Below are 144,179 nucleotides of genomic sequence, written 5' to 3' on the forward strand. Positions count from 1 at the left end.
CCTCAGATAAGCGGAAGAGGATGGATGGATGGAGAGAAAGCCTATGTATTAAATAGGAAATTTTACAGGAAAATCATTAGTTTGCACCCAGCATTTGTATCTGAGGTTTCGGGTGCTGCAATGCCCTCTACAGGTCACAATATATTTATTTAAATTAAAGCTGTTATAAGAAACATTAATGTAGTAGATTCTGGGAGGGGTTTTGTGAAGCGGTGGAGGGAGTCCCCAGGAAGATTCCACTTCCGGCTCCAGTTCGCCTAGGGGTGGCACTGATCTCACCTGTGACCTAACTTGACAGCAAGTGTCACTGGTTGATCTAAGATATTGACAACCTTCCACAATGTTAGGGAAGTTTAGATTTCACACCTGAAGAACTATTTATCACTTTGGGAGACAATACAATAACTCCACGTCACTACAATTACTGTAATATAACATAGGATTGACAGATTTTGACAAATGGATGGACTTAAACGAGGAGAGAATTCTGAAATGTTTTGAAGTGTAAGACCATTCAGCTGAGAAGTAACATGATCTATGAAGACCACACAATTGACAACTGTTCAAATTGTGGACAGTTGTACTTGTCGTTTATTCCTATGTGTTAAAGCATTTGCAATTGGTAAAAAATAAAAACTTTAATTAGTGTCATGCTGTTGTGCACAACACGTTGTGGAGAAACTCACATTTTTTGACAGCTTAAAGTGTCAATAGAAAATTGGTCCAAAGCAAATGAGAAAAAGCTGAAAAAGAACAGCCGTCCTAGCAGTGAAGACTGAGGCACGCCACTTTTAAAGCCACTTAATTCAGACATGTTGCCTCTCACCATAACCACCTTGTTCCCTGCTCCCTTATTTGCTTTAGGTCTTATCAGCTACACCTCGAGTTCCGATTCACAACGGCGACAGGAAAACCAGATGTTGATAGCAATTAAGAAATATGCGAAACACCCTTTATACGTTCAGTAAACGCCTCAGCGAACACTCCTTCAGACGCGCAGAAACAAACTGGCAATGCGGAAACCGACTTCCGGGCCGAGCACACACTGCTCTCTGATTGGCTACGGCGTTAGCGTTTGCAGGGTACGTGGCGCGCACATTGCGCGATGATGTCACGTCGCCGGTCGTTTACTAGCGCTTCACTGAAGACGAGATTTGTGTTCTGTCCGGGAAAGCGTTGCTGCCGGCTTTTGGAGCAGGATCTGCATCCGGTTAGGAGTCCAGTTCAGGTATGTACTGTTCTGAGCATTTAACTTTATGGTTTGAAAAACTCACAAGCATTTCTAAAGAAGACGAATTGTTCCCATCGGCGGATGGACAGCATCTTTGGTTTTCAGTGAAGGTTTTGGAAAACCGGAATATTGAGTTGGGGGTACTTCATAGAAATTACTGGACAGCGCGGTGTTTTTCTTCTTATTGGTGTCTTATGATTTGATTAAAGTCCCGCAAAAGAAACAAAAGTTTCCTGATGCCACCGTTATACACGGTGCCGCCTTCGTGTTGTTTGGGGGGGGGGGGGTCCTGTCGAGTGTAGAAAAAGGGTATTTGAGCGAAACAGCCAGTGACCCCGCTTCTCTTTTCTATTGTCCTGCACACACCTCTATGTACTTCAGGTATTCTAGCGTTTTCTACATTTACGTCGATCCGACATCATAAGCAAAGTTCGTATTAGTTATGATTCGTCAGCGTTCATTCGTTTAGCGAGTTTGTATATAATCAGAATATATTTTTAGTGTAAGTGTAAAAATGTATCCCGATCAAATGTATAATAGAAAATGCAGCAAATCAAAATAGAAATGAAATAAACCATGTTGTGACATTATCTCTTATGGTTTTAGTGCTACCCAGAGATTTGTAAAAGAAGAAAGTTAATATTCATTTTAGTCTTTATAGTGCCTTTTAAAGTGAGCGCTGCCAACTACGACATCAGACTGCAAGTGACTTAACGGAATTTTACCACATCTTGTTAAATAGTCTCCTTTTGTCAATTAGCATTCACTTATTCTACTGTCATTTTAATTTATTGTACGTAAAATACTGTGCTTTTTACACATTTTTTTAAATGTTGCTGCCTTTTTCCACTCATCAAGCAGTACATAACACCCCAGAAAGACAAAACAGGGAAAAAATGACGCAATTCTGTAAATTTATTAAAAATAAAAAGCTCACATATCACATTGACCTTTTTACCCAGTGCTTAGTTGAAACCCACTTGGCAATGATTCCAGCTCGGAGAGTCTTCTTGGGTCTGATGTGACAAGCAAGCTTTGCACACCTGGATTTGGGGCTTTTCTGTCGGTCTTCATCTTCAGATCCTCACAAGCTTGTTCGGGATGGATGGAGGTCATCGGTGGGCAGATAGTTTCAGATCTCTCCAGAGAGATTCAATTGGGTTGAAGTCCAGGCTCTGCTGGGCTACTCCTGTGTTGTCTTTGTCCTGTTGGAAGGTGAACAAAGGGGACAGGTTCTCTGTATTTTGATCTGTTCAGTTTTCCATCAACCCCACAGTAGGATGATGATGATGCAGTTGTTCACTTTTAGAATGTATCATGCAGGTGTTGAGCAGTGTCTGCTTTCCTCAACACATAACACTTGAGGACTGAGGCCAAAACAGTTCAATCCTGATTTCATCAGACCAGAGAATCTTGTTTCGCATAGTCAGAGAATCCTTTTAGGTGCCTTATTGCAAACTTCAAACCGGCATTTATGAGTCACCTGGACACTCTGCTGTAACACCCAGATTAGTGGAGTATTGTAGTGATGGATGTCTTTCTGGAAGGTTCTCCCATCTCCACATAGGATCTTGGGAGCATCGCCAAAGTTACCATCAGGTTTTTGGTCACCTCTCTTACAAAGTCTTTTTGCCCCTAATTGCTCAGTTTGGCCAGATGACCAGCTCTAGGAAGAGTCGTGGTTGTTGCAAACTTCTTCCATATAAAAATTATGGATGCCACCGATCTCTTCAGAATCTTCAATGCTGCAGAAAATTTTTTGTATCCTACCTCCAGGTCTGTGCCTCTAAACAATCCTGTCTCTTAGCTCTGCTGTCAATTCCTTCAACCTCATGGCTTGGGTTTTGCTCTGATATGGTGTCAATGGTGGAACTCGTATAGACAGGTGTGTACCTTTCCTAATCAGTCCACTCGGTTGAACTGACCACAGGTGGACGGACTCCATACAAGGTAGAATTCTCATGGGATGCACCGTAGCCAGATTTCAAGTGTCACAGCAAAGGGTCTGAATAATTGTGTTAATAGGATATTTTCTGGTTTTTTTTCCTTTTAATAAATTTGCAAAAATGTCTAAAGTCCTGTTTTAGCTTTGTCATTCTGGGTTGTTGAGTGTTCTTTGATGAGAGAAAAAATACATTTGAATGATTTTAGTATAAGGCTACAATAGAGCAAAATGTTGGGGGGAAAAAAGTGAAGGGGTCTGAATATTTTCTGAAGGTACAGTAACGAAGGGTAAATTTTGGTCATTTTGTTCATATTTACTGGATCTCTTTATTGAGATTTTGAAGTTTATGCTTTAAAATCCTTTATCTATTCCACTAATCTGGTTCCGGAAGGCAGCATTTGGCAAAAACTGAGAGCCAAACCAAATCTTAATTCTTTAAATTAAAGAAAAATTTGCTTTAACCTTGATTTCTCTTACTTGACTTCATCTCATTTAGTTTTAATGCTACTTATCTGTTTCATTGTTAATTTATTATAAAGGATATTTTGGGAGTCAATATAATATGTAGTCTTTCTAATCCTATTTTCACAGCAGGATTTTAGCATACTACTGATTATGAGGCCGAGAATATTTTATGTATTACTTTTAATCTTCTATTGAGAATACAAAAATTGACTTCTGGTTCTATGCATTTAATAATCTGATTATTTGAAGAAATTGCTGAGGTTTAATGATGATCAGGATTCAGAAGTTAGTCTGCAGAGAGAGCTAATGAAAAGCATGGATACGTTTAAATATCTGTGATCAGTGGTAGTTGGAGAATTTGATGCAGAGATAAAGTTCAGTGTGGGTGGAACAATTGGGAGAAGGTATCGGGAGTATTATGTGAATGAAGAATTAAGGTGAAGGCTAATGGTGAGGCTGTTTAAGACAGTCGTAAGACCAGCAATGATGTGTGGAGGTGAAACATGGGCAGGAAAGGGAACCCAGCTGAAGAAGTTTGGTGTGGCAGAAATGAGAATGTGGAGTTACAAAAATGGACAGAAACAGAAATGAGAACATCAGAGGTACAAAAAAATGGGAGAGAAATCTAAGAAGGGTCAGGAAAGTGAGGTGTAGTGGTATGCAGCACTGTTGGAAGCAATTATTGGGTTACTGGCATTGCAGTCAATAAAAATCTCTGACTCCAGCTAAATGTAAGTTGTAATATAATAAAATTTACAGTTTCACTTCTGCTAATTTAAACATTTTTTTCTTTCTAAACTTTTGAAAGTGCAGTAATCCCTCCTCCATCGCGGGGATTGCGTTCCAGAGCCACCCGCGAAATAAGAAAATCCGCGAAGTAGAAACCATATGTTTATATGGTTATTTTTATATTGTCATGCTTGGGTCACAGATTTGCGCAGAAACACAGGAGGTTGTAGAGAGACAGGAACGTTATTCAAACACTGCAAACAAACATTTATCTCTTTTTCACAAGTTTAAACTGTGCTCCATGACAAGACAGAGATGACAGTTCCGTCTCACAATTAAAAGAATGCAAACATATCTTCCTCTTCAAAGGAGTGCGCATCAGGAGCAGATCATGTCACAGAGATAGAGAAAAGCAAACAAATCAATAGGGCTGTTTGGCTTTTAAGTATGCGAAGCACTGCGGCACAAAGCTGTTGAAGGCGGCAGCTCACACCCCCTCCGTCAGGAGCAGAGAGAGAGAGAGAGACAGAGTTTGTTTTTCAATCAAAAATCAATACGTGCCCTTCGAGCTTTTAAGTATGCGAAGCACCGTGCAGCATGTCGTTTCAGGAAGCAGCTGCACAAAAGATAGCAACGTGAAGATAATCTTTCAGCATTTTTAGACGAGCGTCCGCATCGTCTAGGTGTGCGAACAGCCCCCCTGCTCAATCCCCCTACGCCAGGATCAGAGAAAGTCAGCGCAAGAGAGAGAGAAAAGTAAGCTAGGTAGCTTCTCAGCCATCTGCCAATAGCGTCCCTTGTATGAAATCAACTGGGCAAACCAACTGAGGAAGCATGTACCAGAAATTAAAAGACCCATTGTCCGCAGAAATCCACGAACCAGCAAAAAATCCGCGATATATATTTAAATATGCTTACATATAAAAACTGCGATGGAGTGAAGCCGCGAAAGGCGAAGCGCGATATAGCGAGGGATTACTGTATAGCCACTTTATTTCAATTTTGTAAGGATAATTTAATAAACAATATTTAAAAAGCCACAGTGACACTGCTACCACCTTTTAAATCCAAACTTTAACATGTTAGGGTTCTAAAACATACAATGATGATTTATGATGGCAGGGATGACGCCTTGTGTCTTGCATGTTGTGTACGTTCAATCAATGTAAATGAATTGGGCAAATTTAAAAAGAGGGGAGTTGGAGTCGGGGGGGGTAGAATAAATGGAGGTGTGGGTGTCACGGTTAGAATAAATTGAGGGATGGGAGTCGGGGGGTAGAATAAATGGAGGTGTGGGAGTCAGGATTAGAATAAATTGATGGGGGGGTTGAATTAATTGAGGGGTCAGAGTTAAGGTAGAATAAATTGAGGCAGGGTAGAGTAATTTGAGGGGTCAGAGTTGATACTTTTGTATACTGACTCCACGGCCCTGCTGGTATGGACATGAATTGAAGAGCAACAATGAATATGTGGGCAAAAGACTGATGGAAATGATAGTCCAGGTAAAGAGAAAGTGAGGAAGGCCAAAGCTAAGGTGGGTGGATAAAGTAAAAAGTTTTGAAGGAAGAGGGGTAAGGATGTGCAGGTCCAAGCTGCATGGAAAAAGCAGGCCAAATACATCAACCCTACATGGATGTAGGAAAATATGAAGGGAGAGCTGATATTTTCGGGAGATTGCAATGACCATAGAAAACCAGATCCTTTAGACAAGTCTTTTTTTTTTCATTTGAAGTGAATAAATCTGGGCAATGCCAACCTGTAGCATCAGGAATTTTTGACTGAATTTTTTTTTTCTTTATACAGAATGGTTATAAAGCTAAAATTATTTTGTTTCTTAACAGATTTAAGACAAAGTGGGGGGAGAGTGAAAGTACTCTTGATGCTCTTGACTTAATGAGACCTCACACCCTCAATTAGGATTTCATGTACTCGTTGAGATCTTGTTGTTCCTGTTTCTCTGCATGCTTGTTGGGTGCTTCAGATCAAAACGACTATTAGAACTGAGCTTTGCCTGTTGCTCAGGGGGTGCTTCACGCAGAAGCAACAGACTTTTAGAGACTTTAAACGGTTAAGTGGTGAGCAGACATTTCAATAGCAATTCTGACTCGCTGCTTCATAAACTAAAATTGGGGAGACTGGAAGTAAGCAAATTTGGAGGTTGAAAGTTATGTCAAAGCCCCTTTGCCTTTTTGGTGTATCTGAAAAGTCCCTAATTAATACCTCATACCTAATTTGGTTTCTGTTTTCCGGCAAAGATGGAGCATTTTGTTGCAAATTGCTAGTTTCCGCTCACGACTTGAGTGTGTGCTCTGCAGAGATGCTGTACATAACAGCGACAAACAAGCAAGTTTTACGTGTCATTTCGTGAAACATTTTCTATGGTTTTTAGATTAAATCAGTTAAGCAGAAGTGTTCCTGTAGCTGTTCTTTTAATAAGCTCCCTTTTTACAAATTATGCACTTGTTACAGTATTTCCTGAAAGAAAAGGTGTGGTGTGGTAGACCTTGCTAAATTAAATAAAAAAAAATCGATAAGAAGGAAAAATGTCAAAGGCCTTGCTGATAGAGTGCTGTTTACACTTCATGGAATTGGGAAAAGCATACGTGCAAGAGGCAACCTTACTTGTAGTTCTGTGAAATTCAAGGGCTTACAGTGAGGACCTTATTGAATTGTGCTGCTGGATCTCTTTAAATGTACAACTCTTGGTAGTAAGCGGTTATTCTGCCTTATTAAAACTCTTTCTCCTTTTTTTCAGTAAGTATCTGGAAGTTCCTTTAAATAGTTAGGGTGGAGCTCCTAATGAAGCCGTTGAACCAGTAAGGCGTGACTCTGCACACATGTCATACGTGTCTGTGTGCTGTAAGGTGTTCTGTCTTGAATGCCTTATACAGCAAGATGATCAGTCTGTATGTAACACAAGTTGCACTCCGTATCTGCAGGGAATTGGTTCCAGGATCCCCCAACTCAAGTCCCTATATAAAATGGCATAGTATTTGCATATAACCTGCATACATGCTCCTGTGTACTTAAAATAGGTAGAATAAACTCTATATGTCCCCAGGGGGATATATATATATATATATATATATATATATATATATATATATACGTATACGTATATTGTGATGGACGGCCGGCAGCTCAACCCGTCCGGGATACCCCTGGAATAGAAGGATGGGGGAAGGCAGCTACTTACCAATACCACTTCCATCCAAGACGCTAGATGGCAGCTTCCCTGGAGTGCAGTGGTACCCCGGATTCCCGCAGGGCACTATGGGACATGGAGGTTGGACACGCAGCCCTGCTGGATGCCATGGGTACCACCAGGAGGAGCTGTCAAAGGACCTAGAGACATATTATTTTATTTTATTAGTTTATTTATTACTGTATTACCTGCTTGCTGTGGCTAGGGTACTTTGGAGGCACTATAGAGGGGAAAAAGAATACTTCTTGGTGCTTTTACCCGGTGTCTGCGTATCTGTTTGTTGGGTTTACGGGGCAATAGCGACCCCTGGTGTTCACAGTCTTCTTATATAATACGCTACCATGGCTATCCGTTTGTCTGTCCAGGATTTAAAATCACCTGTAGCTTGCAAACCGTTTGTCCTATTGATCTGAAATTTGGTACACATATACTACATGATGTCTGCAATCTTCTTTCAGGGTTATGATTGACCTCCAAGGTTATTCCTATTTTTATTTTATTGTAGAATCAACTCTTGGCACAGCCAGCCATGCGGTGCATGCATACGGGCGCTGTTCTTATCCCTACCACCTTCGCCGTCGCTTCCCCTACCTTTTCATATCTTAAATCATTCTTGAGGCAGATTGAAGACTTAAGTGCCAGCTTAAGTGAAAAAATAAAGAAAAACGTACTAAGTAATTGCAACACAAACACTGACTTAATCAGTTTTAACACAGAAAGATGCCAATGAAAGAAGAGAAGAAGCGGGCTGCTAGGGTGGAGAAAAGAAGAGCTGCTCATGCAGCAGCAAGTGTATCAACCTCTGAGCAAATGAATGGTAAACGTACAGAGAAAGAGTCTGAAAACTAGGAATGTCTAAGAAAAGTCAAGTATAGTCACTGCACATTATCATGCAGTGCGCCATTACTTGTGTGTGTATATGTATATGTATGTATATAAATTATTCATGGAATGCGTAGTCTGAATCACAATCTGATTGTATGGGAGGTTACCTATCAGGTAACGCTTGTGGTTGGTCTGCAAGTCGGCAAACATCCACCACGGTGCCCTCTTCAGTTGCGAGAAGCAGATCATAGAATGTTGCATAGTTTACTGTCAAATAATGCAAAGAGTACGCGAAAACATGTTTCACAAGCGTTACCTGGTAGGTAACTACCCATACAATCAGATTCTGATTCAGACTACGAATGCCATGAATGTAATTACCCAGATCTACATGCTGTCAAATAAACGAACCACATGCTGTGGTGCAACGTAAAGAGGCTTCACCTCTGACGCTGATGTCCGAGGTTCGATCCCCGAGAGGGGGTGCAGTGAGTGTATATGCCTGATGAGCCCAGAATTAGGGCAAAACACGTCGCGTACTCTGCTTTATTTAACAATAAACCCTGCAACATTCCATGATCTGCTTCTCGCAACTGAAAGAGGGCACCGTGGCGGATGTTTGCCGACTTACAGACCAACCACAAGCGTTACCTGGTAGGTAACCACCCACACGATTCAGGTCGTCGAGACTCAGACTACGAATGCAATGAGAATATATATATATATATATATATATATACATAGTGCATCCGGAAAGTATTCACAGCGCATCACTTTTTCCACATTTTGTTATGTTACAGCCTTATTCCAAAATGGATTAAATTCATTTTTTTCCTCAGAATTCTGCACACAACACCCCATAATGACGTGAAAAAAGTTTACTTGAGGTTTTTGCAAATTTATTAAAAATAAAAAAACTCAGAAATTCCATGTACATCAGAAATTCCATGTACATAAGTATTCACAGCCTTTGCTCAATACTTTGTTGATGCACCTTTGGATGCAATTACAGCCTCAAGTCTTATTGAATATGATGCCACAAGCTTGGCACACCGATCCTTGGCCAGTTTCACCCATTCCTCTTTGCAGCACCTCTCAAGCTCCATCAGGTTGGATGGTAAGCATCGGTGCACAGCCATTTTAAGATCTCTCCAGAGATGTTCAATCGGATTCAAGTCTGGGCTCTGGCTGGGCCACTCAAGGACATTCACAGAGTTGTCCTGAAGCCACTCCTTTGATATCTTGGCTGTGTGCTTAGGGTCGTTGTGCTGCTGAAAGATGAACCGTCACCCCAGTCTGAGGTCAAGAGCGCTCTGGAGCAGGTTTTCATTCAGGATGTCTCTGTACATTGCTGCAGTCATCTTTCCCTTTATCCTGACTAGTCTCCCAGTCCCCACAGCCTGATGTTGCCACCGCCATGCTTCACTGTAGGGATGGTGCCAGGTTTCCTCCAAACGTGACGCCTGGCATTCACACCAAAGAATTCAATCTTTGTCTCATCAGACCAGAGAATTTTCTTTCTCATGGTCTGAGAGTCCTTCAGGTGCCTTTTGGCAAACTCCAGGTGGGCTGCCATGTACCTTTTACTAAGGAGTGGCTTCCGTCTGGCCACTCTACCATACGGGCCTGATTGGTGGATGGCTGCAGAGATGGTTGTCCTTCTGGAAGGTTCTCCTCTCTCCACAGAGGACCTCTGGAGCTCTGACAGAGTGACCATCGGGTTCTTGGTCACCTCCCTGACTAAGGCCCTTCTCTCCCAATCGCTCAGTTTAGATGGCCGGCCAGCTCTAGGAAGAGTCCTGGTGGTTTTGAACTTCTTCCACTTACGGATGAAGGAGGCCACTGTGCTCATTGGGACCTTCAAAGCAGCAGAAATTTTTCTGTAACCTTCCCCAGATTTGTGCCTCGAGACAATCCTGTCTCGGAGGTCTACAGACAGTTCCTTTTGACTTCATGCTTGGTTTGTGCTCTGACATGAACTGTCAACTGTGGGACCTTCTATAGACAGGTGTGTGCCTTTCCAAATCATGTCCAGTCAACTGAATTTACCACAGGTGGACTCCAATTAAGCTGCAGAAACATCTCAAGGATGATCAGGGAAACAGGATGCACCTGAGCTCAATTTTTTTAAAAGAATGGGAAAAAAAAAAACTCTTGTCAGTCCCAGTAAGGCGCTATACTGGTGTATTGCCTTTGATATAAAGGAGCCCCTGTCCCATTTCTTGACAGACTTCTGCTAAATGATTTGTTCACTAAAAGTCCTAAGTGTTGTTGTGTCACAGAGAAGATGTGTAGCATTGTTCATAATGGCACTCCGTTTTGTTTTAACTGTCTCATCTTCTTTGACCTCTGGGAGGTCCAGCGTATGTCCCATAACTGAGTCTGCCCTTTTAATTAGCTTGTTGATTCGATGGTCCTCTCTTGATGCTATGTCTCCAGACCAGCACACCACACTGGCCATCACAGAGTTGTAGGATGTGTGAAGAATGTCACTTCTCGCATTAAATGAATGCAATCTCAGAAGAAAACAAGAGTCTGCTCTACCCTTCGATAGTTTATCTGTGTTCTGAGACCAGTCCAATCTGTCATTAATGTGGACCAACTATGCGTCCATTCCCTAAATGGTGACCGGACATAGAGGCTCTTTGGGGCGGCAAAAGTCAATAATTTTTCATGGTTATGCTGATTTTAAGATAAGTTCTCCCCCTGACTGCTCTCCTCTGTCTCATCCCTCTTATCAATACCCCCATAAGTGCAGAATCATTTGAGAATTTCTCCCAGGTGACATGACCTGCTGTTATTTTTATAGTAAGAGGTATACAGAGTGAAGAGACAAGGAGACTGGACTCAGCCTTGTGGTGCTCCAGTGTTGCTCACGCAGTCCCCGAGTCTCACAAACTGCGGTCTGCCTGATAGAAAGCCCATCATCAGGACACCAGAGGCTCATCCACCGGCATATCTCTGAGTGTACCCCTTAACAGGGATGGCTGGATGATCCTGAAGGTGCTAGAGAAATTCAAAGAAATTCTCACAGTATGGCCAGCTTTGCCCAGACTTGTGGAGCAGATAGATAATCACATCCTCCACTCCAGTTATTGTCCGATAGGAAAACTGCAGTGGGTCTGCGTGGTCTACCACAAGAGGACTCGTATATTTCAGGAACAGCCTCTCAAAGGTCTTCATGATGCGAGATGGAGGTGCCACTGTTCCTAATCATTAGGTCATTAAACTGCATAGCATAACAGAGTCGGCATTAGTAGGAAGAAAGTGTGATAGATTAGAGGTCTCCGTGACCCCTTGAACCCTCAGACTCGACTCCAGACACCAGGTAAAAGTCCAATAATTATATTTATTTAGACAATACAGTGCACCAAGCACCCTCCTCTCCACAATACTCAATAATCTCAATAATAATAACAATAACAATAATCCTCCACACTCCCAGACACTTAGCCCACCTTCCTCCCAGCTCAGCTCAATGTCTGGGCGTACCCATGAGTCCTTTATACCTCTTGACCCGGAAGTGTTTCTCCCTTCTGTTCATGTGATCATGAACACTTCCGGGTCAGATAAAAACTCCTTTCTTCAACCCGGAAGCACGTCGTTTCCTCTTGTCACATGATCATGACGCACCTCCGGGTTATAGGGCAAGTAAGAGTCCGGCAGTCTCCCCACAGCGACTCCTGGTGGTCCCCAAGGTATCCAGCAGGGCTGTTCATATAAACTACAAAGTCCATGAGGCCCTGCTGGAATTCGGGGAACGTCCACGCTGTTGGGAGAGCTCCATCTAGCGGCCTGGGGGTGAGGGCTGGAATATTTAGCCGGCCACACCCCACAAAAGAGAAAAGTTCTTATTGAAGAAGTACAGGAAGAGAAAAATAAAATGTCTAAGAGAAAAAAGGGGTGGAATGTTAGGTGCAATTTGAATGTCACAATCAATAGAATATTAATTACACATCAGGAGAGTTACTCAGGTTAGAAAGCCTTGCTCTGGGCATTTATAGAACGTTGAACTTGTGGGCTGAACAAGAACGCCATGAAGGCTAAACCCTGAAAATTTTGTACGGCTTAAGGGCCAGTCTTCACGCAGGCTTCACTTTACTGCACGTAATCCTGCTGAGTCAATGGCAGCCGTGACATGACGTAGCCAGCAACTCCGTACAACCAGTCTGCGACTTGCCTCAACACAATCAAACTGTTTGTTTAGTCTTTAATTGTAGAGGAGGGCTGATGTGTGTGAGAGCTAACAATAAATGACCACACTCTCAGAAGGACAATGCGTGCAATGCAGCCTCAAGGAAACCGAAGAGAGGCTCATCTGTCTGATGTCTTGCGTTTTTTTTTTTTTTTTTTTTTTTTTTTTTTTAATTACTAGGGGGCTTCACCCCCTGATCACTTTGCTCGTCAACTCCCCCAGCCTGCGCTACGCACTAGCCACTTCGTGTCTCTGCCGTTCGCGTATGTGAATTTCACTTTTACCAAACAACAAATCTTTTAATTCTCATGGATAAACGAAACACTACTTTTCCCTGATAACAATCTACAATTCTCCAGCTTAAAGTTTAAATCCGAACAATATATTCGATCTCTTTTGGCTGTTCCGTTATTTCACCGAGTAATCATATCTGTTTGTTTGCGCTATGTAATCTTTACTATCATTTTTTTTGAGTCTTTCGAATTTTTGTACTTCCATTATCTCTAAAGCAGTGTTTTCCACCCTCGGTCCTGTGGACCCCCTGTGGCTACAGGTTTTTGTTCCAACCAGCTTCTGTTTTTGACTCCTGGGCTAATTAAGTGATGTGTTATTTCCCAAGTTCTGTGTTTTGCAAACAATATAGAAATTAGAAAACTAAGTTTGGTAAAATATATCGTAAAATTTCTTCTTGAAAAAATAAATCTTGACAAATATAAAGGTTTGGGGACCGTCCCCGTATATTGCCCTAAGACAATATATGAAAAACAGAGATCAAAAGTCTTTGAATGCAAAAGTACAATTGACCATTTACTGAGATGAAAATGGTGGTTTTATACAGTAAGGTTTATGGAAGCAGGAAATGGTTGGCGTGAAGTGACGTCAGACAGGAACCGGAAATGATGTCATTATGATGAGCCGGAAGTGGTGTCATTGGAGATGGCCGGAAGTGACGTTGCCTCTGCCATTTTGTATACCCGGAAGTGGAGGTAATTAAAGTCCTTCTGACTTTCTGTGGAGAGAAGAGATTCAGGTAAGTACCACGTGACCACTCCATATCTCGCAATAGTTCAGTCACCTTTAGGCTCTTTGACTGCCTCCTAATCACACGTGTGTGACAATATATATATATATATATATATATATATAAATTGTCGTAGGTGGCTTAATACATATAAAAATGGAAAACATATACAGTAATCCCTCGCTATATCGCGCTTCGCCTTTCGCGGCTTCACTCCACCGCGGATTTTATATGTAAGCATATTTAAATATATATCGCGGATTTTTCGCTGCTTCGCGGGTTTCTGCGGACAATGGGTCTTTTAATTTCTGGTACATGCTTCCTCAGTTGGTTTGCCCAGTTGATTTCATACAAGGGACGCTATTGGCAGATGGCTGAGAAGCTACCCAACTTACTTTCTCTCTCTCTCTCTCTCTCTCTCTCTTGCGCTGACGTAGGGGGGTGTGAGCAGGGGGGCTGTTCGCACACCTAGACGATACGGACGCTCGTCTAAAAATGCTGAAAGATCATCTTCACGTTGCTATCTTTTGTGCAGCTGCTTCCTGAAACGACATGCTGCACAGTGCTTCGCATACTTAAAAGCTCGAAGGGCACGTATTGATTTTTGTTTGTCTCTCTCTCTCCCTGCTCCTGATGGAGGGGGTGTGAGCTGCCGCCTTCAACAGCTTTGTGCCGCGGTGCTTCGCATATTTAACAGCCAAACAGCCCTATTGATTTGTTTGTTTTTTTCTCTATCTCTCTGACAGCCTGTGCTCCTGACACGCACTCCTTTGAAGAGGAAGATATGTTTGCATTCTTTTAATTGTGAGACGGAACTGTCATCTCTGTCTTGTCATGGAGCACAGTTTAAACTTTTGAAAAAGAGACAAATGTTTGTTTGCAGTGTTTGAATAATGTTCCTGTCTCTCTACAACCTCCTGTGTTTTTGCGCAAATCTGTGACCCAAGCATGACAATATAAAAATAACCATATAAACATATGGTTTCTACTTCGCGGATTTTCTTATTTCGCGGGTGGCTCTGGAACGCAACCCCCCGCGATGGAGGAGGAATTACTGTATATAATTGTCGGAGGACTGGAAGAGTGCTTACGCCCTCCTCAGACCATCTAGGGACGACCGCCTTGGTTCCGTTGGTGGACACTGGTACAGAGCTTTGAAACTCAACCCTGTAGGGGCCTGTGGTCACCGCCAGGGGACGCCCCAATGCCTTGGAAGCCCTGGACCTCAGCACTTCCGCCACACCTGGAAGTGCTGGGGGGAAGAGAAGCAGAGACACCCGGAGTGCTTCCGGGGATGCAGCCGGCACTTCCGCCACACTGGAATCACCTGGAGCACATCTGGGTGATTATGAAAGGGGCCGCCTCCCTTCATTTAAGGCTTGAGTCGGGAGTGGAGAAGGACGGAGCTCGGGAGGAGAGGAAAAGAGGTGGCCTGAAAAAGAGAAAGGCATTTGAGTTGGCCTGGACTTTGGGGACTTTTGTGGGTTTTGGGGTGCACTGTGTTGTATATAGCTGTAAATAAACGTGTTGTGGGTGAACCAGTGATGTCCGTCTGTCTGTGACCGGGCCGGCTTCCTCTATGTATGTATGTATGTATATATATATATATATATATATATATATATATATAATATATCAATCATATAATATAATATAAAAAAAATGTATGAAGCAGTTATATTTGAATAATGTATTTTTTTCTTTTTAACAATATTTTCATCTTGATTTTCATTCTACTTTTCTAGGTGTTGTAATTGTTTAATCCATTTACTAATTAGTGGGTCTGATGCTAAAGTACTTGCAGCCTTTGATTATTCCGTGTTGTTTGCCAGCGCGTCTGCTCTGCTCATTTTTAATTGTCTTTAATAGGAGGGAAAACTGCACAGAGAAAGGGCAAAATATAATGAAATCAACAAAAGACAGTTAAACATTTAAATCTATAGCAAAAGCAGAAATATTTCTAAGTGTCTTATAAATGTAAAAATCATGCTGCTGTGCTTTTCTGAATGTAGAATAAAAGTAAAATAACACCAGCTAATTAAATGAGATCAGTGCTATCAGGTGTTGTCACTGATTAGGAATCTGGTTGGAACAAAAACCTGCAGCCACAGGGGGACCACAGGATGGAGGTTGGGAAACACTGCTCTAACCTGTGTATCGCGCCAACGTTTTTGAATTCTTTACGACGTTCTACTTTGTCATCTACTCTTTGTCTTTTATTTTCGGCCCCAGGCATGGTTAAATCTCTTGGCACAAAGTCTTGTCTCACGGGGTGTGAAAGTGTCTCGTCTCGTCCCAGGCTAGAAAGTCTCGTCTTATCCCATTTTTTTTTTCTATAATAGAGAGATGAATGTACCACAGTAGAATGGAAAAAAGAGACCAAGAGATTGAAGGGCCTTAACATGACAAAATGTGTAATACGGAAGAAATTCACCAATCAGTTAAATATAAGGCTTTCAAAAAGTAATCAGATCCCTTTACTTATCATTTAATCCCCACCTTGGAGGGCAGTATTTGAGAAACTCTGGGGTATTGAATATTAGAAATTTTATTTATATGACTTGATTGTCTCTACCTTAATAGATATCAGAGAGAGGTTGGGAGCATGCGCTGTTTACTGTACATTGCTGCACCCACCACACTGCAAACCTCCCAGATTGTGATCCGAGTGCAGCTGTGCAACGGGTGACTATTAATGGCTGCCCTGTAATTATTTTATTCCTTCTTTCTCCTCTCATTAAGGTGCTGGTTCAGAAGCTGGTTGTTTTAAAATGAAGACATCAATAGCAGCCACTGAATAAAGTGTGTATTGCATTTTCGACCCGCTTTTTTTGCCTTCATCATGAGCAGAATGGAATTGTCACGGACACACAGCAACTCCTGTATTTTACAAAAGAGATGTTTGAATAAACTATTGTTAAGCCTGGTCTTTGGCTTGTGCCTAACTGTCTTAGTGAACTCTGATGAAGACTATTACAAATTACTAGGAGTTTCCAAAGATGCAAGCAACAGAGAAATAAGACAGGCCTTCAAAAAGCTTGCTCTCACGATGCATCCTGATAAAAATCCGGTAAGCCAAACAAATATGTCCTCAAAGTGTGTGTATGTACAGTGATCAGATGTGCCATGCTTGTGGATGAAAGTGCTGAAACATGACTCAGCCTTGTTTGAGTTTGTGAGGTACCTACTTTGTATGACAGGATTTATCACCTACTGAAAAAAATCACAACTGTATCCGGGGTGGAGTGGTGGCTCTGAGGCTAAGGATCTGCGCTGGTATCCCGAAGGTTGCCGGTTCGAATCCCCGTCAGTGCCAAAAGAGATCCTACTCTGCTGGGCCCTTGAGCAAGGCCCTTAACCTGTAATTGCTCCAGGGGGCACTGTACAATGGCTGACCCTGCGCTCTGACCCCAAGGGGTATGCGAAAAAAAAAAAAAAACCTAACAAACACTGTTGTAAGTCGCTCTGGATAAGAGTGTCTGCTAAATGATGTAAAATGTAAATGTAAAATGTATCCGATACAGTGGCCTCCATGACACATTTTTCCCTGACGTACCCCTCTGCTCCACAGTTTAAAATTACAAATTAAACACTGCGTGTTTCAGTGATTACACGTCACCATTAACACGGTACGTGTCATATTAATAGATAGTCTTGTCCTTCAAGGCTTTGAAGCACAAAATACATTTTTTGGCTAAAGATCTGTGCTGGTATCTGGAAGGTTGCTGGTTCAAATCCTGTTACTGTCAGAAGGGACTTGAAGATTAAAAAAAAATACAGTAATCCCTCCTCTATCGCGGGGGTTACGTTCCAGACCCCCCTGCGAAAGGTGAAAATCCGCGAAGTAGAAACCATATGTTTATATGGTTATTTTTATATTGTCATGCTTGGGTCACAGATTTGCACAGAAACACAGGAGGTTGTAGAGAGACAGGAACTTTATTCAAACACTGCAAACAAACATTTGTCTCTTTTTCAAAAGTTTAAACTATGCTCCATAACAAGACAGAGATGACAGTTCCGTCTCGCAATTAAAAGAATGCAAACATATCTTCCTCTTCAAAGGAGTGCGCGTCAGGAGGAGATAATGTCAGAGAGAGAGAGAGAAAAAAGCAAATAATCAGACATCAGTAGGGCTGTTATGCGAAGCACCACCGGACAACGCAGCTGCTAGGAAGGGAGCAGTGTAAAGGTAGCCTTTCAGCATTTTTTTAGAGAAGCGTCCGTATCGTCTAGTGGTGCGAACAGCCCCCCCTGCTCACACCCCCTCCGTCAGGAGCACATAATGCCAGAGAGAGTGAGAGAGAGACAGAAAAATACAAACAATTAAAAATCAATACGTGCCGTTTGAGCTTTTAAGTATGCGAAGCACCATGCAGGAAGCATATCGCTTGACAAAACAGCCACATTTAAGCCCAGCAAGGAAGAGAGCAATGTGAAGGTAATCTTTCAGTGTTTTTTGAGGAGTGGCCGGGGTGCGAACAGCCCCTGTGTTCACAATATATTTGAGGAGTTTTATTTAATACGTAATACATGCTCTGATTGGGTAGCTTCTCAGCCATCTGCCAATAGCGTCCCTTGTATGAAATCAACTGGGCAAACCAACTGAGGAAGCATGTACCAGAAATTAAAAGACCCATTGTCCACAGAAATCCGCGAATCAGCAAAAAATCCGCGATATATATTTAAATATGCTTGCATATAAAATCCACGATAGAGTGAAGCCGCGAAAGTCGAAGCGCGATATAGCGAGGGATTACTGTATATCCATTCCAAAAACAAAGTACTGTATATCAGATCGAGCAACTCGTGTCATTCGTGGTGTAGACAAGGCAAATATTCACTATGTTTGATACTTGCGTCAATGTTTACTTGCTACAACTGTTTGTACGCTGGCATGTCCTCCCATATCCCACATTCCTTTATGTGTAACTGTGGATGCATGTAAGTCACACCTCAGTATGACCCAAACTGAATACACCGGTTAGAAAATGGACAGATACTTGAAATGATGGACATCTGTAGAATTGCTTTTTATAATCGGGGAATGAATGCGAAGCCGCTGTTCGTTTATCGTTTATTTAAAGCAATTAATCTCGTTATTTTTTTCATCTCTTCTTACAAATGAAAGGCAATACAAGTTAAACGATTACACCTCATTTGAATAGTAATGTTATTTTGCTCTCAAAGCACACGCAAATCTGTTTCAGTCAATTCCATAATAGGATAAAATTGGCAATAAGTCGAGCTTGTCTGTGTGTGTTTTGCTTTATTTTTAATAACTCGAGTGCTGAAATTTTCACTTGTGTGTTTTCAGACATGACCACTGCTGTTTTTTCTTTTCAACATGTGTTGATGCTGTGCTGCATTATTACCACAGGGAGACTTTTTATATGTAGATTTTATCAGGTATTATTAGGCCTTCTGGAGTACTTTGTCTACTTGAGTGCAGGACCGACTTTCTCAGTAGAACCAATACTGTAAAAAGCTGATACCATTACATTTTCGGCACCAGTACAATACTGAACTTCAGATGTATCAGTTTTTGTGACATCCCTAGTGCCATACTCTTTTTCCATTTGTTCATAATTAATTTAACTGGATATTCAGTGACTGAGATTTTCTTGTCTCCATTACTCTATTGCTTTTCGTGGAATTGCTTGCAGTATTCTTTCATCTTTATTTTGTAGGTTTGGCTGTCTGATTACAAATGAGTCTAATTACAAAATTTATCGTACGATGCGTTGAGGCGTCCGAGTCGGGAGGTTTTGTGTACTGACTCCACAGCCCTTATTGTGCACCAGACTGCCATAACTGCCATCTAAAGCCTTGTTTATAATTAATGGTTACTAGGGGAGCACATCAAAGGTCGCATCAGATATAGTGACATGTGCTGGGATTTTGCAGGGCTCTGTGCACAGAATTTTTTCTTACTACGTGTCGATGTAGGCATGGTGCTATGTACTATAAATTGTGAATTTCCAGGAGATGCTGGTTGCATGTGTTCCAGAATGATGATCGAAGGGCTGAATATGATGCAACAGATCGATGCAGCACAAGGAAGACAAAAAATAATTGGAAGTGCATCTTTTGATGTACGTCACCCACTCGCTGTCCCTGCACCACTTTTGCGACCCCACATGCACGCTAGTGCGCAATATAGCAAAGTTGTGAAACAAGTCTGTGTATTAAGAAAGAGAAACAACAATCACATTAGCTGTAAAGCATCTGGGCCAGTGAGGGCAAGAATGGCAAAACATAATGGTATCATCTCATCATTTATTGTGATACAAAGTAATAATTAAAAAGAGAAAAGGACTTGGCGAACAATTGCACAGTTGCTTAAATACCATTCACAAGTAAAATGAATCGTAACTAGAAGTGGCCTTACAACAAAAATAATTAGAAAATAACTTTTGAAATACTGGAATAACTTTTTCAGCTGATTAAATATGGAGGATACTAGATTAGATTAATTAAACAATGAATCAATAAAAACAACATGCCATAGGAGGTTAAAATGTCCAAATGATTAATTCCATCAAAATGAGGGTAAAATCCAAGGCAGGAACCAGTTCTAAAAACTCGCAATTCCAGGTGCCTCCTACTAAAACTTGACGTCTCCTCTACTTACCCCAGATGGGATCTTGCAGCCAGAGGCAACGTCATTCTGACAGGTACAGCCAACCTTTTAATTGGGCTCGACCCCCCTGCTGCTGTCACAGGCCTCCCGTCAGGGTGTCACGCTGAGCCTTGCTCCACTGACTCCTGCTGCTGCTCCCTGGTCTTACACAAGAGCCCCCGATGCTCGCCTGAAGTAACCATCTTTAGCCCCCTCAAGTGTCAGCCTTCCACTCCTTCTCAGGGCTCTCTTCCTGGCTGCCTACCTCCTTTCTACCACATGTTGGCATCTCTTGAACCTTCCATCTCCATCATTCTATCCAATAACCTCTGTCTCTTTCCATCTCTCTTCTTCTTCTTCTTTCTCCTCTGCTGTGAAGGCTCCTATTATAGCCTTAACTGGGTGCTGGTACTGTCCCCCACCAGCTCGGAGGTATGAATGAACCACCTGACAAGACCCGCTTGGAACCTGCATGCTCTGGGACTCGATTATTTATTAAAATCGCATTTTGCCACAAACCTCCCATCACACTCCATTAGTTTTCTGGTCTGTTCTGTATGGGTCATTCAATTTTAATTCAACAAATGGCCTTTGCAATGCCATTTTTAATTTTGATTACCTTGGTATGTGAATTAAAAAAGATACATATTTTTTTATTTATTTAAAAAAATCCTTTGAGATATAAACACTTCTTCACTGGGCACAGTAAAATATTCAGTGTTTTCTAGTTCACTCTAATCTTCTCCTCTCAAAGTGTAGCCCATTGGGAAGCTAAAAAAAGAGTACATTTTAATAATATGATTAAATACAACTTTATTTATGCCTGGCTGTTATTTTTTTACTTCTTTTGGTTATTAAACAATGAAGTCCTTGGTGTAACAAGTTAATTTTTAAACTGAATTACATCTGTATGGTAATCGCACGTGTGTCTGGGGGTTGTCTTCCTGGCTCTATCGAGGTAAGCAGTACCACCCCACAACAAAGGGGGGCACTATCGCTAACACTGTTCTCTTTCCCTTCTGCAGTTCCAACAGGTAGCCACCGGTTGATGCCTAACACACACTTTCAGTCCCAAGATGGCTCAGTCCCTTTCGGTCTGGACAATTATAAATACATGTCATCCCTACAGAGGAAGGCTGCTTACTCTGGAGCCAAACGGCAAAAGAGATGCAGCTCCCTTTAACACACCATGTCATGTATTTCCCTGAAGCTGGCTGATTTGTCCATGAATATGATAGTGCTAGTGAATGTAGAAGCGCTAAACGTGTTTTGTTCATTTTTCTTCCCTTTGGTAATTACAAGGGGTAGCCCGGCTGGTGTTTCAGCTGTTCTTACTGGCTCTCTTGCCATCTGTCGATAGGTCACAGTGGGTACTACTTTCATGTAAAAACTGACCCTTTATTTTGTTCCCTTTATGAGATAACTACCTGAAAAGTGCTTAATCTCTTAATGCGATTTCCAGCCTTGAAGGATTATGGGAAGGGATCCAATTTTTTTCCATTTAGTAGGGAAGAACTTTTTAATTGCTTTCAAGCAAAAAAGAAAAAAAACTATGACATAATCCAGAGGTTTAACAGGTACAAAGCGCTTAATGAAAAAATTTCACTAAAACAACACACTAATGGTCATCAACAGGTGGACATTTGTCTTGACAGGTTACCTGGTTCAAATGTGTCTTGATTTGTTTGTTCTTCACCCAGAATAATCAGGATGCTCACGACAAGTTCTTGAAGATAAACCGAGCCTACGAAGTGTTGAAAGATGAAGACTTGAGAAAGAAATATGACAAATATGGTGAGAAAGGTCTTCAAGATAACCAGGAAGCTGGTAGATATGAAAGCTGGAACTTTTACCGATATGATTTTGGTAAGAACTAAATATTTATTTAATTTCAAAGGGGTTCAAAGGAAATAAATTTTTGATTAGTTGAACGAATTCTTAGTTTAAACCTACATTTCCTTACAGCTTTTAGAGGAGTCATTATTTTTAGTTTGTATTGATACTTTATATCAGTCTAGTGGACAGCTGGGACACCCACCTTCATTCCACCGTCTCAGGCGGCTGCATGGTGCTTTGATCCGGTGGTAGAACCAGAAAAGACCGCTGAGAATAGTAGGTATTATTATGGATTGTGGATCTCAGAAGAATAGTCTATCCGGACTACAACTAAAATGTAGCTATGAAAATGCCATATTAAAGTAATGGGTTTTTAGCCATTTTTTTTAAATGTTCCACAGTACTAGCCTGGTGAATTTCTGTCGGTAATTATTCCAGATTTTGGGTGCGTAACAGCAAAAGGCTGTCTCGCCACTTCTTTAGCTCTTGGAATTATAAGCAGACCTCCATTCGAAGATCTAAGGTTACCACTTGGAATGGAGGAGGACAGACACTCCAAAGCATAGGAAAGCACAAGATTATTGAAGGCTTTACATACCATTAGCAGTATTTTAAAGTCAATTCTAAATGGCACGGGTAACCAGTGTAACAACGCTAAGAATGGTGTGATGTGTTCGGATTTTCTTTTTGATGCTGCCTTCTGCACTAATTGCAACCGATTGATATCTTTCTTGGGTAGTCTTATTAAGCGTGCATTACAGTGATCAAGTTGACTCAAAACAAAACCATGAATTAAGTTTCAAGCATCTTATAAAGTTGTGAGTGGTCTAACTTTTACTATGTTCCTTAAGTGAAAAAATGCAGACCTAGTGATCTGGTTAATATACGATATAAAGTTTAGATTAGTATCAATGATTTCCCTTAAATTCTTTACCTCCATCTTAATTTTTAAACCTAAGTGATCAAGTTTTTCTAATAACCTCTCTATGTTCATGTTTGCCAATTGATAAGATTTCTGTTTTTTTTTTCCTGAATTATCTTGGGGGAAGTTACTACTCATTGTTTCAGAAATGCAAGCAAGACATTGGATCAGAGAGCCTAGAGCATCAGGGTCATCAGGCGCTGTAGATAAATAAAGCTACGTGTCATCTGCATAGCTGTGGTAGCTCACCTTCTGCTTTGAGATAACGGAAGCATGGAGTTTGAAAAAAGAAGTGGACCCAGAATAAGTCCTTGTGGTACACCATATATAGTATCATGGGTTTCTGAAGTACAATCGCCACAACTAACAAAGAATTTTTTACCTGTTAAGTAAGTGAAACCAATTGAAGACACTGCCATTGAGGCCCACCCGTTGACTAAGGTGATTTATAAGAATACTGTGGTCTATGGTGTCAGATGCTGCACTCAAGCCAAAGAGAACAAGCACAGATACTATATGTGGCCTCTGCCCGCATTAACCTGCAAATCATGAATTACTTTAACCAGCATAGTTTCTGTATTATGATTTGTTCTAAACCTGGCTGAAACTTATCAAGAATAGAATGCTGAATCACACAATTGTTTAGCTACTTAATTACTGCAGTTTCTAGAAATTTACTTAAGAAAGGCCAGTTAGAATTTGATCTAAAGTTGTCAAACTTGGAGAAGTCGAGATTATTTTTCTTGAGCAGGGGTATAACAACTGCAGTCTTAAGACATTCAGGGAAGACCCTTATATTTAATGATGAGTTCAATATGTCAAGTAATTACATTGGAGACTTTATTTTTTTAAAAAGCCTGTTGGTATTGTGGGGCATCTGTTGGTAAAGAGATTCACTGATCTTGACTTTGCTGGCAATGCTGTGATCTTCGCAGAGTTAATGGAGGCTCTGATCAGGGTTCTCGACAGACTGAGCGAGGAGTCTGAGTGTCTGGGCTTGTAAGTGTCCTGGATAAAAACCAAAGATCCAGGCCTTTAATGACCTCTTGGGCACAGCAATCAGCAGTGTGTCTGTCTGCGGACAGAGTGTCGACCTCGTCGAGAGGTTCACTTACCTCAGCAGTGACATTCTTGTCTCTGGTGACTCTTCCTATGAAGTCAGTAGACGGATTGGGAGAGCATGGATGGTCATGAGGTCGCTGGAAAGGGGTGTGTGGCGCTCCCGATATCTTTGCAAAAGGACGAAGGTCCAAGTCTTTAGATTCCTAGTGCTTCCTGTCTTGCTATATGGTTGTGAAACATGGATGCTATCCAGTGACCTGAGACGAAGACTGGACTCCTTCAGTACTGTGTCTCTTTGGAGAATCCTTGGGTACCGCTGGCTTGACTTTGTTATTGCTCACGGATTCCTGAATAAGGCACCTTGCCTACATTGTGAGGGAGCGTTAGTTACGGCACTATGGCAATGTGTAATAATAATGTAAGTTTAATGTCACTGTGCTCTGTACAAAAAATATTTTATAAATCCACTCGCATGTATAGGCCAGACCAAAGTTAGCACAGCGGGGCTCTCGGCATTTAGGACTGCTTAGGTAAACATTTAAAGAGAGAAGGTGCAACTACAAAAATGGGCATTGTACTATGTATGTTAGAGATGAAATCGAATCCTCTCCTTGTTTGGAACCTAAGTAGGGGCCTACACGTGGAGAAGATAGTATATAAAGACTTGGACAGCAGCCAAATACTTCAAAGCCGACGGACGGATGGGTCATCCGTACTGAAAACCCTTCCAGCGCAGTGATGAAAGATGGCAGACTGTATAGATCAAGATCCCACCTTGATAAAGTTTTGTCATGGCTTCCTGTCTGTTATGCGCGTAAATCGTCATTAAAGAAAGCTACATTATTTTCTCTTATGTGATTTTTACCGGCATATCACTATGGGAGGGATATCGCCTTTCAATATCATATCTATATAGTTTTCGGTTACTTAAGACGCCGCAATTACAAAAGAACTTATTCCAACTAGGGAGCTATATTACGCCTAAAAGGAAATGCCATGTGGCACAATTCCCCGAGGGTGATCACAGGATCCTCATTGTTGAGGACAAAAGCAGCTGGACCAGGCCAAGGGGACACCCACATAACACCTGGCTGCAGCAGATAGATGATCATTTCTGGAGGGTGGGACTGGACCGTGCATCTGCCTGGGGGTTTGCCAACCAGGATCCAAAGCTGTTTCAATGTGTGGTGGGTGTGGCAACATGCTGTACCAGTGCATGCTCCCCAACCTGACCTGACCTGTATTGGTTCAAGGATGCAGGTGGTGGTTTTCAGCTGAGAAATTATTCGATGTAATTTGGTAGATTGATTCCAGTGAAAGAATTTAACTCACTTTAAATGGAATACTGGGGTTCAGTCAGATTAACTTGGGAGGTTATACTATATTATCTCTAATATCATTTATTTTGTGTTTAAAAAACATAGCAAAAACCTCACAAGTTACACTAGTAGTTTTTAGAAGGCATTCCATTGAGTGAGCTGGGTGTAAAGACAATCAGTAGAATACAACTCTTAGATTACCAGCATTATCATTTATAATTTTAGAGGCGTAGGACTGCCTATCAAGGTGTACTACGTTGTTATATTCAGTTATTTTAGCCTTTGATATTTCAGAGTTGACTATCAGTTTAGTTTTTCTTCATTTACATTCAGCTTTTTAAATCAGACACTCTGTGTTTTCCAAGGTATAACAGTACTGGAGGATTTCTTAATTGTCTTCAGGGCACATGACATAAATGAAAGAATCCAAAAGAACCAAAAGGGATATAAGACATGAATTTGAATCCCAGCCAGGGGAGGAACCCTGATTAAGACGCGACACAAGGGACATTTCTTTTTACAGTTTGTCTTTTCAGTGTCCTTAGATGTCAAGAAATAAAGAATTATTACTAGTATTTTACTCTGTTTGCATCATATTTTTCATATTTCTTTGTTGATAAGATCTTGCTAGGGAATTTCATTGTATTGGTAGTAGTATGCACACCAAGATAAAGATAAAAGTAAACAGTTCCTGGATAGTGGCATTTTTGACTTCCTTTCAATAAAATTTACTTTTAGCTTTCAAAAAAGTGCACTTTGGCAAAACAAAAAGGTCATACTTTAGTTTAAGTACTGCAAAAATGCATCTGTTATTCATTTACTCTTATGTAATGAGACCATAACAGAGGCTTCTTTTGTTCATCACACTTCTGAAGCGTATTCATGTCTACAGTGTGGCATATTGACATGATGGCAAAGTGATTTGTTAAAATGAAGGATTCATTGGTCTTGTACTAAATATAGAATATCAAGAGGAATGTGTCTCAGTTAAGCCACCTCTGACCACTCCAAAGTGAAGTTTTGTTAGTCTGTCACACTGCAGAGATAAATAAACACTCAACCGAGGGTTTGTAAGCATTATGAAGACCCAAAGAAACCTTTATTAAGTAATAAATGAGTAATAGAAAAATCTTTGCAGTACCTAAATTAAAGTGTTACCAACAAAAATAACTCTTAATACACCTGTAAACTAATACTGCAGACTATAGGAGAAAAAAGCAGAGGAAGTGGCAGATCAAAATAGTGAAATAATGAGCAGAGGTGCACATACACGTAGAGGCTGGAAACCATCACAAGTTAACGTGTCTGTGCTAAATCTAAATCAAAATTCAATTGAAGCCAATATTTTCAAGGCACCTCATTCCACTTTTGTCTTTTAATTTCTGCTTATGTGCTTAGAAATTCCTGATGGTTTCTTCAAGCGTCTTATTTGTTTAAAGTCTGCAGTTCACCTGTTTCTTTTAAGCGACTGTACCCGAGTCATAAGTGCTTACTGTGAGCAAAACAGATTGCTGAAAATATTGGGACGCCTGCCTTTACACACACATGAACTTTAATGACATCCCATTCTTAATACATAGGCTTTAATATGGAGTTGGTCCACCCTTTGCAGCTATAACAGCTTCAACTCTTCTGAGAAGGCTTTCTACAAGGTGTAGGGTGAGTGGGTTTATGGGAATTTGTAACCAGCAGAGCATTTGTGAGGTCAGGCTGAGGTCAGGGCTCTGTGCAGGCCAGTCAAGTTCCTCCATACCAAACTCATTCCTCCATTTCTTTGTAGACCTTGCTTGGTGCACTGGTGTGTGCTCAGTCATGTTGCCATCCCCAAACAGTTACCACAAAGCTGGGAGCACGAAATTGTCCAAAATGGCTTGGTATGCTGAGGCATTAAGAGTTCCTTTCACTGGAAATAAGGAGCCAAGCCCAACCCCACACCATAATCCCCCCCTTCACCAAACTTGGAACAATGCAGTGAGGCGAGTCCCATTCTCCTGGCCAGACTCGTCCATCGGATTGCATGAATTGTCACTCCAGAGGGCAATCTACTCAGCTCTAGAGTCCAGTGGTGGTGGGCTTTACACCACTGCATCCGAAGCTTTCCATTGCACATGGTGATGTCAGGCTTGGCTGCAGCTGCTCGGTCATGGAGACCCATTCCATGAACCTCTCTCTCTACGCTGCACTGTTCTTGAGCTTTTGGAGGTCTGTAGCTATTGACTCTGTAGAAAGATGACGACTTCTGCACACCTCAGCACGCGCTCTCCCCACTCTGTGATTTGACGTGGCATACCACTTTGTGGCTGAGTTGCTGTTGTTCCCAATTGCTTCCACTTTGTTGTAATACCACTAACAGTTGATTGTGAAATATTTAGTAGCAAGGAAATTTCTCGAATGGACTTATTGCACAGGTGGCATCCTATCACAGCACCACGCTGGAATTCACTGAGCCCCTGAGAGCAACCCATTCTTTCACAAATGTTTGTAGAAGCCATCTGCTTCTGGTAATATACTACTTTTGGTAAAATAGTGTATAAATATGAATATCAAGAAGGGAACTGTATACTGTAGTTTATTCATACAATGGATTCAGACAGTATTCTGGATCCTCCACTTTTTCACACATTTTAATATATTTGCTAAAATTGATTATATTCATTTTTCTCTCATGAAACAACATTTAGTACCCCAGAATAACAATGTGAAAACAGAACTTTAGAAATATTTCAGATTGGATTATCTAAACTTTATTAATTCCATGGGTGTAGTGAGAAGAAATTGAGATGCATACAGCAACAGCAGAAACATAATAAAACAAGAATACAGACTCAAAGGATAAATGATACAATCAATCAATATGGAAATAAATAAATAAAAATAAACTTACGTTGTTCATCAGGTGAAAGCATTGAATTGCATGATAGCAGTGGGCAGAAGAGACCCCTCAGAGGCACTTCTTAGCACACCATGATGGAATGAGCCTGTGGCTAAAAGTGCTACAAGAGAGAGCACCTCCTGGATGGGGATTTTTTTAAACTTGCGTTTTATATGCATGATTTAAATTTGATTTCAGCACCCTGATCATGTTTCTCGTATCTTATTAGTTTTGTTTTTTCTTCACCAAATTTGCTATGGACTTTCTACTTGGGTTTTATCATAGCGTTGCCTGATTTTTAATTTTCTGGTTTTACTAAAGAGCTAGAATATTGTGTACAGAAGTACATTGCGAAAATGGTTAGAAACATTTGCTTTAAATTTTTAAAGCTATGCCTAAAATGATATTGATTAACAGTATGCATCAGAATGCTATATACAAATGAATGACATAATTAACTCTTCCCCCATCTTGTGATTTGTTCAGGCATTTACGATGATGACATTGAGATCATCACTTTGGACAGGGCAGACTTTGGTAAGTTTTTTTTCATTTGTGCTTTTCCACGGCGTGAGCTGAGCTGCCTGTTGAATTCTCTTTGCGTAATTGTGGTCTTTTTATCTTGTGACAGATGCTGCTGTTAACTCTGGAGAGCTTTGGTTTGTCAACTTCTATTTTCCCCGCTGCTCACACTGCCATGATCTGGCCCCAACGGTAAGGTGGAACAGTCCTTTTCTTAAAGTTCTGCCTTTGCCTTCCAGGTGTCTCTTCCCTTAACATAATCATGATAAAGTTTTTCTAATAATGTGTTAATTGAACTAAACATTTTCAGTTTTAATTTTAATGTTTATTTGAGTGAGCTGTTTGGTTTATATTTCTGCATTGGACAGCACACTTCATGTTGTAGCACCACGCTGGGGCCAAACCCAAGTGGCAAAGTATTCTTGCTCATTATAGCACTCTCTTAGGTAGCTCACAGTCCATATTGGGACCACTCGCCATTACTGCACCAGTTGGAATTCTTTGGCATATTTGGCAAGATGGCTGATTTTATAGGACCTCCTGCAGCTGGCTGTGAACCTGCTCATTTGGGTGATGGAATGCCAGTTTATTTTGTTGGTGACTCATGTTGATATAACCTGTCACCACTATTACACAGCCCTAACTTTGAAGTTGAATGACATAATTAAGTCTTCCCCCATCCCAGTAACCACTTCCAAATCACTGCAGTGGTACACAAACTCATTGAAAGCAGTATATTCTCCATTATTGCTGCAGTCATGTGGCTGGTGACAAAGATGCATCAGCGGGGTCTTTAATGCATCACTGTTAGGTGGCACGGCAGGGATGCTCAATTCTGTGCTACTAAGCAGCTGAGGTGTTAAACGTGGTATTTCTATGTCGGGCTCTGTCCATTATTTGTGGGTAGGTGAATCTCCCTGAGTGGAGCTGTAGATTTATGTCTTAGCCATCTTCTTTCACTGAACTGCCACTGCAAATGGCATTCCATGTCCGGATCTCGACTTTCAGACTCTCCCTCAGGGACTCCTTTGTAATGCCTCTACAATCAGCCTCATCCTTTGCCTGCACCGTTTTACCAACAGCCCTGCTTCACACTGCTCACCTGGGGGTTCTGTGATAACTCCCATCTTCTATGCTTTTTGTCCCGAAGCTCCTCTTAACAACGCGGTGTTCAGAGTAATGGGAGAATCGACATGAGTCAGAAATTACTGGTGGCGTTAGTTGATTGGATAAGGTAATAAAATTCTGCATATTAAGAGTGGGATGACATGATGCATTAGGTAAGGTGATGTAATTAGAAAAAAGTATATTTAAAGCAGACGCATTGATTAATTGATTGCTCGCTGCATGGACTGAGACATTTGTGCATACTTACTTAGACTTAGATCCTCCCGTGGCATATAGCATAGCGGGCGACAAGAGTTTCCCAACGTTTCTGGTCTTTGGTAAAGGTCTCGGCTTCATCCCAACTGATGTTCAGCACCTTCAGGTCTTGTACCATCTTTCTTCTCCAACTGTTTCACAGGTGTCATTTTGGTTGTTTGGCATTGGGAGGTACCCTTGTCATTGCTGCCTTTGGGATCCGATGGTTCTCCATTTGAAGGGCTTGGCCAGCCAGTTGGAGTCTTCTGTGGATAATGGTGATGTGCATTTTGCACAAGCCTCTTCTTTGTAGAACCTCTTCATTGGTGATGTTATCATAGTATCAGATCTTGAGAATTCAGTGTAGACACCCCTGCTGGGAGACGTCAGGCTTCTTGTTGATACTTGCTGATGCCTTCAAGGTTTCATGGGCATAAATGATTGTAGGAATCATGATGGAGGTAAGCAGATAAAGCTTGATCTTCAGGGAGACGCATGGCGAGGACCTGATCTTATTCTTCCTCTGGAATACTGCTGTCAACTTCCTGATGCAGCACTTGACATCTGCTTCCGCGTCGCCATCTTTGGTGATCAAACTACTCAAGTATGTGAATCTTTCCGTTTCCACCAGCCAATTTGATCTTATCGTCACACCCTTTGTTTGGGCCGCACAATATATGGTCATGATCTTTGACTTATCGGCACTGATCTCGAGGCGATTGTGGAGGATTCTCGGTCAAGGTCGGTCATTACTTCCTGCAGTTTCATCTCCTCTTCTTTGAGCAAGGCTGCGTCGTGCATTGTGCAAATAAAGAAATGTTCTGCATTCTCTTTCACGCTCAGTGCCTTCCTTCCTTTAAAGATAGAGAAAAGTTTTTACCACGATACTTTCAATCAACATTATAAATGTATTAGTCTAATTACAAATTGAGGAGCCGGAGTCGATTGTACCAGAAATGGTGGTACCATAAATTGAGGGGTTGGAGTCGAAGGTTTTGTGTACCGACTCCACAGCCCTGGTTACAACTACTGGGTAACAAAGTACATCTTCAGATATGGCCAAGAAACAAGGCTGGGCACTTTGTAATGGTGGTGTAATGATAAGTGATTATAATTGGGACATTACAAGACCACATAACCCTGCCTGGAGTGGCTTATGGCCATGACAAAAATAGTGAGGGAAAATGCTTGATGAAAGGAAATGTTTAATGCAGTGGCTGAGAATCAAAACTGGTTACCCCACTTGAATAGCAAGCCTGCTAGCCATTACACTGTCATAACAAATTGTCTGTTGCTGTTTCTCTATTGATAGATTACCCTGTAGTATTTAATGTCACTCATTCTGGTTCTACTCCGCCTTGTGACGTGGAGAGAGGGAAGGCTGAAATTATATGTCAAAAACCTGACTTGCAGTGAGATGTAGCTAGGTGTCAAATGTGAAGTGTGCAGCTTGTAAAAACCATGCTGTTCATAAAGAATGAACATACAAACAAATCATATTTTATGTAGATATAAAGATAAATAACCAATTCCTTTATGCAAGGTAAAGCACTACTGTTTACAGAAAATTTTTACATTTGAGGTACAGGGAGGTTGTGATGTTTCTCAAGGTCACACAGTGGAGTAGAGATAGTCAACCGGCAACCTTATACTGTAGTTTTCCAGTCCTGTACCTTAGCCATTGCACTATACTGCCTGCCATAATCTTTCTCTCTCTCTTATTTTTTATATATATATATATATTTATATTATATAATATATAATATATATATATATATATATATATATTATATAATATAAATAAATCTCCAACATTTGTCTGTCAGTATGCCTGTCTGCTTTTCACGATTGAACTACTTAATGGATTTAGATCGGGGTTTTTTTGTATAATTTCCTTGCACATTCTTGTTGATTTTGTGACTTGTCTCATTGTGCTATGTATCTTAGTTCGATTGCGGTAGCGACTTATTTGTGCGAATCTGAGACAGAATCAACGGGCCAAGGGGAGGGGCCCTCCTCACTCATGCGCCAGCCTCGGAGCGTGCCATACATCTGCTGAGCTAGCGAACGAGAGAACTATTTAATGGATTTAGATCGAGTTTTCATCTATCATTTGCTTGAACATTCCCACTGATTTTGCGACTTCTCTCATTGCGCGAAGAATCATAGTTCGCTTGCAGGAATGATATATTTGTGCTAATCCGAGACTCAGGGGAGGAGGAAGCGTGACGTCAGGAGTGGGGAGTCAGTGTACCTCTGTGTTTTGAAGTGTACCTTGCCTCCACTTAGTTAGCGATACTTTTTTTTTTTTTTATATATATTGATTTTTAAAGTTTTTCCAGTTTCACTACTACACGAGCAGAGCCACGGCTAGTCTGTTATATAATAAAACACTAAGGTCTGTGTGTCCAGTCCCTCTTGAGCAATCTGGTTGGTCAGTTTGGCTTTGATGATGCAACGAAGAGGAAGTGCCACACATGATAAGGAATAAAGATGTGTGAGGCATGCTGGGAGCGTCACGTTCAAAGACGGCAGGTGTAAAACAGGACATGACATGAGAAAGGCACCTCAAAAATGGTTCGGTGGCAACTCGGCAAAAAGACAGCTTGGCGACATCCTTTACCAGTTAGGTAATAGTTAGGTTCAAAGAGATTTTGTAATTAAATGACAACGTGATTTAAAATGTTGAAAATAAATTTATATAATTGACGAATTAACTTTATTCTGCAGAAGGAACAAACTCTATCTTACATCATCTTCTGCAACCAAAATTGCTAATCCTTTATACAAATTGTATTGATTGTAATCATATGATAACATTATTTAGAATAGAAAAGGTGACCTGCGAGTGCGGCTTAAGGAATATCTTTACTCTCAACATATTTGGACTCTCATAAAGCAGGTGGTTCTGTGGATTTTCTGGCGCCCTACGTTGTCATTTAAATATCATTAAAAAATCTCTTTGAACCTAACTTGTAAAGGATGCTGCCAAGTTGTCTGTTGCCCAGTTTGAGAAGTAGGCTTTACAGGAACGCACTCGAGAAACAGAGTGCCAGTGAAGAGACATCCATAAACGCAAAGGAATATGTAGGGCAAGAGATAACAAATATTTTTTATTTATTCTATTATCTGTGACAGGTACCGTGGCTAGTATCTAATAAATGCTTTATATATAAGCACTCCAACTTGGGGAAGAACACTACATAAAATGACATAAAATTTTTGAGCCATGAGTCAACACAGCTACCCTTCATTGTGTCATTTTTATTTTCTGTAAGCACGAAGGAGTTGCCAAGCTCAGGAACATTATTATTATCAGCAGAGTCCTTGCTTGAAATAACTAGAAAGCTGAAAATCTGATTCCGAGTTGAAATGTATTTTCGATAGTAGGTTTTGTTTTTTTTTTGTTTTTTTTCCCCATTTCATTTCTATAAAACTTGTATAGTACTAAATAAGTTGTATTTATTAATCAATCAAAAACAACATTGTGCTATGAATTATACTCACCACGTCTTTTTTCTTTCTTTCTTTCAGTGGAGAGAATTTGCTAAGGAAATGGATGGCTTAATCCGCATTGGGGCTGTAAACTGTGGTGACAATAGAATGCTGTGTCGATCAAAAGGAATCTCCAGTTATCCCAGTCTGTACATATTTAAACTGGGAAAAGTAAGTGCCATTGGACTAGGTAAACATGATGAGCCAACTACTTTTCGTGATATTTCAACTACTACACAAGGATAAAAAAGCCAAATTAGCCCATTTTGTCTTTTTTCTCTGGAGTCTAAAGAAGGAAGATTAGAAGATGGTAATTTTTTTTAGTTATACTGTAACTACAGTATGCCTTCTTCCTTGTTAGGGTTGTTTATTTTGTAAGAGCTTCATCTGATGGCAGAAAACTGCTTCAACAGTTATGCACAAATTAGGAATGGCTCGACATTATGAACTGGAGGTGTCAACAGATAGTAGGGCTTTTTTTTTTCCTCAACATTATACAAACTAGACTCTGGCCTGTCTAAGTCCCTGGCCCACTAACACAAGTCCATTTTTCATAAGTGTCTGCTAAAAATGAACGGCCTAGATCAATCATGTCCACACTGAGCCTGAAGTAGACTATAGACATTAGTTTTTACAGTTGTGTGAGTACCCTTTAAAATATCCTGCTACTAGCTGAAATTCCTGGCTTTGCCTGGGAGGAAAATAAAGTGTTTTTTTTTTTTTTTTGTTTTGTGAAAAATATAATTAAAAAAACAACTTTAAAAATTAAAACGAATTAACAAACAAGAGAAACTCACTAATGTGCTTGTCTTGCGGTCTTGTATGTATGTTATCATCCAGTTGACGCTCGGAACCGGCCTACTCTATTTAATTTCAAAAGCAACAGGCGGGCGCAGTGGTGCTCAAACATAAAGAATGCTGGCAGTCCCCTCCAGTTCGCCCTCTGGTGATCGTTCCAAGTGTCGACTGAATGATAACATGCATACAAGACCGCAAGATCACCCCCCACCCTACCCAGAAGGGGGTGGGTTAGGGTTGATTTCACCCTGTAGTATTTTTATTCGAGCAATGAGAAATGTGTAATATATATTGTGGAAAGACAGCCCCCGGACACAGACAGACAGACACCAGGATGTCCAAAACACACACATTTATTTTCAGTAAAGTCCACACAATGTCTTGTTGCCAGCAACTCTCCTCTCTCTCTTTCTCTCTTTGACCTCCACTCCCCTCCTCACAAGCTCCGTCTCCTTCCTCCCAACTTCCTCCCAGCTCGTCTACTGGAGGGTGGTGGCCCCTTTTATAATAACCCAGATGGGCTCCAGGTGCTCTGTGTGACGACACTTCCTGGTGTGGCGGAAATGTCAGATGAACACCCAGGGGTCCCTGGGATTTCTTCCGGCAGCACTTCCTGGGCACAGCCAGGGTTCCATAACTGTCAGGGCACCCCCTGGCGGTGGCCACGTCCTCCCATAGGGATGAGCTTCCCAGCTGTGTTCCAGTGGCTGCCCTCTCGTGGCCCAGGAAAGGTACCGTCCCTCTCGTGGACCGTCCAGGCATCCCAGGCTTGGTAGGGTCCCCAGCCGTCTGGCACGATATATATATTATCACAAAACGAGACATGCACAGATAAAGATTTGGGGCATTCACCCGTATAATATGGTATCCTGGCTGCAAAATCGTTTTCGTAGCAATAAACAGCACAGATGTGCATACATTTGAGTCAAGAACAAGACTGACAAATAGGGAAAAGGGGATGGCTTTTAAAGGGGAAGTCAGGAAGTGAGGTCATAAGGATCGGGCCCGTGTTCTTTAGCCATTGGTTCCTGCCCAGACGTGACATCACAGGGGCCGGAGCCAGTAAGGTCTCCTTCCATTGGCTCGGTCCTGGAAGTGACGTCAAGAGAGGCAGATGGAATCTCCCGGGAATGGTCTACAGGGAAGAGAGAAAAAGAGTCCGTGCACTCTGCCACCTCCCAGCCTGTCTCAGAACTGCCATCACTCAAGCCCTTTAGCTGCCTCCCATGCGCACGTGTGTGACAATATATATATATATATATATATATATATATATATATATATATATTGCCCTAAGGGGACACCTAGGTTATCTGTCTCCCTTTCCCAACCATAGGGGTGCGAGAGCTGGAGGCAATGGTGGCCTTGAAGCTGTTAAAGTTCAACTCACAATTCCAGCTGTCTGTGCCTAGTACCTGGTGACAGAGCTTTAACAGGTCTGTTTTACCTGTTGTAGAATAAATGCCCCTATAGTCTGGTATTTTAAATCCCTAAACCTGTTTTATCTTTCAAAGAAACACCTTGGTAGCCCAAATCAATCCACTGAGGCTAGCAAATTCTAAGAGTCTTATTAAAAAATTAAATCATCTTTATGTAAACATAATACAATACAAATCATCAAAGATGCAACAAGTTAACTTTTTTACTATTTAAAGTATTATGCATGAGGATAAATCAAAAAGTAATGGCAATATGAAAATTGCGCGTTATCCGCAAAAGAGAAGTTGATTCAGTGCAACACGTCTGCAAAGGCTCATGGGAGCTTCAAACACTTACAGCATAGCACAGCGTTGTGCCGTTAGTCTTTCTGACGCCAAGGTCAAATGAACATGGACACTCCGACTGAAGGATTGCACCACTGTTGAACATTTGGCCATTGTGAGATTTCTTTGATCAGAGGTAGTAAAACCTGCAGATAGCATTCATGTTCATTTGAGCTTGGTTTCAACTAGACTAATAGCAGAGCACTGCGCTGTGAATGTTCAAACTACCTATAAGCCATCGCTAATGTGTTATATTGCATCAGTTTCTATTCGTTGTGAATACCATTTATTTTTCAAACTGCCTTTACCCTCATAATAAAAAAAAATATTGTCAACATTGTCCCTTGTAATCCTTCATTGTAGTAAGTGGATTTGTAAATGAGAGAGAGGGTTACATTTTTGAAAAGATTATAAATAATGCAGTGTTAGATATTAGTTTCTCTTTTTAAACAGGTATATTTTTATATATCACAATGTTACTAATTTGAATATTTCTCATAGAGCTTCTTGTTTTTATTCCAGAATCCAGAGAAATACAATGGAGATCGATCAAAGAAGAGCCTTATCAGCTTTGCTATGCAGTTTGTCACAACCCAGGCAACAGAACTATGGACTGGTAAGGAGAAAAAATAAAGTAAAAATAAGTAATCATTTTATTAAGTAGACATTATTGAGAACAGAATGTTAAGCAGGACTTGCTTATCAGTTTCTGTTTACCTGTTGTATTTAGACAATTCTTCTTCTTCTTTCGGCTGCCCTCGTTAGGGATGGCCACTGCAGATCATTTTTTTCCATATCTTCTTGTCCTCATCATCTTACTCTGTTACACTCATCACCTGCATGTCCTCTCTCACCACATCCATAAACCTTCTCTTAGTCCTTCCTCTTTTCCTCTTGCCTGGCAACTCCATCCTTAACATCCTTTTCCCAATATACCCAGCATCTCTCCTCTGCACATACCCAAACCAAAGCAATCTCACAACTCTAGCTTTGTCTCCAAACCATGCAACCTGAGCTGACCCTCTGATGTCCTCATTTCAAATCCTGGCCATCCTCGTCACACCCAATGCAAATCTTAGCATCTTTAACTCTGCCACCTCCAGCTCTGCCTCCTGCTTTCTGGTCAGTGCCACGGTTTCCAGCCCATATAACATAGCTGGTCTCACTACCATCCCGTAGACCTTCTCTTTCACTCTTGCTGATAACCGACTGTCACAAATCACTCCTGACATTCTTCTCCAGCCATTCCAACCTGCCTCCACTCTTTTTCACCTCTTTTCCACAGTTATTCTGTACTGTTGATCCCAAATATTTAAACTCCTTCACCTTCACCAACTCTACTCCCTTCATCCTCTCATTCCAATGACATCCCTCTCATTCATGCACATGTATTCTGTCTTGTTCCTACTGACCTTTATTCCTCTCCCCTCTAGAGCATATCTCCACCTCTCCAGGGTCTCCTCAACTTGCTCCCTACTCTCGCTACAGATAACAATGCCATCACCAAACATCACAGTCCACAGGGACTCCTGTGTAATCTCGTCTGTCAGCCTGTCCATCACTATTGCAAATAAGAAAAGGCTCAGAGCCGATCCCTGATGTAATCCCACCTCCACCTTGAATGCATCCATTACTCCTACCACAGACCTCACTAATGTCACACTTCCCTTGTACATATCATATACTACTCTTACAAACTTCTCTGCTGCTCCCAGCTTCCTCATACAATACCACAACTCCTTTCAAGGAACCCTGTCATAGATCCACAAAAACGCAATGCAGCTCCTTCTGGGCTTCTCTATACTTCTCCATTAACATCCTCAGACCAAACATAACTAATTCCATTAAATACTGTATTTAATGATAGTTCATACTCTGCTAACTTTATTTTTTCACAAAATAATTGAGTACTTCTAGTTTCATTCATTTAAAGAAAAATTTCACAGTGTCTGTCAAGGTGATTATTTAAAATGCTATTATCCATGTTTCAGTTTTCTTTACGGATTCTTATGTAAATGTATGCATAATGTTATTAACCTTAAAGTATATTCCATTTTTAGTTGGATTTTTTTTTTTTTTGCATGTAATATTAATTTAGCAAGCCTAGAGTACAGCAGATATTTCCAATTAAACACAAACGTAACGCTGAAAAAACACCATAAAATATGTAATTAAAAACATAGAAATTTCTAATTTGCAGGTGTCGCTTGCAGGAAGCACCACTGAGCCTCCAAGCCCTAAACACAACAAAAAGTACACAAGTCCCGGGTACAACTAATAATTTATTTTGACCAAAACCTTCACGTATTTTTCTAAGTAAAAGTATTTTTCAATTTTTTTGAATAGGATTGCTCTCCCTAAAAGTCCTAGTCCCAAGGGATATGTCTGATCATTTCACAAAATGATTCATTTCAGAGTGAAGTAAAATTTTAGATATCCTTATATATCAACTATAAATTGTTATGCCAGTCACGAATACTCAATGCGGTCTGACTGGAACAAAGAATAGACTCACTCCACCTGCCTTTTTTTTTTTTTTAATTCTGGCTGACTTCATTGTATTTTCTGTGGGCATAGTGGATGGTGAGCAACTGCAAAGAAGTTATTAAAAATGGACCGGGAGATGTGCACACTTTTGAGAAACGGGAACAAAAATAGTTTTCTGGAATACCAAATCCAGAGGACTAACTTGCAAATGACATCAAGACAAGAATTGTCAGGAGTTGTTACCAAACGTATAAAAAAGTATCACCAGAAAAAAATGCTTAAGACCATGAACTGAGTCAAAAAGTGAGAGGCTATGAGTCTGTTACCAGAATACCTATTACTATAAATCCAAAATCTTCAGCTCTCTCTGTGTCGGTTCGCAGCTGATTGTGAAGCGGCTGGGATGGGAATCAGCACCTCCAAATCCGAGACCATGGTCCTCAGCCGGAAAAGGGTGGAGTGCCCTCTCAGGGTTGGGAGCGAGATCCTGCCCCAAGTGGAGGAGTTCAAGTACCTCGGGGTCTTGTTCATGAGTGAGGGAAGAATGGAGCGTGAGATCAACAGGCGGATCGGTGCGGCGTCCGCAGTGATGCGGGCTCTGCATCGGTCTGTCGTGGTGAAAAAGGAGCTGAGCCGTAAGGCAAGCTCTCAATTTACCAGTCGATCTATGTTCCTACCCTCACCTATGGTCATGAGCTATGGGTAGTGACCGAAAGAACGAGATCGCAAATACAAGCGGCTGCAATGAGTTTCCTCCGCAGGGTGTCTGGGCTCTCCCTTAAAGATAGGGCGAGAAGCTCAGTCATCCGGGAGGGGCTCAGAGTAGAGCCACTGCTTCTCCGCATCGAGAGGAGTCAGATGAGGTGGCTCAGGCATCTGATCAGGATGCCCCCTGGACGCCTCCCTGGTGAAGTGTTCTGGGCACGTCCAACCGGGAGGAGGCCCCGGGTAAGACCCTGGACCCGCTGGAGGGACTATGTCTCCCGGCTGGCCTGGGAACACCTCGGGATTCTCCCGGAAGAGTTAGAAGAAGTTGCCGGGGAGAGGGAAGTCTGGGCATCTCTGCTCAAGCTGCTGCCTCCGCGACCCGACCTCGGATAAGCAGAAGAGGATGGATGGATGGATGGATAAATCCAAAATTATCAACTCTTCAAGGTTTACATCACTAAACCATATAATACCTCTTTGGAGGCATTCTTGGCAACAGTGTGCTGTAGCAACTTACCAACTTACAGGCAGTGTGAAGTGTTTAAGGCTTTGGACTTCAACTCTTGCTACTGACACTGTGTGACCATAAGCAAGCCACTTCACTTGTCTGTGCTCCAACTGGAAAACCAAAAGAAATGCGACCAATTGTACAGTGCCCCCCATAATGTTTGGAGCAAAGACAGTTTTCCCTGATTTTCCCCCTTCTGCTTCACAATTTGAAATTTTCAAATCAAACAATTCAGACATTGTGATTAAATTGCACTTTGAAGGCTGTCATTTAAGAGGATTTGCCTACATTTCAGACACACATTTTTACTAAATGGTCCCCCCATTTCAGGGCACTATAATGTTTGGTGCACAACAATGGGAGGTCTGTTGAAGCAGTCATTTTTAGGACTTTTGTCGCATATCCCTTGCATGCAATGACTACTTGAAGTCTGCCATTCCTAGACATCACCAGGTGCTGAGGTCTTCTCTGGTGATGCTCTGCCAAGGCTCTAATGCAGCCATCTTTAGATCCTCCTTATTTCAGGGGCTTCGCCACTTAACTTTTTTTTTTTTTTTCCAAGCATATGGAAGGCTTGCTCAGTGGAACTGACGTCGGGTGACTAGTTGGCTTGGCCATTCAAGAATTTTCCATTTTTTAGCTTTGAGAAACTCCTGTGTCGCCTCAGCAGTATGTTTGGCTCATTACCATGCTGGCGAATGAAGCGTCGTTCAGTGAGTTTAGAGGCCTTTACTGAACTTGAGCAGATCTGATGTTTTTGTACACCTCAGAATTCATTGTGCCACTGCTATCAGTAGTTCCATCATCAATGAAGAAAACTGTGTCAGGACCCGTGGCAGCCATACACCCCCAGCACTGCCATGTTTAACAGATATAGTGGTCTGCTTTGGATCTCGGGCGTTTCCTTGTCATCTCCACACTTTGCTCTTGCCATCACTCTGATGCAGGTTCTCTCTTCTTTTTCTTAATGCTGATCTATTGCTTTTCCAATCATTTGGTCACAGAGCCTTTGTAATGTAATCTTTGTAATGGCTTTCCATTATATTTTAAAGAAGCACATTCAAATGATATTTTTAAATTAAGACTAAAAACCTCCTTTTACTCCCTTCATTATAATCTACCTTAGAATTGAATTAGGTTTTATCATGTTTGAAATATTTTCTTAAATGCTATTTTTATTTTCATTTCTAGTTGATATTCATTAACATCTTCTTCTTCTTCTTCTTTCAGCTGCTCCCGTTAGGGGTCGAACAGCGGATCATCTTCTTCCATATCTTTCTGTCCTCTGTATCTTGTTCTGTTACATCCATCACCTTCATGTCCTCTCTCACCACATCCGTAAACCTTCTCTTAGGTCTTCCTCTCTTCCTCTTTCCTGGCAGCTCTATCCTTAGCACCCTTCTCCCAATATACCCAGCATCTCTCCTCTGCACATGTCCAAACCAATGCAATTTCGCCTTGTTGACTGTGTCTCCCAACCGTCCAACTTGAGCTGACCCTCTGTTGTCCTCATTTCTAATCCTGTCCATCGTCGTCACACCCAGTGCAAATCTCAACATCTTTAACTCTGCCACCTCCAGCTCTGTCTCCTGCTTTCTGGTCAGTGCCACCGTCTCCAGCCCATATGAGATAGCTGGTCTCACTACCGTCCTGTAGACCTTCCCTTTCACTCTTGCTGATCCCCTCTGTCACAAATCACTCCTGACACTCTTCTCCACCCATTTCACTCATTCATTAACATAAGTTTTTAATATTTCTTTAGTTTAAACAATATCATTTTAATTGTTTTAATTTTTCTTATTATTCATCTATTGTATATTTTGGCCCATGTATTATTTTTTTGTACAGTTTATTAGGACTATGCTGCATGGTGATTGTACACTTTAAATAAAGTTCATTGATTTGAATGGTAAAATCATTATGAATGTTCTTCATTTAGTGAAAAGTTGTTTAAAGGAGCGGTGTTTTAATTTTATGTTCAGGTAACTTTGTGAAAGCTGTGGAGACTGCATTTTCATCAGGCACCGGATGGCTAATCACATTTTGTGCCAGCACAGGAGGTAGGTATGGAATTGCAACAGTAAGAAAAATAATTGATAACTGTTTTTTGTCAATTTGAAGAACTGAGTTCCAACTTCAATTCTGAAAGTAACTTTAATTTAAAAGTTAAAAATAAAGCATGGTTTTGAATTTGAAATGTTTTGCTGTGAAGCAGTACTTTAATCCAGTGTACATTTTCAATATTCATATTTTCTGAGAAGTGGCAGTACCTCCAAATCAGAGGTCATGATCCTCCAGGAAAAAGGTAGACTGTCCTCTCCGAGTGGGAGGCGAGTCACTGCCTCAAGTGGAGGAGTTTAAGTACCTTGGTGTCTTGTTCACGAATGATTGGTAAAGGAATGGTGAGATGGACAGAGAGGCTTGGGTGGCAAGCACAGTTATGAGTTCGCTATACCGATCTGTAATGATGAAGAAGAATCTGAGTCAGAAGGCAAAGCTCTCGATTTACCATCGATCTACATCCCTACCCTCACCTATAGTCATGAGCTTTGGGTAATGAACGAAAGAATGCAGTCATGGATACAAGCAGCTGAAATGAGCTTTCTCCGCATAGTGGCTGGGCTTTCCCTTAGAGGGTAAGAAGCGTAGACTTTTGGGAGAGGCTCAGAGCAGAAACACTGACCACCCCGCACTTTGAGAGGAGCCAATTGAGGTCACTACCAACTCGGAGGAAACCCCCAGGGAAGATCCAGGGCTGGCTAGGAGGATTATATCTCCCAGATGACCTGGAGAATGCCTTGGAATCCCACAGTATGAGTTGGCAAGTGTGTATAGGGAATGGGGCGTATGGTTCTCACTCCTAAGTTTGTTGCATCCATAACCCAGTTTCAGATAAGCGAATATTGATTGAGTAGAGGCTTTTTTTAGCTTGACGAAAGCATTGTAAGGCAGCCAGTTGAGGTGGTTTGGGCATTTGATTGGAATGCCCCCCTGGGTGCCTCTCTGCAAAGGTACTTGGGGCTTCTTCAACTGGGAGGAGACCTCGGGGCAGACCTAGAACATACTGGAGAGATCATATCCTCCGCTGACCTGGGAACGCCTTGGTAGCTGTACCCCCCAGAGTAGTTGGTGGATTTGATGTAGAGAAAAGGGATGTCTGGGTATCTACTGTCCTCATGACCCGGTCCAGAAAAGTGTTAGAAAATTAATGGATGGATGGATGTAAGAGGCACCCAGTCCTATCAGATATTTGTAGGCACAGAGGCAATAATACAGTGGTGTGAAAAACTATTTGCCCCCTTCCTGATTTCTTATTCTTTTGCATGTTTGTCACACAAAATGTTTCTGATCATCAAACACATTTAATCATTAGTCAAATATAACACAAGTAAACACAAAATGCAGTTTGTAAATGATGGTTTTTATTATTTAGGGAGAAAAAAAATCCAAACCTACATGGCCCTGTGTGAAAAAGTAAGTGCCCCCTTGTTAAAAAATAACCTAACTGTGGTGTATCACACCTGAGTTCAATTTCCGTAGCCACCCCCAGGCCTGATTACTGCCACACCTGTTTCAATCAAGAAATCACTTAAATAGGAGCTGCCTGACACAGAGAAGTAGACCAAAAGTACCTCAAAAGCTAGACATCATGCCAAGATCCAAAGAAATTCAGGAACAAATGAGAACAAAAGTAATTGAAATCTATCAGTATGGTAAAGGTTATAAAGCCATTTCTAAAGCTTTGGGACTCCAGCGAACCACAGTGAGAGCCATTATCCACAAATGGCAAAAACATGGAACAGTGGTGAACCTTCCCAGGAGTGGCCGGCCGACCAAAATTACCCCAAGAGCGCAAAGACGACTCATCCGAGAGGTCACAAAAGACCCCAGGACAACGTCTAAAGAACTGCAGGCCTCACTTGCCTCAATTAAGGTCAGTGTTCACGACTCCACCATAAGAAAGAGACTGGGCAAAAATGGCCTGCATGGCAGATTTCCAAGACGCAAACCACTGTTAAGCAAAAAGAACATTAGGGCTCGTCTCAATTTTGCTAAGAAACATCTCAATGATTGCCAAGACTTTTGGGAAAATACCTTGTGGACTGATGAGACAAAAGTTGAACTTTTTGGAAGGCAAATGTCCCGTTACATCTGGCGTAAAAGGAACACCGCATTTCAGAAAAAGAACATCATACCAACAGTAAAATATGGTGGTGGTAGTGTGATGGTCTGGGGTTGTTTTGCTGCTTCAGGACCTGGAAGGCTTGCTGTGATAGATGGAACCATGAATTCTACTGTCTACCAAAAAATCCTGAAGGAGAATGTCCGGCCATCTGTTCGTCAACTCAAGCTGAAGCGATCTTGGGTGCTGCAACAGGACAATGACCCAAAACACACCAGCAAATCCACCTCTGAATGGCTGAAGAAAAACAAAATGAAGACTTTGGAGTGGCCTAGTCAAAGTCCTGACCTGAATCCAATTGAGATGCTATGGCATGACCTTAAAAAGGCGGTTCATGCTAGAAAACCCTCAAATAAAGCTGAATTACAACAATTTTGCAAAGATGAGTGGGCCAAAATTCCTCCAGAGCGCTGTAAAAGACTCATTGCAAGTTATCGCAAACGCTGGATTGCAGTTATTGCTGCTAAGGGTGGCCCAACCAGTTATTAGGTTCAGGGGGCAATTACTTTTTCACACAGGGCCATGTAGGTTTGGATTTTTTTTTCTCCCTAAATAATAAAAACCACCATTTACAAACTGCATTTTGTGTTTACTTGTGTTATATTTGACTAATGGTTAAATGTGTTTGATGATCAGAAACATTTTGTGTGACAAACATGCAAAAGAATAAGAAATCAGGAAGGGGGCAAATAGTTTTTCACACCACTGTATGTTTGAACCATACAGTTTGCAGGAGAGTTTGAAGAGGGTCTGTGCCCTGTTAGGAAACATGGATTATTTGTAATCATTGCAATTGAAATGAGAAGATTACATTTAATGCAGTTGTAACTTCCTGCATATCTTTATTGATGTCCACAATAAATTTGAATTCCACAGCTGGTAGTGGGTCAAAATCTTCTAAAGGTTTGCCATCAACAACAATACGCATCTGGTTTTGAAGGTTTTCTTGAGTCAGACGGGTTCTTAGAGAACTCTTTACTAAATTCATATCGGAGAATAACCTCTCACAAGAAGAAAAAATAACTGTGTCTAAGTGAAGAATTTTATAGATATTTCATAACATTTGGAAACCGTTAGAATGTCTTCTTTATTTTTAATAAACTGACAGCGCGAAACCAATTTGTTTTATATGAAAAATTCTCTAATCAAAAACAATCTGTAGACAGCTCATCAAAATTGATGATGTCACGCAATAAATTTCTTAACTCCTCAATATATCACAACCTACGAGAAATCATAAATTTCAGGAAAGATTAACAGCCTAACAAGCTTTGTTATGTGGTGAAAACATTTGCATTGTAAGTAAAATGACCACATTTTTATGTAGAAACAATGAATTTTCTCAATCTTCTTATATAATATGCTACTGTGGCTGTTCGTTTGTCTGTCCAGGATTTTAAATCACCTGTAGCTCGCAAACCGTTTCACCTATTGACTTGAAATTTGGTACGCATATACTGTGTGACGTCTACTATCCGCTTTCGGGGTGATGATTTGTATTACTCTTTTTTTATTTTTATTTTTATTTTATTGTTGAATCAACTCTCGGCACTGCGCAGCAGCGCGGCGCATGTGTATGGGCGCCGTTCTCATTCCCCACCACCTTCACTAATCATTCTTGAGGCAGATTGAAGACTTAAGTGCCAGCTTAAGTGAAAAATTAATGAAAACGTACTAAGTAATTGCAACACAAAAACTAACTTAATCAGTTTTAACGCGAAAAGATGCCAATGAAAGAAGAGAAGCAGCACGCCGCTAGGGTGGAGAAAAGAAGAGCTGCTCAGGAAGCAGCAAGCACATCAACCTCTGAGCAAATGAATGCTAAACAGAGATGGAGAAAGAGGATGAAAACTAGGAATGCTCAAGTCAAGTGTATTCACTGCACGTTATCATGCAGTACGCCGTTACTGGTAATATATAAAAGTTATCAATTGTAATGAAAAATCATCAGATTACATCGTAATGTCGGCATGAAAAAAAATGACCGCATCTCCAAGCGTGTAAATAGTAGGGTAAAATATTTATGTAAGACCGTAAGAGTGCTTCCCCTTTGAAAAATCAGCCGTCATTTTGTAAACAATATTGAAGACCAATTTGAGACATGAAGAACATGCCTAAGTAGACTGTTTCCACACAAAGTACGTACCCAAATGTTTAAAATTTGAAAATAGTGGTAAAAATGTTCCCTGCACAGCACATATAATTCTTTTTTTCTCCAGAAAATTGCGCTTGTCTGACGGTCAATTTACCCGTGTCGGACAAGTCGGGCGTTGGATTTCCGCACCCCTGCTTGCTCTTCAGCAAATGGGCTGACTGCTGAGCTTCCCTTGTGTTTATGCTACTCAACCAGTTTCCAACGTGTTTCATAAATTCACCATGTTTTTACACCTGTACACCATGATCATTTTTTTATATTTATATAGCCAACTTCAGTCTTGCCATTTTTATTGATTTTCAATGTGTCTTTGTTTATAATATGTTTTGTTATTAAGTTTAATGTCACTGTTCTCTGTGCCCACTGTTATTGGCTCATTCATACAGGCAGACCAAGTATGGTACGCAGGGGCTCAGCATCAGCATTTAGAATTGCCGAGCCAAGCACAGGACTAGAGAGCCAAAAGACAACTGGAGAATTGAATAGTCAGCCTAAAGACAGACTAATATATTTCTGTCTTCTGTCAGCACACCATCCTCTTTCCTTGTTGGAAGAATGAGAACTGCATGTAGGCATTGTGCTATTCCTGTATTTTTGAAGGTGGGGTTTGAGTCCTTTCCTGTCCTTGTTTGGATCCAGAGAAGGAGCCTGCACATGGAGCAACCAATATATAAGAATGGATCTATGGCCAACACACTTTGAATCTGCCAGGCGGAAGATTATGTCTTCTGTCCGGTGAAAATCCTTTCAGCATGGCGACGAAAGATGGCAGACTGCGTAGGTCAAGAATCCCAAATTGCTTGATACAGTCTATCATAAGCTTCCAGTCTGTAATACCGCGTGAACCCATCAGTAAAGTGAGCTAAATTATCCTTTATACTTCTCATGTAATCTTGTAGCCATCATATTGCATGGTGGGGGGGGGGATAATACTTTTTTCATTTATAATTATTTAAATTCAGGTTAATTAAAACGCTGCAATTGAAAAGAACACATTTCCAGAGAGCTAATGCCTCTTAGGGAAACAATCTTTGAATTTTGCATCCAATGAATGTGATCTCCATGTCTTCAAATTTTTTCTGTGTACATAAAAAGTGGGTGACTCCCAAAAATACAACTTGCAGTTAGAGTGAGAGAGTCAATCTATTATGCAACCTAGGGTGACCTCACCAGAGTGGCAACATTTACAAAAGCTAAGGTCTACACACTCCGGACACCAAGAGGGTGCCACTGCGGAGGGTCCGCATTCTGGACATTAATGGGCGTCTTTTATTAGCTAAATGGGCACGTGCTATGGACATCATTATGAACCCTCATCCCCTCTCCCTGGACCTCAAAGTAATAATACTGAACGAGCACTAGGGACACCAAGGGGAGCCATTTATGTAGCCCAAGTGGTGAATGCTTTGCGCTGCCCCACCTCCCCTCTGACAGCAGAAAATTTACAGAAAAAGTTGAAACTTCTCATTGCCATTAATATTGGCAAGAAGAAAAAAGATGTTGCCATCAAGTTCAGCATTCCACAGTCAGCTTTAATTATTACGTGCTGGAAGACCACACTATGTTCCAGTTCCATTATAACAAAATCCACGTTATAGCGAATTGTTTTTTCAGTCTCGTGTACTTCATTCAAATGGAATTTGACGCGTGTGTGTGTGTGTGTGTGTATATGTGTATGTATGTGTGTATTTATATCTAACTGCAAAAAATATTGTATTTGAAAATGAGATGTTAGATGTAATTTTTATAGATAATGGACTTGCTAATATGTCATTTATTTATGTTTTAATGTATTTCATTAATGTCAATGCTGTTCAATCACTTCTATCTGATTTTGTTTTTTTTCTTTCCTCTTTATTTTATATTTTAGACTGCCTTTCTTCAGAAACCCGACATAAATTAGCAGGAATGTTGGTAAGTGTGTTTTTGTATGGCCTAGGTTTAAGACTTGTGCACTTTTATGCCTAGTGGCCATCTTCTCCTAGTCAGGGATACAGTTAGGTATCAATTATCAAAAGCAGGCAAAAGACTCCCCTTATTCACATATGGATGTTTTGCCAGTCACTCTTGATTGTGGGAGGATGTGTAGTTTATAATACAAGACTATATCTACTATAAAATAAAATGGTCTATGTGGCAATAACGGCATGACTGCTATTGTCGTGAGTGTGCCCACTGTCAAATGGTGACTTGCTCAGGGGTGTAGGCCAAACTGAAAGGGAGGATTTGTACCCTGAGGGTGAGGAAATTGTGCAATTGGGTGGAAGAAATACAAGCAAGGAGTAGGACATCTGATTAGAGAAGGGCAGATACATATAACTGATCCAAAGGGGATGTCACATGATTTCATGCAGAATGTGGAGCTATTAGGTTGTATCAGACTTCTGCAAAGGAAACTAGTTTAGCCCTGTTATGCCCTGGTCGTGACACAGCCCAGTATTAGGGGTTTAAGAGAACCTTGGAAATCATTAAAATTGTGTTTTTAAAGGCCACTCCTTTTAAAAAGAAAAAAACATTGATGGAACACTCACTTAGACACATTAGAACGGGGCATTCAGCACAACAAGCTTCACTAATCCTTTTTACCTAATTCCTCCAAAATAACACTTTGAGTCAACTTTTGAAGGTCCCCAAAATTCTACTACTTGGTAGTTTACTCCATAACAGTGCATTCAGAAAGTCTTCACACCCCTTCACTTTTTGCACATTTTGTTATGTTTCAGCCTTGAGCTAAAATTATTTAAATTCAACTTTTCCTCTCATCAGGCAACAGTCGCTTCCCCAATATGACAAAGCAATAACAGAATTTTAGTAATGTTTGCAAATTTATTAAAAACGAGCTGTATATACCCGGCGTTGCCCGGGGCAGAAGTAACCTAATCGGTCAAACACTTACATATATACCAAAGTAAACCTAATCGGTCAAACAGTTACATATATAAAAAAACCGAACCTAATCGGACAAACAGCTTCTTATATACAGAAGCGAACCTAATCGGAGAAACAGCTAATCTATATACATAAGCAAACCTAATTGGTCAAACAGTTACATAAATACAAAAGCAAACCTAATCGATCAAACAGCTTCATATATACAGAAGCGAACCTAATTGGTCAAACAGTTATGCATGTGCAGAATGATTTTACAAACATTATGCGTGTTAACAATCATTAAAAAGAAAAGATTGAGGAACTCTTCTTCTATATGTGATGAAGCCACTAATAAGACAGATTTTTTTCAGGACCCAGCTGTTTCATAACTAAACTACTGCCACCCCAAAGTAATGCCTAATAGTGGTTTTTGGGGTAGCTGTGGAATAAAAAGGGTGTTTTTTAGTCAGCAAGAATCTGACAGTACCCTTCAGTACGGGCTGAAGGGTGCCTATGTAAGGTTTTACATCCTTCCCGTATGGAAAAAAAAACATACTAAACTTTTTTTTCATCATTACAGATAATCTCAGTCAAATCGAAGTATGCATTCTCAATTTATTTTTATCTAATTTTTACTTTTTCACAAAGCCATCCCATGCCAATTTGTATGAATAAACTTTTGCTAGAGAGTTAGCAAAAGTTTATTCATGCACATATTTTAATACGGATAATCTATCTCTAATCAAGGTTCTCATTTTCATTCTAATTTAAAATAATAATAGATACTCATTTTTTTCTTCTGTTTTAGAAAAACCAATCTATGCCACCTACGTCTTCGTCAAGTCAGCTTCATCCAGCTTCATCACATATAGAAGAAGAGTTCCTCAATCTTTTCTTTTTAATGATTGTTAACACGCATAATCTTTGTAAAATTATTCTGCACATGCATAACTGTTTGACCAATTAGGTTCGCTTCTGTATATATGAAGCTGTTTCATCGATTAGGTTTGCTTTTGTATTTATGTGACTGTTTGACCAATTAGGTTTGCTTATGTATATAGATTAGCTGTTTCTCCGATTAGGTTCGCTTCTGTATATATGAAGCTGTTTGTCCGATTAGGTTCGGTTTTTTTATATATGTAACTGTTTGACCGATTAGGTTTACTTTGGTATATATGTAAGTGTTTGACCGATTAGGTTACTTCTGCCCCGGGCAACGCCGGGTATATACAGCTCATATATATATATATATATATATATATATATATATATATATATATATATATATATATATATATATATATATATATATATATATATACATATATATATATATATATATATATATATATATATATATATATATATACATATATATATATATATACATATACACACATACATGCAGTTTTAATAACACAGAAATCAATATAAACATTAACATCATTATCATATGAGAATATGAAGTAATATATAAGAAGCACATTTCATATAAATATAAATTATTAAACAGTAAAATCTTCTTCTGTAATTTGCTACCGTGGCAATTTGTGTGTCTGTCCAGGATTTTAAATGACCTGTAGCTCGCAAACCGTTGCACCTATACACTTGAAATGTGGTACACATATAGTACGTCACGTCTACTATCCGCTTTATGGGTGATGATTGTTTTAATCTTTTTATCTTTATTTTATTTTATTGTACAATCAAGTCCTATCTGCGCACAGCAGGGCAGCCGTGGGCGGATGCGTATGGTGTATTCACTCGATGTTATCGTGCATTGCGCTGTCAGTGGTATTTTGATAAAAGAATTTGAACAACATATAAGAAGCGTATAAATTATTAAACAGTAAAACATTAACATTTAAGAAGTAAAGTTACATTAAGTACTACTGCTGTGCCTTCGGGTATACCTCATTTTTTGTTTGCCCATTACATGCTTAAATGTATACATTTTTTGGTGCACCTACCCGAGAACACGCGAGATATAACCGAGCGTGGGAGAAGCATGGATTTTAAACACGCGTTGAGTTGATGTGCTGGTCTCCCTCGTGAAATAACTGGTAATGTTTGACTAAAATCTACAGCGAGTAAAACGACATTAGCTCCTTTTTTTTTTTTTACGATCTCTGAGATGTTGCTTTTTTCGGTTCAAGGCTTCATAAGCTCTTTTATGTTGTATGGTGTACTTATCCCAAACCATCATCTTTGAATGTTGCAAGACTTTCGCCTTGTATGTAGATCGGGGTAATTACATTCATTGCATTCCTAGTCTGAATCACAATGTGATTGTATGGGTGGTTACCTGGCACTGTAGGGTTGCCACCCGTCCTTTAAAATACGGAATCGTGCCGCGTTTGAGAATGAAATTGCGCGTCCCGTTTTGAATCAATACTGGACGGGATTTATCCCGTATTTTTTTTATCATTTTTTTTTTAAAGCAGCGTCTCATGCAAATCATCCCACACGCATTTTATGAAGATGCCTCCTTTCCTACTTTTGATTGGGTAATACTTGATATCATCGTTAGTTTGATTGGTGTTTTTAACTGTCCAGTGAGTAGGGCGTGTCTTTCAACCGTAAGCAGATTTTTTGCACTGGTATCACTGACCTCGACGACGGCGACGTTATACGTCAAAAATAAATTACGATAAATGACGATTTTAGCGATACTTTATTACGACGGTGGCTACATAGACACGATCAAATAAAAACAAAAAAATCAAATAATCATTCTACATTTTCAAAACGTCGAAAAAACGACGGAATGAAAAAAAGGCCCACCCGACGACCCACCCATTCCATTTTTATATATATAGATAAGAAACTAAAATATAACATTGACACAAGTATTCAGACCCTTTATTATGACACATGAAATTTGGTCCAGGGGCATCCCCATTCAGGTTTCAAAAGTTAAAGTAGCAAAGCTATTCAACAAATGAAAACAATTGTGGAGTGTCTTTAGAAACCACTTGTGTTATTTTAAATGGAGACCTGCATTTTCAAGTCCAAGCTTATCGTCATGAGTCCAGTGAAATTCATACTTGCATATGAATTTGTTCTGTTCTGTCTCCTCGAAACCGGCAAAAATAAAATGCAATAAATAAAACCTCATACAGTGGAACCTCGGGTCACGACTGTAATTCATTCCAAAACTCTGGTCGCAACCCGATTTGGTCGTGACCCGAAGTAATTTCCCCCATAGGATTGTATGTAAATACAATTAATCCGTTCTGGACTGTACAAACTGTATGTAAATATATACTTTTTTAAGATTTTTAAGCACAAAAATAGTTAATTATACCATAGAATGCACAGTGTAATAGTAAACTAAATGTAAAAACATTGAATAACACTGAGAAAACCTTGAACAGAGAAAACTAACATTGCAGGAGTTCACACTATACCTTTACAAACCGCTCGATGAAAACACTTTTTTTAATAAACAACCAAGAAAAGTAACATTGCAGGAGTTCACGCTATACCTTTACGAACCGCTCGATGAAAACACTCTTTTTAATAAACAACCAAGAAAAGTAACATTGCATGAGTCGAGTTCTGGCATGAAGGAAGTGAGCAGGAAGCTGGGTGGAGAGGAGGTTACAGTTTTGAGGTAGAGTCCCTCTGCACGTCTGACCGAGAACAGTGTACTACAGGGAGAGACTGAACACGTGCGGAAATCATCAGCGCGTACGTACCGGAAGGGAAACGAAATAGCACAAAAAGAGTTCACAGCGAAAGCACGCACGTCTGACTGAGAACAATGCAACATGTGCAGAAATCATTGGCACGTACAAACCGGAAGGGGAAACTGGCTTGTTCGTCAACAGAGTGTGTGGTCGTGAACAGATGCAAAAGTTTGGCAAACTTTTTGGTCGTAACGCGATTTGTACGTGTTCAGAGACATTTGTGAACCGAGGTTCCACTGTACATAGCATATTAAGCAGGTTAGAAAATTATATAACTTGTTACATACTGTATATTAGGGCTGTGAAAGTTAAAGCATTAATGCAGGTTTGTTATTTCAAAAGTATAAGACGTTATTTTTTCCTTAATCGGTTTTCGCAGATGCATTGTTCCACACCCCTTGCTTTCTAAACCAGGGTTCGCCAACTCCGGTCTTGGAGGACCACCGTGGCTGCAGGTTTTCATTCTAACCCTTAATGCAGGGGTGGGCAAATTCAGTCCTGGAGGGCCGCAGTGGCTGTAGGTTTTTGCTCCAACCCAATTGCTTAATAAGAAGCACTTATTGCTCAAGTAACACTTCAGCTTCACTTTAGTTGTCTCACTCATTAAGATTTTGAACCCTTATTGCTTATTTTAGTCTTAAACAGCTGTATTCTTGGTTTTTAATTGCTCCTAATTAGCAATACCACGCAAATGACAAAAGAGACCAGCATTTCTCCATTTAGCTTGTTACCATTTACACCTGTGTGTACTTATCATGCACTATTTGGTTTAATTAAATACTTATAAGGAAAGTGAAGAGAAAAAAGTGAAGCACCGAGAATTACTCATCTGTTTTAGACTTCAAATCATTTGGATGATATCCTTAGAAAGGAAAATAAATCTAGGATATGAGAATGACCTGACATGGCAGAGTTAAAGCACTAGCAAGTCATGCAATTAAATAATTGACAAGGATTGTTTTTTAATTTAGCAACTGGGTTGGAACAAAAACCTGCAACCACTGTGGCCCTCCAGGACTGAATCTGCCCACCCCTGCCTTAATGAATGTCCTGTTTTTGCAGCTAATTAACTTCTTTTGAACTAATTTGAATTTACTTGCTCTTGAAGACTCAGGCCCCTTAATTGTTTTTTACGTTAATTAGCAGCCAAATAATAATGAGATACAAAATGAGCCAAAACAACTGGTGTCCATCATACAGTATCTGAAAATAAAGAATGATGAAGGTCTCAGGAATGCTGGTCTGCTCAGGTCCCGAAAACATTTTAGCAGAGCTCTTAGAAAAGAGAAAATCCACAATTTCAGAAAGTTCTGCTAATGCACCACAAGAGCATCAACAAGCCACAGAATTAAAGAACGAGTTTAATTAACAACAAGAAGTGCCACCTCATTAAGCAGCTGGTTGGAGAGAAATTGGTTGGAGTTTAAGGCCCTGACTTAGTTTCTCTTATGTTGGCTCCCTCATTTCCCATTTCATTTCTGTTTGGGTGCCATTTAAGGAAAGAAATGAAGCAGTTCAAGGGAACAAATGTTAAAAAAGCAATTCAATTAAAATTAATTCACAAAAAGTTAATTAGCAGCACAAACAGGGCACTCATTAAAGGAAAAAGGGTCAGAATGAATGACCTAATATGTATATGAGTGTATATATATGTGTGCATGTCAAATATTTACACACAACTGTTTAATTCTTATGATTGACTGTTTAGCACTCTTATGCTCTGTGCATAGAAAGTGTTCCTGAATCTACTGGTGCGAGTGCCAGTGGTTGTGTACCATTTGCTAGGTGGGAGGAGTACGGCCAGTACTTGGGTGTGAAACCCATATAGGAAAAACTTGGGTTGTTGTTGGAAGAGTTGTTGGTGGGGCAACCAGGGGGCACTTACCCCGTGGTCAGAATGTGGATCCCAATGCCCCAGTGTAATGACGGAGACACTGTGCTGTTATAAAAAAAAGAACAAAAAAAACTGAGGTTTTGACTTTCTGTGGTCATAAAAAAATCCCTGGGCATTCTTCGTAAAGAGGAGGGTATATCCTAATGTCCTGACTAAATTGTCCACCACGACCTGGTCTTTCTGGCCCCCTAATCATCCCATGTCTCTAATTGGATATCTGTCTTTCAGCATTTCACCACCTAACGGCTAATGTGTGGTCAGCGCACTGGCGCAAAATGGCTACATCCCGTCATCCAGGTAGACACCACACATTAGTGGTGGTTGAATTGGCTTACCGCTCACTCTGTAAATCGCTTTGAGAATTGAGAAAGGAACTATATGAATCTAAAGAATTATTATTATTAGTGTGTCAGAGAGGGGATGTTCAGCATTGTTCATAATGGCAATAAATTTTCTCTTTATTCTCTCCTCCTCTCCTATCTCCAAAGGGTCTAAAGTGTGTCCCATAACTGAGCCTACTGTTTTAATTATTTTGTTCCGTCAGTGGGCTTCTCTTGAAGTGATTTTACTAGCGTAACACACCACACTGGCTGTCAGAGTTGTCACTACCCACATAAGAACATGAGAAATTTAACAAACTAGAGGACACCCTTCAATCAATCAAGTCTGTTTGTTTAGCTAATAACTAAGCTGTCCCAACATCTCACCTAGATTCTTCTTAAAAGGTTGTCAAGGTTTCTTCCTCAACTACATGTCTTGGTAATTTTTTCCAGAGTCCCACAACTCTTTGTGTAAAGAAGTGCTTCCTGTCTTTAGTTTTAAATGCACTTCCATTTAATTTCCAAATTAAAGGCCTGCAGTCTCCTAAGGAGGAAGAGCCTACTCTGCCCTTCCTTGTATAGCTCCTCTGTGTTACGAGACCAGTCCGGCCTGTCATTGATGCGGATACTTGTAGGAGTGCACCACCTCTACATCCACTCCCTGGATAGTGACCGAATATAGAAGTTCTGTGGTGCAGCTGAATTCCATGACCAGTTCATTGGTTTTGTTGATGTTAAGATGCAGATGATTCTCTTTACCTCTGTATTTTCTCTATTCAGTCACTCACTTTGTATGGAACAATTTCTAGACATGTTTAATGTACTGTTGGTATTTCTACTTACATGGAATTCTGGACTTTGAAACTGATATGCAAATAACAAAGGAGTTATTTCAATCATGCAGTAAGGTAGACTTTGGTACATGTTCACTCACATTATGCAGGCCCATTGTTGATGTATTTTTCTGTATTTCTGTTGCAGGATGGTCTGGCTCATGTTGGCTGGATTGACTGTACTTCTCAAGGGCAGCTTTGTGAAAGTTTTGATGTTACTACTAGCATGACAGCATATTTCCCACCTGGAGCATCTCTTCAAATAAAAGGCGGAGGTTTGGTATGTGTCTCTATACTACAAATATAAGTAGTTTACAGTGCCCTCCATAATGTTGGGGACATTAAATTCCCCCTCTGCTCCACAGTTTAAAATTAAAAATTCCCACAATTCAGACATTGTGAATAAAGTGCACATTGCTGACTTTCATTTAAGGGTATTTGCATGCATTTCAGTAAAAATACTATTTTAGCATTTAGACCTGTTAGGTGAAAGAATACTTTCTTTCTCTTTAATTCGTGATTGAGACCTTTAACATTCCAGCTCACAATGTTAACTGTTTGGTCATGGAGACCTTGCTTGTGAGCTTTTGTTTGTCATTGTGTAATTTTAATTTAAGATAAGTCAGCTGTGACCATAATTTACAATTTTTTCAGGAGTTATTGCCATGAAGCCAATTGTTTCATTGGCACTTATAATTATAAGAATTAAAAGGATAGATTAAAAATAGCTTGCTCTCTTTCTCTACCCCTCCAGTCCCTCCACCCTCCTAATTTGCCTCCCTGCATGAGACTAGACCACACTTCACAAAGTCCCAGTCCTCTGACATACCTAGAGACAGAGCACATCCAAAACAAAACAAGCCCCCCAGCAGCAGCAGCGTATCAGGATTAAAATAGAGATATCTATTGACAATACAAGCATAAAATACAATCTTAAACAGTCTTGCGAGAGTAAACCCAGGGAATGATGTTAAACAGTAGCCCTGGATAAGTATAGTAAGCCCTAATACAATAAACCAAGGGTATGATGTTTAACAGTCCCAAAAGAGGAAAAAAAATAATTAACATACGCATACAACTGTGGAGGCTGGCCCGGACACAGACAGGTAGACATCGTTTAAGTCACCACACACGCATTATTTACAAATAATATTTACAGTGAAGCACACACAACCCCAATACTTTCCCCAAAGTCCAGGCCTCTATGCACAATGATGCCCTTCTCTTCAGGCCGCCTCCTATCCTCTCCTCCCGAGCTCTGTCCTTCTCCGCTCCCGACTCAAACCATCGAATGAAGGGAGGTGGCCCCTTTTATAATCACTCGGACGTGCTCCAGGTGGAGGGAGGTGGCCCCTTTTATAATCACCCGGACGTGCTCCAGGTGCCTCCTGATTAACCTCCGCCGGCACTCCCCAGTGTGGCGGAAGTGCCGGCCGCGCACCCGGAAGCACTTCAGGTGTCCCTGGTGGTCTTCCCCCCAGCACTTCCGGGTGTGGCGGAAGTGTTGAGGACCAGGGCTCTCCAGGCATCGGGGTGCCCCCTGGCGGTGACCATGGGCACCTATAGGGTTGAGCTTCCAAGTGGTGGTCCCCAAAGTCACCAGGGCGGTCGCCCCCTCGTGGTCTGGAGGAGGCGTAATCCCTCCTCCGGTCCTTCCGGGCATCCCGGCTGGGTGTCACCCCCAGCCGCTTGCCACAATACATACACGCATATAGCTGCATGCATTTCTGTCACACCATGTAGAAATTATAACACTTTTCCTACATGCCCATTCACCCTCCACCCCCCCCCCCATTTCAGGGCAAAATAATGGTTGGGGCACAGCAGTGACACGTCTTTTAAAGCCGTCATATTTAGGACTTGTCGTATACCTCTTGCAAGCAATGACTGCGTGAAGTCTGTGATTCATAGACATCACCAGATGCTGAGGAATCTGCTTGTTTTGGAGGCTTTTCCCCTCAGCTTATGGAAGGCCTGCTCAGCTAGCTTGGCCATTGAAGAATTTTCCATTTTTTAGCTTTGAAACACTCCTGTGTCACCTCAAGAGTATGTTTGGATCATTATCTTGTTGTAGGATGACATGCTGTCCAATGAGTTTAGAGACATTTCCTAGAACTTGAGCAGATCAGATTTTTGTGCACACCTCAGAATTCATTGTGCCACTGCCATCAGCAGTTCATTCATCAATGAAGAGAAGTGTGCCAGGTCCTGTGGCAGCCATACATACCCAAGCCATAACACCCCCAGCACCATGTTTAACAGATAAGGTGTTCTGCTTTGGATAGTGGACAGTTCCTTCTCGTCTCAACAGTTTGCTCCTGTCATCATTCTAATGCTGGTTCATCTTTGTCTCATTTGTCTTCAAGACCTTTTTTACAGAATTCTGCAGGCTCTTTTAAATCCTAATATTTACATCCTTCTTTTGTGGCTGACTAATGGTTTGTATCTTGCAGTGTGGCCTCTGTATTTCTGTTCATGAAGTCTTCTACAGATAGATGAGCACGTGTCAGAAGACTGTTCCTGAAGACTGTTTCTGATCTGTCACAAAGACATTTGGTGCTTTTTCTTGACCATAGTGAGAATTCTTCTGTCATCAGCAGTTAAGGTCTCCCTTGGCCTACCAGTCCATTTGCGAGTACTTAGCTCACCAGTGCATTTTTTATTCTTCTTGATATTCCAGGCAGTTGATTTTGATCATCCTAAGGTTTTACCGACATCCTGAATGGTTTTATTCTTGTTTTTTAGCCATGTGATGACTTCTTTAACTTTCAAAGGCTCAGCTCTTGTCCTCATGTCGAACAATGGTAACTACAGACTCCAAAAAATAGAAGCAATCCAAGGTATCTTATGAAGCCATTAAACCCACCTGCGGAATCACAAACACCTATGACGCCAATTGTTCCAAACATTATAGTGCCCTGAAATGGGAGGGGGGGGACCAGGTAGAAAAAGTGTTGTGTGACAGAAATGTCTACAAATCCCCTTAAATAAAAGTCTAATGTGATTCAAGTGCACAATGTCTGAAGTGTTTGATTTGTAATTTTTAACTGTGGAGCAGAGAGGAAAATCAAGAAAAAATATATCTTGTCCCAGATGTTATGGAGGGCTCTGTAGATATTTCATTATTTCTCCTTGACTATATAGATATACTGTAATTGCTTTATTTACATTACTTTGTTACTGAATTTTGTTCTCTCTTAGTTTTTTAGCAGCCTTGATGCAAAGGAGATCTACAGTGGAGTATTGGAGCATTTACCCGGTTTAGAGGCTCTTACTAAAAACAATTTTAAGGTAACACATTTATGAAAGCAAAATTTATAGGAGTCAATAAATACTGTAAATCGAGGAATGCATTTAGAGGCGTTCAATCCATTAGGTGACATAGGTGGCCATCATCTGAGGGGTGCTATTTGTGAAAGTTATGGATGGCTTGGTATGGACACCAAGGGCTACAAACTACCTCCCCCAAATGGTCATCCAACTCTGACGATACTGAGTGGATACTGTTACCCGCCAGGCTTCGTTTATGAAAGTAAAAGCGTGAACACTTCATACACCAAGGGGCATGTGCTCTTCAAAGCCAGTGGTATGTCCACAAAGGGCGCTGTTTGTTCCGCTGATGGAGCACATGCTTAGGACACTGAGAGGGTGGACCCACAGGTCATCCTGGTCTAAAAATATTGACTATCTGCTTTGGACAACGAGGGGCAACGTCCATCAACCCCGCCTAGGGCTCCAAATGGGCTTCAACTGACACTGAATATATTGAATAGCTAAGGCATAGGCTACAAGCCTTGAAGTTGTCAGTTTAGTCACCATCACTGACAAGACCCTGACCAAGAAGCTAATCTTGTTAGTGCTCTAGTTGTTGAATAAACTGAATATGTAAAGTAATGTACACTGTGATTTCTAAATACTTTTGGACAAAAGTATTTCCTAAATAAGTAAACATTAATAAGAATAAATTCTGCAGAAAGATCGGTTAAACAGGACATCAAGTAAAAGTTAAATGTTTAAGGGAGTTGAGGATTTGGGATTTCATTTCTGATAATTTTTACAGTAGATTATGAGAAGAGTGCCTAAGAACATTCTGATATATAATATATATATGTAAAATACTTTTTAAAAACCACACTTCTATTAAGTTAAAAAGTGTACTAAAAAGTAAAAAATAGGTCTCTCATACATCACTCGTAAAATAAAAGGTGGGCACTTTTGCTAAGATTTTAAGAAGTGTTTTTTGAATGTTGATTGATGAAGAGTGCCCACGCTTTTATTTTATGAGTGATGAATATGAGACTTATTTTTTACTTTTTAGTACAATTTTTAACTTAATATAAGTGTGGTTTTTAAAAAGTATTTTTTATATATATATTATTTTCAACTTTTTAGTCTTGGGTTTGTTTTAGTATAATTTTGTAATCAATATTTTAACACTTCCTTTAATATCTCTAGCCGTTACTAGCACCATCTATTGGTGAAACTATTCTTCATATGAAAATTTAATTTCTTAATTAACATGGATTAATTGATCAATTAGTGATTGACTCATGTATTGTCATTGGAAGTGAGTAAGTGTGCAAAATTTCAAGTCATTTGGACAATAGGAAGTGGGTTAAATATCGATTACAAGATTTGTACCAGACAACAAACAGGTGAAGTTAAAATAAGTGTGGTAATAATAATGAGCAGGAATTTAGTGCAGTGGAGACATCTATGGGGTGATAAGATCATTACATTTATGAAAGTTTGGAATATCGGCCTATAATGAGTACAAGAAATTCAATAAACGTGAGGAGACCATTCAGTCCAAGGTTATTTCTTTAGCTAATACCTAAGCTGTCCCAATATCTCATCCAGATACTTCTTATAGGTTGTCAAGTTTCAGCTTCATGTCTCAGTAGTTTGTTCCAATTTATCGATATAATTAGCAAGTACATGGATTGTGTTTGTGTGTGTTTTTTAAGTATTATTATTCTAAATAAAATCTTTTCTCTTAGGATAAATTATCTCATCATCGCTGGCTTGTACACTTTACGTTTGGAGAAAAAGAGGAAGGTACAAATGAATACAAGAAGCTGAAAATGCTTCTTAAAGATGAGCAAATTCAGGTGGGTCAAGGGAAAAATGATTTGATTAATCATTACTACTATGCAAGTTTATTGTTGTTCTGGTGTTTATTGTGCATTGTTACATAAGCGTTTTAAAAATATGTCCAGTTATCCAGTCACATGTGCAGAAGTACAAATGCATTCTATAAACATCATGTAATGAATCTCTTTTCTGCCCGTTTGTTTTTTTTTTTTTTTTTTTTTTTTTTTTTTTAAACACAGTCAGGCAGTCAGGGTCACAGGGGTCTGCTGGAGCCAATACCAGCCAGCACAGGGTGCAAGTCAGGAACAAATCCCGGGCAGGGTGCCAGCCCTCCACAGGGCACACACACCCACACACACCAAGCACCCACTTGGGACAATTTAAGATCGCCAAGGCACCTAATCTGCATGTCTTTGGACTGTGGGAGGAAACTGTAGCACCCGGAGGAAACCTACGCAGACACGTCTCTATTGTGTAAATTACTTTTCTCCATAACCAGTGGAGATAGTTTTGAAACCATTGCCCATTTCCTTCATTCAAAGTGACCCAGAGGTCAGACTCATTTGTGGGTTGTTGGCTTTACCTCATTAGCATAATATTTATTCTAAAAAAAAAAAAAATATATATATATATATATATATAATAATGTGTATGTATATCCTCTTTAATAAAATCCCTTAGTGCGTCCATGTGTCCGTGTGTGTGTCTTCTGGTGAAGTGCGCATGCGCGGGGCACTTTTTAATAAAGGACATCATTGCTGGGGAGAGTGCTGATTGGGTACTCGCGGCCACACACATAAAATCTGTTGCTGGGGAGACACCACCCATACAATAATCAGCTGCACACCAGCACAGATTAAAATACTTACTGGGGAACTGCACAGTACTTGCTGGAGAGACGCCACAGCCACAATTATCAGCTGCACACCACACATTACATCAGTTCTTGGGGAGACTCTTGATTGCCTACTGTTGTGACAGAAAATTAAACGCATATTACAGACAAGGCGGAAGTACAGGGAAGGGCAGAATGAGTGGCAGAGTCACCGGCCTCTAGCAGATGCTTCAAAGGCCGCCTGACGCGTCACACAAGACAGGGCAGAAACCTATCAAATATCACGCGGATGATCCAATCGGATTTTGGTAAATGAGGTAACACCTAAAACATAAAGCACGAAAAATCTAATCGGGTACTGAGACGCGGGGACCAGCTTCCCTAAAGAGGTGGGATTAGTGTGTGTTGTTGTGCAAGTGTTCACTCTGAGGATGTCAGATTTGCGATTAAGAAGCCTGGCCCGGTAAAGTGTAAAGTGTCAGTCGTTGAAGGGGTTTTCCTAAATATATGAATTTTCATGATATTACAATAGAATGACTTTTAAAAGTAGATTTATTTTCGCCCACATAAAATCTGTTGCTGGGGAGACGACACACATACAATAGTTAGCTGCACACCAGCACAGATTAAAATACTTGCTGGGGAACTGCACAGTACTTGCTGGGGAGACGCCACAGCAAGCTAAAAATAAAGAGAGGCAGGATAGGAGATCTTCAAACAGACACAACACATCAATCAACAGCCACACAGGAGTGGATAAATGTAATATTAATTATACTTACTGTACTGTCATATACGTTTCTATTTTATTTTACTTTAGGCTTCTTGCAAAAATATTTTTGACAAAAAAAAATTCAGAAGACTGTTCCTACTAATGTTTATACACTACAGTTCTAGCGCCCGTTATTGTAACGGGCTTAATGTCTAGTATATATATATATAAAGCATTGCATTTTTTAGCTTGAAAAATGATATTTTTTATTAATTATCATCTTTCTACGGTAAAATGTGCAAAACACAAAGTTCAAAGTCAGAAATGTAGAAAGTATAATAATGATTCTAATAATAATAATGAATAATAATAATATGAACAGCAGCACTCTGCACTTTTGTGGGTGACATGAGAATCACTTTTGGTTTCACTGACTGTTTCAATTTCACTGCTTAAAGACAGATTCACTTCGTCATCACATTACGAGCCTAGGAGAAGACACGTCTACACCATTGCCCAGATAACGCTCAGTGCTGATGCTGTTGACACTTCTACAGCCCAAGTAAACCTCTGGTCTTATGCGAGACCCATCTATACCATTGCCCGAGTGACACTCGGGGCTAACACTTATAGCACTGTTATTACAGCCTAAGTGATGCTTGGGTCTAACGCTAAGGAGGTTTATTACACTGTAGGATCAGTTGGCTCCACAGTGCTACTATACTTGAGTACCAGTAAATGACATGTGAGAGTAAGCAGGGTATGTGATAAAATAGCCGGACACTTCTTAATAATGATGGGTAATCTTGTGCCCCTGCCCAAAACCTTCATTTCGTGCTAGAATTAATTCAGTCAGATCTGAATAGTTAATGGGAAGTCCAAAACCTGAGAATGTCTGTCTTTTCATTTTGATACTTGAAACAAGTAAATGCTAATATCCTGATTTCCCTGACCAGTACATTATATGGATAGATGTACTTTGTGGTAAATGGAAGCACCTGTTCTTTTAAAATTTTATTTTAGTTTTGAAATTAATGTCATACTGTGTAATCAAATAAATAACAGCATTAATAAATATAATCATGTACATCAAAATCAATACAGAGAAAAGAAAGAAAATTACAAATATAAAGATTCAACCCCCACCTAAGAAAAAGAGAAAAGAGATATGTGAGCACAAAAAGGGAACTCCTTCTCATTTTCCATGGCTTATCTGAGACTGGGTCTTGGGGCAGTAGTCCTAGCAGCAAGACCCGTATGTCTCCTTTCCTCAGTCACACTTATCAACAACAACAACAACATTTATTTACAGTATATAGCACATTTTCATACAAATGATGTAGCTCAAAGTGCGCAACTCATGTTGTGGGATGCAAAGGTGTTCCCAGGCCACCTGGGAGGATTTACTAATCCCATTGAGCCCTTGGTCTTTCTTGGGGCCTGTTCCCTGCTTGTTCCCATAATGAGCCAAAACACAGAGCTGAAAACACCCTAAAATGGCTAAGAACCAAATATTAAAACTCTTCTGAAGTGGCCTTCTATGAACCCTGATTTTAAATCCCGTCGAACATTTATGGAAAGAACGGAAACATGCAGTCTGGAGAAGACCCCCTTCAAACCTGACCCAGCTCGAGCAGTTTGCTCAGGAACCAATCTACATGTGTGCAGGTGTAGAAGTCACATGGAGACCTCCAGGAATTGTTTTTTTGCAGGGATTATAAACTCTAAAGATTATGCAGCCAAATATTAGGTCAAGGGTTCCCACCATTTTAGTCCGTGCCATTTTCATTTGTGTTATTATTTGAAATAGTCTGTTGAATCAAAACTTTAAAGCAAAGTCTGATTTTTGCTAGTTATGGGAAAAACAGTGATGGGTGCCAGTGACTTTTGTCAGTTTCATGTTATTTCAGAGAAAATTGTGGGTTCATTTTTTTGTAGAGAGGTATCAACAATATATGTTTGTGTGTTTTTAAGATGAAGTATCCATTTAGTAACTTTATTATTCATTCCTCTAGGTTGGGCACGTCAACTGCAAGGAGGAGTTAGATGTGTGTAATTCTCTGTACATCCACAAGCCAAGCATAGCTGTTTTCAAAGGAACTGGTGTGAACAATTTTGAAATCCACCATGGTAAGTCAACTCTAGAAATACGAGGGATGTTGAAAAAGTTTCCACACTTTTTTTTCAACTCTATTTATTAAGAATCTCAAAAACAAATTACATCACTTTTCGACATAGTTACCTTCGTTTGCGATGCAATTTTCCCAGCGTCGTACCAGCTTTTTATGAATTTCAGAAACAAATGACATCCCTTTTCTACATAGTCACCTTCGTTTGTGATGCAGTTTTCCCAACGTTGTACCGACTTTTTAATGCCCAATTACTACTCCTCCTGCCTTCACCGCTTCCAACAAAAATCTAAAGTGCAGAAACTTTTTGAACGTCCCTCGTAATTCCAACTCCAGGAAACTTGAGTGCATTACCACATTGGAATTGTAGATAATAAAATTGATATCTACAGTCCTTGAACCCTGGAGTGTCATGGCCTTCCAAAGAGCTTTGGGTGTACAGTTTACATATTCTAAATGGGTTCATGTGAAGTCTTGGGATGTGAGGCAAGGCTGATGGCCATCTTGGTTTCTCTGGCAAGTGTGAAGGTGTTTGTAAAAGAACTAAGATGGACTAATAACTTGTCTAGGTTCGGTTACCTGCTAGAGTCTACTTTTGGCAGGCTTGGACTCCCAGCAACCCTCCCTTTGGGAAAAACAGTTTCAGAAAGTAGATTGATGGGAATGCAAGAAAATATAAAAAACTATGCTCCTTATAGCCTTTGTGGTGAACAGGAGCAGCCGAAAGAAGAAGATAGCTCCTCACTTGTGGTGATCAACTTTTGTAACCTGTCCAATGCTTATTCAAAACATTCCCTAGACTGATGGTACTTGATTATGTTCACCTCTGTTGTATGTCAGATGTAAGCCATCTGCTAAGTAAATGTAATTGTAACCAGGCAAGATGGGCCTTGGTAAGGGAGGAGACTCTAACAGAACTTCAGAAGTCCTTGGTGGAGATGGGAGGACAGTCATCCCAACCACACTTCATCTGTTAGGCATATCATGGCATTGAAAGGACTCGGAGAGCATGAGGAAAATGATTCTCTGGTCTAATGAGACAGAAATCCAACTATTTGAGGAGAAGTCCAAGCACTGTGTCTTGTGAAGACCAGGCACTGCTCATCACCTGCCTAATGTCATCTCTGTGGTGAATATGCAATAGACCTACTTCTCGGTGGCAGGATAAGGGTGACTGGTCAGATTTGACAGAGGGGTAATACTGAGAGGTCCTTGAAGAAAATCTGCTCCAGAGTGAACACCACCTCCGACTGGAGCGACAGTTCAGATTTCACAACAATGGCCTCTGGAGCATGCAGCCAAGAACACACTGAAGTGATTTTGGGAGAATTCTGTGACTGTCCTTGAATGGCCCAGCCAATGTCCAGACTTCAATCCCATTGAACTTCTTCGGAGAGACCTGAAGATGGCAGTTTACAGATGCTTCCCGTTCAATCTAACACAGGTCAAGAGGATCTGCTAGGAAGAACGGGATAAACTGCCCAAATCCAGGTGTGCAAAGCTGGTAGGGACTTAACCCAGTAAGACTCAAAGCTGGAATTGCTGCCACATGGGCTTCTACAAAGTACTGAATTATTGATCTGAATAAATGGTCTAAGTAGAGATTTCAGTTTTTGATTTTGAAATAAATTGCAAACCTTTCTAAAAAAATGTTTTGACTTAGTCATTATGGGTTAAAATTAAATTAAGTCAAGTGTGCAGAAAGTGAGGGGGTGTGAATCCTTTCTGAGTCCACCGTACTTTAAAAGTGTCAACCAAAAAAGGTTATAAGGTGGTATCCATGAATAAACACAAATGTTTTGAAAGAATGGTAAAAGCACAAGAATGTAAGAGACATTTTTTTGATGTAGATATTGAGATGTGCTCTTACTTTTGTTGAAATGGCTTCAGTTAAGAGTTTTTTTTTTTGTTTTTTTTTTCAGGAAGGAACATTTTATTCAACATCGTTGCCTTTGCTAAAGATAGCATCAATGCCCATGTGATCACACTCGGACCTCAGAATTTTCCCAACAACGAGAAGAAACCCTGGCTGGTGGATTTCTTTGCACCAGTGAGTGATTTTTGTGGACTAACTTGTGTTGTACTCATGTGCTCTGTTTAAGTGTTCTGTATGATAGCCATTCCTGTGTGTTTCTCTCTCCCCCCCCCCCCCCCCCCCCTTTAGTGGTGCCCCCCTTGCCGTGCTCTACTTCCAGAATTAAGAAAAGCCTCTAAACAGCTGTATGGCCAGTTGAATTTTGGCACTATTGATTGCACCATCCATGAGGGCCTTTGCAATATGGTGAGTATTATAACCCCCTTTCTTTTCGCAGTGGGAAATAAAATGACTGTCTCAATATAACTTTAAAGGTTGGACATTGGTTCCAATGCCCTATAGCAGGGGCGGCAAACTCCAGGCCTCGAGTGCCACAGTGGCTGCATGTTTTCATTCTTACCATCTTCTTAATTAGTGACCAGTTTTTGATGCTGATTACTTCTTGTAATGAACTTGATTCAGGCCCCATAGTTGTTTCTTTTTCTTTAATTAGCAGCCAAACAATAATGAGACACAAAACAAGCCTCCACATAACCAGCTCCCCTGTGCCCATCACACAATATCTGAAATTAAAGAGGGGTGATGGTCTTGGTAAGGCTGATCTCTCAGGTCACCAAAACATTTTGACGGTGCTCTTAGAAAGAACAGAAAAACAACAGTTTTCGAAATGTGTGCTGTGGCAGAGTGAGAGCAGCAACAAGCCACAGAATTAAATAACGGGCTTAATTAACAGCAGGAATTGGCTTCTCACTAAGAAAGTGATTGGAGTGAAATTGGATGAAGTTTGAAGCCCCAGTTTAGCTGGTCATCTGTTAGCTCGTTTCACATCTCATTTCTGCTTGGCTGTCATTTAATGATGAAAGGAATAAATTCAGAGGGCTGAACTCTTCTAACAGGGCTATTAAAGTGATGGGGAAAAAGTTAATTAGCAGTGAAAACTGGTCACCGATTTAGGAAAAGGGTGAAAATGAAAACCTGTAGCCACTGCGGCACTCCAGGCCTGGAGTTCGCCACCCCTGCCCTATAGCTTCTCACTATGAAGACATTGTGCAGTTCCTTATTACTGGAATGAACTTCAGCTAATTTTGTATTGTTACATTCACTTTTCATACTGAGGCATACGGTGCCTTTTCCTTTTGTTCTTTTTCCCCCCAAAACCTGACTTGCCTTATAAAATACAGTATGTTGATTTCCTTCAGCTTGCACAGCCAGGGATGGGCAATGCCAGTCCTGAAGAGCCGCAGTGGCCTCAGGTTTTTGTTCCAGCCGAGTTTCTTAATGAGAAGTCACTTATTGCTCAAGTGACATTTTGATGCTTCATTTTAGTGGTCTCATTTGTTAAAGTTCCCCACCCTTAATTGCTTATTTCAGTCTTAAACAGCTGCATTCACTGTGTTTAATGGCTCCTTATTAGTAGTAAGATGTAAATGACAAAGCAGCCAGCAGTTCTCAAACTAACTTGTTTTCATTTACATTTGTGTGTATTCATGCACTGTTTGCTTTAATAAAACACAAAATAGAAAATGTGACCGACTGAAAATTATCCGTTTTAGGCTTCAAATCATTTGGATGGTATCCGTGGAAAGGAAAAAATCTACGATATAAGAATCTTACATTGCAGACTAACAAGCCATAAAATTAAATAAGGTCTGAGATTGGCACGGATTGGTTTCTAATTAAGCAATTGGGTTGGAATGAAAACCTGTAGCCACTGTGGCTCTCTAGGACTGACATTGCCTATCTCTGGCCTAGACCAGGGGTCGCCAACTCTGGTCCTGGAGGACCACCATGGCTGCAGGTTTTCATTCTAACCCTTTTTTTGAATGAGTGCCCTGTTTGTGCTGCTAATTAACTCCTTGTGAATTCATTTTAATTGAATTGCTTTTTTAAAGATTTGTTCCCCTGAATTTCTTCATCGTTCCTCTGAATTGCTTCATTTCTTTCCTTAAATGGCACCCAAACAGAAATTAAATGTGAAGTGAGTGAGCCAACAGAAGACCAACGAAGTCAGGGCCTCAAACTCCAACCAATTTCACTCTAACCAGCTGCTTAATGAGGTGCCAATTCTTGTTGTTAATTAAACCCGTTCTTTAATTCCATGGCTTGTTGCTGCTCTCGTGGTGCATTAGCAGACATTTCTGAAATTGTTGATATTCTCTTTCTAAGAGCACCGTTCAAATGTTTTGGGGACCTGAGCAGACTTAACATTCCTGAGACCTTCACCTTTCTTTATTTTCAGATATTGTATGATGGGCACCAGTTGTCTTGGCTCATTTTGTATCTCATTATTGGTTGGCTGCTAATTAAGGAAAAAGAAACAATTATGGAGTCTGAGTCTTCAAGAGCAAATCAATTAAAATTTGTTCAAAAGAAGTTAATTAGCAGCAAAAACAGGTTGCTCATTAAGAAAAGGGTTAGAAGGAAAACCTGTAACCACGGTGGTCCTCCAGGATAGGAGTTGGCGACCCCTGGTCCATCCATTCCAAACTTCAGTCCTTGAAGGCCACATTGGAGCAACAACACTCCGCAATCTTAAATTTCTACCATAGAGTTAGGATTTTGACCTGGCCACTCAAGATGTTTCTTTTTCAGTTTTAGCCTTTCAGGAGTATCTCCTCTGGTTTTATGTTTTTGATCAATGTCTTGTTGAAATATGAATTGTTGTCCTAGTTTTATATTTTTTGCATGCTGTGCACACCATCTAATATATTTTGCCCTCTCCATTATGCCTTCTGTTTGGATAAGACTACTAATCCCCACTGATACAAAAAATACAATCTTGGAACATAATATGACCAACACCATACTTCAATATGTGGATGATATTGTAGAAGTGATGAGCTGTTCACTTAGCATTAAAGGTAAACTCCACCCAAAAAAAATTTTTTTTTTATATAAATTACTTATTACTTGTAGTCTGTAGTGATGGCTAAGAAAAATATTTAATCTCATGTTTTTGTGCAGAATAGAGATTGAATAAAAAGTTTACTATAATACAAACCATCCATCCATTATCCAGCCCACTATATCCTAACTACAGGGTCATGGGGGTCTGCTGGAGCCAATCCTAGCCAACACAGGGCGCAAGGCAGGAAACAAGCCCCGGGCAGGGCTCCAGCCCACCGCAGGGCGTGTACACACACACACCCACACACCAAGCACACACTAGGGACACTAGGGTCTTTAGGCTGTGGGAGGAAACTGGAGCACCCAGAGGAAACCCACGCAGACACCGGGAGAACATGCAAACTCCACACAGGGAGGACCCGGGAAACGAACTCAGGTCTCCTTACTGTGAGGCAGCGGCGCTACCCACTGCGCCACCATGCCACCCATAATACAAACCAAAGCTGAAGAGGGCTGCTGGAGTCATTGAGACCTTCCTCACATGTCTGAGATAGTACTGTCGTTGATGGGCCTTTTTCGGTGACCGCTGTAGATCTGTTCTCCTAAGATCATTGGTGATGGTAACCCCCCCGACACTTTCCACAGCCTCACCCCCAATGTAAATGGCAGTGTGATTTGCCTGCTGCTTCCTGATTGCTGACATTCAGAGAGAAGGTTAATTGTCCTGACACCACTCTCACAGGAGCCTAATCTCCTCTTCATCATTCTGTGGTCAAGCGTTTGATGGTGGAAATGTCAGCAAACTTTATGCTGGTTTTAGAGCTATATCTGGCCATACAGCCATGGGTTAAACAGAGAGTACAGCAGAGGACTCAGTCCATTGCCCTGGAGGGATTCCAGCATTCAGAATCAGCAAGGAGTTAATTTTAAAATGCAGTAAAACCTTGGATTGCAAGTAACTTAGTCTGCGAGTATTTTTGCAAGGCGAGCTAAAATCTTTAATAAATTTTAACTTGATAAACGAGCGAAGTCTAGCAATACGAGTAGTACGTATACACTTTGTCTCCAAGCGTCATGTGATCACAACTGAGCCGATGGTGGTTCTCTCTCCGCGGGATTGTGGGTAATCGTCTCCCATGCTCGGTCTCAGTCGGCGTGCCTCACTCATATAGTCAACATTCATACAAGTGTATACTGTTTACTATAGCATTGTGACCATGTGCGAGTCCCTGTCTTGCACCCCAAAACACGAAGCTGAGTCTCAGTACTTTAACAAAACCAGCTTTTATTCAGCCTGAAACAGGAACAGCATGGACACAGCAGTCAGGCAAGAGTCAGGGCCAGGTTGGTGTCCAAGTAATACTGTGCCCTTGCATTTATAATGTTCCTTGTATCACCCATTAACAGCAGGCACTAATAGCATGACCGCAATCTTTTCGGATTCGCTTTTGTGGCGAACTGCTACAGCGCTGGGAGCCTGCGGTTGCTTCAGGATGCTCTTCCGTGTGTCATCCAATTGGGGGGAATCCCAAAAGAGTTTAGAAACCTTAACAGTGCGTAAAGCATTTTTAAAATTTTATGTCCAAGTGACTCTTCAAGCAAAAACAACTGTCATTGGATAGGTTCCTTGTTAAAGTCGCAAAAAAAGAAAAAATTCCGTTAGAGTGAAAGTTGTCCTACACAATAATCCTCCTCTTCTCTCCCTCGTCTCCCTCACACCAGCCACGATTCTTTTCAAAGGTAAAGTGCAGGTTAATTTGTTTTATGTATTTTTAATTCATGTAAAAATGATTAATGCAAAATATAAATATTTTTGGGGTGTAGAACGAATCATCTGAGTTTCCATTATTTCTTAAGGGGAAATTCGCTTTGATATACAGTTTGGATTACAAGCACGTTTCCGGAACGAATTATGCTCACAAACCAAGGCACTACTGTATCTGAAATTCATTTTGAGATATCTTTAAGTGTTAATTTGGCTTGCCATAAAACTGTTTATATTGAAAAGCATGGTTTGTATACAGTATCTCATGCCTTCTTCCATAAAGATTCAAAAGAAAGCAGAACATTAGATATCTTAGTATGCAAAAATCCTCATACACTTTATTGACACTCGGCAGCATTTGTTCTTATGATAATTCGATTGATTTATTTATTCTTTTTCAGTATCGGATCCAAGCATATCCCACTACGGTTATATTCAACCAGTCCAGCATTCATGAATATGATGGTCACCATTCTGCTGAAGGAATTTTGGAGTTTATTGAGGTATTCCATACGTCATTTTAATATAAATCTTCTACATGTATTTAGTGATTGTAACCAGGGGTTAAATGGGATTCCACCTTAGCAGTTTTCAAGGGTTGGGCAGACTCTATCCTGCCTGTGTCCATTCAGACTGCCCGTTTCATAATTAGTTAAAACCGGCATAGTGGCAGAGATTTTCAGCAGTTCAATTCCAGAGCTATGTGGATATTTTAAAGTTTCTTTTATGCTGGTGGAGTTTTCATGCTTTCTTGAAATTCAAAGGTAAGTGGTGACGTCCATTAATGTACCTTCCAATATGTCCTGTCCAGGGAAGGTTTGTTCTTGGTTCTTTTACTGCCAGAATGTTTGAACCATTTCAGGGTGAAGAGAAACCATGTCCAGAATGTGGATGATTGGTTGATACTATTATATTATTACAATATGTATTCTTGTGGTGTGTACACTTTTAATTTTTGTTTTGCTAGATTGTGAAAAATGCACTGTAAAATTCACCTAGTATAATACAGTAAGCCATGAATGGAATTGCTTAGGTTGTATCCCATTATCTTAAATATTCAGGATCTGGTGAACCCCTCCGTTGTGGCTCTTACCCCTGAAACGTTTGAGGCGCTGCTTTCAAAGAAGAAGGATGACAACTGGGTAGTAGATTTCTACGCTCCGTGGTGTGGCCCATGTCAAGCTCTAATGCCAGAGTGGAAGAGAATGGCTCGGGTAAAATAATAATAATAATATCAATGTATGGAATTATGAGGGGCTAATGATTAAAATGTTTTTCTTTAATTCACTATTTAATGATGTAGTATTTAGCTTTGCTTAAAGCGACTATTTCATCCATCCCACGTCCCAAAGATAACCATTTTTGATTAACTCCCAATGCTAAATCACATCTGAGTGTTGGATGTGTATGATGAGTGGGCACTACTAATAGACTGGTACCCTCTTCTAAGGTGTCTGCTTCTGTCAGGACAGGCCCTGATACCGAATGCCTCTAAACTGGATTTAGCAGGTTTGACAGTTTTATTATTTTATTACAACAGTATACAGTAAGGCCAGTACATGCACCTTTAGTATTTTTAGTTCAGATCATTAACCTCTAGGCCAACTAAATGAGTAACAATTTTAATATTTAGACTAGATTAAATAAACTTTTTTAAACCCAAGGGAAAATTCAGATGCATACAGCAGCAGAAACATAAAACAAAACAAGGATACAGACTTTTAGGACAGATAATACAGCCAATCAATCAATTAGTTGATACATAAATAGATATTTTGCAGAAATTTGAAAAGGAGATATGTTGGGGGAAGCATTGAATTGCCTGATAGCAGAAGGAACAAAAGACCCCAAGTGGTGCGTCTTAGCACACTGTTGTTGAATGAGCCTGTGGCTAAAAGTGCTCCAAGAGTGCACCTCCTGGTGGAGATTTTTCATGATGGCATCCAGTTTTCCCATCGTCCTCTTTTCCACAGCAGCATCCCGTGTGTTGAGAGTTCAGCCTGTAATGGAGCAGCTGTCCTTATAAGTGAACTAGAGATTGAGAAACCAATCAGTAATTCCAGGGAACATTTTACTGCACTTGCTGCCCTTAAGCACATTGAAGTCCCATTGTGTTGTTCATAAACCTATATGCTCATATTTTGTGTTACTTTATTTTATTTCTAAATTTTCATTTTTATTTTTTCAGATGCTCAGTGGCGTTATCAGTGTTGGAAGTGTGGATTGTCAGAAGTACAACACTTTATGTCATGAGGCAGGTGTCAAAGCATACCCCGAAATCCGCTTTTATCCACAAAATTCCAAAGAATACCAGTAAGTGTCTCTGCTTTGAAATTGCATAAGCTGTGCTTAAAAGCCTTAAACTTTATTTTAATATACTTGGAATTCATCTGGTATTTATTTATTTATTTTTTTGGATTTTAGATAAATAGATAGATAGATGTGAAAGGCACTATATAATTCATAGATAAATAGATACTTTATTAATCCCAAGGGGAAATTCACATACTCCAGCAGCAGCATACTGATAAAAAACCAATATTAAATTAAAAAACAATATTAAATTAGTTAAAATCAAATAACATTTCATACAAATAAGTCAAGTTTTATAAAACTAGACTCAAAACAAATCAACCCCCCACCCATGAAAAGAGAGCTAGGTCAGCAGAGTAAAACTTTAAGCTAGTAAAAATAAGTAAATAGATCCATCCATCCATTTTCCAACCCGCTGAATCCGAACACAGGGTCACGGGGGTCTGCTGGAGCCAATCCCAGCCAACACAGAGCACAAGGCAGGAAACAATCCCGGGCAGGGTGCCAACCCACCGCCAGGACACACACAAACACACCCACACACCAAGCACACACTAGGGCCAATTTAGAATCGCCAATCCACCTAACCAGCATGTCTTTGGACTGTGGGAGGAAACCGGAGCGCCCGGAGGAAACCCACGCAGACACGGGGAGAACATGCAAACTCCACACAGGGAGGACCCGGGAAGCGAACCCATGTCTCCTTACTGCAAGGCAGCAGCGCTACCACTGCGCTGCCATGCTGCCCTTCAAGTAATATGATCATGATTAATTATCATTCTCTGCTGCAATAAATTGATAATCATCATAAGAAAAAATTGTAACCTAAATTGAAATGGTTGGGTGTAACTGAACCTTTACAAAATAGTTCAAAACAGTGCAACTTCTCAGTATCCAGTTATAATCGTTCTGTAATGTTTGCCCTTTAGAAAGGATGCAGTTCATCCATCCATCCATCCATTTTCCAACCCGCTGAATCCGAACACAGGGTCACGGGGGTCCGCTGGAGCCAATCCCAGCCAACACAGGGCACAAGGCAGGGAACCAATCCCGGGCAGGGTGCCAACCCACCGCAGGACACACACAAACACACCCACACACCAAGCACACACTAGGGCCAATTTAGAATCGCCAATCCACCTAACCTGCATGTCTTTGGACTGTGGGAGGAAACCGAAGGGCCCGGAGGAAACCCACGCAGACACGGGGAGAACATGCAAACTCCACGCAGGGAGGACCCGGGAAGCGAACCCAGGTCCCCAGGTCTCCCAACTGCGAGGCAGCAGCGCTACCCACTGCGCCACCGTGCCGCCGGATGCAGTTCATGTAGAGTAAAATACAGGATACACTGATCAGCCGCAACATTAAAACCCACCTGCCTAATATTGTGTAGGTCCTCTTTGTGCTGACCTGTCGAGGTATGGATTGCACAAGGCCTCTGAGGGGTCCTGTGGTATCTGGCAGTAAAATGTTAGCAGCAGGTCCTTTAAGTCCTGCACATTTTCAAGTGTGGGCCTCCGTGAACTGCAGTTGTTTTCCCAACACATCCCACAGATGCTCAATCAAATTGAGATCTGTGGAACCTGATGTTCAAATCAGCACCATGAACTGTTTTTGTCATGTTCCTCAAACTACTCCTGAACAAATTCTCAGTGCGGCAGGGCACGTTATCCATTGCCTTAAGGGGGTGTTGTTTTTTGGCTTGGTAGAGTTCTCTATTACTCTACTTTCCCATTTTGTATTATTCATATATAGCCTTTGTCAGAATGCCTCAAATCTCACAGACTTACCACTGTTTATAAGGTATTATGATATATAACTTCTCCCCACTCTCCCTTCTGCATCTATAACCTCAGGCAATTGGATGTAGCAAAAGACAAGCAGGAGTTAAGTTACACTTTTAATAATGTATTATTGATAATATTCATAAATAATAACAAAAAGCAAAATACATTTGAATATTGGCAGCCATAGCACCTGATAAATGCTGATGTGTACTTCCAGGCGGCACACAGACTTGTCAGTTACTTAAAATGTCTCTAATTAAGTCCACATTTTGTGGTCATCTTTCTTCAGAACAGACCACTTGCCTGTCTCAATATGGCTGCCGAGCTGTGCTCTTCATTGTGTTGTCCTTTTCAGTTCATTGTGTGGGAGATGCTCCTTTATCAGTTGGTAAGAGAGAGAGAGAGAGGGAGGGAGTGGTAAAGCAAGCAAATTTATAGATTCTCTGTCCAAATCCTACAGCCAATAGGGCGTCATAGTACTTAAAGGTTTCTGATACAAGCCAATTCCAAACAGCCACACTTCAGAACAATGGGGGCACAGAATATCTTCACACCTGGCACCCAAAACCATTTGTTAAAGTGAAGCTTGCCAGGTCGGTAGATTGGCTTTCCTGTGAGGGTTGATTGAGAGGGTCCTGAAGAGAAGCACTTGCCAAACTTGTTTGAGGCACTTCACCCCGACCTTGTCGTAAAATTACAAAGGACTAGTTCTTAACCATCAAACCAATGCTGTTCTTATCAGTGATAGACATTTGTGTTATAAGTTACAAATAAAGACATACAAAATATTTATCAACTTATATGCAAAATTTCACACCACAACAGGTGTACAGTATGTAGTATGCAAAGTAATCTTTAGGTACGTGTTACATGTTAAAGTTACATCCACATGAATGCCAGCACCCAACGTTTCCCAGCAGAATTGCTGCCCACACTGCCTCCATCAGCTTTCCTTCTTCCCATAGTGCATCCTTCTACTATGTCTTCCCCAGGTAAACAACACACATGCATTCAGCTATAACACATGATGTAAAAGATAATGTTATTCATCAGACCATACCACAATCTTCCATTGTTCCATGGTCTATTTCTGATCCTCACATGCCCATTCTAGATGCTTTTGGTGGTGGACAGGGGTCAGCATGTGCACTGTGACTGGTTTGTGGCTACTCAGCCCCTTGTGTAGCAACCGTATTTGGCCATCCATGTGATCTAAAACCGAACGTGGCCTCATCAGACCAGGCAACATTTTTTCATTGCTCTAAGGTGTAGTTCTGGCACTCACATGGCCACTGTAGGTGTTTTCAGTGTTGGACTGGTTTGGCATGGGGGCATTCTAACCAGTCTGAGGCTACACAGCAAGCTGTGATGCAGTGTGTGTTCCAACACTTTTCTCTCATGGCCAGCATGAAGTTTTTCAGCAGCTTGTGCACCAGTAGCCCTTAAATGGGATCAGACCAGATGGGCTAGCCGGTCTCTCAATGAGGTTTGTGTGCCCATGACCCTGTTGCCTGATCACCAGTGGTCTGTTCTTGGTCCACTTTTGGTTGTATTAACCACCGCATACCGGAAACACCACAGAAGACCGGTGTAACACTAAAGGGCACTGTCTATCCTCTAACCCGACAGACAGACGTCCAGGACACCAAGTAAAAGTACTAAATGGTATTGTAATTCCTTTCATTTATAAATAGTGCCTCTAAGCACCACAGCCACCATACACAGGCAAGTAAATAAGCACAATAATCACACACAGTTCTCTCTTTCACACCACCCAGCAAGCTGTGTCTACTACTTCCCAACTCCAGCTCGCTTGCCAGCACTTCTGGGTCAGATGGAGAACTTGCATTTTCTTTAGCCCGGAAGTACTTCAGGACTTCCATCCCCATGACTTTGGAGTACTTCCGGGCTATGCAGAAAGTAGAAACTCCCAGGTCTCCCTGCAGCATCTCCTGGCGGCACCCACAGTACCCAGCAGGGCTGTGAAGCCAAACTCCAGATCCCATGGTGCCCTTCGGGAATCCGGGGCCCCACTATGCTGCAGGGATGTTGCCATCTAGCATCTTGGGGGATGCAGTGTCCCAAAGTAGCTGCCTTCCCCCATCCTTCCATCCTTTGGGCGTCCCGGCCAGGTTAAGTTGCCGGCCGTCCATCACACTTGCCATTTTGGAGATCTGACCCAGTCATCTCGCCATCACAGTCTGGCCCTTGTCAAACTCGCTCAGATTCTTATACTTGCCCGTTCTTCCCATTTTCAACATGTCACCGTCATGAACTGGCTGTTTGCTTGCTTTGTTTGCCATAGTATATCAGGTATCATTGTGACATGATGATCCATGTTATTCACTTTACCTGTCAGCGGTTTTAATGTGGTGCCTGAACGGTGTATATGTTGGGAAGCACGATTTTGTGTAACTGCATTTGAATATTCGGCCTTTTTTGTTTTAAGCAAGGTCTAAAACAGGAGTCGGCAACCTACGGCACACGTACCACGCGGAACAATTTTCAGTGGCACTCTGATTGAATTGAAATATAGTAAAAATTATATTTTAATTACACCGCATACGTTCACGCCTTCAACTATGTTTTGCGTATGCAGCTCGCATGTAAATGGAAACCATGTGTTCAGTGCAGGCCGTGGTACGTTGAAACAAACCTCTTGTTATTAGTAAGTAATATACTGCCCTAAAATGACTCATAAAAGACCAAAACTTTTTGTTCGCTCTTTTCAAGACTTTTGGACGAATGAATATAGATCTGTACTACAAAAGGATATCGTGCTGTGTGTGCTTTATGCTGCGAAAGTGTTGTGTATCATATGTATTTCAAATGTACAAAGACATTTTCACACTAAACATCAGTTCACGTTTAAAAACTCTGATGAGAAAAGTGAAGCTATAAAAAGGGCCATGTCTGGCTTTAAGAAACAAACTACTTATTTTAGTCAAATTACTGGAACCAAAAATAAAGCCATCAAATGCTTTGCATTAATTGATTCATAGCTCTTTAATAATAAAGAATGATTAACTATGTTAGAATTCTTGATAAGTTTTTCTTATTCAAGCTATGTATTTTGTATTGAAAAAACTTGTAATTTATAATTTGTAATACAATTTTTAAAAAATGTGTTGAAAATTAAAATTTCACATAGGATCCTATGCATTTCAAAATATTGAATAACTAATATAAGATCTGCCCATTATAACCAGACCAATTTTGATACTATATATAACATAATTGGTACAATTATGCCAGCACGTGGAATAACACAACTAAAGGTTGCTGACCCCTGGTCTAAAGTATTGATGCAATTTATATCCATCCATCCATCCATTTTCCAACCTGCTGAATCCGAACACAGGGTCACGGGGGTCTGCTGGAGCCAATCCCAGCCAACACAGGGCACAAGGCAGGAACCAATCCCGGGCAGGGTGCCAACCCACCGCAGGACACACACACAAACACAGCCACACACCAAGCACACATTAGGGCCAATTTAGAATCGCCAATCCATCTAACCTGCATATCTTTGGATTGTGCGAGGAAACCGGAGCACCCGGAGGAAACCCACGCAGACACGGGGAGAACATGCAAATTCCACGCAGGGAGGACCCGGGAAGCGAACCCAGGTCTCCCAACTGCGAGGCCCCTGCACTGTTTTGAGTATACAGCAACATTAATTTTCATACAAACAACGCAGTTACAAAATGTCAGTAAGAAAATTAAAAGAATATGAATGAGATTCCTAAAAAAGTAAATAAACATAAATCAATATGCCCTTGCATAACACATATGCCTGTAACAGTCCTTACAGGGAGGACAAAATGCACTCCAGGAGCAAGATACTGAGAGTAAAAGACAAAATCTACAGGGTTTCAAGAGTAAAAGGCCACTCAACACCCACTGAGCATTCTGCCTAACGTAAATATGCTTAAGTAGTTCATAGAGCTTTTTATGTTTCGTCCTAAAAGCAAAAAGATTCAATGCAATGGCCTTGTTTGCATTTGGGGTATCTACTTTTATTTCATTGTCACAGGCAGCTGTCCAGGTGTTTGATCAAGTGAACAGCAAAAAAATGGAAAAGAAAGGGGAGAGTAATAATGGTTGTAAATCCAAGAATTGTATATTCCAATGTGTATGTAACATATTCGAAGTAAAACTAAAATTCGTCTATGAAAAAGCCAAACTTGAAAATGTAGTTTTCTCTTTTATAAGACTGTATCTTTGTTGTTTTCAGAATAAATAATTTGTCATGATTTACTAAAAAAAATAAGAAATGTGTTTCCAGTCTTATATACAAAGCATTCTTTGGGAGAGGTTTATGTTGGAAACTTGCAATTAGCAGCTACTTCTATAGCTTTTAAAATGAATTATTTATTATTGCTTTGGTATCTCTTTGTCCGATATTCAGTTAACTATAATTTGTCTTGCAGGGTTTATAATGGGTGGCACCGGGATGCTTTCTCTCTTCGAGGCTGGTCCTTGGGGTAAGTAGTTACTTAGTAGTGTTTCTCCAAAATAATGATTAAGACAGAGATTTAGTTCAGCTTTTAGCCACAATGTCAGATTTTCAGTGGGTCACAAGTTTCTTTTCTGGGGAAAAACTGTTATAAACGTTAAGTAGATACACTGATTGAAACATGAAATGTTTGTTAACGTGTTGTGCATGAAGCTGTGAAATTTTGTGTTTGAAAGTATTTAGTTAATGTATATGAAAATTTACTGCCAGCCACAACTACCGTATCTACATCTGTCTGCCTGTCCTATCCATCCATCCATCCGTCCATCCATCCATCCATCCATACCTTCATCTTCGTAGTGGAAGGACTGAGGGAGAGTGCATGCTTCCCGATTGCTGACATTAAGAGAGAAGGTCAGTTGTCCTGACACCACTCTGACAGGAGCCTATTCTCCTCTTCATTATTCTGTGGTCAAGAATTTGATGGTGGAATGTCAGCAAACTTTATGATAGTATTCAAGTTTCCAATTGCCTTTGGATTGTGTAAGAAATTCGGATAGGAAGAGATCTGGCAGAGCCAAAGTCACAAGCCAATCAGTTTCTGAGGGTCCCTAGCTTGCGTGATCACAGGCTCCTCACAACACAACAGCTTCGTCAGTTTGTACTGTGAAGAGGAGGCTTGGTGCTGCAGGTTTGACAGGGCGAGTGTCAGGAAAAAAGCCATTCCTTAAAGGACAAAATAGAGCCTTGAAATACCAGCTGTAGACTACTGGAAGTAAGTCTTAGGGACAGATAAATCCAAATTTAAAATCTTTGGTTCATCACTCAGGGTGTTTGTACCCCATTGAGATGGTTAAACAACTGACACTGTCTGTCAAGCATGGAGGAGGAAGTGTGACAGTCTTGGGTTCTTTTCCTGGAGGCAGAGTTGATGATTTGCACCAAGTGACTGGCATTCTGAATCAAAAGGGTTACGACAGTGTGGCTGTTATATCAGCAAAAGGTGCAGGCAACTTTGATGAATCGAAGATTTGAATAAAATTTTGTACTCTCAATAATTCCGACTTATTTTTTATTTAAGACGTTAAACTGCATTCATTTCCAGAAAAACTGAAAAATCTGAGGTGTTCTAAAACTTTTGACTGGTAGTGTGTGTTTATACACATATATCACATACATGATTTTTTTGTCACTTTTTTGCATACTTTACGATGCCTGTAGTTTCACAGTAAACTGAAATTTTGGAATCTGTTATGTCCCATGAGAAATTAAATAAAGGAGATCCCAGGGTCCCCTGAAGGAACCTTACCCACAGTGCTCCTCCCAAATTTAGACTCTCAAGAGATGGTTGTACAACACTCACTAGCATTAATATTGCAGACTGGACTTGTTGTATTCTCCTGTGACACACATCCACAGAAAAATTTGTTTTTGAGTCACACCGCCTAATCCTTCCATAGAACTTGCACATACTCAAACTGGGTGAAGGAAGCCTGAAGCACTTCAAAAATCTTGGGTGAAAACAATAGTATATAGCTTGACATTAAATGCTGGTTTAACTTCTTGAAACAAAGAGCTCTTGAGGTACAGTGTGGGCCTCACCATCAGAGCGAGAGCCTTGTTCTCTTCAGAACCATGGACGAGTTTCTTGTCTGTGGCTCAAGTGTTGTTTCTCAAGCTGTGTCCAAATGGCTTGGTTAGGAGAAACCGGCCGAAGGATGAATGGCTTGTTTTTTAAAGCCTTAGGGTAGTCAGATAGCCTGCAACCTGCAGGGTCTGATATTTATAGCTGTCCTTTTAGTCTAATGTTAAAATACCGTCATAAGATATTTAGTCAAATTAATGATTTAGTTCCCTCAGGGCACGTGTGTTTTGACAAGCTCTTTATTATATTAACGATCGTAAAGATGTGCATCAAAATGATAGGCTGTTGGGAGGTTTTCTACCGCAGTAAAGATTTGCTCTGACTTTTCTTTTGGTATTTTGGTGTTCTCAATGACAGGTCTCTTCCACGTGCTTCAGTAGACTTAACACCTGAAGACTTCAATAAAAAAGTTTTGAATGGAAAAGAACACTGGGTGGTGGACTTCTATGCTCCTTGGTGTGGACCCTGCCAGCATTTTGCCCCAGAGTTTGAGCTCCTCGCCAAGGTAAGTTCACAGAAGTGACCAATATATAGGCTGAACTTCTCAAGAAGCTTATTAATAAACATATAACTTAGACATGCTGCAGCAGATCAGGTGTCTTATCTACTTCTGGGTCCCAGTAAATCAGTGTTTACTACAGTACAGTAAAATATATCACAGTACAAATTTTCCTCAGCGAGTTAAAGATCCGATATGGGTGTTTTATGAATACATTCCTTTCAGATATCCCATGAGTGATTAATGTTGGGACACATACTTGCATAAAATGAAAGCTTTTATCTATCCTTCCATTTTCTTGCTTCATTTATTCCAGTTCACAATCACAGCAAGCATCAATAGCTTAGGACAAAAGTTAGGATCCTCCTGTGAACTGAATTGGGACCAAGACCACCACGTACACCCCCTAATCCTTTGATAAGGCAAACTCAAATCCACACTGTATTATAGTAGGGTGAGTGGAACTCACCAAGTTCATTTTTGGATTGGTATGCTCTCACACACTTAAGCTTAAAACACACACACACACGTACACAGACACTGACCATATCCACTTAAGCACTGATTATGACTGATGGCTACACAGCCTATATCCTTCAGTACTTCACATAGGGACTCACTAGCTTTGGCAGAAACGACACATGGGTGTCCCTGGATATAACCCCTACACCTAAAGGCTGGTGTACCTTAGCCCCTGAGAATAGCCAAGAAACATGAAGAGTGATACACCTTAGTTAATGCCACTTGCAAACCAATGATGTGTTACTTCCATTATGCTGTCCTCTTTTGGGAAATCTCGCTCCATCTTCTAACCCTGCTAAGAAAGTAGCATCTCCCCACATCAGGTACCGTGTGTCTAACTTTATGATTTAAGTTACTCGAGATATGCAAACAAAGTAACAGCATCGTCATAAAAGAAAATATAACTGGATAGTAATATCTGGATGTATGGTAACCCAAAATAAAAATGCCCCCTTGCTTTAAAGTCCGAAAGCTTACTGAAGACTAGCAGCAAATAAAATTTCAGTGTGTCAAAAGAGGGGATCACCCTCTGCTTGTTTAAATTCAGTTAAAACCGTTCATTCTACCCAGTGTAAAAGTCTGTGGAACGAGATGCAAGAGCTTTTTTCCTGGCCGTCAGTCATGACAAGTCTGATGTGCCCTTGTCCATTGGCTGACCTTTCTCCTTTTCTGGGTGTTCTATTAATCCGGACCTAATGCTACCAGTTCTAATTACAAACAGTGCCATACTTTGCCATACCTTGTCTGCCCTAGGCAGAGTGATTGAAGCAATAATGTCCCTCTTGTTCATTTTAACACCTTCAATTTCTCTGACTAGCATGCTCAACCAGCTTCCTACATAAGATATAAAAAGTATACACACCCCTGTCAATATCACTTATTTTCTGTAATAAAAAAATGAAACCATGATAAATCCTATCATTGCTTACTCCACCTTTATTGCAAAATTGCAATCAATGCAAAAAAGGCGAAAACAAATCGGAAACTAATCAGTGAAAAACGACAGAAAAACCTAGCTGTATTAGCATCCACACCCTTTAATAGGATAGTAGGACCCTTTTGAGGATTACTTGTGTTTTGAGGGTTGCTTGTGTTCTGTTCTGTGTATTGTGTTGTATTGACCCCCTTTTTTTTGACACCCACTGCATGCCCAACCTACCTGGAAAGGGGTCTCTCTTTGGGGTCTGCCTTTCCCTGAGGTTTCTTCCATTTTTTTTTTCCTGCAAGGGTTATTTTTGGGAGTGTTTCCTTGTCTTCTTAGAGAGTCAAGGCTGGGGGGCTGTCAAAAGGCAGGGCCTGTTAAAGCCCATTGCGGCACTTCTTGTGTGATTTTTATGCTATACAAAAATAAATTATATTGTATTGTATTTAATAATCATGGATGTGGCTGCATTCAGAATCGGCCAATCACAGTAAGTGTCATCTCAAATAGTAGTTATTATACCTGTACACCCGACATCAATTAAACGAAAGCACATCGTTTTAACAGTGGGCACTCGCTGCTTGAAGGTGTGGTATTCTCTTTGCTATCATTACATGAATTGATAGCTTCTCACATTTCTTTTAACAGATCGTTGTCTACTTGTTCTAAAGCAGGGTTTCTTAAACTTTTTCTGGTCACAGCCCAATCTTACCCTTTTATAGTGTCTTTTAGTGGTGGGATAGTCATAAGGAGGGGTGTTGTGTGAATCGACAATGATTGCTTAATTAACCTGCAGTAACACAACGCAACCCACTTTGCAAACCATCTGAGACTTGGAAGCATTAAATTCTTCAGTAACGTGTGACCCAACAACAGCTCTAAAGTCATCAACAATCTCTAGCCTGCCGGACCAGCAGTTAGCCGTGCCTCTGTCTTTATTCCAGATTGCACATTTTGCAATGTGGTAACTGCCGATGGTCAGGCGTAAGCCTGCAACGTCTGGCTCAGAAGCAGCTCCTTACAGCATGAGCTAATTGGAGAACTCCCATGCTCATGCAAGCAGTGCCTGCTTCTAAGCACTTCAAGTGGCCAATACAGTTGATGTCAGCTGAATTTTATTCATTCAGCCCCCCCCCCCGACTTTTTCTGCATAGCAATACCACATACGCACACATGGGAAGCCAGTTCAGAGTTTCCAGCCATTCTAGCTTGGAGGAACTTTGCTCAAAACTAATAAATTGAAAGGTGTCACATGAAGTGGTAGACTGGGATCAAGTTTGGACATCTCTGTAATTGAGAAGTAAGAGTCTGGAGAAACTAGCAATGTGTTATTTTGTCTTATTATTACTTTGTTTTCTGTCTTTTTCATCTTGAAAGTCTGTTAAGCAAACCATTAAAGCTGGTAAAGTGGACTGTCAAGCTTACCCTCATGTGTGCCAGAGTGCTGGAGTGCGAGCGTACCCTAGTGTCCGCTTCTTCCCTTACATTGAAGGAAGGCAGGTAAGTTCAGTTCATTTTATTCTCATTAAACACCTTTTTTAATTAAGAGAATAGCTTAACAATAACTTTAATAACTTATCCAAAATTGTGGTGGCGTGCATGGATATGGTGGCTTTGCACTCCCTAAAATGGCGCCTTTTAGCAGCTGTTTTATCCATTGGAGAACTGCATCAATAATTTCATTGTACTGATGTGCAATGACAATAAAGCATTCTAATCTAATCAACACTCACCCGCCACTTTAATAGGTACACCTTGCTAGTACTGGGGTGGCGCCTGTATTGCCTTCAGAACTGCCGTAAATCTTTGAGGCATAGATTCATCCAGGTGATGAAAAATTCCTCAAGGATTTTTGCTCCATGTTGACAAGATAACATCACACAGTTGCTGCAAATTTGTCAGCTGCACATCCATTATGCGAATCTCATGCTCCACAACATCCCAAAAGTGCTCTATTGAATTGAGATCTGGTGACTGCGGAGGCCATTTGAGCACACTGAACTCATTGTCATGTTCAAGAAACCAGTTTGAAATGATTTGAGCCTTGTGACATGGCACGTCATCATGCTTCAGAAAATGGCTACACTGTGGTCATAAAGGGATGGACACGGTCAGCAACAATACTCACGTAGGCTTTGGCATTTATAAGTGATGCTCAGTTGATACTAAAGGGCCCAAAGTGTGCCAAGAAAATATTCCCCATACCATTACACCCTCACCAGCAGTCTGAACCATTGATGCAATGCAGGATGGATCCATGCCTTCATGTTGTTGACACCAAATTCTGACCCTACCATCTGAATGTCACAGCAGAAATTGAGACTCATCACACCAGGCAGTACTTTTCCAATCTTCTATTGTCCAAAATTGGTGAGCCCATGCAAATTTTAACCCTGAGTTCCCTGTTCTTAGGCGACAGGAGTGTCTCCTGCTGCTATAGCCCACCTGCTTCAAGGTTTGACGTGTTGTGCATTCAGAGCTGCTCTTCTGCATACCTCAGTTGTAACGAGCGCTTATTTCAGTTACTGTTGCCTTTCTATCAGCTCAGACCAGTCTGGCCATTCCCCTCTAACTTCTTGCATCAACAATGCATTTTTGCCCAGAGAACTGCTGCTCACTGGATATTTACCCTTTTTTGGACCATTTTCTTTTAACCCTAGAGATGGTTGTGCATGGAAATCTTAGTAGATCACCTTTCTTCCCCATTCTGATGCTTGATAATGTCTACATTCTGAAATACATTAAGGTGAAATGCATTGAGTTGCTGCCATGTGATTGGCTGATTAAGTCGTTAAACAGGTGTAATTCTAATTTAGTATGGCTAAAATAAACTTTAAACATAAACAGATTAAAGTCTATTTTATTGTTAAAATTCTTGTGATTAAAAAAGCATCATAAGGATATATCTTCAGCAATCAAAGTCTTCTGATCTTACTGAACATTTTAAACCAAAAGTAAATTGAAAATGGGCATCCAGTATTTTAACAAGAATATATGGCCCTAAGAAGGTAAGGTTGGGCAATTGTTAGTCTGTTAACCCTAAGACGTGTTTTTTAAAGATTTAGTGTGCAATATTATATAAAAAAATTTAAAAAATTGCAAAACAATGTCTAATACAAGTTGTTGTTTCTATAGCCCTTCTTATTAGTATATTTGGGAAAAATAGGTCATAATATGATTTGGAAATTTTGAAGTTGTGAAATGTGACGGTATTTGGCAGGTGATAAGCAGTGCCTGGTCTTCACCAGAAATAGTGTTTTGAGTTCTGTCCAAATAGTTTAATTTTTGCCTTATTAAGAGTGTAGAGTGTGTTGTCACCTGCTCTCCCATCTCAACAGAGGACTTCTGAAGTCCTCTTAGAGCAGGGATGGGCAAAGTCATTTCTGGAGAAGCCACAGTGGCTACAGGTTTTTGTTCCAACCCAGAAGCTTAATATGAGTACGTATTGTTCAAGTAGGACTTTTGCATCATTTTAGTGGTCTCACTCATTAAGATTTTGAACCCTTATTGCTTATTTTAGTCTTAGACAGCTGTGTGCTTGGTTTTTAATTGCTCCTTAGTAGCAATAAGATACAATTGACAAAAGAAACAAGCATTTCTCCATTTATCTTGTTTCAGTTTAAACCTGTGTGTATTTATCATGCACTATTCAATTTAATTAAATAATTGGAAGGAAAGTGAAGAGAAAAAAGTGAAGGACTGAGAATTACTCATCCATTTTAGGGCTCGTTTATACTTCACGGTCAGAACGCGTATGTGCCCGCATCATGGCTGCCATGCATTCCCAGCGTTCATTTGACGCGTCCTCTGAGCAGGTCCTCAGAAATTAACGCAACACGTGCGCTAGTTGCAGTACAAGCAAAAAGTCGGGGGGCGCAGTTTGCTAAAAGTCGGAACGTGACGTCAGAAAGCCTCTGTGCGGATCCTACGGGATCGATGTGCACGCTTCGATGTTTGATGAATGGTTCGATGTAGTGAAGCAAAATGCCGACATACATATGCATTCGTGGTGCTTTTATATTCAAGCGTCGCATATTCCAGACCATAATGACATGATACATTTTAAAAGTTTCACATACCATGTTTTGTGCCGTCTTTTTTTTCTTTCTTTCAACTTCACAACAGCTACATAATGTACAGCGCTGTATTTGAGCCACAGAGATAAAAAATTAAGGACATGGTGAAAACGTATATTTTGTGATTAAAGTGGAAATTTCGATTTTAATCTCGAAATGTCCACTTTAACCTCGTATTTTACTTTATCATTAAAGCAGACCGTCATAAACGTCATCCCAGTTTTTAATCGCTACGGCAAGCAGCAATAGATTACCACACAGAACACATTAAATGATATTCCAACTCTCTGCAAATTTAGAATCTTTAGATTTATAGCTTGATATCACTTTCATGATGAAATGCATTAAAGTATGTATGTTACATTTTATAGATGTATTGTGTATTGCGCCTACATGACCACACGGTAATACCCGAACCATTCCGAAGCGACGTTTGCACTGATTTGTGTTTTTTATATCTCACACCCTCATACTCCTTTATCGTAAGAGCATCCCTTATCTACGATGGAGTGTTCGATCAGAAGAAAATTTGAAGCTGGTTTTAAATTAAACGTCATTGAAGTGGCAAAAGAAATTGGTAACTGCGCTACTGCAACAAAATTCGATGCTTCTGAGAAACTGGTGCAAGATTGGAGGAGGCAAGAAGAAAATAAAATTTAAGTGTCGCATTTTTGAACGGGCGTATAAGTCGGGGGTCTGATTTTATGATCGATTTTTCAGGTTTCGAGACCCGACTTGTACGTGAGTATATACGGTATGTCATTATGACTTATGATTGATGGGCAAAAAAGTCAAATGTATCCATTTAATATTAAATGTGAATCATAAAAAATTTTGCAGAAAGTGAAGGGGTCCAATTACTTTCTGAATCCACTGTGTATATCTAGAGATGACGGGACCTTCGGCTTCATTCAGTGACCAACCTGTACCATCATGCCCAACTTTCATCCATGGGGCTATGCCAAATACCTAGAATACAACTGTCAATTGTGTAACTTTTAGTGCATTATTAATTAGTTTAGTAGTTTTAATTAAGGACTTGCAGTGAGCTTAGGCATTGCATTTTTCTCATTTGCTTTTAACTTTTTAATTGTTTACATTATTTGTAGAAACATCCTGAGGGAGAGCACATTAACAGCAGGGAATCCAAAGCAATTGCAGATCTTCTGAATCAGAGGCTACAGCAGATAAATCCCCACGTACAGGACAAGTCACATGTCAAGTTCATGGTGAGTACCTGTGTTTCTTCAATCTGACCAAACACCGATATCTAATGCTTAGCACTCTTTTTCATTGTAAATCTCTTAATTTAAGTTCAGATTTGAGAAGGTGGTGTTCTTTGAAATGAAGATTAGACAGTCCATTTTCACATCAACAGCAACATTTATTTCTATAGCACACTTTCATACAAAAAATGTTGCTCAAAGAGCTTTGCAAGATGTCAAAGAGAAAGTTACAAGAAAAGTAGAAATAAGATTAGGCAAGAATATTAATGAATAAGTAATAGAGAACAAATAAATAAATACAGATGATCTTAAATAAGTCTCTGAAGATGCGTCAGGTGATCAGGTCAAGTGGCCAGGAGGACAGAAAAAAAAAAGTAACTCCAGGTAAGATAAAAAAAATATGCAGGGGTTCAAGGCCAAAAGACCACCCAGTCCCCACTGGGCATTCTACCTAACATAAATGTTGTTAAGCCATTCCTCATTGTTTCCAGGCTTCGTCTGAGAGGATTCAGTGCTATGGGTCTCGTGAACAGCTTGGACACCCATCTTAATTCTAGAATCACAGGTGGCTGCATGGTGCCTTAGTCAGGTGGTGGTAAAATACCACCACAGAAGAACCAGAAAAAACAGCAGAGAAAAGTAGACATAAACAATAACATTAATTTATATAGCATGTTTTCATACAAATGATGTAGCTCAAAGTGCTTTACTGGATGAAGAAAGAAACAAAGTTATAAAAATAAAATTAGGCAATACTAATTAACAAAGAATAAAATAATGATGCTTGAATAACCGGGAGTGATGTCAGAGGTGCAACAGCTGCAGTGGGAGGAAGAGCAAAGGCATTAGGAAACGGTGCCAACCCCTGGAGCAGCGAGATATTACAATCTCCAGAGCCCTTACTCTGTTCACTATAGGCACATGTGTGACAGCACCAATATACCCACACAACATCACATTTCTGTTACCTTCTGTACGCACTGATTTATGTGTTTTTGAGATAAAACGTGTTTTACATTTAAAAGTGTTTGCAAGTTTTTCACTCAGGTTTACCATTCCGGTAAAATGATTTTCTCAAAGTCCGTAACAAAAGATGATTTTCATTTGTTATACCACATCAGCCAGTGTATTGCTCCCTCCTAACTGTCCTCTTTCACATGCGTAAATTGGTATTTGCTGAAAAGACTGCTGATTTGAGGACATGTGTGAATAAAGTGGTAGTAACAACGCTAGAAAAGGTGATATGCTATAGTGGCACGATGATGAACACTGCATGAATCCTATGTACTATGGCTGAGTTTAACAAACATTTATTGCCTTTGTCAAATATTACCGTACTCCACTGAATTGTGTTATATTTTACTCAAATCTAGCAGCAAATGGGTAACATTGCCCACCTCATGCTGTCTATTATCAGGATGTATGAAACTATCTTTAGCATTCAAGGGATCAAAATGACCGTACAGTGCCTTCCATAATGTACGGGGCAAAGACTAATTTTCCAATGGTTAACCCAATCTACTCCACAGTTTAAAATTACAAATCAAACAATTTAGACACCGTGATTCAAGTGCACACTGCAGACTTTCATTTAAGGAGATTTGCAGACATTTCAGCCACATAACACTTTTTTTACACGCACACGGCCCTTTCTGGGCACCACAGTGTTTGGGCAGTTGGCATCACAGGTGTTTCCTTGGGTGTGTTTCATTGCTTCACAAGGTATCTCGGCTAGCTTCTACCCTTTGGAGTCTGTAATTGCTGTTGCTCAACATGAGGACAAGAGCTGTGACAGTGAAAGTTAAAGAAGCCATCATGAGGCTGAAGAGCAAGAATAAAACATCAGTAAGACCTTAGGATGACCAAAATGAACTGTCTGGAATATCATGAAGAAGAAAGAATCCAAATCAACACAGTTCGAGTCAATTGCATCCATGAGCTATACATACAATAAAAAGAAAGTGAACAATTGCAAAAAGTTTAAGTTTAACTCGAATTTTAATAAAAAGTGTTAATAACGGAGCAACATGCGTGCGCCAGCGTCCCCTCCACAGTTCATATTAGCGAAATATTTACATCACGGGTCAGGTTGCCACCATAGCCGGGCTGCGAATGAAACGTTCACCGCCGGCATTTACTCAGGAATATGCCTTCCTACTCATGGCTTTGGAAATAGGAGCGTCTGTGCCAAATCTGCAATAAGTTAAAATAAACTCTGGTCATGGATCTGTGCACAATGAACCCACATCGGCTAATTGCATTGTTTAACTCAAGATCTCTTAATGGCAAAGTACTGGTGCTATCAGAATTCATTACAGACTTGAACCTTGATTTTCTATGCTTAACAGAAACTTGGCAAAAACCAAATGACTTTACATCTGTCATGGAGGTGACTCCACCCAGATACATTCACTTCACGGAGCCTCGCAGTTCAAGACAAGGCGGATGAGTCGCAGTAATTGCTAAATCGAAGTTAAACATCAAAAGAATCCCCATTGACGGTCCATTGTCTTTCGAGTGTCTGGCTCTTAAGCTAATAACAAAATCTGGTTTCGTCTTATTGTTGTCTGTTGTCCCCCGCAATACAATGCATCTTTTTTATCTGATCTGACTGAATTATTAACCCACTTAACTTCACTTTCACAGAGAGTCATTCTTCTTGGCGATTTCAACATCCATATTGACATTACTTCATGTAAACTGAGAAATGAATTCTTATCCTTACTGGACTGTTTTGACTTGGTGCAGCATGTTGATTTTCCCAACCACTCTGGTGGTCATATACTGGACCTGATCTACACATCTGGATTATCTGTCGGCAACACTTATAGCAGTGATTTGGGACTCTCTGACCATAAAGCTGTGCTTTTCACTGTCTCAATACCTCTCCCTCCTCTTACCTGTAAATGTCAAATTTCTTTCCAAAACCTTAAAAATATCTATCCCTCTGTTCTTGCTGGATCCATTTCTGATCTTTTACTGTCTTCACCTATTCTATCAACACTAGATAGTTTTGTTGACCACTATAACTCAGCCCTTCATTCAGCACTCGATAAAACAGCTCCTTTAAAACATAAGGAGGTTTCCTTTAAGCATTGAGCTCCTTGGTATAATTCAGAGCTATGATCTATGAAAGCAACTGGCCGACGCCCTTGAGAGAATGTCACATAAGACTGGCCTCACTGTTCACATCCAGGCTTTCTCTGACCATCAAAGGGCTTACAGGGATGCACTAACTGCAGCCAAAAACACACATTATGGCAGAATAATAGAAAGTGGCCATGTTAACCCAAAGGTTTTGTTCTCTGCAGTTAATAAATTACTTCAACCTGCATCTGGCCCAATTACCTCCTCTACCAAAGTCTGTGAAAAATTCCTCCACTTTTTCCGCAATAAAATTAAAGATCTAAATAATTCAACTAACACAAATCCATCATCCATTTATATCCTTCCCTGTCTTCCCACTCCATCCAGCACCTTTTCTAAGTTCTCATCAGTCACATCGGCATTTGTTAATGACCTGCTTTGTAAGATGAGACCAACTACTTGTGTACTGGACCCCATCCCCACAACACTTCATAAATCCTGCCTTCATGCCATAATCCCGACTATTACAATAATCAATACATCCCTCGACACTGGGTTTGTGCCAGCCATTTTTAAAATCACTTCTGTAACCCCCATGTTCAAAAAGTCTGGTCTTGATGGTAACAATCTTAACAATTTCCAGCCTATTTCCCACTTACCTTTTCTGTCAAAAGTTCTTGAGCATGTTGTAGCCTCCTAGCTCACCAATTACTTAACCTCTAATAATTTGATTGAACCCTTTCAGTCTGGTTTCAGGGCGCAGCACATCTGTGAAACTGTTCTTCTTTGGGTAACCAATGGTTTGCTTATGGCAACAGACTATAACAAACCAGCATATTAATTCTGTTAGACCTCAGTGCAGCATTTGACACTCAGGTCAGACATGATATTCTACTGTCCAGAACGGAGAACATGCTGGGTATCTCTGGCACTGCCCTCCAGTGGTTCAAGTCCTATCTGACTGATAGACAAGAGTTTATTAGTCTTGGCAACAGCAGGTCCAGCTCAGCGCCTGTCACACAAGGAGTTCCTCAGGGCTCTGTCCTCGACCCTCTTCTGTATTTATATGCTTCCCCTTGGCCATATTATTCGTAGCTACGGGCTGGGTTATCATTTTTATGCAGATGACACTCAACTCTATTTCAATGTCAAAAATGCAGCTTTATCAGAGTTTTCTCAGCTCACAACTTGCCTCAGTGAAATTAAAACCTGTATGGAGCAGAACTCTTTAAAATTAAATTGCAACAAAACTGAACTCCTGCAAATTGGCACTAAAGCACTACTTAAGAAAATGAGCTCCTTTTCAGTCAATTTTGATTTTAATCTCATCAGACCTTCTTCTTATGCAAGGAATCTTGGTGTCATTTTTGATTACTCCCTTTCTTATTCCTCCCACATAAACCACATTAAGAAACTTTTACTTTCGCCTCCGTAACATATCACGTGTTCGCTCCTTCCTCTCCTTTTCTAATGCTGAGAAACTTATCCATGCTTTTATCACATCCCGCATCGATTATTGTAACTTGCTGCTGGCAGGTGCCCCTTCTAATCTTATATCACAGCTCCAGTTGATTCAAAACTCTGCTGCAAGAGTCCTTACGTGGACCAGCAGCAGCGAGCACATCACACCCATCCTGCTTCGCCATCATTGGCTGCCTGTGTCTTACACGATTAAATATAAAATTCGGTAACACTTTACATTAAGTGTCCATAATTACACTGTAACTACTATATAATTACCTGTATAAGTACAGTGTAACTACGAGTTATTTCTCCTTACTTACTGTGTAATACAAAGTAACGCTATAGTTAATTGCTCAGTTGTCATTGTTATTCCATAGTTTATATAATTACAACGTAACAATTTATCACTGATCCAAAAAAAAGTGTACTTACATAGTTACATTGTATCTGTACTTTCAAAATGTAATAAAAACATCAGAGTATGTAACTACAACTATGTAAAAGACATTCCATGGTCCGGGCAATTCTAGTGGAGAATTGCAGTGATAACTGCATAGGTTTTCGATGATATTTCAAGAGCTTTTTTAAATGGTGAAAACACCTTTGCAAAATGGTTAACGCTTTTACCTCACGGATCCATTATAATGGAATTCTGTCTGGAGATGTGTGTGTAAAATTTGTACATTCTACCCATTTCTCCCTATGTCTTCTTCATGGGTTTTACTGCCACATCCCAGGGACATGTAGGTTGGGTTATGAGACACGAAACAAGCCTCCACATGACCAGCTCACCTGTGTCCATTACACAATATGTGAAAATAAAGAAAGGTGGAGGTCTCAGCAAGGGTGATCTCCGAGGTTGCCCAAACATTTTAACGGTGTTCTTAGAAAAAACAGAAAATCAACAGTTTTGGAAATGTCTGCTGTGGCAGAATGAGAGCAGCAACAAGCTGTGGAATTAAATAACAAGTTTAATGAACAGCAAGAATTGGCTTCTCATTAAGAAACTGGTTGGAGTGAAACGGTTCGGTTTAGCTTGTCATCTTTTGGCTCGTTTCACGACTCATTTCTGTTTGGCTCTCATTTAATAAAGAAATGAATCAATTCAGAGGTCTGAATCATTAAAAACAGGGCCATTAAAATGAAGGGAAAGGAAGTTAATTAGCAGTGAATCCTGGTCACCGATTAGAAAAAGGGTTAGAATGAAAACGTGCAGACACTGCGGCCCTCCAGGCCTGGAGTTTGACACCCCTGACTTAAGGGGACAAGCCCCCCAAAACAAGCAAAAGCTGAAGATTGGCTGCATTAGAGGCTTGTCAAGCACTTGGTGGTGTCTTGTGAACCGCACACTTCAAGCAGTCATTGCATGCTGGGATATGCGACAAAGAACTAATTATGACAACGGCTTTAACCGACCTGGCACTGCTGTGTGCCAAATATCATGGTGTCACTCTCGAAATGGCCCGTGGGGACCGTGTATAAAAAGTGTTGCGTGACACAAATGTGTGCAAATCCCCTTAAATGAAAGTCTGCAATGTACACATTAATCACAATGTCTGAAGTGTTTGATTTGTAATTTTAAACTGTGGAGCGGGGGGGGGGGGGGGGGGGGGGGTTTGGGGGGGACATCAAGGAAAGCGAGTCTTTGTCCCCAAACATTTATGGAGGGCATTGTATCCGTAGGGTTCTGGCTGATTCTCTTCTAAGACAAAAAGGAAAAGGAAGTGTCTCCATCTCTACTCTTTTATAGGACGCCTGTTTGTGAAGCTACCAGAATGCTGAACGTGTTACAAATCTAAATTTTCTAAAAATGCTAGCTTTCTTTGTAACGTTAGATATATTAAAACTCTGTTTTATTTATTTATTTATTTATTTTTTTTACAGGATGAACTTTAATGAAGGATAAGAGGAAGAAAGGTATTTTGGGTGGCTGCCACTTCTTTGCCCAAAAAAAACTAAAATAGACTTACAGAAGGCACGCCATGTTAAAATAAAAAATAACGAGGTAAAAAACAAGAAAACTGACAACAGTCTGCTCTCCTGTGCTCTTGAAGTGGAGGGACTGCACTGAAGTGCATTGCAAGGCTTTCATGGACATTGAGATTTGACTTCCCTCTTGAGGCATTTTGGTGGTTTGTAGAGTTTTGTCATCACAGACGTGGTCTTTGGGCAATTTGCTGAAAAACTTAAAACCGACAAATGGGGCGCTGGAAACAGAAGACCTTGGGGATTTGGTCAGACGTTCCGGTCGTTTTTCAGGTTCTCTGGAGTGTTGCACTTCACTTCTCTGAAAGCCTTCACTGACATTTAGTCGTATTGATTCTGTTTCATTTTTCAAACCGTTGGCGTATTACTCAAACCTTCAAAGCCACACAGAAGTAATCTGTTCATTTGGAATAGCTTAAGGTAAAAAATGTCTTTGCCAACCTTTGATATTTCAGTCCACTGCGTCCTTTTTTACATAACAGGACAACGCGCTCTTCAGTCTGTTTCCTGGTCTGTTAGTAATATCTTTTTTCTGATATTTTAGGGATTCTAAACTCTGTTCTCATTTTGGGACAAAATGCTGAAACTCCTTCCTCTGTGTGGCGCGCCCCCCCCCCCCCCCCCCCCCCCTACCCACTGGTACCAAGTGGGCATTTGGCTTTTACTTATCCTGAGAAACGGCTCTGGATTGTGTATTCATTACTCTTACTAAATAAGAATTGCTTCCACAGTGGATGTCAAACGGAGTCAATGGACGGGCCTTGGCATTTCTGGCTTTATTGACCTGCAGATTCTCCAGTTGAGTTTTTGTCATTAATATAAAGTAAGTGGTCATCTAAAAAAAAATTGTGAAGCCCCATTGCGTGTACTTTTTTTTTTTCCCAGTGTATCAAATAGAAAAATGGAAAATAAACTAAAGAAGGAAAGCAGTGTTTGGAAAGGTGATAGAAAAACTGGCAGCCCCTCTCACAGAAAGTCACAGCGCCTTACTGTTTTAGGTAGATGAGCGGAAAACGTGGAATTGATTAGCTCTTTTAAAATATATTTAGTTAAATGCCTTTGTTGCAGTCAGTTTTTGTTTTTTTTTTTTAAATAAAGGGAAAAGGATTGGTGACATCAGATGACAGTCCTGGAAGTGTCTTGCGTGACTTTTCAATACTTTGGAGAGCTTTGCCGAAGATCAAATGTGCTTAAAATATTTACATCCATTTTGTAGACCCAGCTATTCCATTTCAGCGACTTCACGATATTTCAAACAGAATTAAGAGGCAGTCATTTATGAGATTGAAATTATCAAGACCTCTATAAACTGCTTGGATTTAAAACGCAAAATAGTCCAAAAAATTCTGTTGCAGTAATTTATTATTTAGTAGTTGTTGGTTTTATGGAACTTTTTTTACTTTTCAAATATGAGTTTATAATTGGTTTGGGGAGCTTTGGGCATTCAGACAGACTCTCCTGATGGTAACGCTCTAGTTTCTTACCTCTTGAGACTTGCTCCTTCTGAAGTTAATAAAGCTGGGATATTTTCTAATGTGTGGATTCTAATTTAATTTTGTTGCCGTTTTTATTAAATACATTCCTTTTTATGTAAAACCCTAACCCATCAAAGATAGTTTGAAACCTAAGTAATCAACGTAGACCTCCACAATAACATCTGCAGTGCACCAAGCAAAGCGTATGTCTCAATTATATGCCATTTGGTAGGGGAGTCATTAAAGGATTGTTAATGTTTGTGATGTGCCATCTGTTAGAATGCCAAGTGCAATTCACATGTCTCTGTTATCTGCCATTTGGTAGGGGATTCATTAAAGTAGTGTTAATGTTTGTGATGCACCCTCTGTTAGAATGCAAGATACAATGTGTATACCTCAGTTATATACCATTTGATAGGGGATTCATTAAAATAGTGTTAATGTTTGTGATGCGCCTTCTGTTGGAATGCAAGATACAATGTGTATACCTCAGTTATGCACCATTTGGTAAGGGATTTGTTAAAGTAGTGTTAATGTTTGTAGTGCGCCCTCTGTTCGAATGCCAAGTGCAATGCACATGTCTCTGTTATATGCCATTTGGTAGGGGATTTGTAAAAGTAGTGATGGTGTTTGTGATGCACCCACTGTTGGAATGACAAATGCAATGCTTTGCATTCTTGCAAACCAGCTCTGCTGTCCGTCCAAGACAGGTTGTAATCTAAGTAACCAACATAATCTTTTGCATTAACATTTGCAGTGCACCATTCACTGCATATGTCTCTACTATGTGCCAGTTGGTGTGGGATTCATAAAAGCAATGTTAATGATTTGTGATGCACCATCTGCTGGAGTGAGACATGCAGTGTCTGTGCTGTATGCCATTTGGTATGTTTTACTAGCATGCTGGAATTCTATGAGGAAGCAACAATAGGATATAATCAAAGTAGTGCATTTGAAGTTCATTTTGAATTTCAGAAAGTATTTGATGAGGTGCCACATGAGAAGCTGAACATCAAACTTAAAAGAAGTGGCAGTTCAGAGTGAGGTGTGTAGGTGGGTGCAAAATTGGCTCAGCCACAGGAAGCAAAGGGTGATGGTGTGAGGAGCCTTATCAGAATTGTGTGATGTTCAAAGTGGTGACCAGCAGGGGGCAGTGCTGGGGCAGCTGCAGCCCATTAGCCACAGGAACGATCACAGATGTGGGCAGTCTCTCACCTGTGCACTTAGATGAGGCCTTACCAGTGTGTTATAAAGCTTGAGCAGAACCTCCTGTGACTTGTACTCCACACATCAAGGCGCTATATAACCTGACACTCTGTCCACCTTCTTAATGGCTTGTCTGGCAGTTGATTGGGTCGAGTCCCCTATGACTCCTAAATCCTTCTCATAAGGTACATAACAGGAACATTAACCTTTATAAATGGCTCAAATAAGAACATAAAGGACATACAACGTGGATTTGATCCCCATGCCAGAGGCGGAACCCTGAGTGAAACAAACCCGACAGCAGCACACGGATCTTTACATCATTTGAGCTCAAATGTGCGTTCCGTGGAAGCAGCTTCAGCCACACGATGTTGGGATTGAAAGACGTGTGCTTTATGTGAAGTCTAAATTACATTCTGTTATCGAGGTTATTTCTGAAGATGGCACACTGTTTCAAAAAAATATGTCATAAACCAAATTGTGATAACGAACTCTTTTAGGAGGCATCTTGAAAATTTAAAATAAGTCCAACTTTCCAACCAGCTCACCGAGTCTCCGCTCACATTTTAACATTTCGCCATCTGGATATTTTCTAACTTGTTACTGTTTGTGTTCTCCAAAGGTGCCAATGAACAAAGTTCATGACCTGGTAAAATCAGAAGTGACATAATGTATTGGATTTAAGCGGCTTGAAATTGGCTTAGCGTGGGTGTGGGCATAAGTGTGCCCTTTGATGGACTGGCACCCCTCCCACAGTTTGTTTCTGGCGCTGTTGGCATTTGCAACTCGGCCCCCCATGGTGACTGAGATGTTTGGGTTTTATTAAAAACTACTGGCAGGCAGTCAGCAATCCAGTGACAAAGGTTGACGGTTACTGATGCTGCTAGAAATAAGAAGAAAAAAAAAATACAAACGTAGAGTGTCAAGATTTTTTTTAATAGGAAAGAAATTATGTGTGGTGAGTATACTGGTGCTCAAATGGTTCCTATGGCATTAATCTAGGGGGATGCTGCATACTGGTGGTGGTTGAAGTGGATCTCCACAGTCAATATAAAGCTCTTTAACATGGTTAGCAAAGCTCATTATTATTATTATTATTATTATTGATGAAGGTTATAATAATATCCATAATTATTATGTTAATACTTACAGTACAGCCCAACTTTGTCCTGTTTTGATTTGCCAGATATGTCGTCATCTTCTTCTTTTGGTTGCTCCTGTTAGGGGTTGGCACAGCGGATCATCTTCTTCCATATCTTCCTGTCCTCATCATCTTGTTCTGTTACACCCATCACCTGCATGTCCATCTCTCATCACATCCATAAACCTTCTCTTAGGCCTTTCTCTTCTCCTTTTACCTGTCAGCTCTATCCTTCGTATCCTTCTCCCAATATACCCCTCATCTCTCCTCTGCACATGTCCAAACCAACACAATCTCACCTCTCTGACTTTGTCTCCCAACTGTCCCACCTGAGCTGACCCTCTAATGTCCTCATTTCTAATCCTGTCCATCCTCATCACACCCGATGCAAATCTTGGCATCTTTAACTCTGCCACCTCCAGCTCTGTCTCCTGTGCCACTGTCTCCTGCCCTTATAACATGTACCGTCCTGTAGACCATCCCTTTCACTCTTGCTGATACCCGTCTGTCACAAATCACTCCTGACACTCTTCTCCACCCACTCCATCCTGCCTGCACTCTCTTCTTCACCTCTCATCCACAATCCCCATTATTCTGTACTGTTGATCCCAAGTATTTAAACTCCTCCACCTTTGCCAACTCTACTCCCTTCATCCTCACCATTCCACTGACCTCCCTCTCATTCACACACATGTATTCTGTCTTGGTGGTCCTACTGACCTTCATTCCTCTCCTCTCGTCTCATGTTTCCTCAACCTGCTCCCTACTCTCACTACAGATCACAATGTCATCAGCAAACATCGCAGTCCACAGGGACTCCTGTCTAATGTCGTCTGTCAGCCTGTCCATCACCACTGCAAATAAGAAAGGGCTCAGAGCCGATCGCTGATGTAATCCCACCTCCGTCACTCCTACCGCAGACCCCACCATGGTCACACTTCCCTCGTACATATCCTGTATAACTCTTATGTACTTCTCTGCCACTCCCGACTTCCTCATACAATACCACAGTTCCTCTCCTCACCCTGGCATGTGCTTTCTTCAGGTCCACAAAGACACAATGCAACTCCTTCTGGCCTTCTTTCTACTTCTCCATCAACATCCTCAGAACAACCATCTCCTCTGTGGTGCTCTTTCTTGGAATAACACCACACTGCTGCTCACTAATCATCACCTCACTTCTTAACTGAGCTTCCACGACTCTTTCCCATAACTTCATGCTGTGGCTCATCAGTTGTATCCCCCTGTAGTTACTGCAGTCCTGCACATCCTTATTCTTAAATATCGGCACCAGTACACTTCTTCTCCACTCATCAGGCATCCTCTCACTTTCCAAGATTCCATTAAAAAAATCTTGTTAGAAACTCCACTGCCATCTCTCCTAAACACCTCCATGCTGCCACAGGTACGTTATCTGGACCAGATTTGCCAGATATGTTAATTGTTTAAATTATTTTAACCAGCAGGTGGCGCCAGAGTGCTATGCATCGGACTCCCGTCTCCGCTTTAAGTCGCCGCTCGCACAGCAGCTGTGAGTGAGGCGGTCACGACGTGTTGTCTTTTCTCTCATTTCCACTCCCACATTCTCCACAAATAAACATTTTTGTGTTTTCTTCATGCCAATCTGCACATACCGAACTATGGCTATTTATTTAAAAATTATCTTTAATTATTATTGTTATTATTAGTTTTATTAATTGTGATTATTTTTCATTTTTATTAGTTTTAATTATTTTATTATTATTATTTATGATGATGATAACCCAGCCACAGGGGATGCACAAACCAGTGTGTTTCTTCACGCCAGTCCCAAGCCCAGATAAATGGGGAGGGTTACGTCAGGAAGGGCATCCGGTGTAAACGTTTTCCAGATCAGTATTCGGACAACAATACAAATTTCCATAGCGGATCGGTCGAGGCCCAGGTTAACAACGACCACCACCAGTACTGTTAGTCAACAGAGTGCTGGCAGAAATTGGGCTATTGTTGGCCAAAGGAAAAGAAGAGGGGGGGAGCAGGAAGATAAAGAGAGTGGAACTGAGGGTAGGAACTGAGAATGTTGGCAGTATGACTGGTAAGGGGAGAGCGCTAGCATATATGATGGAGAGATGGAAGGTTGATGTATTGTGCGTACAAGAGACTAAATGGAAGAGGAGTAAGGCCAGGAGGATCGGAGGTGGATTCAAATTATTCTATCATGGTGTGGATGGGAGGAGAAATGGAGTAGAAGTTATTCTGAAGGAACAGCATGTCAAGAGTGTTTGGAGGTGAAAAGTGTGTCAGGCAGAGTGATGATTATGAAGCTGGAAATTGGAGGTGTGATGATGAATGTTGTTAGTTGGCTGTGCAATGGGTGAGTAAGAAGATTTTTGGAGTGAGTTGGATGAAGTGATGGACAGTGTACCCAAGGGACAGAAAGTGGTGATTGGAGCGGATTTTAATGGACATGTTGGTGAAGAGAACAGTGGAGACGAGGAGGTGATGGGTAGGTATGGTGTCAAGGAGAGGAATGAAGAAGGTCAGAGGATAGTGGACTTTTCCAAAGGATGGACATGGCTGTGGTGAATACGTATTTTAAGAAGAGGGAGGAACATAGGGTTACATACAAGAGTGGAGGAAGATGCACACAAGTAGATGACATCCTATGCAGAAGGGTCAATCTGAAGGAGATTAGAGACTGCAAAGTATGGCAGGGGAAAGTGTAGTTAAGCAGCATAGGATGGTGGTCTGTAGGATGACGTTGGAGATAAAGAAGAGGAAGAGAGTGAGGGCAGAGCCAAGGATCAAATGGTGGAAGTTGAAAAAGGAATACTGCAAGGTTGAGTTTAGGGAGGAGGTGAGACAGGCACTGGGTGGTAGTGAAGAGTCACCAGACAGCTGGGAAACTACAGCAGATGTAGTAAGGGTGACAGCAAGAAGGGTGCTTGGTGTGACATCTGGTCAGTGGAAGGAGTCAATGGAAACCTGGTGGTGGAATGAGGAAATAGAGGAGAGTATACAGAGGAAGAGGATGGCAAAGAAGAAGTGGGATAGTCAGAGAGATACAGAAAGTAGACAAGAGTACAAGGAGATAAGGCGCAAGGTGAAGAGAGAGGTGGCGAAGGCTAAAGAAAAGGCGTATGATGAGTTGTATGAGAGGTTGGACACTAAGGAGGGAGAAAAGGACCAGTGGGCTACAGAAAGGGGCCGAGCTGGGAAAGATGAGAAGCAGGTTAGGGTGATAAAGGATAAAGATGGAAACGTACTAACAAGCGAGGAGAGCGTGTTGAGCAGATGGAAAGAGTACTTTGAGTGGCTGATGAATGAAGAGAACGAGAGAGAGACGAGGTTGGATGATGTGGAGATAGTGAATCAGGAAGTGCAACGGATTAGCAAGGAGGAAGTAAAGACAGCAATGAAGAGGATGAAGAATGGAAAAGCCGTTGGTCCAGATGACGTACCTGTGGAAGCATGGAGGTGTTTAGGAGAGATGGCAGTGGAGTTTTTAACCAGATTGTTTAATGGAATTTTGGAAAGTGAGAGGATGCCTGAGGAGTGGAGAAGAAGTGTACTGGTGCTGATATTTAAGAATAAGGAGGATGTGCAGGACTGCAGTAACTACAGGGGGATAAAATTGATGATCCACTGCATGAAGTTATGGGAAAGAGTAGTGGAAGCTCAGTTAAGAAGTGAGGTGATGATTAGTGAGCAGCAGTGTGGTGTCATGACAGGAAAGAGCACCACAGATGAGATGTTTGCTCTGAGGATGTTGATGGAGAAGCAGAGAGAAGGCCAGAAGGAGTTGCATTGCGTCATTGTGGACCTGAAGAAAGAATATCACAGGGTGAGGAGAGGAGTTGTGGTATTGTATGAGGAAGTCGGGAGTGGCAGAGAAGTACGTAAGAGTTGTACAGGATATGGACGAGGGAAGTGTGACAGTGGTGAGGTCTGTGGTAGGAGTGACAGAGGTGGGTTTACATCAAGGATTGGCTCTGAGCCCTTTCTTATTTGCAATAGTGATGGACAGGTTGACAGACAACATTAGACAGGAGTCCCCGTGGACTGTGATGTTTGCTGATGACATTGTGATCTGTAGTGAGAGTAGGGAGCAGGTTGAGGAGACCCTGGAGAGGTGGAGATATGAGAGGAGAGGAATGAAGGTTAGTAGGACCACCAAGACAGAATACATGTGTGTGAATGAGAGGGAGGTCAGTGGAATGGTGAGGATGAAGGGAGTAGAGTTGGCGAAGGTGGAGGAGTTTAAATACTTGGGATTAACAGTACACAGTAATGGGGATTGTGGAAAAGGAGTGAAGAAGAGAGTGCAGCCAGGGTGGAGTGGGTGGAGAAGAGTGTCAGGAGTGATTTGTGACAGACAGGTATCAGCAAGAGTGAAAGGGAAGGTCTACAGGATGGTAGTGAGACCAACTATGTTATATGGGCTGGAGACGGTGGCACAGGAGACAGAGCTGGAGGTGGCAGAGTTAAAGATGCTAAGATTTGTATCGGGTGTGACGAGGATGGACAGGATTAGAAATGAGGACATTAGAGGGTCAACTCAAGTTGGAAGGTTGGGAGACAAAGTCAGAGAGGTGAAATTGTGTTGGTTTGGACATGTGCAGAGGAGAGATGCTGAGTATATTGGGAGAAGGATGCTAAGGGTAGAGCTGCCAGGGAAGAGGAGGAGATGAAGGCCTAAGAGAAGGTTTATGGATGTGGTGAGAGAGGACATGCAGGTGATGGGTGTAACAGAACAAGATGACGAGGACAGAAAGATATGGAAGAAGATGATCCGCTGTGGCAACCCCTAACAGGAGCAGCCGAAGGATAAGGCTTATTGTTGATGATAGTAATATCCATAAATACTATCCATTAATATTCACAGCACAGCCCCACTTGCTCCTGTTTCGGTTTGCCACCAGGTGGCGCCAGAGTGCTATGCATCGGACTCCCGTCTCCGCTTTAAGTCGCCGCTCGCACAGCAGCTGTGAGTGAGGCGGTCACGACGTGTCGTCTTTTCTCTCCTTTCCGCTCCCACATTCACCTCAAATAAACATTTTCATGTTTTCTCAGTGCCAATCCGCACATACTTAACTGCGACTATTTATTTTAAATGTATTATTATTATTATTATTATTATTTTGTTTTTGATCTTTTATTAGCAGCTCCTCCGCTTTTATATAAATTAGATTTCTCTAATGGGTGTTTCATATTAGGACATCAACACCCCCACGATCTTGAACTGGATAGGCAGGGTGGGCTGCGTGCGGCATAGCAGATAAGGTGCTGCACTGTAAACCACCCGGCTGTCAGTTTAGTTCCCAACTAGTTTATGACCCCCACCCCATTAGTCATTCACAGGCCGGTGCTCCATCTCTATATGTGACGTTATTGGGGCCTTAAGGTGCCAGGCGCTATATATGGAGCAGAAGTTGCAGAATAACAGCATGAAGGAAGTGTGGGATGGGATGAAGATCATCACTGGCTGCAGCTCGAAGCGGGGTACCACAATTGAGAGAGACGTGAAGAGAGCAAACCAAATGAACAACTTCTTTAACAGGTTTGACCACCCTGACCCACTCTCACTCTCACCTCGGAGTATTGCACCCTCCACACATCCTTCTGCTGATACCGGCATAGGAGAGACATCCCCACCCATAATTACAGCAGCGCAAGTGAGCAGAGAGCTGAGGAGACTTCGTGCCAGCAAAGCAGCGGGTCCAGATGGAGTATCGCCACGACTGCTGAAGGTCTGTGCATCGGAGCTGGGGGGTCCTCTACAGCGCATCTTCAACCTGAGCCTGGAACAGGGGAGAGTCCCGAGGCTTTGGAAAACATCTTGTATCACCCCAATCCCAAAGGTATCACGTCCTAGTGAGCTGAATGACTTTCGGCCTGTTGCTCTGACATCACATGTGATGAAGACCATGGAGAGGCTGCTGCTTCACCACCTTAGGCCACAGGTTCAACACGCCCTCGACCCTCTGCAGTTTGCATATCAGGAGAAGGTGGGAGCGGAGGATGCCATCATCTACATGCTACACCGATCACTCTCTCACTTGGACAGAGGCAGTGGTGCTGTAAGAATTATGTTTCTGGACTTCTCTAGCGCCTTCAACACAATCCAACCTCTGCTCCTTAGGGACAAGCTGACAGAGATGGGATTAGATTCATACCTAGTGGCATGGATCGTGGACTATCTTAAAGACAGACCTCAGTATGTGCGTCTTGGGAACTGCACGTCTGACATTGTGGTCAGCAACACAGGAGCGCCACAAGGGACTGTACTTTCTCCGGTCCTGTTCAGCCTATATACATCGGACTTCCAATACAACTCGGAGTCCTGCCATGTGCAAAAGTTCGCTGACGACACTGCTATCGTGGGCTGTATCAGGAATGGGCTGGAGGAGGAGTATAGGGACCTAATCAATGACTTTGTTAAATGGTGCAACTCAAACCACCTACACCTGAACACCAGCAAAACCAAAGAGCTGGTGGTGGATTTTAGGAGGACCAGACCCCTCATGGACCCCGTGATCATCAGAGGTGACTGTGTGCAAATGGTGCAGACCTATAAATATCTGGGAGTGCAGCTGGATGATAAATTAGACTGGACTGCCAATACTGATGCGCTGTGCAAGAAAGGACAAAGCCGGTTATACTACCTTAGAAGGCTGGCGTCCTTCAACATCTGCAATAAGATGCTGCAGATGTTTTATCAGACAGTTGTGGCGAGCGCCCTCTTCTACGCAGTGGTGTGCTGGGGAGGCAGCATTAAGAGGAAAGATGCCTCACGTCTGGACAAACTGGTGAGGAAGGCAGGCTCTATTGTTGGCATGGAGCTGGACAGTCTGACATCTGTGGCAGAGCGACGGGCGCTGAGCAGGCTCCTGTCAATTATGGAGAATCCACTGCATCCACTTAATAATATCATCTCCAGACAGAGGAGCAGCTTCAGCGACAGACTGCTGTCACTGTCCTGCTCCACTGACAGATTGAGGAGATCGTTCCTCACCCAAACTATGCGACTCTTTAATTCCACCCAGAGGGGTAAACGTTAACATTCAACATTATACATAGTTATTGTCTGTTTTTTACCTGCATTATTATCATTCTTTAATTTAATATTGTTTATTGTATCAGTATGCTGCTGCTGAAGAATGTGAATTTCCCATTGGGATTAATAAAGTATCTATCTATCTATCTATCTATCTATCTATCTATCTATCTATCTATCTATCTATCTATCTATCTATCTATCTATCTATCTATCTATCTATCTATTATAGTGCCTTTCCTATCTATCTATCTATCTATCTATCTATCTATCTATCTATCTATCTATCTATCTATCTATCTATCTATCTATTATATAGTGCCTTTCATATCTATCTATCTATCTATCTATCTATCTATCTATCTATCTATCTATCTATCTATCTATCTATCTATCTAAAATGCAGGTTGGTTGGACACGGTGACATTTAAAAGTGAAGATTGGTTCCGTTCTGAAGTTGCCCGCTTCCCGCAGATTTGGAAAAATCGCTCGATTTCTTTTTTTATTTAAATCTTTACGGCCCCGGCCTGTCCTCGTTATCCCCCGGGCAGGATGTGGTCTTAAATGTAAGACGGCATTTGGTGATTGAGTCGTCCTCCCAAATCTGCAGCCGTTCTTTTGGGATTTTCCTTTCCTTTTTTTTTTTTTTTTTTTAAATGTCGTTTTCTTCGAAACAAGTTTCGCTGTGACCTTCTGCCGTTCCCTTTGAAGTTTGGAAATGAAAGCCTTCTCCTGCAAGACTGACGTTAAAATTTACATTATTATCATTAAAAAAGCAATTTTTCATATCTTATAAATATGGGATACTGAAAACCGCTGTTTGTCTTGGACGGCAGCTGGACGATTTCTTGGCGCTGGGTGGCCGTTTGGGGATTTGAAACCAATTTTGTGCGTCGAGTCCAAATATTCCAAATGCCGGCATTTCCTATGAGTTTGACCTTTCTCATAGTCCGCCTGATAGCCGCGATTAGGGCTGCCGCTCCTCCGTTCTGCTCAACTGCTTTGATTTTATTTTTAATTTATCTTTTGGTATCAATTTATTTACTCAGCGCAACCCCACCCAGGAAAAGCAGATCCAGAAAATTTGGAGCAGATGGCTCAGCTTGCGAATCCTTCGGGTCTGCACCATCTCAGGCTGTGTGGTGAAGGCGCGACTGGAAAGGACAACGCGAACCTCTGACACACTGGGTGAGTCACTGGGGGGTTGTAAATGGGGGCAAATAACTGGGCCGCAGTGCTAATGGTGAAATGTCACCTCCGTGGTAAAAGCACTATATTATTATTATTATTATTATTATTATTACTTGGCTGGCACCAAGACAATCAACATCTCAGATACAATCAGTTCCAGTTCTTTTGTACTTTCCAGTCGGAACTCAGCCAGGTGAAGTGACTTCCTCAGGGTGTCACAGTGGTGTCAGTAGTGATGATATCAACCCACAACCTTCATGTTTGAAGACTAAAACCTTAAAACACCACATCATATGATCTAACTATCAAGTGTCTACACAAACCTGTCTATATAATGCAGCACCTCTCCCTGATAAAGCGCCTTTCAGATCTCTCTCTAAATTACTGTCGTCTCACTAGAACCTTCACCCAAAGTGACTCAGGACATTTGAGGTGCAATTGATTCAATTTCTTTTGTTTTTCTAATCGGTGCACAGGCATGCAAAGTGACCTGCTCAGGGTCTCTCAGTATCAGGATCTGAACCCACAACCTTAACAAGTAAGCCACAGTGAGACCCTGAGCAGGTCAAGTCACCTGCCTGTGCTGCAGTCATAAAAAAAATAATACCTCAAAATGATGATAATGAGCTCTGTGTTAGTAATATCACTACAGAAAGGCGCTATATAGAACTCAGGTGTGTGTTTGAAAACCTGCCAATGACCCACATGGACAATTCATATTAAAGATAGATAGATAGATGAAAGGCACTATATGATAGATAGATAGATAGATAGATAGATAGATAGATAGATAGATAGATAGATAGATAGATACTTTATTAATCCCAAGGGGAAATTCCCATACTCTAGCAGCAGCATACTGATACAAAAAACAATATTAAATTAAAGAGTGATAACAATGCAGGTATACAGACAGACAATAACTGAATAATGTTAACGTTTACCCCCCCGGGTGGAATTGAAGAGTCACATAGTGTGGGGGAACAACATTTGCTGAACTTGTAAAGATCCTCAGAAAGGTGATCACTACAGGAAGGAGCTGAAAACAACCAAAGGCCTGGTGGTCAGTCCCCCCCACCAGCTTACCCTCTGAGCCTGTTTGGAGCCCACCAGTAAAAGGGGTGACAACAGAAATGTCCCCTCTAACTCTACATAGATGGATGGATGTGAAAGGTGCTATATAATAGATAGCTAGATACAGTAGATGTGAAAGGCACCATCTATCTATCTATCTATCATATAGTGCCTTTCATCTATCTACCTATCATATAGTTCTATCTATCTATCTATCTATCTATCTATCTATCTATCTATCTATCTATCTATCTATCTATCTATCATATAGAGCCTTTCACATCTATCTATCTATCTATCTATCTATCTATCTATCTATCTATCTATCTATCTATCTATCTATCTATCTATCTATCTAATATAGTGCCTTTCATATCTATCTATCTATCTATCTATCTATCTATCTATCTATCTATCTATCTATCTATCTATCTATCTATCTATCATATAGAGCCTTTCACATCTATCTATCTATCTATCTATCTATCTATCTATCTATCTATCTATCTATCTATCTATCTATCTATCTATCTATCTATCTATCATATAGTGCCTTTCATCTATCTACCTATCATATAGTTCTATCTATCTATCTATCTATCTATCTATCTATCTATCTATCTATCTATCTATCTATCTATCTATCTATCTATCTATCTATCTATAGTGCCTTTCACATCTATCTATCTATCTATCTATCTATCTATCTATCTATCTATCTATCTATCTATCTATCTATCTATCTATCTATCATATAGAGCCTTTCACATCTATCTATCTATCTATCTATCTATCTATCTATCTATCTATCTATCTATCTATCTATCTATCTATCTATCTATCTATCTATCTATCTATCTATCTATCTATCAGAGCCTTTCATATCTATCTATCTATCTATTGTGGTGGACGGCCGGGGTCCATGTTTGGCTGGGACACCCCTTCATTATATGCTCAGGGGGAGCAGCCCTGGATGGTGTAATACCTCCCCCTGGACGCTGGATGGCAGCCCAACCGAGTTGGAGTGGTGCCTCGGTTTCCTGCAGGGCTCCATGGGAATAGGAGTTGGGTGCAGCCCTGTTGGGTCCCGCAGGTGCCGCCAGGGAGTGCTGCAGCTGGGACTCCTGAGCCCGTCTGGGCAGCATATTTGCCACACCTGGAAGTACAGCTGGATGTCGGCAATCAAGCACCTGGAGCACTTCCGGGTGCCCAATAAAAGGGGCCAGCGACCACCACTCAGTGGCCAGAGTCGGGTGGAGGAGGACGAGGTTCCCTGGGAGGAGTGGTGGTGCAGATGAAGAAGTGTGTGGTGTACTTGGTGCTTTTGGGACCGTGTTGTGCATGTGGGGATTATGGGGAAGACTTTTTATTTTTTATGTATGCCTCCAGTGTGAATCTGTGTCAGGTCGGCGGCATATATAGCGCCTTGTTACAATCTGTCTATCTATTTATTATATAGTGCTTTCATATCTATCTATCTATCTATCTATCTATCTATCTATCTATCTATCTATCTATCTATCTATCTATCTATCTATCTATCTATCTATCTATCATATAGTGCCTTTCATCTATCTATCTATCATATAGTGCCTTTCATCTTCGCCTCCTTTAACTTTGTGTCCTGCTTTCTGTTGTGCTCTGCTGTTACGAAACACAGAGTAATAAAAGAAGAAGAAGAAGAAGCCCCAAGTTGCATAACGCTGGCACGAGGACCCGCTGCCAAAGCTTGAGGAGCTTAACGTAATCTTCAAAGGTGGTAACTCGAATGCGCAGATTTGAAACGCGTCATTTTATTTTGTTGACGTGAGCTGCTTTGTGGGCTCCACTGATGAGCCACTTTTCCTGAAACATGTTTTTAATGTTAACTAATCTGGGTGGGGTTCAAAGTATAGAGCTTGGAGCAATCCATTTGGTGTGGTACCAATTTGACTCCAGTGGGACTGGAAACGTTCGACTAGGGATGATTTATGGAAAGACATGAGTGCCAGAGATGACTCCAGTCAGGAGAAATGTGAGCTTGGAAACCTATCTGGGATGTGTGTATAGTGCCTTTCAGCACAGTTCTTTTTCTAGCGGGTTTTGCTAAGTAGCGTATAGCGCCTTTCATATCCAATGGGGCCCTCTTCATGTCTTGACTTTCCTCTCCTACAAGCACAGATATGGTCTACCTGTTGAGCTGCTTGACCCCAACCCTCTGATGGGGCCAAAGGGCCAGTTGCGGGGTCATCATCCTGGAGCCACTTTTCACTCCCTTATTCCTGGGACATCTCGAGGTGGTGGAGCAGCAACACGGACATCGTCCTACTGTCCCCTGCTGCTGGCTCTAGGACCCTTGTCTTCCGCATACTTTGTCCTTCCATCTTAGCCAGAGGCAGGAGCCCCCTTGTCCCACCTCTTCCTTCACCTTTGTCCGGTAACTTCCAAGGAGTTCAGCGAATGCTGGGTGGAGATCTCAATGAAGCCTTTAAGTATGATAGATACATTAATGAAGGGGATAAGTCAGAGGGTGGGGGGGCTCCTTCTACCACCCCATTTCTCTGCATTTCGATGTCCTTCTTTCTTTCTGTCGTTACCAATGTCCTGACAGAGGTGGACCACTGGGTGATATCTGGGCGTAGTAAGATTGTGGTGATCTCAGTCGAGAGCTTCAAGGTCTGACTCTCAGGCTCCATTCACCTCCGGTGACCAGGACTGACCTCTCCTTCCTGCAGATATTCTGTGCCCACTGCTCCCCCATCCAGTAAGGCGATTCAGCATTTGAGATGGTGTAAGGATATTCTTGTTTGCCTCCAACCCTTTGACTTCCACAACTTCGACAACCTTCCATAAGACGCTGTCATGGTGCCTTCTGAGCCACAGCCGCTCTTCAAGTAAAAAGAGTGAGCAGCAAGCTTTGGAGTGGCACCTCATAGGGTTGGCAAGCCAATTCTCTGCCATACCGTGACTGGATGTTACTGGAGCTTCGGGAGGGTCGTGGCAAGTGGACCTGATTTGTAAGCTCCATCTGCCTTGAGGTGTCTTCCAGATGTTATGGCCCTGCTGATTGCAGCTTCCCAGGTTGATCACCGTCTCTCGCCTCCCTTGGCACAGGGCTCTCAGCTCCATTGCAGCCACTTGAGAGATCTCCGGCTCTTTCCTTTCTTTCGCTTTTCCCTAATTTTTCCTTTCTCTTATCTTATGATTATAAGCCACACCCTCTGATTTCTGTCAGGTGCTGTAGTCACCTGATTTTTTTTTTTTTTAATTATTAATTTTTCCTTATGCAATTTCTTATATTAAGGGTCAGAGCGCAGGGTCAGCCATTGCACAGCGCCCCCTGGAGCAACTGCAGGTTAAGGGCCCAGCAGAGTAGGATCTCTTTTGGCAGTGATTTGAACCAGCAACCTTCTGCATACCAGCACAGATTTTTAGCCTCAGAGTGCCCCCACTCTGCCCCAAGCTGATGGATGGTCTACCTTTGCTCACAACTGGTCACCTTGCAGACTGATGATGCCCATCGTCACAAGACACATCTCATCACCAGATGGAAATGGCAGCCAGCTTTCAAGGCTTCGGTGGTCCTCACTGTCCCAGATACCCCAAACGTGTCAAGCATTTTTGGAATGAGGTGGACACGAGAGACTGTGAGCCATAATCTCTACATAGTTTTGGGTTGGGTGGGGGGGGGGGGGGTTCAAAATCAATGATTCTGAAAATTCCATCAGGTTTCTAATTGGATGCTTCATTATTTATTTCTTTGTTTACTGCAGTGCTATTTTGGATCCCACCCGGCCCGTTTCAGCCAGGGTTCCTCCTCTGGCTGGGGTTCAGATCTTTATTTCAAGTCGTTTTCTGGTTCAGATTTGATTCTTTTTTTTTGTATTAATAGTGCTTTTTTTAATTTTGTCTTTGGTTGTGTCCCATGTATTTTGTGGGTGGTTCCCCAAGAGGTGGGGCCACCTGCCAATCATCATCAGGAACTGCACTCTGTTCTAGAAGTTTGGTAGGGTCTCTCACGGTTGCTGGTGGTTCATTGTGAAGGTGCTCTGCAGTGAGTGGTGAGTTCCTGTGCTTTGCTGTCCCTCTTTGTGAATCCCTGGATTTTTGACCCTGTGCTCTGTTTTTTGACTTTGACTTTGGTAGGTGGACCTGATTTGGAAACTCCATCTGCCTTGAGGTGTATTCCAGATGTTATGGCCCTGCTGATTGCAGCTTCTCAGGTTGATCACCGTCCTCGCCTCCCTTGGCTCAGGGCTCTCAGCTTACGCTTCTCCTCTTCCATTGTAGCCACTTGAGAGATCTCCAGCTCTTTCCTTTCTTTCGCTTTTCCCTAATTTTTCCCCGTTTCTCTTATCTTTTGATTATAAGCCACACCCTCTGATTTCTGTCTGGTGCTGCGGTCACCTGATGTTTTTCTTTTTTTAATTCTTTATTTCATCTTATACAATTTCTTGTATTAGAAGTCAGAGCGCAGGGTCAGCCATTGCACAGCGCCCCCTGGAGCAACTGTAGGTTAAGGGCCCAGAAGAGTAGGATCTCTTTTGGCAGTGATTTGAACCAGCAACTTTCTGCATACCAGCACAGATCTTTAGCCTCAGAGTGCCCCCACTCTGGCCCAAGCTGATGGACAGTCTACCTTTGTTCACAGCTGCTCACCTTGCAGACTGATGATGCCCATCATCACAAGATGCATCTCATCACCAGATGGAAATGGTAGCCAGTTTTCAAGGCTTCGGTGGTCCTCACTGTCCCAGGTCCCCCAAACGTGTCAAGCATTTTTGGAATGAGGTAGACACGAGAGACTGTGAGCCATAATCTCTATGTAGTTTTGGGGAGGTGGGTTTCAAATTCAATGATTCTGAAAATTCCATCAGGTTTCTAATTGAATGCTTCATTATTTATTTCTTTGTTTACCATAGTGTTAATTTGGATCCCACCAGGCCCATTTCAGCCTGGGTTTCTCCTCTGGCTGGGGTTCAGATCTTTATTTTAAGTCATTTTCTGGTTCAGGTTTGATTTTTTTGTTTTGTATTAATATTGCTTTTTTTATTTTGTCTTTGGTTGTGTCCCATGTATTCTGTGGGTGGTTCACCAAGAGGCGGAGCCAGCTGCCAATCATCATCAGGAACTGCCCTCTGCCCTGGAAGTCTGGTAAGGTCTTTCACAGTTGCTGGTGGTTCATTGTGAAGATGCTCTGCAGTGGGTGGTGAGTTCCTGTGCTTTGCTGTCCCTCTTTGTGAATCCTTGGATTTTTGAACCTGTGCTCCGTTTTGTGACTTTGATTCTGTATTTGGGACTGTGTTCACCTTGGATTGCCTCGCTTTTTCAGGCAACTCCTATTTGTGCCCATCAGAGCTACTCGTACTTCTGAGCATTTTGTTAAAAATGAATCTTTCATTTGTATAAAGATCCTCCGCTCACCCCGTTATCTAGCCGGGGTGTGGTGATATATCCCCTTCTAGTGGGCATTTTTGGAACAATTTAGGGATTACATATCCTTGGGACCTCTAGCACATAACACCTACAAGCGCCGATTGCTATTTTGTGTTTTGTGTCTCCGTTATCCATGGCAACATCCCAGCAGAGGCGTAGCTAGGGTTTTCAGCGCCCGGGGACAACTGAAGATTTCGCGCCCCCTCCTGTTTGCCAAAATGCAATGGGGAAGAGAAATTTAGCACCCCCTGGATGTCCCCCCTTGCCCGCCCCCCCCCCCCAGCTATACCACCGCATCCCAGCATTCCATGGGAAACATGGCACAGATGATGTCTGAACTGGCGAATTCGGGTTGACAAGCTTGTCCAAACTGGTGCCATGGCATCCAACTTTAGGATTCCACAACTCTTTCTGTGCCTCCCGGGTTTGATCTCTGCCTGTTTCTGACTAAGCGTTTCTCCAGGTCACTTTGCTTCTCGGTGTCCTTGTCGACAGAAACGCAGCCCGACAGCTTGAAGAAAAGTGCAGGATACAACGGTAGAACATTCTGAGCAACTCATTCTGGATCTTATAGAATTTGTGGTTGGATGACTTCATGCAGTTTGAAGGCCGCAGCACACCGTTAGAAAGGTGAAGCTCAGAAACTAGCAACTCAGTGTATAGCGCCTTGCATATCTGTTGTGCAAACATAGGGAACAGTTTGAGGGCTCTGCTGAAGGTACTTTCCCACTGCTCCAGAGCTTGGCACTGTGTGCTAATGACTTCTCTCTCCTTCCTCTGCAGACTTGAAGACTGACGGTTATACCACTGGCTGATGTCACTTCCTGTGTCCGTCCACCTCTTCCTGCCAGGATGGACGGATAAACTGAAAATCGGCCATCTTTATTGAGGTCACGTTGGAAGTCGCTTCTGAAGAAAACGTCTCTGTCATTGTTGTGTCTTTTTGTTATTTTTTCAAACCTTGAAGTTTTATGGGGGTCACCCAGGGTGGTACCCCAACTTTTTATCTCTGCCAGTCTCATCTTTACACTGTTTATAGTGCCTTTCATATCTGCCTGGATCCTGTCCAGGTCTGTCCCTTTGTGTTTCTCCCTAATTGTTCCTGCGTGGCCCACCTTGTTATGTCAGTTAAGTGATTTATTTGTTGTAAGCCCCGCCCCCTTGACTCCCCTCATGTGCTGCAGTCACCTGACTCTGCCTTTTGCTCCCAGCTCTTCATCTTCTGGTTCTTCTTCCTCTTTAGATGGGCTGCACTACAGGGGATTGAGGTCTGTCATATTAAAGGGGGTGAACAATTATGGGATCAAGCTGTTTTGTGTTTTATATTTGTAATTAATCGAGACCACCCTGCAGCGAGCTGCTTTAACGTTGACATTGGCGAGTCTTTATCACTTGGTCAGGGTCAACAAAGCCAAATTAAATCCATTGACATTCAACGTCATACTATATATAGTGCCTTCAAAAAGACCTTCAGACCCCTTCACATTTTTTCACATTTTGTTGTGGTTATTAAGTCAGATGACAGATTGGTCATGGGGTCACTGGAAAGGGGTGTGTGGCGCTCCTGATATCTCCACCAAAGACACGAGGTCCAAGTCTTTAGAGTCCTGGTGCTTCCTGTTTGTGAGACATGGACACCATCCAGTGACCTGAGACCAAGACTGGAGTCCTTCATGTGTGTCTGTTCGGAGAATCCTTGAGTACCTCCCTGATCGGGGGTCTCGACAGACTGAGTGAGGAGTCTGAGTGTCTGGGTTTGTGAGGGTCCTGATAAAAACCAACAGCAAGGCCATTAATGACCTCTTGGGCACGGCCATCAGCGGTGTGTCTGTCAACCTCATCATTGAGAGGTTTACTTACCTGCATGACTCTGGTGACTCTTCCTATGAAGTCAGTAGACGGATTGGGGGAGCACTGGGGGTCATGAGGTCACTAGAAAGGGGTGTGTGGCGCTCCTGATATCTCTGTAAAAGGACGAAGGTCCAAGTCTTTAGAGTCCTGGTGCTTCCTGTTTGTGAGACATGGACACCATCCAGTGACCTGAGACCAAGACTGGACTGCTTCAGAACTGTGTCTGTTCGGAGAATCCTTGAGTACCGCCCTGATCGGGGGTCTCGACAGACTGATTGAGGAGTCTGAGTGTCTGAGCTTGTGAGGGTCCTGATAAAAACCAACAGAAAGGCCGTTAATGACCTCTTGGGCACGGCCATCAGCGGTGTGTCTGTTGCCCTCATCATTGAGAGGTTTACTTACCTTCATGACTCTGATGACTCTTCCTATGAAGTCAGTAGATGGATTGGGGGAGCACTGGGGGTCATGAGGCCACTAGAAAGGGGTGTGTGGCGCTCCTGATATCTCTGTAAAAGGACGAAGGTCCAAGTCTTTAGAGTCCTGGTGTTTCCTGGTTGTGAGTCATGGACGCTATTCAGTGACCTGAGATGAACACTGGACTCCTTCATGTGTGTCTCTTCAGAGAATCCTTGGGTGCCGCTGGTTTGACTTTGTGTCGCTCATGGAGTCCTCAATGAGGCACATGACCTGCATTGTGAGGGAGCATCAGTTACGGCACTCCGGCCATGTGGTGCGATTCCCTGAGGGTGATCTGGCTTATTGTTGAGGACCCGAATGGCCGGACCAGGCCAAGGGGACGCCCATGTAACACCTGGCTGTAGCAGATAGAGAGACATTTCCGAAGGGTGGGACTGGACCGCGTGTCTGCTCTTGGGGAGGGGTTGCCAACTGAGATCCTGAGCTGTTTCGTTATGTGGTGTGTGCGGCACTGTGCTGTACCAGTGCATGACCCACAACCTGACCTTACCTGTTGTGTTGCCGCTTTGTCCTAAAATCATCTATATATATAATTCACTAAGCCGCCGCCAGAGCGGGCAAGACACCCATGAAAGCACGCAGGAAGGGGCGTGGATTCACTAAGCCGCCGACAAGTAGGAAGGAGCCACGCCCACCAACTCTAAGACCATTGGATACGATGACAACTCGAAGAGCCACTCCCACCAACTCGGACGCAACGCCTCGGACAAAACAGCGTCATTTATGTTTGTCTGTGCAACAGTACACATGGACCTCTGAGCCACGTTGACTTTTTAGTTACGATGCACGACCGCGTGCACCATCGCAAACTGTTTTACACGCTACATACAGCAATTCGCATCTGCGACAAACATGCGTCTTCTTACATGGTCCTGCAGGAACACGGAAGACATTTCCCCACCCGTGACCAGGCGGTGTGTATGCTTCGAGTACGACGGTGGACGCGGCAGGACCATCTAAGAAGAGGCTGTGTATCAATATATATAATTCACTAAGCCGCCGCCAGAGCAAGCAAGACACCCATGAAAGCACGCACCGCTTTGAAAGCAGTCAACTCACAAAGCCCAGCCCACCAACTCGAGAACGCGTCTACCCACGCTCTCAAGGCATTCACGGTGCCTGCTCATGTGCCCGGACGAACCAACTCACTTTCGTCTCTGCTACAGTACACATGTACCACTGAGCCACGTTGACTTTTCATTATTCTTTTCGGTTTCAGCTGCATTTCCATATATAATCCACAAAGTCGTCCAACCGTGGGATACAAACGACAGAGCACCGCCCAACAACTCGAACCGCTAGAGAGACACGCCCACCAACTCTAATACGCCTGCCCGCCTGACTGTTACCAGCGTTCACCACAATGTACTGGAGTGTAAAACCATCACAACTATCAGACGCTTTCTATATCTAAGAAGATATATAGATACTCATTATTCCCCGGCAGGCGTCCACCCACGCTCTCAAGGCATTCAGAGTGCCTGCTCATGTGCCCGGACGCAACAACTCGCCACACACAAATCTTGCTTAATTTGACTCAACACGGGAAACCTCACCCTGCCCGGACACAGAGAGGATTGACAGATTGATAGCTCTTTCTCGATTCTGTGCGTGGTGTTGCATGGCCGCACTTAAGTCTGGTTAATTCTGAAAACAAATGAGACTCCCTCCTGCTTAATAGTTACGCGATCGCCAAGCGGTAGGCGTCCAACTTCTTAGAGGGACAAGTGGCTTTCAGCCACGTGAGATTGAGCATTAACAGTTATGTGATGTCCGGTACTACACGCACGCTACACTGAATGGATCAACGTGTGTCTACCCGGCGCCAACAGGCATGGGTAAACCGTTAAACCCCATTCGTAATGGGCACCGGGGCTTGCAATTGTTCCCGACGAACAACGAATACCCACTGAGTGTGGGTCTGAATACGTCCCTGCCCTGTGTACGCTCCCCACCCCCCTCCTACTACCATGGTCGGGTGACTTGGATTATATATAGAAAAGCAGCCGGAACCGCAAAGAACAATGAAAGGACAACGTGGCTCAGAGGTGCACAGACGACAGCGAATCAGGTGAGGAGTTGGGGGCAGCAAGTCTTTGATAGGCTGCAACAAAATGATGAAAGAACTGGCGCATTTTTTGTGCAAGATTTAATATGCACAAGCGGTAACACTGCAAAAGCAGCCCAAACCTGAAAAGACGGCTGCCAAAAAGTGGCTGACAAATTAAACACGTGTGCATTGTACTTACTGAACGCAGCGTTACGGATTTTGCAAATGTTCATTTTTTTTCCCTCTGCTTAAAAAACATTAAAACACCGGCCTGATTATGTAGCGTATACTACGCCGCTGGTTGGTATGCACCGTGTACAACAGTTTGTTTGTCGCGGATAATATAAGAATATTAATACTTCATTACATTGATATACCGGTGTTTTCAGTATTCAAAGCGCTATCCACACACGGAGGAACCGGGAAGCGAACCCAAAATGTTCCACAGTCGCCTTACTGTTAACCAGCAACACTACCACTGCGCTACAAGACAGAGAATGCAGTTAAAGAAGGCACCGGGCTCGATTTTATTTTCACTTCTGTTTGGACAACTGTGTCGTTAAGGAAGTGTTCACCCATCAATACATAATTATGCGGCTTATGCTATGCCGCGGGTTGGCTAGTTTCAATTAATTTCTTCCCTCATCAAACAACACTCATAACCCAGAATGACCAAGCAATAAAGAAATTTTACAAATGTATTCAAAATAAGAAACAGACTCTCCCCTTGCTGCCAGCATTCAGACCCTTAACTAGGTATTTTCATCGATTCCAGCCTAAAGTCTTCTTGGATTTGACACGACGAGCTTTGCACACTTGGATTTCAGGATTTTTCTGCCATTCTTCCCTGCAGGTCCTCTGAAGTTCTATCCGGTTGAATGGAGACCCTCAGTCAGAGCCAGTACACCCATTCAGTGACCACTACTGTAAGCGCACTGTCATTTGAGGGGGTGGAAAACTCACACGAGGGGAAAAATTAGCATCGCCTAACCGACCTGTCTTTGGACAGTGGGAGGAAAACCCATGTGGACACGGGGAGAACACTCAAGCTTCACACAGGGATGTGAACCCTGGTGTCCTTAACTGCGACTGCACCACCATGCCACCCTGCTGTGTGTATGTCTAGATCTTTGTCACACACGTGCGCACTGGGGACAGCCTGAAGGCCCTGGGGGTTGTAATTACCTGTCAGAACACAGGATGGCGCTGTTAACAAAATGGCTTTCCCACCCTTTGACATCACTTCTGGTATCCGCCCACCTGGACCCGCCTCTTCCTGCCAGCAGTTTCTCTATCATCTTGAAGCTGTCATTTTTGGGAGTGGTGTCTCTGAAGATGTTTCTTTTTCTTTTTAATGCGTTGTAACAAAGGCTCTATATAGGCACCAACCTGACACAGACTGGCACCGGAGGCTCGTATAAGAGTAAGTGAACTTTTATTTTTCTTCACCTGTGGGTCACGTCTTCCCCGTGTCCCACAGGCACAACACAGTCCCAAAAGCACCAAAACACCACACTCTTCTTCTTTGCACCACCACTCCTCCCAGCAAGCATTGTCCTCCTCCTCCCGACTCAGGGTCCTGAAGTGGTGGCTGCTGGCACCTTTTACAGTTCACCCAGAAGTGCTTCAGGTGCTTGACCAGCTGCCTCCAATTGCACCTCTGGGTGTGGCCCAGACGGGCCCAGGAACCTCTGCAGCGCCTCCTCGTGGCCACCCCGCATCCCAACAGGACTGTGGAGAACTCCATCTCCCATGGAGCCCTGCGGGCAGTGCTGGATTAACCATATAAGCAAAGCAAGCACATGCTTAGGGCATCAAGGGTAAAGGGGGCACCACAAAAATTTTCCAATTTTTTAAACAATATGTGTTAATATTTTTAAATAATAGTTAATAGTTGATTAAAAATTATTATCACGTAATTGTTGTGTTTCATGAATTATCTGTTATTTAACTTAAAATAAATTTGTAGTGCGTAGAAAGCGTTATTTTCTGTTTTAAGCAAAAACAAAAAATCGTCCCAGTTTGAGGAAAAATATTCTGGTAAGTCTATTGAATTCTATTCTTGGATATTTTTAAATTCATTTACATTATGTAAAAGTGAAAATCGTACAACTGATTACTATTGGATAAAATTGTTTATAACTTTTTTACTAATAAAGATTTATTAACAGCATTTTCATAAATATTCTTCAAATCTTGTACTAAGAATATGTGTAAATAGATTTGCTAAACTGACACAAAAGCCATAAATAATTTATTTATTAATTTTATTGTAATCATTCCATACATATAGATCAATTTTTACAAAAAATAGGATTGAAAGCAAATCAAACCACACTCCCACGTTCTAGTTTAAAGTAGTCTGAACAAATGTTATTAATATGGACTGAGGCTTCTGGACTGGTGTACAGTAGTTTGATCCATGCACAAATATTCGGGCCAAACCCAAATTTCTCCAATGTAGTGAAAAGGTCATCCATTCAATCATATCAAGTGCTTTGATATCTGCATCCAATGATAGTAATATCTCTGGGGTGTTTGACTTCGCTGGTGGATAGATAGATAGATAGATAGATAGATAGATAGATAGATAGATAGATAGATAGATAGATAGATAGATAGATAGATAGATAGATAGATAGATAGATATGAAAGGCACTATATAATAGATAGATAGATAGATAGATAGATAGATAGATAGATAGATATGAAAGGCACTATATAATAGATAGATAGATAGATAGATAGATAGATAGATGTGAAAGGCACTATATAATAGATAGATAGATAGATAGATAGATAGATAGATAGATAGATAGATAGATAGATAGATAGATAGATAGATAGATACTTTATTAATCCCAGGGGGAAATTCACATACTCCAGCAGCAAAAAATATTAAATTAAAGAGTAATAAAAAATGCAGGTAAAAAACAGACAATAACTTGAATAATGTTCAACGTTTACCCCCTCTGGTGGAATTGAAGAGTCACATAGTTTGGGGGAGGAATGATCTTCTCAGTCTGTCAGTGGAGCAGGACGGTGACAGCAGTCTGTCGCTGAAACTGCTCCTCTGTCTGGAGATGACACTGTTTAATGGATGTAGTGGATTCTCCATAATTGATAGGAGCCTGCTGAGTGCCCGTTGCTCCGCTACGGATGTCAAACTGTCCAGCTCTATGCCAACAATAGAGCCTGCCTTCCTCACCAGTTTGTCCAGGCGTGAGGCGTCCTTCCTCTTAATGCTGCCTCCCCAGCACACCACTGCGTAGAAGAGGGCGCTCGCCACAACTGTCTGATAGAACATCTGCAGCATCTTACTGCAGATGTTGAAGGACGCCAGTCTTCTAAGGAAGTACAGGCGGCTCTGTCCTTTCTTGCACAGAGAATCAGTATTGGCAGTCCAGTCCAATTTATCGTCCAGCTGCACTCCCAGGTATTTATAGGTCTGCAATATTTTATGAATATATTACATTAAAAAAGCCATAAATAAATTAAATAATCAAAATGGTAAATCTACGGTTATCATGTCAAAATGAAAACCGTACATTTCAAAAAAACCTTTAAAATCGACCCCAAAAGTTAAAATTTGTAAAATTTCGGATGCCATTTTCTCTCCAACAGTAATTTCTCAGCTGATCTTCGGCAGGTTCATTTATATGAGCGCCATAAGTTCAGTGCAGCAGAAAATGTAAAAACAAGATTCAGTCATGCAGAACTTTTATAAAATAATTTTAGAAGACAATATTGAGTGTGCTTTTCCAAATGTAGTCATTGCCTTTGGTATATTTTTAACATTAATGGTCACAAACTGCTCAGCTGAGCGCTCATTTTCTCGGTTGAAATATATTAAAAATCCCCTCAGAACATCAATGCGTCAAGGCAGGCTGGATGCCTTATCTCTACTATTGTGTATAGAAGCTGATGTGTTACGTAAGATTGATTATGAAGATCTAATCAAAGAGTTTGCAAGGAAAAAAAGTAGGAGAAAATTATTAAGATAAAAATAAAATGAAGCATACAAAAATAAATATTATTTTCCTTCTTACTATAAGTATGTTTTGTTTAATTTCGAATTTTCGATAATAAAATAAAATTTTATTTTCTAGTTTGTTATTGTTTTAACATTTTGAATTACTAGTGTAAGGGGGCACCAACATTACTTAGTGCTTAGGGCATCTAAGGGTCTTAATCCGGCCCTGCCTGCGGGTATCTGAGGCACCACAGTCACCCAGGGGGGTGTGCCACCAAGTGGTCCTGGGAAGGAACTGTGCAGCCCATGCTTGCTCCCCTGGCACATACACAGAAGGGGCGTCTGTCACAGCGTTTATAACCCGTGTTTCGTTTTTCAGTTATGTGGGGTCTGCGGTGGGTTGGCACCCTGCCCGGAATTGGTTCCTGCCTTGTGCCCTGTGTTGGCTGGGATTGGCTCCGGCAGACCCCCGTGACCCTGTTGTTCGGATTCAGCGGGTTGGAAAATGGATGGATGGATGGTTATGTGGGGTTTCTGATTGTCTGTGGTTTCTCTTACAATCTTTCTTATTTTTTTTAAACCCCGATTTCTCCATACGCATTATTTTTTTAACAAATCAGAATTCCTCCACCCTCTTTCACCTCAAAATGCATACCATGCAAGAAAACAACTGCATAAGAATCGTAAAGAAAATCAAGACGTGTGTCCCGGTGATCCGTGTGGCGTGGCGCCCATATCCCTGCCTTGGATCAGAATACAAATCCATTTCCTCTGGAAGCCTTTCAAAACCTCAATAGATGAATTCTGGAATGTTCTTAAAGTAGGGCCCTTAAAAAAACCTCAAATATATATATATATATAAAAGACTGCAAGGTATTAGTTTCCACAAAATGCCGCTTCTTCAGAAAAGCCGATGCCCGAGAGCGCTGGCTTGAGCTCCCCGTTGTTCTTAGTCCCTGTCACGACTTTTGAGCTGCGCTCCGTCAATCGCATAATAAAAAAAGTAGCGGATCGCGGCCGCGGGGCTCAAAGGGGATCTTTGTGCAGATCTGCCGAGCCGCTCGTGAAACGCGATACGCGTGAGAGACGCAAGACGTCTCGTCGTTTGTCAGGTCATGGTTGTCAGATTGTGATGTGCTTACTGACGGCGAGTTGCGTTCTGCCATCGGACACATCGCACTCTGGGTGACCTGCTGCAATTCTCACACTGTTTGGTCTTTGCTGTCCGATTAACCCGAGGTGTTCTCCACGGCCTGTCGCGGCTCCTCGGTCTCCAGTTCACCTCCGTGTTCAGGGATGGCAGTCAGCACGCGGGGGCTCTTCACTGGAGTCTTGTCATTTATTATATGAACGAACGAAAACGAGTGAGACGCGCTAATCAGTCAGCCCGTCATCTTTGCAGTTTTGTTTTTTGTTAATGGCCTTCAATCAAAATACGAGAATGTAAATCAAAGAGGAAAGGCCGCGGTAACTGCCACAGATAGAAGTCGACGTCATACAACACGTTCACAATGGCTTGTGGGTAATTTGAATGCGCACAGCGCAGCACAACACCACGCGGTTAGTCTCGTTGAACCCAAGCTCCAATGAACAAGGACAGGATTGCGCCATTGTGGAACAACGCACTGTTATGAGATTTCCATGAGTAGAGGAAGTGAAACCTTCTGAAACTCACCGAACGATGTCGGCTTGTGCAGATCAGCAAGCTGTTTGGGTCCCCATCTAGTGACAAGTCCACCTCTGGCCATCACTGTGGGATCTCCATAACTGAAGACCAAGTGAGGAGACGACTGAGGAAGCTACAAACCGGAAAAGCCGCAACGCCAGATGGAGTCCGTCCTCAAGTTCTTAAGGTCTGTGATGGCCAACTGTGTGGTGTCCTCTGTCACCTTTGCAGTCTGTCACTGAGGCTACAGAAAGTGACACGGCTGTGGAAAAACGTTCTGCATTGTAAGGTGGGCGCCTCTTCACCTCATCTCACATCAAGAAGACCTTTGAGAGGCTGGTCCTGAACTATATGAGTCCTCTTGTGGTAGACCACCTGGACCCACTGCTGTTTGCCTATCAGACAAAGACTGGAGTGGAGGGCGTGATTATCTATCTGCTCCACTAGGGTGGACAATCTGCACTGTGAGGATGATTTGATTTCTCCAGCACAATCAATGCCATCTTTGTTAAGGGGTAAACTCAGTGATATGCAGGTGGGTGAGCCTGTGGGGGTCCTGATGATGGGTCGCCTGTTAGGGACTCGAGGACTGTGTGAGCAACACTGGAGCACCACAAGGGTCAGGCCTGTCACCTTCTGTCTTCACTCTGTGACACCTCAGACTAGAAATATAACAGCAGGTCAGGTCACTTGAGAAAATCCTCAGATGATTCTGCACTTATGGGGGGGGGTACTGATAAGGGGGACGAGACAGAGAAGGGGAGTCAGGGGGGGAGAACTTTGAGAATTGTCTGCAACTCAACATCAGCAAAACCAAAGAAACTGCTCATTGACTTTAAACACAGAAAAGAGCCTCTGTGTCCAGTCACTGTTCAAGGAGTGGATGTAGAGGTGGTCTACTCCTACAAGTACTTGGAGGTCCACAATAATGCCAGGCTAGATAGGTCATAACATAGAGGAACTATAGAAAGAAGGGCAGAGCAGACTCTTTAATATGGTAAATGACTTCCTTCAGGTCTTCTACAACTCTGTGATGGCCAGTGTGGTCTGCTGGGCTGGTAACATCACTTTATGAGAGGACCACCGAGTCAACAAGATAATTAAAAGGGCACACTTGGTTATTTGACACCCTCTGGACCCCCTGGAGGTTGTAGAGGGGGAGAGAATGAAAACAAAACTGAGTGCCATTATGAACAACGCTGCACATCCTCTATTTGACACAACAATATGGAGGACCTTCAGCCAACAAGTCATTCAGCAGAAGTGGGTCAAGAAATGTGACTGGGGGTCCTTTATACCAACAGCAATACGTCTGTATAGCCCCTCACTGGGACTGGGACTGCCAAGTCTGAAGTTTTCTTTCTTTTAATTTTCTTACTTTATAGTCATTCTGGAGTGTGTTTAGACCAAAGTGTGTTCATTCATTCATTCATTTATTTTAAGAGCTTCTGAAAGAAGCCAGATTATCCCAGGGACAAATAAACTTTACATATTCTGTCCACTGCAGGAAGCCAATGGAGCAATCGAGACAGACAGACCCTCACGTGTAGGTGCGTCTCACCCCGGTTACCTCACCACCGTCCCACACCCATGAAGATCGAGACGTCCAATTAATTAATTAATTAATTAATTAATTATTTAAAATGGGACCCTCGTTTACCCAACTGTGGACCCGCTATTCCACATAGCCCCCCCCCCCCCTCCAGTTGCACGGGAAGGCAGCATGGCCCTTCACTGCACAAAAACCACCAATAAAAAGCACTAAAACAAACCCTTTTAAAATGAAACCGAAGCCCCCTTCTGTAAAAACTGGACACTAAAAGATTAAGAACTTTAAAATGACAATTTAAGCAATCAAACAATAAATGATATGTCCATTAAAAAGCTCGGCCTTAAAATGTCCTTCTCGGGCTTGAGTTTGTGGGTTCTTAAAACGAGCCTGGCACCTCACCTGCTTGCTGTTACCATCTTCCAATCTTCAGTCCTCACTGCCTGGGCTCATCCCTCGGGTACATTATGGGCACTAGCGGGTTCAAGAGGCTCATGTGGTGTATGTGACCATAAAGGTCTCTAACCTGCCTTTCTTAAGTAAAATCCTAGAGAAGGCCGTCATTATGCAGCTAAATGACTCCCTCAATAAACCTGCTGATCTTGAGAAGTTTCAGTCAGGTTTTAGAACAAATCACAGCACAGAAACTGCACTCGTTAAAGTAGTCAATGACTTGGGGGTCAATGCAGACAGAGGCCATCTATCTGTTCTCATCCTCTTAGACCTGGGTGCCACATTTGACACCAGTGATCACAATATTCTTAGAAATCACCTTAGTCAGTGGGTGGGCATCTCTGGCAGGGTCTTAAATTGGTTTGAATCCTACTTGGCAGGGAGAAAATTCTTTGTTAGTTGTGGTGATTACAGTGCATCCGGAAAGTATTCCCAGCGCTTCATCACTTTTTCCACATTTTGTTATGTTACAGCCTTATTCCAAAATTGATTAAATTCATTTTTTTCCTCAGAATTCTACACACAACATCCCATAATGACAACATGAAAAAAGTTTACTTGAGGTTTTAGCAAATTTATTAAAAATAAAAAAATTGAGAAATCCCATATACATAAGTATTCACAGCCTTTGCCATGAAGCTCAAAATTGAGCTCAGGTCCATCCTGTTTCCCCTGATCATCCTTGAGATGTTTCTGCAGCTTCATTGGAGTCCACCTGTGGTAAATTCAGTTGACTGGACATGATTTGGAAAGGCACACACCTGTCTATAGAAGGTCCCACAGTTGACAGTTCATGTCAGAGCACAAACCAAGCATGAAGTCAAAGGAATTGTCTGTAGACCTCCGAGACAGGATTGTCTCGAGGCACAAATCTGGGGAAGGTTACAGAAACATTTCTGCTGCTTTGAAGGTCCCAATGAGCACAGTGGCCTCCATCATCCGTAAGTGGAAGAAGTTCGAAACCACCAGGACTCTTCCTAGAGCTGGCCGGCCATCTAAACTGAGCGATCGGGGGAGAAGGGCCTTAGTCAGGGAGGTGACCAAGAACCCGATGGTCACTCTGTCAGAGCTCCAGAGGTCCTCTGTGGAGAGAGGAGAACCTTCCAGAAGGACAACCATCTCTGCAGCAATCCACCAATCAGGCCTGTATGGTAGAGTGGCCAGACGGAAGCCACTCCTTAGTAAAAGGCACATGGCAGCCCGCCTGGAGTTTGACAAAAGGCACCTGAAGGACTCTCAGACCATGAGAAAGAAAATTCTCTGGTCTGATGAGACAAAGATTGAACTCTTTGGTGTGAATGCCAGGCATCACGTTTGGAGGAAACCAGGCACCGCTTATCACCAGGCCAATACCATCCCTACAGTGAAGCATGGTGGTGGCAGCATCATGCTGTGGGGAACTGGGAGACTAGTCAGGATAAAGGGAAAGATGACTGCAGCAATGTACAGAGACATCCTGGATGAAAACCTGCTCCAGAACGCTCTTGACCTCAGACTGGGGCGACGGTTCATCTTTCAGCAGGACAACGACCCTAAGCACACAGCCAAGATATCAAAGGAGTGGCTTCAGTACAACTCTGTGAATGTCCTCGAGTGGCCCAGCCAGAGCCCAGACTTGAATCTGATTGAACATCTCTGGAGAGATCTTAAAATGGCTGTGCACCGACGCTTCCCATCCAACATGATGGAGCTTGAGAGGTGCTGCAAAGAGGAATGGGCGACACTGGCCAAGGATAGGTGTGCCAAGCTTGTGGCATCATATTCAACAAGACTTGAGGCTGGAATTGCTGCCAAAGGCGCATCGACAAAGTATTGAGCAAAGGCCGTGAATACTTATGGACATGGGATTTCTCAGTTTTTTTATTTTTAATAAATTTGCAAAAACCTCAAGTAAACTTTTTTCACGTTGTCATTATGGGGTGTTGTGTGTAGAATTCTGAGGAAAAAAATGAATTTAAGCTTCCTCTTGTGTTAGTGTCTGCACCGACCCGTTTTAAATTTTAAATGCATACAAGAATCACATAAATTTGTTTATTGCATCAAGGCTTTTTGACTTTGTCAGGAACCTCTATTTTAACAAAATAAAGCAAAAAAATATATTTTTACTAAATTATAAAATGCTCTGGTTGAAATTATGACCTTTGTGTTGTTAGGGTTGATTTCGACCCAGTTATGATAATACGATGATAAAGCAATAATTCGAGCCAAACCTGAAATCCTAAGTGCACTGTCAGCTGACACACTGACCACCAGCTCCTCTCCTAATCATGTGACCTTTCTCATTTTGCGTGGCTTTCCAGTAGACCTGCACAAAGATGGGGATGTCCAGACATGCGAGGTGAATTCATTCATTTGAGTGGCCATTTGACTTGCAGAGTGCACATTTACAATTTGCAGCATGCAAAAATGAGAAAAAGATTTACAGTGAGCCAAGTTCTGGATCATATTTTTGGTGAAAATGAAGGAGAGGACACAGAGCAGCATAGCGATTCAGATGAGCAGGTTTCTGAGGAGGAAGACAATGTGGAGTATCATCCAGAAGACACAGACACATCTGATGAGTCGGATAAGGAGGTCACTGGTGCTGAAGCTGCTCCTGCTGAAAGATTCAAGTCCAAAAATGGTAAGATCTTTTGGAGCTCAGTACCTCATGATGTACATGGCAGGGCAGCTGCTGCAAATGTCATCAAAATGACCCCTGGAATCACAAGGTTTGCTCTGACCAGAGTCAGTGACATCAAAACATGTTTTGAGCTATTTATGCCATTGTCACTAAAAAGAATCATCATTACTATGACGAACCTTGAAGGAAAAAAAGTCCATGGCGACATGTGGAAAAACATTGATGAGGAATACCTGGATGCTTTCATTGGTGTTCTTCTTCTTGCTGGAGTGTACAGATCCTGCAATGAGGCCACTGATAGTCTATGGGACGCATCAACAGGCAGAAATATTTTCCGGGCAACAATGTCACTTCAGACATTTCAAATGATATCAAGAGTCCTCAGATTTGACAACAGAGAGACCAGAGTGAGATCTGACAAGCTTGGTCCCATCAGGGATGTCTGGGAGAGATGGGTGCAGCTCCTTCCGCTGATGTTCAACCCAGGGCCAGAGGTGACAGTGGATGAACGTCTTGTCCCTTTTCGAGGAAAATGCCCCTTCCGGCAATACATACCCAGTAAGCCAGGGAAATACGGCATAAAAATCCGGGCAGCCTGTGACGCAAGAACCAGCTATGCCTGGAATCTACAGATTTACACAGGCAAAGCTGCGAGTGGCATCCCTGAGAAAAACCAAGGAAAACGTGTGGTCCTCGATATGACCACTGGACTGCAGGGTCACAATATCACTTGTGACAATTTTTTTACCAGCTCTGACCTCGGACAAGAACTTCTCAAGAGGAAACTTACCATGGTGGGAACAGTGAAGAAAAATAAACCTGAGTTGCCTGCTGAAATCTTGCAGGTGAAGGGCAGGGCTCCACTTTCCTCAAAGTTTGCTTTTACAGACACCACCACTGTTATCTCATATTGTCCAAAAAGTAACCGGAATGTGATACTCATGTCTACTCTTCACAAAGACGCAGCTGTATCATCAGGAAGTGACAAAAAGCCGACAATTATCCACGACTATAACAAAAACAAAGGATGAGTGGACAACCTGGACAAGCTGACAGTCACATACACATGCCAGCGAATGACCAGAAGATGGCCAATGGTTGTGTTTTACAACATCCTTGATGTGTCTGCATATAATGCATTTGTGTTGTGGAGCCACATCCACCAAGGGTGGAACTCAACCAAAAAAAACAAGCAGAGACTGTTTCTTGAGGAGTTGGGAAATTCCCTTGTCAAGCCACACATTAGGCGAAGGGAACGGATGCCCCGAGACCCAGACGACAGCTGCAGAGCTCACCCAGCACTCCATCCTCACCATCAGCAACACGGAGAGAATCTGCATCAGCATCCACCTCAGCCAGCCCTGCCTCAACACCAACCGAAACAGCAACAACCCCAGTCAGGCCGCCTGATTCGAAAAGAAAGAGGTGTCAGGTCTGCCCAAGCAGTAAGGACAGAAAGACAAATGTATTGTGTTTCAACTGCAAGAAATATCTCTGCAAAGAACACTCAAAAAGTGTCACTAAACACACACATACACAAGCATGTTCTTGTACACAGAGGTTTTTACTCTGATTTAGCTTTGTATTAGTTTTGGAACTTGTAATTGATTTCTATTTGTTTGATTTTCTTGATTGGTTTTTGTTTATTTGACCATGCAAATATATATTTTGTGTCATGACCTGTTCTGCTTTTCATTTTTTTCAGTTTATATTAAAGTTCTATTGCTAAAAAAAATATTTTTTTTTGCCTTTTCTTGATGTAAATATCTATGGGTCGAAATTGACCCGTAACACCATAGATGTCACTTTAGTTATTAATATTAAAATGAAAAAATAAATAAAACAAATTTATTTAAGAGATGTGTTCTATACCCCTCAGTATTAGTCAGGTAACACAAGAACCTTTTATTTATTAATATGATTCTCTTGAGGTTCATTTTACCATTTTTTTTAAATTGAAATCAAGGGGTATACTGACAAAAAAAGGCCCAGAGGCCCACACCAAAAATATTAAAACCAACATTTTCATGGATAAGGAAGCCTAACAAGGTAACCAAGAGATGAGAAACAAATTGGATGATAGCTTATTGTTTTTAGTGTATTTTATAGCTGATTTAATACGCGGGTCAAAACCGACCCGTTAACATAAGAGATGATAACAGAAAGCTAACACAAAAGGAAGGTTAATTCATTTTGGAATAAGGCTGTAACATAACAAAATGTGGAAAAAGTGATGCGCTGTGAATACTTTCTGGATGCACTGTATGTTTTAGTGTTAATGACTCACAACAGAGATGTGGTCTGCACAGTTAATCAGCAGCTCTAGTCAGGGTGTGCTAAACTGAAGTGGTGAGATTTGAAAGCTGAGACTGAAGGGGCATCTCTTATAGTAGCAGGCAGACCACTCCGCAGTTTAGGGGCCCTGTAACTAAAAGCTCGACCTCCCACTGTTATTTTATTAATTCTTGGAATCATAAGCAGACCGGCATCTTGAGATCTTAATGTGCTCTCAGGTTTGTAAGTCAGGATAAGTTCAGATACTGTAAGTAAGCTGGACCTCGGCCATTTAAGGCTTTATATGTTAAAAGGAGGATTTTGAAATCTTCCCTAAACTTAACTGAGAGCCAATGTAAGGACTTGAGGACAGGGATTATGTGTTCATATTTTCTTGTAATAATTCTTGCAGCAGCATTTTGGATTAACTGGAGGCTTTATAACAAACAACTTGAACATCCAGTGAACACCGCATTGCAGTAGTCAATCCTACTAGAAATAAATGCAGGAATTAATTTCCCAGAATCCTGTTTATTTAGAAAACCCCTTAATTTCCCAACGTTTTTAAGATAGAAGAAACATGATTTAGATAACTTGTAATGTGAGCTTTAAATAACATGCTCGAGTCAAAGATAATGCAGAGATTGCTGGCTGATTCAGTAAAATGAATGGGGATTTCAGAGTTAAATGTTGACAGAAATATTGTTGTGATCAGCGTCATTCCCTCCAATGATTAACATCTCTGTTTTATCAGTGTTTAAAGACAAGTAGTTCTCATCTATCCACTCCTTTAATTCACTAACACAACTAATTAAAGACAACATCGGAGAAACTTCATTTGATCTAAATGAAAGGTATAACTGGGTGTCATCTGCATACGAGTGAAAATTAACATGATGTTTTGTAATGAGAGATCCCAGTGGAAGCTTGTAACGGGAGAACAGTAAAGATCCCAGTACTGAGCCCTGCGGGACACCATATTGAACTTCTGTGTATAATGATGGAGTCCTGTCAGCACATTTCTGTGCATACTGGAATCGATTTGATAAATAAGAACTAAACCAAGCGAGCACGGTGCCTGTAAGGCCAACATCGTTTTCTAGCCTGTGCAGTAAAATAGAATGGTCGATGGTGTCAAATGCTGCACTTAAGTCTAACAACATCATCACAGTGGAGTTTCCTTCATCAGAGGATATCAGAATGTCGTTTACAACCCGTGTTAGTGCCATTTCTGTACTATGACCAGTGCGAAAACCAGACTGGAATTTCTCAAATAAATTGTAATGCGTAAGGTGTGACTGAAGCTGATTGGCGACTACTTTTTGTAGTATTTTAGAGAGAAAGGGTAAATTTGAAATAGGCTTATAATTATTAGGTCTGACTTTTTAAGTGATGGTTTAATGACTGACACTTTTAGTGCATCAGGTACTGTGCCATGCAATGATGAACTATAATGTTTAGAATAGGCACGGCAAGAACATCCATTGCACTTTTTGCTAGTTTTGTTGGCACTGGATCTTGGGAACAAGTAATGGGCTTCATTTTAGAAATTAAAGTTAAGAGTTCCTGCTCAGTTACAGGGTTAAAATTACTAAAGTGCTGAGTGCAATGTGATGCAGGGTCTGCTAAGCTAGTATGCGGTTTGTACTGTGATGCTGAGATCTGGGATCTTATATTTTTAATTTTCTCATTGAAGAAGTTCATAAAGTCTGTACTGCTAATGTCTGTTGGTATTTTGCACAGTAGATCTGAATTCCCATTTGTTAATTTAGCCACTGTTCTAAACAGTACCAGACGATTTTTATTATTGCTATTCATTATTGTAGAATAGTATTCTGAGCGAGATTTAAAGAGAGCTTTTTTTATATTTTTTAACACTCTCTGTCCATGCAGTTTGAAAGACATGTAGTTTTGTTGTTCTCCATCTGCACTCCAGTTTTCGACACTAAGTGACCAAGTAGTGTGGTGGACAGGAGGACTTTAGTGACTTTCAATACTCAACTTGATCTTATTTTATAGGAGTAAAGTGGATGGGACTGGCGAGCTTTGGTGGGCTGAATGGCCTGTTTGTTGTCTAGATTGCTCTAATCTTTTTAAAACGGAGACATGCCGTATGCTTTGCATTTGTCATTCCAGGAAACTGTGCATCATTTCTGTAGTAATGCGTTTAAATACTACAAATGTTTGTGATGCAGCATCTGTTGGAATGACACATTTTCTTACTAAATGCATTACAAAATACATTCCAACAGATGGTGAACCCCAAAATGTTAGAACTAAATCTAAAAACAAAGGGATCTCAATTTCACAAATGATGGATTGGAGTCCGGTGTTTGAACAGCCAAATTTGATCCTGGGGGATGTGAATTTTTGTTTGATGGAGTCCTGCACACATGTTGGATGGTAAGTGGAAACAATTCAAGATTTATCAGTTGACAACATCACTACATGGGCTAAAAACCCTCAGGTCCAACCCCAAATTAAGAACTTGGTTATTGTAGTGGGGTTGTTAGATGCTCTTGCTGCATAGAGGAACAACTTTCAGCTCGTTCCAACGATCAAAGCAGTAAAGAAGTGTTTCCTCAGACAAAGACTTTCGAACATCCAAAAATACCAGTCATAGTCAGTCAGTCATTGTCCAACCCGCTATATTCTAACACAGGGTCACGAGGGTCTGCTGGAGCCAATCCCAGCCAACACAGGGCGCAAGGCAGGAAATAAACCCCGGGCAGTGCGCTAGTCCACCAAGCACACACTAGGGACAATTTAGGATCGCCAATGCACCTAACTTGCCTGTCTTTGGACTGTGGGAGGACATGGGGAGAACATGCAAACTCCATGCAGGGAGGACCCAGGTCTCCTAACTGCGAGGCAGCAGCGCTACCCACTGTGCCACTGTGCCGCCTGTTAGCAATCATAGGCCATTTGAATATAGCTATAATGGATCAATTATCTAAGGTGACTACTGTTTTTTGTACTGGGGATCTGAGACTTAAAAGAGATAAAAGTAAGCCCTGTTGGTTGACTCGAGAGTCTGCAGATCGGCTGATTAATTTTTGGATTAACAACAACATTTACTTCTATAGCACATTTTCATACAAATGATGGAGTTGAAAGTGCTTTACATGATGAAGAAAGAGAAAAAAGACAAAATAAATAAGAAAATAGAATTAGGGAACACTAATTAACATAAAATAAAAGTAACGTCCGATGGACAGGGAGGACAGAAAAAACAAAAAAAACTCCAGACGGCTGGAGAAAAAAAATAAAACAAAATCTGCAGGGGTACAGAGGCCACGAGACCACCCAGCCCCCCCTAACATCAATGACCTCAATCAGTCCTCATGGTATTCAGGGTTCTCATGGAAGGACTTGATGATGACGGTCATGTGGACTTCTGGCCTTTAATCCATCAATGGAGGGACATCACGGTGCTTTGATCAGGTGGTGGTGGAGCAGGAAAACCGGAAAAAGAACAGAAGAGAGAGTAGGGGTGAGTATGGATTGTGGAGCTACCAGGAATAATAATGATAATTAAACGCATATACAGAGTATCAGGGTTACACTAAGATGAAGCTCTGAGAAAGCCATGTTATAATAAGGAGTTTTTAGCCATTTTTTTTACAGTGCTCCTCCGTATTAGCCTGATGAATTTCTATTTGTCTTCTATTCCAGGAAAATTCAGATTTTATAATATCAGACTGTCCTTCCCCAGCCTCTAACTCTGAACTTTGTGGGTTCAAGAATACTTTTTTGTGCCTAATCTTATTTTTTTTTCTGGCCTTATATTTAATTAGATAGATAGATATGAAAGGCACTATATGATAGATAGATAGATAGATAGATAGATAGATAGATAGATAGATAGATAGATAGATAGATAGATAGATAGATAGATACTTTATTAATCCCAAGGTGATATTCCCATACTCCAGCAGCAGCATACTGATAAGACAATATTAAATTAAAGAGTGATAACAATGCAGGTATAAAAGACAGTAACTTTGTATAATGTTAACGTTTACCCCCCCGGGTGGAATTGAAGAGTCACATAGTGTGATGGAGGAATGATCTCCTCAGTCTGTCAGTGGAGCAGGACGGTGACAGCAGTCTGTCGCTGAAGCTGCTCCTCTGTCTGGAGATGATCCTGTTCAGTGGATGCAGTGGATTCTCCATGATTGACAGGAGTCTGCTCAGCGCCCGTCGCTCTGCCACAGATGTCAGACTGTCCAGCTCTGTGCCTACAATAGAGCCTGCCTTCCTCACCAGTTTGTCCAGGCGTGAGGCGTCCCTCATCTTAATGCTGTCTCCCCAGCACACCACCGTGTAGAAGAGGGCGCTCGTCACAACTGTCTGATAGAACATCTGCAGCATCTTATTGCAGCTGTTGAAGGACACCAGCCTTCTAAGTATTAGAATAATAATTAAACAATTAAATATCTAAATTAATTAATCCTAATAATTAATTAGTTCCTATTCTTATAGGATCTTCAAACCCTAATCTTAAAGAAACAGAACTCTAATGCAGACTGTGATAACTAGGTTTCTCTAATAACCTTAATTTTTACTCTGAGCTATATGAGCTTTTAAACACTCTATTTCTAGCTGCTTTTAATTGGTTTTAGAACCTAATGAGTATTTATTCATAACTTGTTTGTAACTGTCTAAGTTTTGCACTTTTTAGTTTTTTATGAAAGCAAACTTTGCACAGTTTTATAATAAGATAACAATTAGGAATAAAGGTCTGTGAACAATACAAAGCAGTTGTTTTAGAGGTTTTTAGGGCTTTTTATACTTAGTGATGAGTGTTTGGTCGGAGATTGTAGATAAGATTTGTTCTACATAGTTTGGATGTGTGCAGAGGAGAGATGAGGGGTATATTGGGAGAAGGATGTTAAGGATAGAGCTGCCAGGGAAGAGAAAGAGAGGAAGGCGTAAGAGAAGGTTTGTGGATGAGCTGAGAGAGAACATGCAGGTGATGGGGGTGACAGAGCAAGATGACGAGAACAGAAAGATATGGAAGAAGATGATCTGCTGTGGCAACATCTAATGGGAGCAGCCGAAAGAAGAAGAAGAAGTCGGTGTGCCAGTGCCTTGTTTGCCCTCTAGGGGGCAGCACCTCTTCAAACCCTAAAACACTGAATTTAAGGATCGTGGGGGTAGGGCCAGATCATTTAATGTCCCAAACCTTAAAAATTCAATTGGGTGCCTAATCTTAAATACTGTTAAGGGTGACTAATCTTAAAATTGATCCATGCTTTAAACAGTTTTAGAGTCCCTAATATTAATTTATAACCCTTGAACCCTGATTTTGAATTACTAGAACCCTAGGAGGCACTTACTATTTTAGGTTTCTCTAATAACCCTAAAAATAATTTTTAAATTGTATGGCTTTTATGTACTTTATTTGATCCTTATTTTATTGCTTTTTTAGACCTCATAGTTAGTTTTATGAAAAATTGCTTTCAACTGTCTAAATTTTGCAGTTTTAAGTGTTTACATTTTTATGCAAATTTTGTACAGGTTTTATAAAAGTAATGATTATAAATATATTTTAAGAGTTTTTTAGGCAATGTTTTAGGATGTTTTAAAGTATTTCAAAGGCTCTCTACACCTAGGAATGAGTGTTGGCTCAGGGGTAATAAGTAGTGTGGGAGATGGCCAATACCCCCAGGCCGCTAGATGGACCCCTCCCTGTGGCATGGGAGTGCCCCAAAGACCAGCAGGGAATTATGGACAGTGAAGTTTTTATTCCCAATCCTGCTGGACACCGTGGGGCCCGCCAGAGGATGCTGCAGGGAGGCTCAAGGACTTATGCATGCCCTATAACCCGGAAATACGTTATCATCATATGACCAGAAGGGACAACGTGTGTCCGGGTTGAAGAAAAGGACTTTTAATCTGACCCGGTAGTGATAAGGACTCATGGACTGCTGGGCTGGAGCCACTTCCGGGTCGGAGAGTATAAAAGGACTCTGGGAAAGCCCAGACGCTGATGGGAGGAAGGGTGGCAACGCGTCTGGGAGTGGAGGATTGGTATTGTGATTAGTTATAGTATTGATTATTGATTGTAGTGTTCTTATATGCGTAGTGAGGAGTGTAGAGTGCTTGGTGCACGTTATTATTATATAATAAATAATAATTATAGTTTTACCGGGTGTTTGGAGTGGTACCTGAGGGTTCAAGGGAGCACTAATACGCTCTACTGCTACAGTAGTTACTACTTTCATAGGCATGTGTGCCCGTGCAATGCCTGTCCTCTAGGGGGCAGGTCATCTCTGTAACCCTAACCTAACCCACAACCTTAAGGATCGTGGGGTACGGCCATTCTGTCTCTTAGTTCCTTATATTAAAATTCAGAGTGGGTGCCTAATTTTAAAGATACCACAAAGGGGTGCCCAATCTTGAAACGATTCCTCCTTTTGAGCGTTTTAGACTGGCCTGCCCCCACTACACACCCTGAACTAAAGGTTTGAGGGGGTTAGGCCAAACTATCCAGGGTCCCTAATCTTAAAATTTTAACCCTAAAACCCTATTTTAGATTTAGATTTTAACCCTAGATAGCACTATTTTTTGAAACCCTAATATATAGCTTTTATCGCTTTTTGTATACTTCATTTTACCTTGGTTTTATTGCATTTAGACCATTGTGAATTTGATGCTATATAGCGCCTGACCCGGCACAGATTTGCACTGAGGTACATGTAACAAGACACAGGATTTTATTTTTCTTCAGCTGGAGGGCACGACTTCCCCGTGAACCCTCCATCCACAACACAGTCCCAAAAGAACTTAATATACACAGACCAAACACTCTTCCTCTGGCACCACCATTCCTCCCAGGCAACCTCGTCCTCTTCCTCTCGATTCTGGACCAGAGTGGTGGTTGCCGGTCCTTTTTATAGCCCACCCGAAAGTGTTCCAGGTGCTTGACCACCTGGTTCCAATTGCACTTCCGGGTGGGGCTGTAGATTTGTCCATCTGGGCTGTGGAATCCACGCAGCACCCCGTGGCGGCCACCCCAGCTCCCAACTGGGCTATTGAGGACTCACCGCCGGCCAGGGGGGCTGCCACCAAGCGTCCCAGGGGAGGTACGGAGATGCCCATGGTTGCTCCCCTGGAACATATGCAGCAGAGGGTCATGGAACCCGGCCCACCTTCCATATTGCCCCTCTCTCAAATGAGCACCGTGGGGCTCATCGGCATATCCCGCGAGCGCCGGTCTTCTCCAGGATAGGGAATCGGCGTCCTTGGATCCACGGCTCCGCCCTGAGAAAATATAAACAGGCCTGGGGGTGCTGCCCCGACGTCCCTGCCACTCGGACGTCCTCTCTGGACAACACCTCCAGACATGGCCACAGCAGCCTCAGTTGTAACACAGCCGACCCCCTCCAACTCGACCCTTGCGGGAGCGGAAGCAGGCAGGACACCACTTCCCCTTCGCCCTCTCAGCAGAGGGCTTGTGACATCTCTGCCCCTCTGCAGCGTAGCCCTCCTGTGCCCTCAAGCTGACGGGCTTACGCTGCGCTATGTCAGGAGTTCCCGGTTTCTTCTTCTGGGTCCTCTTCTTTCTCTGGGGTGCTCTGACGGTCTGGATCCCTTTATGGGAGGAAGAGGGACCCCTCGCCATCTGCAGCCCTTTAGACAGCCGCGAGACCGGCGCAGGCATTCGGGGCAAGGTTGTTTGGCAGCCGACATCCACCTCCCTGCATGCTCTCCTGCCATGCTGTCTGTCATCGCGGCAGCGTCTTGTGTAGTGGACGGGGCGACCTGACAAGCAGTAGTGATCACTGCTGCCTTTGTGCCCCACCCTCCCCTTTCATATACGGCACAGGTTTCACTTACCTGTACCGTCGCCTCACCCACTCTAGGATAGCTCCTATCGGCGCGCCAATCTTCTTCTCCAGCCCTTCCTTCGCTTCCAGCACGGCCTGGAACACCTGAAAAAGGGACTGCAGGGGTAGGACAACGCCCTCCAAGTCCCATGCAGCCCAAAACAGGTTTGTTTCTTCTTCCTCTACCACCGGCCACGAGTCATTGAGGCCCTGCGTGACACTCACAGGCCCCTTCGGGTGTTCTTCGGGTTCGGGGTGGAGGTTCGTCGTCTCCTCTTGTGAGTTTGTACTGGCGGAGAGTTGACACACCTTCCCCACCCCCTTACCTGACACAGTGAGGTCTTCCTGGCTCTCCACCGCCCCCCCCCCCTCCCTTGACATGACGTCATCGGGGTGAGACTCCAGGAGCTCGTCCTCCAGCCATTGTCTCTCGGCAAACAGCGGGCCCAGATCAGCATCAGGTATGCTCTCGCTGTAGCTCGCCTCACCGTCATCCCACGGGTCGACGTGCTTAGGCCAACAGCGCGGATCCAATGGCTCGCCATCCAGAAGGTAGGCATACGAAAAAGCGGAAAATCCCCAGGGCCCATCACCTCCAGGCTCGACACCTACCTCCTGCTGGATCCCGCCTCCCGTAGTTGTTGAACCTGGGCTTCCTTTCCAACGACTCGCGAGTTGGCACCCGCTGCTTTGGGAGCCTTCCTTGATTCCCCATGGCTGGTGCAGTTTATCGCTGGAGTGTTGCGGGGTACCTATCCTGTGGCTCCCTGCTGGTCCTCACAGTGATGCTTGCTGCGGCCTCGGGTGCGTGCTCTCCGCGCTGGGCTGCGCGTGCTTGTCTTCAGCTGCGTCAGGAGAGCGCTCTGCTTTGCTATGCTGGGTCTTCACACAAATTTTTAAACAGGTCCAGGCCCAAATGGACGGACCAGAATCCTGCCGACTACGCCAATGTGAATTTGACGCTATATAGCGCCCAACCTGGCACAGATTCGCACTGAGGCATGTGTAAAAAGACACAGGATTTTATGTTTCTTCAGCTGGAGGGCACGTCCTCCCCGTGAACCCTCCGGCCACAACACAGTCCCAAAAGCACTTAAGACCAGACACTCTTCCTCTGGCACCACCACTCCTCCCAGGTAACCTCATCCTCTTCCTCCCGATTCTGGCCCAGGCTGGTGGTTGCTGGTCCTTTTTATAGCCCACCTGGGAAATGTTCCAGGAGCTTGACCACCTGGTTAAAATTGCATTTCCGGGTGGGGCTGAAGATTTGTCCAACTGGGCTGTGGAATCCACGCAGCACCCCCTGGCGGCCACCACAGCTGCCAACCGGGCTGTTGAGGACTCCATCTCCCATGGAGCCCTGCGGGAGGTTGAGGCATTACCGTCGGTCATGGAGGCTGCCACCATGTGTCCCGGGGGTGGTACTGAACTGCCCATGATTGCTCCCCCGGAACATATGCAGAAAGGGCGTCCCAGCCAGGCATAGAACCTGGCCGCCCGCCACACCTTACTGATAGTTTTATATGAGATTGCTTTTAACTGTATTTATACAATTTTATGCACATTTTTACAGTAAATATTTATGAACATACAGTGCATCCAGAAAGTATTCCCAGCGCATCATCACTTTTTCCACATTTTGTTATCTTACAGCCTTATTCCAAAATGGATTAAATTAATTTTTTTCCTCAGAATTCTGCACACAACACCCCATAATGACAACGTAAAAAAAGTTTACTTGAGATTTTTGCAAATTTATTAAAAATAAAGAAACTGAGAAAGCACATGTACATAAGTATTCACAGCCTTTGCTCAATACTTTGTCGATGCCCCTTTGGCAGCAATTCCAGCCTCAAGTCTTGTTGAATATGATGCCACAAGCTTGGCACACCTATCCTTGGCCAGTGTCGCCCATTCCTCTTTGCAGCACCTCTCAAGCTCCATCAGGTTGGATGGGAAGCGTCGGTTCACAGCCATTTTGAGATCTCTCCAGAGATGTTCAATCAGATTCAAGTCTGGGCTCTGGCTGGGCCACTCAAGGACATTCACAGAGTTGTCCTGAAGCCACTCCTTTGATATCTTGGCTGTGTGCTTAGGGTCGTTGTCCTGCTGAAAGATGAACCGTCGCCCCAGTCTGAGGTCAAGAGCGCTCTGGAGCAGGTTTTCATCCAGGATGTCTCTGTACATTGCTGCAGTCATCTTTCCCTTTATCCTGACTAGTCTCCCAGTCCCTGCCACTGAAAAACATCCCCACAGCATGATGCTGCCACCACCATGCTTCACTGTAGGGATGGTATTGGCCTGGTGATGAGCGGTGCCTGGTTTCCTCCAAACGTGACGCCTGGCATTCACACCAAAGAGTTCAATCTTTGTCTCATCAGACCAGAGAATTTTCTTTCTCATGGTCTGAGAGTCCTTCAGGTGCCTTTTGGCAAACTCCAGGTGGGCTGCCATGTGCCTTTTACTAAGGAGTGGCTTCCGTCTGGCCACTCTACCATACAGGCCTGATTGGTGGATTGCTGCAGAGATGGTTGTCCTTCTGGAAGGTTCTCCTCTCTCCACAGAGGACCTCTGGAGCTCTGACAGAGTGACCATCGGGTTCTTGTTCACCTCCCTGACTAAGGCCCTTCTCCCCCGATCACTCAGTTTAGATGACCGGCCAGCTCTAGGAAGAGTCCTGGTGGTTTCGAACGTCTTCCACTTACGGATGATGGAGGCCACTGTGCTCATTGGGACCTTCAAAGCAGCAGACATTTTTCTGTAACCTTCCCCAGATTTGTGCCTCGAGACAATCCTGTCTCGGAGGTCTACAGACAATTCCTTTGACTTCATGCTTGGTTTGTGCTCTGACATGAACTGTCAACTGTGGGACCTTCTATAGACAGGTGTGTGCCTTTCCAAATCAGGTCCAGTCAACTGAATTTACCACAGGTGGACTCCAATGAAGCTGCAGAAACATCTCAAGGATGATCAGGGGAAACAGGATGCACCTGAGCTCAATTTGGAGCTTCATGGAAAAGGCTGTGAATACTTATGTACATGTGCTTTCTCAATTTTTTTATTTTTAATAAATTAGCAAAAACCTCAAGTAAACTTTTTTCACGTTGTCATTATGGGGTGTTGTGTGTAGAATTCTGAGGAAAAAAATGAATTGAATCCATTTTGGAATAAGGTTGTAACATAACAAAATGTGGAGAAAGTGATGCGCTGTGAATACTTTCCGGATGCACTGTAAATTTTAGAGGTCTTATTAGCAATTTTCTAGGGTGTTTTAAAGTATTTTTATTCAAGAAACAAGTGTTGTGGCAGGGTGGGAAAAATAGTTTTAATATGTGTACCCGTGCACCTCGTCCCCTTGTGGACATTCAATCTCTGTAACCCAAACCTCAGGGTTTGATTTTGTAGGCCACACAGCCTGCCTTAAGGTAACCAGGCCCTGCCCAAGTGAATACGGCTGGGTGTGCCCCTGAGGAAGAAATGGCATCCCGTCCAGGGTCGCTTCTTGCCTGGTGCCATATAAGCCAATAAAGTAGCTCATCTTAACCTACCATGAATTTTTGTTCACTTTCCGGATGTTTCTTCACACGCTTCTTAGACAGACAAGGAACAATCAAAGTTTCTTTTTCCTTCTCTCTGCCTGCATGTCAACCACAAATCAAACAAATTCAAAGTTTAATGCAAACACAATGTTGGCCACGCAGGACTTGAGCTCGTTAATTACGCCTCTGGAGCCTTTACAGCAGTAAAAGTTCTTGAAAGTGCGTCGTTCCTGATGGAGGATTTTCTTTGCATTTTTTTTAAATTGATTGTTGTGTGTTAAAGTGAAAGCAGATGTCCGAGCTCAATGTGGTGTTAGTCCGCTTGGCACGCCGGCCCACACATTGAGAAGCTCTCACCGTCAGCATCCTGAGGTCGGAACTCATTAAACAAATTATGAGATGCGTGTGAATATTTAATGTTAGACCCGGAGTTGACGTGCGTAATCCAACACTCCGTGAGATGACTTATGGCGTGCAGCCCGGTGGGCATTACCTGACATTAACAGACCCAACTAACCAAAGTATGTGTTATGAGTCATTCTGGTTTCAAGATCCATCCTACGATGTGCTAGGACACATCATCAGTGATGCTTCCTGAGGTCATCAGATGTCTCTTGCCTCGCAACATCTGAATGACCCAGCCAGTGTTGACCTGGTCCTATCTTGTTCCCCAAAGGCAGTTGCCCACAATTCAGACCTCCCTCTCTACAGCCTCTATGGTGGACTTTATGGCTCTCCAAGCATGTGGTAGAGTTTGCATGATGAGCGGCCAACAAAGCCTCTACACCCCACCTTGATGGGCTCCCAACGAGCATTCCAGCTGCTCCATCACCCCCTGCTTCTTGGACCACTTTCATTCATTAGCTTCTTCAATGCGATCCACACTAAGGGACTGTCCCGCTCCACTATGAGCACCACGTCTGGCCTCACACAAGTTGGTGTCACACGGGCTAGGAAGTTGAGCTACCTGCCCCAGTCTTACTTGCAGCTCCCAGTCCAACGCTGAGGTGAGCGGGCAAGCTGCTACTGTAGACTTGTGACGGTGTGGGTCAGCTCCATGCTACCGGGGACCACCATCTTCGATAACCTTGTAACAAATCTTCCCCGCCACGACGAAACGGGTCAATTGTTACCACTCACCTTTCCTACTTTAAGGCAATGGATGAAAATGATAGGGCAATATCGCACTGTACCAGTACGGGTCCTGCTCCATGCTCTCGGAGCCTCTCGAACCCACCACCATCGGTAATGTAACTGGATGAACTGTGCAAATAGGGATAAAACACTCTTGGAGCAAGGGGGAAACCTGATGCCTTCTTCTTTTTCTCCCATACGGGCCTTGGAACTGGGGTGCAGCTGACCTTCTACTGGTCCGGCAGCCTTCCGTCCCCTGGCTACGTACAGCTCATCCCTCCAGAACCGAGACTCGGGACCCCAGCGACCAGAGGCTCTCCATCCCAAGCCTCCTCGACTCCCACTTACACGGCAAGCCGTTCCCATTCCTGCGGCCTCATGTATAACGACGTGTGTAGAACTCACACTATAACATGGCGTAAGCACAAAAGCGGGAATGTGCGTACACACAGAAAAATCCAGATGCAGGAATCTGTACGTACGTAAACTTTCACGTTCTTCCGTTACATAAATCCCGATCAGCGTGAAAAGTAACGCACATGCACGCGCCTTCTGTCCCGCCCCAACTCCTCCCAGAATTACGCCTCTTTGAATATGCAAATCGATATAATTAGCCTTCTGTGCAAAGACAATGGGAAAAGCACAGGGGAAAATATAAGAATTTCAGCGAATACCAAGTGGAGGCAAAGGGAAAACGTACTATTTGTTGGTTTAAACAGTGGTATAAACAACAAAAGGAAACTGATCGAGTGACAGAGTGTCTGAGAAACTCGAAAGCTCAAGTTCACAAAGTCGCACAGTGCCCGAAATAAAAAAGAAATCACATATCAAGGTCGCTGTGAAAAGGCGAGTTGTAGCCCACCGTCGGAGTGTCATATGAAAGCTTATTAGGGTACAGAGAAAAAACATAGGCACACAGTGGGACAAAAGCATGAAATGTCAACTTTAATCTCAAAATTTCCACTTTAATCACG

At 41.9% G+C, this 144,179-nt stretch overlaps 1 protein-coding gene and 1 long non-coding RNA gene across 2 annotated transcripts; one reads left to right on the top strand and one right to left on the bottom strand.

Annotated features, from left to right (window-relative positions):
• The first annotated feature begins 1,092 nt into the window (after nucleotides 1–1,092).
• dnajc10 (DnaJ (Hsp40) homolog, subfamily C, member 10) lies at nucleotides 1,093–95,585 on the top strand. Its single transcript, XM_028806214.1, has 23 exons — nucleotides 1,093–1,228; nucleotides 16,359–16,686; nucleotides 21,939–22,104; nucleotides 28,736–28,786; nucleotides 28,881–28,963; nucleotides 33,668–33,799; nucleotides 36,712–36,805; nucleotides 41,875–41,952; nucleotides 48,101–48,144; nucleotides 55,989–56,120; nucleotides 59,042–59,131; nucleotides 60,841–60,951; nucleotides 64,497–64,611; nucleotides 66,533–66,660; nucleotides 66,775–66,891; nucleotides 71,659–71,760; nucleotides 72,319–72,471; nucleotides 73,446–73,570; nucleotides 79,791–79,844; nucleotides 81,819–81,966; nucleotides 84,782–84,904; nucleotides 88,590–88,709; nucleotides 95,142–95,585. The coding sequence occupies exons 2-23, from the start codon at nucleotides 16,459–16,461 to the stop codon at nucleotides 95,151–95,153; spliced, it is 2,406 nt and encodes an 801-aa protein (XP_028662047.1). The 5' UTR covers nucleotides 1,093–1,228; nucleotides 16,359–16,458; the 3' UTR covers nucleotides 95,154–95,585.
• A 14-nt stretch (nucleotides 95,586–95,599) lies between these two features.
• LOC127528925 (uncharacterized) lies at nucleotides 95,600–95,997 on the bottom strand. The gene is made up of 2 exons (XR_007935547.1): nucleotides 95,877–95,997; nucleotides 95,600–95,836 (listed from the first exon to the last, which is right to left on the bottom strand). It is a non-coding gene; the product is annotated as an uncharacterized LOC127528925 (long non-coding RNA).
• Nucleotides 95,998–144,179: the final 48,182 nt, after the last annotated feature.

Source organism: Erpetoichthys calabaricus, chromosome 8 (assembly GCF_900747795.2).
Source record: "Erpetoichthys calabaricus chromosome 8, fErpCal1.3, whole genome shotgun sequence".
In the NCBI taxonomy this organism is placed as follows: Eukaryota; Metazoa; Chordata; class Cladistia; order Polypteriformes; family Polypteridae; genus Erpetoichthys; species Erpetoichthys calabaricus.

What these genes read in the sequence shown, in the direction of transcription:
- dnajc10 (XM_028806214.1), top strand. Translation starts at nt 16,459, where the DNA reads ATGAGCAGAATGGAATTGTCACGGACACACAGCAACTCCTGTATTTTA. An exon ending in ATTTTGTGCCAGCACAGGAG is followed by an intron (nt 41,953 to 48,100) that starts GTAGGTATGGAA and finishes TTTATATTTTAG; the next exon opens with ACTGCCTTTCTTCAGAAACC. An exon ending in AAATAAAAGGCGGAGGTTTG is followed by an intron (nt 56,121 to 59,041) that starts GTATGTGTCTCT and finishes GTTCTCTCTTAG; the next exon opens with TTTTTTAGCAGCCTTGATGC.